This window comes from Pan paniscus, chromosome 5, assembly GCF_029289425.2.
Source record: "Pan paniscus chromosome 5, NHGRI_mPanPan1-v2.0_pri, whole genome shotgun sequence".
In the NCBI taxonomy this organism is placed as follows: Eukaryota; Metazoa; Chordata; class Mammalia; order Primates; family Hominidae; genus Pan; species Pan paniscus.
The window spans coordinates 185,286,788-185,430,966 of NC_073254.2; positions in this window are offsets into that span (position 1 = coordinate 185,286,788).

Below are 144,179 nucleotides of genomic sequence, written 5' to 3' on the forward strand. Positions count from 1 at the left end.
TGTTAACTGCTGTACATGTGGCAAGCCAAGACACTTTAGGAAGGACTGCCCAGGCAGCATGATGAAGCCACATCGACCCTGCCCAATCTGCAATGGGGATCACTGGAGGGTTGACTGTCCTCAGAGACAGACGTCACTAAGTGCAGAGCCAGTGTCCCAAATGGTCCAACAGGACTGATGGGTTCCAGGACTCCTCTCTCTGGCTCTGATGGTTCAGACCACCATTACCATCCAGGATCCCAGAGTGATTCTGGAGGTCAAAGGGAGGAAGGTAGACCTCCTCCTGGATACCAGAGTGGCCATTTCAGTTCTCTCCAAACCAGCCCTCCCCTCCTCCCTTAGCACAATTGTGAGGGGCATCTCAGGAAAGCCTTTAACCTGATATTTTTTCCAACCCCTTAGTTGTAGTTGGGGAGACCTCTTGTTTACTCATGGTTTTAAGTCATGCCTGAAAGCCCAACTCCTCTGCTAAGCGGGGATATTTTAGCTCATGTGGGAACCACCATTCTTACGGCTTCAGGACAGACTCTTTGCCTCCCCCTGGTGGAGACCAATATTAATCCAGATGTTTGGGCAATTCAAGGGAAATTTGGCCAAGCCACAAGCACCATACCAGTCTGGATCGACCTTCTGGATCGACCTTCAGGATCCCACCCCCCTTCCTAACCAGAGATGATATCCCCTAAAACCAGAAACTAGGAAAGAGCTAGAAGCCATCATTGATAACTTGAGGATGCAGGGCCTCCTCAAATCTTGCAACAGTACTTGTAATACCCCAATATTGGTGGTACAGAACCCAATGGGAAATGGAGACTGGCCCAGGACCTCTGCCTCATTAAGGAGGCTGTGGTTTCAATTCATCTGGTGGTTCCCAGTTCTATAACTGCTAACTCAAATATCTGAGGGAACTAAATTGTTCATAGTCGTGGAGCCAAAGGATGCCCTTTTCTGCATACTGCTACACCCCAAATCCCAGTATTTGTTCATATTTAAGAATCTCTCCAACCAGAACACCTGGCTAACCTGGACAGTGTTACCTCAGGAATTCCAAGACAGCACCAAAAAAAAGGCAGAAGTTCTAATGGCCACCTGGCAGGCTTACAAACCCCGGAATCCCCAAGATGCACCTGTTAACTGCTACACATGTGGCAAGAGTTTGGGCAGGAGTTGTCAAAAGATCTCTCTGACTTCCTTTATCCTCATGTTAAAGTCTTACAATATATAGGTGACATTACCCTTTGTGCCCCAACTGAGGAAGTGAGGAAGTCTCTCAGGAGAACAGTAAGGTTCCTCTTAATTTTTTGGCTAACAGAGGATATAAGTTCTCAAAATCTAAGGCTCAGCTCCATCAGATTTCACTGAAGTACCTAGGTCTAGTTTTGTCAGAAGGAACCTTTATTAACTGGGTGAAGAAAGGATTAAGCCCACCTCCTCCTTTCCCCTCCCCAAAACCCCTGGCATTACAGGACTCTGCGGATTATGGATACCTCAGTATGGTGAAATAACTCGTCCCTTATATCACCTAATGAAGGAGAGTCAGGCAGCTAAGACTTACTCCCTAATTCGGGAATCAGAGGCTAAAAGGGCCTTTGACCAATTGAAACAAGACTTGCTTGAGGCACCAGCCCTTAGTCTTCCCACAGGGAAGATGTTCAATCTTTATGTATCAAAATGGAAGGGAATGGCCCTGGGAGTTATAACCCAGACCTGAGGTCCAGCCCAGCAGCCTGTAGGCTACCTAAGCAAGGAGCTTGATTTACTGTCTAAAGTATGGCTGGCCTGCCTCTGGATATTTGCACTGGTAGCTTTGCTGGTGCCAGAGGATACTAAGTTAACCATGAATAACTTAACTGTTTATGCCCCACATAATGTGGCAGGACTGCTGTCTTCTAAGAGGAGTCTCTGGCTAATGGACAGCCACCTCCTTAAATATCAAGTGCTGCTAGTAGAGGGATCTGAAGTCCAGTTAAGAAGCTGTTCCTCCCTAAACCTCCTAGGGAAGAAGCTGGGGATGGGGAGCTTGAACATGAATGCAAATAGAGAATAGTGCAAACTATGCAGCCAGGGAGGACCTCAAAGAAACCACCCAAGAGAAACCAGACTCGATTTTTTAAAATAAATGGTTGTTCTTTTGTAGAACAAGGTATTCATAAAACAGTGTATGTAATAGTCACCCTGAATGACACTACTGACAGTGTGTTCTTCTCTCCTTGGGCACAAGTGCTCAACTAGCTGAGCTAATTGCCCTAATGAAGGTGCTTGAATTAAGCAAAGGAAAAGCAGTTAACATTTATACTGACTCTAAGTATGTTTTCCTAGTCCATCATGCCTATGTCACAATCTGGAAAGAGGGAGCTAATGAGTCTCCCATTAAATACCATCAGGAAATTAACAGACTGTTATCCTTGGTTTTCCTTTCACAGGAAATGGCAGTAATACATTGTAAAGGCTATTAAAAGGAGACAGATGAAATAGCTGAGGGGAATAAGTTGGCAGACCAAGCAGCTAAATCAGCAGCAAAAGGGCCCCAGATTTCCAATCCGCTTGATTGGAAATCCCCCTCTGATCTGGGAGGGCTCCATAAAAGAAATATAACCTCAATATTCTCCTGCAGAAATTAAATGGACCACCTCTTAGGGATATGCCTTTCAGTCCTCAGGATGCCTGCAATCAGAGGATGGCCAACTTAAACTACCAGCCTCCAGCCAATGCTAAGTTCTTCAAGTCCTTCACCAAGCCTTCCACATGCATAAGGACAAAACTATCAATTGGCCCAAAGTTTGTTCTCATTTAAAAATCTGCTAACAATGGTAAACAGGGCATTAATACTTGTGAGACTTGATTTAAAAATAATCTCCTCAATCGATGGTTTCGGTTTATGCCCACCAGAACCCAAAGAATGGTAGGCTACCTGAAGGAAGACTGACAGATGGATTTCACACATATCCCAAAGACAAGGGCCACCCAGTACCTCCTTGAATGGGTAGATACCTTCACTAACTGGGCAGAAGCATTTCCTTGTCAGGCAGGTAAAGTCTCTGAGGTGATAAAAGTTCTAATTAGTGAGATGACCCCTCGCTTATGACTCCCTAAGTACTTCCAGAGTAGTAATGGTCCCTCATTCAAGGTGGCTGTCAACCAGGGGGTCTCAAGGTTACTAGGCATACAATACCATCTTCATTGTGTTTGGAGACCACAATCCTCGGGAAAGGTAGAAAAGAAAAATGATATTATTAAAAGGGATCTCAGAAAACTGTCTCAAGAGACTCATCTCCCCTGGATTACTCTTCTCCCCCATAGCCCTACTATGTGTTAGAAACACCCATTCAAAGCTGGGTTTAAGTGCCTTTGAAATGTATGGACGGCCTTTTCCCACCAATATTTCTTGCTAGACCAAGAAACCTCTGATTTGATTAAACATATAACTTCTTGGCCCATTTCCAATGGGAACTGAAACAACTGTTGGAGGTCCAACACTGTGAACTAGGGTCACCTCCATTTAACTGAGGGGATATAGTACTGGTAAAGCCCCTTCCTTCTTTTTCCTTCTCTAGGTCCAGAGTGGGAGGGACCTTACACTGTACTTTGTTCTGCTCCTTTGCCAGTGAAAGTCACTAAAATAGATTATCAGATTATACCTGAGTACAGGCCTGGGAAGCTGATGGAATTACCTGTTGACCCAGAAGAGCCCCTGAAGCACCACTGTGAGAAAATCAGAGAGCTCAAGCTAAAGATCACAAAAGATAAATGTCAACAATTAACCTTCCATGGATGTCCTCTTTATAGTCTTGCCTATGCTTACTGTTCCTCATTGTAAGGCATCTTTGCCAAGGACCACTTACTCCCAAAGGCCCATGATACTATCTACTCCCTTAAACAGCTATCTCTCTTCTGAAGTTTAACTTCCCTTCCACATATGAAATTTAATATCTTTCATTGAGTGAAACAGCTCTGGCCACAACATTGTTTTCAGAATGGTTAGTCTATTTATTTCCTATTTCTGTTCTCTTTGGCACTAGGTATTTTTCCTTTTATCTCCTCTTTGTATAATACTCATATTTGGTTTATTCATAGTTAACCTCCTTGTAAGATTTGCTTCTTCTCACCTAGAGGCCATCAAACTCCAAATGGTCATGCAAATGGAGCCTCAGATGATGGATTCTTTTTACCAGGGACCCTTAGATAGGTCTCTGAGAGAGACCTGACTGCCATTTTCCCAAACAATGCCTCTGTCAGCATGAAGCAGTGAGAGCAATCACCATTCCTATCCTGACAGCAGTTAGATGTACCTCTTCAGAGGGGGGATCATAGTGATAGGAGACAGACAGATTCCTAGGCATACAGGGATGGTTCCCTGGTGAAACCCAACCTTCCAGCCAAAGATAGTTTAAATCCTGAAAACCGAGCTGCTAGTTCCGGATAGAGTCCATGACTGGAGTGAGAACTTTACTTGTTTGCCCACTCTTTCCCAATTGGTTCTTTCTGAATAATGGTTTTTAACCAACTGAATGTTGCCTTTTCCAAGACTACCAACAGCCTGTACCTCCTCATTCCAAGCCTATAAAAACCCCAAACTCAGCCTTACACATGGCTACCTGCTTTCAGTCCCCTCTCACAGCTGAGAGCTTTCCTTCTTTTACTCAGTAAACTTCTATTTTGCCTTATTTGCTCTCCATTGTCTGCATACCTCATTCCTCTTGGTCACAGGACAAGAACCTGGAACCCACTGAACTGTGGGAATGAGAGAGCTATAACACACCCCCATTTACCGAGCTTCAAGCAGTGGGAATAAAAGAGCTTGAAACACGCTTCCATTCTCCAAACTATGGGAGTGAACAGCATGACACTTCTGGAAGTCCAGACCTCAGGACTTCCCAAGCAAGATCTGTAACAGCCCTTGGGGCTCCACAATTGCTGGCATCTCCACGTTTTGGGGAACCACCATGTTCCATCCATCTACACACTGGTACCCCGTGTGGAAGCTGCTCATGGCACACCCAGCTTAGCCATGGGCTATGCCTGGAGCCATAGTGGGTGTGGCACCCAGGCAAGCATGAGCTGAGTGCAGCCTGCTAGGCTGACCAGGTGGAGCGAGTCCAACAGGCCAAAGTGAGGCCCCAGGCAGAGATCACGGCAGCTGCAGAGATTTCCAGCTGATGAAACAGCACTGAAGAAATCCTGTTTCAATGGCAGGAAAGAGTTAATTAATTAACTCAGTAGATATTGAATAAACATCTCTTTTATCCAGGCAATGCCCTGGGCACTGCACATAAAATAGTAAAAAAGGTGTACATTTTCTCTTAAGGAACTTGTAATGAAGTAAGAAATGCAGACAAGAAAGGAGAAATTGTAACGTGAAATTGTGCTACTCTTGATGAAAAGAGTCAAACTCTGTAAAATATTTGAAGAGATTTATTCTGAGCCAAATATGAGTGACCATGGCCAGCGACACAGCCCTCAGGAGGTCCCGAGAACATGTGCCCAAGGTGGTCGGGCAGAGCTTGCTTTTGTACATCTTAGGGAGACATGAGACTTTAATCAACTAACTTTAAGAAATACATTGAATTGGTCCAGAAAGGTGGGACAATGTGAAATGGGGGGGGGGGGGGGTGGCGGGGGGGTGTTCCAGCTCACAGGTAGATTTAAAATGTTTCTGGTTGACAATTGGTTACGTTTATCTAAAGACCTGGAATCAAAAGAAAGAAATATCTCGGTTCAGATAAGAGGTTGTGAAGACCAAAGTTCTTATTTGCTGAGGAAGACTTCAGGTAGCAGGCCTCAGAGATAATAGGTTGTAAAGTGATTCTAATCAGACTTAAAATCTGTGTTGATGTTAGTACTGGAGATGTATAATGAGGCCTGTCCGACCCCCCTTCCCATCATGGCCTGAACCAGTCTCTCAGGTTAAATTTTAAGTGTCCTGGCTGAGAAAGTCCATTCAGATGGTTGTGTGGGCCTTTGACTTTTTTTTTTTTTTTTTTTTTTTTGAGATGGAGTTTTGCTCTGTCGCCCAGGCTGGAGTGCAGTGGTGCAATCTCAGCTCACTGCAACCTCCGCCTCCCGGGTTCACACGATTCTCCTGCTTCAGCCTCCCAAGTTGCTGGGACCACAGGTGTATGCCACCATGCCTGGCCAATTTTTGTATTTTTTTTTATGGGGTTTCACTATGTTGGCCAGGCTTGTCTCGAACTCCTGACCTCATGATCTGCCCACCTTGACCTCCCAAGGTGCTGGGATTGCAGGTGTGAGCCACTGTGCCTGACCAGGGCCTTAGAATTTTAATTTTGGTTTACATTATCAAAAGTAAAGGCAGGTGCTCTGGAATTAAAAAATTCCAAGTGAGCCTGTTTTGGAGAATCTGGAATAGCTACTGGAGGAAGTGATGTCTCATCTAAGAAAATGGGTAGAACTGAAACAAATTATTTGAGCAGTAAGAGTGTCCCAGGAGGAGACAACGATGCATTGAAGGCCTATATGCAAAAGAGATACAGAGCTGGAATGCACAATGTGTGTGGAAATTTAATAAGTGTTTATAAATTTAAGCAGGGGCTTTGTTTGTTGTTTGTTTGTTTTTGGAGACAGAGTCTCACTCTGTAGCCCAGAGCAGAGTGCAGTGGTGCCATCTCAGCTCACTGCAACCTCTGCCTCCTGGGTCCTCGTTCAAGCAATTCTGCCTTAGCCTTCCGAGTAGCTGGGATTATAGGAACACACCACCATGCCCAGCTAATTTTTGTATTTTCAGTAGAGACGGGGTTTCACCATGTTCACCAGGCTGGTCTTGAACTCCTGACCTCGTGATCCACCCGCCTTGGCCTCCCAAAGTGCTGGGATTACAGTCATGAGCCACAGTGCCTGGCAAGCATGGGCTTTTGACTCTGAGTTTAATTACTTTTTTTATGCAAGGAAACTGCTTTTTAAGGAAGAGAATGACATGACAGAATGGTATAGAAAGGTGACTTTTCAGCATGGATAATAAATTGGGGATGATGAAATCTGAGGCTAGGATTTGAGTTAGAGGCTGTTGCTGCAGGAGGTGAAGTGTGGTCCAGTTTTGAATGTAGTGGGTTAGAAGTATCTGTGGGTCACACAAGTGGGGAAATTCAGTAAATCAGTATCTGCAGAGGTCTGGAAAATCTATCCAACAAGAAAAAGATATATGTGAGAGAAATCAGCTTGGAAACAGTAATTTAGAGTATTGATATAGAAGAAATTAATACATAATGTATAGATAGTAAAAAGAATGAGGCCCAGGACAAAAGCGACAGGTACAGGACAGAAAAAGTGATTGCTATAAAGAAGACTCAGGAAGATGGGCAAGAAAAAACAAGAATAACATACCATGAAATCCAGGCTGGAAAGCATTTCAAGAAGATGAGAGCAGTCATCATTGCCACACTCTGTCTGGGAAGGTAAGAATAAAAATTGACACTTGGATTAAAAGATGAGGAGGTTTGAGAGTTGAAAGGAGATGTGGAAGCCAGAATTTGCTAGAATAACGAGAGAGGAAAGGGTGTTAGAATGCATAAAACACATAAAGACAACCGCATAAAGGACTTGGAATATAAATTGTAAGAAGTAGAGCAGCTAATGATTGAGATACAGAGTTGAGGTTTTTAAGATAATGAAGATATGTTAATGAATGTGAATTGCGTGCTTGTGTTATTCAATCACTGATAAGAGCTATTCAATTTCTAGGGAGAGAATGGAAAACACAGAGAGAGGAGGGGAAAGATCAGGTGAGGGATGTCCCTGGGGGTGGGCGCAAGTGGATATTGGATCCAGAAACAAAGGACGATGAGCTTTAGACAGGAGAGGGGACACCTCTTGTATTGTGACATAGACAAAGGAAGAAAACTGCGGAAGACAGAGGCAGATATTTAAATTGGATAGCATGAAACAGAAGGATTTCTGATATTAATAGGTTGCATTTTCTCTAAGCAGTGTGCAGCAAGTGGAAGAGGACTTTGAGGAAAGTGCAACAGTTTACTAGAAAAAAAATCAAAGCTGCTACAGTCCAATGCCCAGTTGAAAGTGGATATCAGGTGATCTGGGTATCAGATGCAACAAAAACTGCACAGCAAGGGAGCTCAGGCCATTGGAAAAGAATGCTTATAGTGCTGGGCTAAAGTCTAAATAACACTCAAAAGGAAATGAAGACAGGTGGAAGACTGACAAACCTGAAGAAAAAAACAGGGAACAGGGAGCTGGAGATCCTGAAAATCTAGATGAGCAACTTTACTAGGGAAGGTTTTGTGAGGGATCTTAAAATATAAGTGAAAATTGAATGAAAACCACCATCTGGGAAAGTCTGGAAACCCATAAGGTAGAATTTGATTGCATCAGAATTTGACCATACAAGAGATACCAGGCTGGTGGGAAGACTCAGGGGGAAAAGACACTTGTGAGGTTGCCTTCAAGATCTCCAATGACTGATGGGGCTATGGATCCCAGGAAATGATGAGAAGGAAGAATAGAAAGGATATAGTGTGTGCCTTGGCAAAGCCGGGGCTTTTTGTGTGTTTTGGGGAGTAGTTGTCTTTCGCATACTTTTTAAAGGAGTAATAGTCTGTATGTAGCAATCAGGCTGAAGGAAAATGCAGCCTCCCTGGAATTTGACAGAGGTGAATGTGAGGAGCAATGAGTAACTGCCTCTGGGGGAGCCCTCCAGGTGTGGCAGGGTCCCCATGGCACAGCTGAGGCAGGTGTTAAAAGCAGCATTAAGTCAAGGAGTCAAGATATCACATGTTCAGTTTGGTAGTAAGACATGTTTGGGCATAGAGAATTATTTGGAGATGGAGTTGGGCAGTAGGACATAGAAAGAGATGTGAGTAAGCAGAAAGAGGTGCGGGGTGGAACTGTGGGGAATGAGAGGCAGCTGATGTGATTGTGGCTGAGGATATGAGTGTAGGCAAAGTGAGATTACAGCAGTGGCCCCCAAACTTTTTGGCACCAGGGACCGGTTTCATGGAAGACAATTTTTTCACAGACCCGGAGGAAGTTGGGGGAGGATGATTTGGGATGATTCAAGCACATTACATTTACTGTGCACTTTATTTCTATGATTATTACACTGTAATACACAATGAAATAATCCTACAACTCACCATAATGTAGAAACGGTGGGAGTTCTTAGCTTGTTTTCCTGCAACTAGATGGTCCTAGCTGGGGGTGATGGGAGCCAGCGACAGATTATCAGGCATTAGATTCTCATAAGGAGCGTGCAATCTAGATCTCTCCCAAGCACAGTTCACAATAGGATTTGTGCCCCTATGAGAATCTAATGCCACTGCTGATCTGACAGGAAATGGAGTTCAGGCGGTCATGCAAGCGCTAGGGAGCGGGTTGTAAATACAGATAAAGCTTCACTTGCTCACTTGCTGCCCATCTCCTGCTGTGTAGCCCGGTTTTTAACAGGCCACCAATGGGCACCAGTCTGTGGGCAGCAGGGGGGAACCCCTGGATTAGAGGACAGCAGGGTCTTCAATGTGATTCCTAAAGTCTGCAAGTCAATTCGTGAGAGTGAGAGGAGGCACTCAGGACCCCGAGAGAAGTTAGTTAGCCTGGATTGACTGACCTTTCTCAAATTTCCTAGTCCTAGTAAGCAAGCCTGGACTGGAGTGTCATTTTCTGGAGTCCAAGAACTGTGGCCTCCAGTGAAATGGACTATGGCATCTTTTAATGAAGATACATAGGCTGACACTTCTTTTGAATTCTTGCTTCTCAAAATTATTCCCACCTCCCTTCTTCTGAGGGCAGGCTGTTAGTGATACCCATGCCACAAGGCCAACATGAATGAACATATCAACAGAGAGGATGTGAGCCCAGAGTCATGATGAGAAAGCCACGCTGGCCAAATGTGCGATGATCCACTGCAGCACCGTGACAGGTGAAGTGGAACAGGGAAAATGATATCGTTTCTTTTAAGGGGAGTGATCTGTTTCAGTAATTGGATGACAAATTCACCAGATGTAAGAACCAAGGAATAGGAGTGGAGAACTGACTGGAGATGCAGAGCTGAAAAGTGATCACAGTGTCCCATTTTCCACTTGTTCCCATTTTCCAACCCCTGTTCCACCATTGCACTCAGTTGCCCTCTTTTGACCTGTCATTTATCTATTCCCCATTACTGCCTTTTAAAAACAAGCTAGGGCGCAGTGGCTCACGCCTGTAATCCCAGCACTTTGGGAGGCCGAGGCAGGCGAATCCCGAGGTCAAGAGATCGAGACCACCCAGGCCAACAAGGTGAAACTCCATCTCTACTAAAAATACAAAAATTAGCTGGGCATGGTGGCACACACCTGTAGTCCCAGCTATTGGGGAGGCTGAGGCAGGAGAATTGCTTGAATCTGGGAAGCGGAGGTTGCAGTGAGTTGAGATTGCACCACTGCACTCCAGCCTGGTGACAGAGAGAGACTCCGTCTCAAAAGAAAAACAAAAATAAAACAAACAAACAAACAAAAAGCAAACAAAAAAAACCAAGCTATTTTATGTATACATATATATTAATCAAAACCCCACATTGTGCACCAGAAATACATGCAATTTTTGTCAACTATACCTCAAAAAAGTTGGAAAAATTTCAATTAACAAACCAAAACAAGCTATTTTTTTCACAGACTAATAAAATGTTGAAGATATTTCAGATATCATTTAATAGGGCATTACATTTTATACGTGAGAATGCTGACTTCAAGGGTGATTACATGAATGTCACACAGGGAGACATAGCCAAAACCAAAATTCATGTGTGCTAACTCCCAACACAGTACTCCTTTCAAATGCAGTCCAAATATTTTATCAATTTTTAAGTGTTGTAATTTTCCCTGATAATCAAGTCACATGTATCTATTATCTTTTAAAACAAAATTGTTGTCTATTTAATGAATATAAGAGCTGTCAGTTAATTTTTCCAGTCTTTAGTCAGTAACCAAGTCTTGATAGATGATTAGATCATTTTCTACATACAAAGTATTGTGTATATGTGTATATGCATATGTGCATGTGTAAGTTTTGGAGAGAAGAAGGAAATATGCTGGAGAGAAAGAGAAACATAACTTATAAATGCAACATAAAAAGAGGACAAAGTCCCTAACCTCAAGGAACTTAAAATATTTTCAGGGAGATGCAATATGAAATGACAGTACAATTACAAAACAATTTATCAAAATTACATAGAACATATTGAATACATAAGCTTGAAGATGTTGAAAGGTCAAGGAGTGATTCTAAATAACGTTGTTCCAAAAAGCAATATAAAAATCACTGCTGAGAAATCATGCATCGGTCAGTAGCAGCCACAAATAAATTAATCACAGAAAAACTTCAATGAAACTCATTCAATCTAACTTTCTCTGGCATTACGCATCATTCTCGTAGCCTTCGGGTCCAGTTTGAACAGGAGAACAATATAGAGACTGTATTGTTTTCAGAGTCAAATAGTGTCTGTCCTTAAACTTCACGGACTTAATATGATTAATATCATTTGACCCCATTGTTCTTTGTGCTTTGGCTGTTACTTATTCTCCAATAAAGGCTTTGTGTAATATGAGTCTCCTCCATCTAAACTTTTTTTTCTATTTATGTAATTCCTCCTAGATTGTTCTACAGTTTCAGCAATTCTTTTCCAATAAGTTTTCTTTGACTTTTCATTGACTGTGGGCTTTAGGGAGGCATCAAATATTTGCTTCCTATATTTTCGAATCTGCCTTCATCCCTCTTGTTTATCTTCATTATTTCCATTTCCTGCCCACCCCAACCCCGCCCAGCTTCTAATTCTTTCTCAGGCCTCTGCCACAACCCCACTCTGTCAATCTTAAGATTTCTCTTCTGGGCCTGGCACGGTGGCTCACGCCTGCTACCCCAGCACTTTGGGAGGCCAAGGCGGATGGATCACCTGAGGTCAGGAATTCAAGACCACCCTGAACAACATGGTGAAACCCCGCCTCTACTAAAAACACAAAAATTAGCCAGATGTGATGGCAAATGCCTGTATTCCCAGCTACTCGGGAAGCTGAGGCAGGAGAATCATTTCAACCTGGGAGGTGGAGGTTGCACTGAGCCAAGATTGCACCACTGCACTCCAGTTCGTCCTGGACAACAGGGTAAGACTATGTTTCAAAAAAAAACTCTTCTAATCTTATTTTGCCTCTCCCTTTCCCTGTCCCACAGTTAGTCACCTCAATATTTTCCCCAGATTTATTAAGGTATAATTGCCAAATAAAAATCATATAGATCTATGGTATACAATGTAATATTTTGATATATGTATACATTGTAAAGGCTAGACAAAGCCAATTAATATATTCAGTACCTCACATACTTGGTATTGTTTTATGGTGAGAATTGAACATCTATTCTCTAGCAATTTTCAAGGATCCAATAAATTGTTATAAACTATATTATTATTAACTGTAGTCTCCAAGCTGTACAATAGGTCTCCAGAATTTATTCCCCCTGTCAAACAGAAACTTCGTACGCTTTCGCCAATGTCTCCTCATTCTGCCCCACTTTACCCCGGCCCCTGGCAATCACTATTATATTCTCTGCTTCTATGAGTTCAACATTTTTCACTTCCACATATAAGCAAGATCATGCAGTGTTTGTCTTTCTGTGCCTAGCTGACATCGTTAATGTAATGTTCTCCAAGTTCACCTATGTCGTTGCAGATGGAAGAATTTCCTTCATTCTCAAGGCTGAATAGTATTCTGTCATGTATATACCACATTTTCTTCATCAGTTCACCCGTCCATGGATACTTAGGTTGTTTGCATAGCTTCATTATTGTGAATAATGCCACAATGAACATTGGAGTGCAGCTATCTCTTCAACATATTGTTGAGAGGTGGTTTTAATTTGCATTTCCCTGATGATTAATGACACTGCATAACATCCAAAAAAGCCTAGGATACACTCCACTTGTGTATACAATCTGAAAAATGGAAATATATACATTTCTTAACCATGTTGACTAAAGAAGAAATATCTTGTTGAGAGAGAAACATATGCATGTTTAAGCACTTCACTATAAGAGGTTAATTACTCAAATGTTTCTACATTCAAGCCACTGCCCAAATCTACAATCTTAAATCATTATATATGTATACAGTCATCCCTCCGTATCTTTGCTTCTTTCTCCATGGATTCAACCAACTGCAGAATTTACATTCCCACCAACAGTGCATAAGGGTTCCCATTTCTCCATATCCATGATAGCATTTTGTTTTGTTTTGGTTTGGTTTTTTTATAATAGCCATTCTGATGGAGTGAGATGGTATCTTGTGTGGTTTTGGCTTGCATTTCCCTGATGATTAGTCATGTTGAGAATTTTTCTTGGACATTTGTATGTCTTCTTTTGAGAAATATTTGTGCCTTTTGCTCATTCTTTAACCAGGTTATTATTTTTTTGGCTATTGAGTTGTTTGAGTTCCTTGTATATCCTGAATATTAACCCCTCGTCAGATTAATAATTTCTAAATATTCACTTCCATTCTGTAGGTAGTCTCTTTACTCCATTGATAGTTTCCTATGTTTGTTGTGTAGAAGCTTTTTATTTTATGTAATCCCATTTGTCTATTTTTGCTTTGGTTGCCTGTGCTTTTAGTTTTTTTTCCCAAAATGTCCTTGGCCAGACCAATGTCATGAAACATTTACTTTATCTTTTCTAATAGTACTTTCGTAGCTTTGGGTCTTACATTTAAGTCTTCAATCTATTTTCAGTTAATATTTTGTATGTGATGAGAGATAGAAATCTACTTTCATTCTACTGCCTATGGATATCAGCTTTCCCAGCACCATTTTTTGAAGAGAATATTCACTCTCTAATGCATGTTCTTGGTGCCTTTGTTGAAAATCAGTTGCCTGTAAATATGTGGTTTCACTTCCGGGTTCTGTAGTCTGTTCTATTGGTCTATGTGTGCATTTTTATACCAATACAATGCTGTGTTGGCTACTGCAGGCTTGCAATATATTTTAAAGTCAAGTAGTGTAACACTGCCAGCTTTGTTCTTCTTTTGTTTAATATTGCTTTGGATATTTGGTGTCTTTTGCAGTTCTATAGAAATTACATAATTTTTTTCTATTTCTGTGAAGATTGTCATTGGTACTTCAAAAGAGATTGCATTTAATCTGTAGTACAGTCATTTTAACAATACTAATTCTTCCAATCAATGAGAACGGGATGTCTTTCTACTTGTTTGTGTTCTTTCCCATTTTTTTGTTTTATTGGTGTTTTGTAGGTTTTCTCATAGAGGTTTTTTACCTCCTCAGTTACATTTATTTCTAGGGTATTTTTTTGGTAGCTATTGCAAATGGAATTACTTTCTTGACTTTTTTCAGCTAGTTCATTACTATGTTGAATAAGAGTAGTGAAAGTGTAGCTACTGATTGTTGCATGTTGATTTCGTAATGAATTTTTTCCTCAGTTCTTAGTTTTTTGGTGGAGTCTTCAGGCTTTTCTATATATAAGATCAAGTCATTTCCGGAGAAGAGAAATTTTACTTTCTCTTTTCCAATTTAAATGCTTTTTCTTTGTTTCTCTTGCCTGATTGCTCTAGCCTAGACTTCCAGTACTATGTTGAATAAGAGTGGTGAAAGTGGGCACTCCTGTCTTGCTCCAGTTCTTTGATGAAAGGCATTTAGCTATTCTCAATGTAATGCAATATTAGCTGGGGGTTTGTTATCTATGGCTTTCATTGTGTTGAGTTATGTTTCTTCTATACCTAATTTTTTGAGAGTTTTTATCATTAAGCAATGTTGACTTTTATGTATGGTTTTTTTAGTCACTATTTTGTTTAGTTCTGCTATGACTTTATTATTTCTTTTCTTCTACTAATTTTGGATTTAACATGTTCTATGTTTTGCAGTCACTTGAGATGCACTATTAGGTTATTTATTTCTCGTTTTTTGATGCAGGCATTTATTGCTACAAACTTTCCTCTTAGCAGTGCGTTTGCTGTTGTGTTTGGTATGTTGTGTTTCAACTTTCATTTGTTTCAGTAAATGTTTTTTATTTTCTTCTTAATTTCTGTATTGACCCAATGGTCATTGAGGAGCATTTTATTTAACTTCCTTGTATTTATCTATTTTCCAAGTAAAATGGAAAAATACATTTTTACATTGTCTCTTGTTGTTAATTTCTAGTGTTCTTGTTATTCATTTTTAGTGTTATTTGCTTGTGGTCTCAGAAGATATTTGATACGATTTCAATTGTTAAAAGTTTGTTGAGATTTGCTTTGTGACCTAACATATGGTCCTATCCTTAAGAATGTTCCATGTGCCAGTGAAAAGAAAGCATATTCTGCATCTGTGGATAAAATGTTCTGTAACTGTTAGGTCCATTTGGTCTAAAATGCAGTTTGAATTCAATGTATCTTTGTTGATTTTCTGTCTAGAGGGTCTGTCTAAAGCTGACACTGTAGTGTTGAAGTTATCCATTATTATTGTATTGAAGCCTCTCTCTTTTTAGATTGAATATTATTTGCTTTATAAATTTGGTGCTCTAGTGTTGGGTGCATATATATTTAGAGTTGTTACATCTTCCCAAATAGACCCCCTTATCATTCATCACTTCATTGTCTTTATTTATAGTTTTTTACCTGAAGTCTATTTTATCTGATGTAAGTATGGCTAATCCTACTTCTTTGGGTTTCCATGTTCAGGGACTATCTTTTTCCATTCCTTCACTTTTAGCCTTCGGAACTCTGAAAATTTAAATATTTGGTTATTTTATGGTGTTCCACATGTCATGTAGGCTTTGGCCAGCTTTTCTTCTTTTTATCTCTTGTGTATTTGCTCCACCAATGAGTGTTATACTTTTGTGTGTTTTCATGATGGTAGATATCATCCTTTTGTTTCAAGTGTCTTTACAGGCAAAGTCAGTTTCTTATAGGCACCACATAATTTGAGTCTTTTTTTTTTTCAATGCTTTCAGCCCGTCTGCACTTTTTAAGTGAATAATTTAATCCATTTATATTTAAAACCACTATTAATAAGTGAAGACTTATTTTTGTCATTTTGTTAACCATTTTTTGTTATTTTATATATCCTTTGTTCCTTTCCTCCTCTCTTGTTGCTCATTATTGCAGTTTGGTGGTTTTCTGTGGTGGTAACACTAGACTCCATTCTCTTCCTACTTTGTGTATTTGCTCTACCAATGAGCGTTATACTTTTGTGTGTTTTCATGATGGTAGACATCATCCTTTTATTTCCAGATGTAGTTCTCCCTTATGCGTTTCTTGTAGGCCAAGTTAGTGGTGAAAAAATCCCTCCATTTTTGCTTGTCTGGGAAAGATTTTATTTCTTTTGCATTTTTCAAGGATAACTTTACTAGAGATGGTATTCTTGACCAGCAGGGTTTTTTCCGTTTTTTGGTAATCCTTCAGCACTTTGAACATACCATCCAATTCTCTCCTGGCCTGTGATATTTATACTGAGAAATCTGCTGTTATTCTAATAGGGATTCCCTTATAGTTAAATTGATGCTTTTTTCTTGCTGTTTTTGAAATTGTCTCTGAATTTTGACAATTTAACTATAATGGGCCTTGAGAAGACCTTTTATTTTGGTATTGTTGAGTCTATTGGAGGATCTTTGAGCTTCCTGTGCCTAAATGTTTGTATCTCTTGCAAGACTTGGGAAGTTTTCAGCTATTATCTTCTACATAGATTTTCTGTCTGTAGCCATCTATTCTCCTTTTGGAACTCTGAAAATTAAAATATTTGGTTATTTTGTGGTGTTCCACATGTCATGTAGGCTTTGTCCAGTTTTTCTTCTTTTTGTCTTTTGTTTATTTGTTTGTTTGACTGGGTTATTTCAAAGGATCTGCTTTGAAATTCAAAAAATCTTCCCTCTGTTACATAGACTTTCCTCTTCACTGCTCCATTTGAATGTCACTTCCTGGTTCTTATTTTTAAGGAAAATTTGAAGTAAAGTTGCTCAATTATTACATAAATTAAAGAGCTAAAACCATTTAAGAGTGCAGTAAAATAGATACTGCACAAATAAGCATGCTCTTGCAGACACACGCCCCCAATCATGATAAAAGAATCACAAAGTATTATATAATAAGTGGCACATGTATGAATGGAAAGGCCTGGGTTTAGATGAAGAGAGGGTTGTTTGAAAACATAATGAGAGGGAACGCAGGAACAGTGAACTTTGTGCCTCATACCAGAGGCAGCAGCATGGAACCCCTTCACAGGCATCTCTACTTATTTTCTTCTTGGTACTCTCAGAAGTAGGGCTGACCCTTTTCCAGATGTAACATAATCTTTTCTTCCTCCACAGGAAAAAATAAAACAAAACAGCAAAGCTACAACAAATCAAAAAAATCCACTACCAACAACAACAACAAAAACTATACAAAGGTCCTGAGTGACTCTGACTACAGAATAGGTTCTGAGAAATATCTTTATTTTTACTACTCTACAGTTGGCTCAGTTTGACAATTTTTAGTCTTGTCTGCTTTCACACCCTTGGTATTATTCAACCAATATTTAATTTTAAATGAGAATTTGGCTAGGCAGACTATGGTGGGAGCTTACGGTTTCTGACTTCTAGCCCTGTGGCCTCTTTACGGAACTACACTAGTTAGTTAGTTCTGTAACTAACTAGTGTAGTTACAGACATTATCGTTACTAACATTATCGTTAGTAATTTATAATGATAACACTACAGTGGTATAAATTATTTTATAAAATAAAAATGATCATACCATAATATGTTTAATAAATCACTAAAATGTTGACATTTTCTGTTTAAAATTCATGCATTTCAAGATTACTTCTTGTTCAAAATGATACGCATATTTAAAATCTGATTGCCCTACCTAAATATTTAGGGAAGGTATAAATATAAAATAAAAATAATCCCGCCTGGCCACAGTGCCACCAGTTTTAATTGTAAAGGTAGCACTGTTCAACACAAACATGAAAATCTTTGGCTTATTATTCTCACAATGTGCTTGAAAATGATTCACAGAAACACATTGCAAATCTACCTCCATCTTTTCCATACTGTATAGTATTCTTCAATGTGGATTCCCCATGACACAGTTAACCAATGCCGTATTGAGGGGATTTGTTTTCACATTTCTGCTAGAGAAATGCTAGAGTAAGTATCTTTGAACATGCCTCTCTGCATACTTGGAAGCCTAGGAGCAGAATGTACAATTTTTATTGTTCTTTTATTTTTTCCAGGGCTTGATTCATTGTTTGACTGTATAGGCTTAAAGTGTTGGGGAATACACTAACGGTATAGATGAAATTTAAAAGTATACCACATCTGTACCTTTACATTGTGACAAGCACAAAAATTTGATAAAATATTCTTCTATTAGCCCATTTACAAAATAAGTCATTGACATCTCTGACAAATGGATGAAGTTCTAACATTTAAAAATATACAGGCAGAATATAGGAATTTACAGTTGACTAAAAAAGCTTTGTGAGTTGCAAATAAACACATGAAAAAATGCTCAAAACCATGAGTCATTAGAGAAGTGTTAGTTAAAACACAATGAAGAACTAATACAAACTAATACACACCTATTTAAATGGCAAAAAATTGGAAGCAACTACAATGGAAGTTTTAGGTAAAGAGTTTAACAACTGCAACTATTTTATATTGCTGTTGGAAACATAAAATGGCACAAACACCATAAAACACAGTAGAGCAGCTACTTCAAAAGATAAACATTCATATATTCTGTGAGGAAGGCATTGCACTTTTAGATTTGAAGTCAAGAGAAATGAGAGTATACATTCATACAAAAGCCTATAAAATCATGGTCATAGCAGCTTCAATTACAAAAATCAAAAGCCCATATGACAATTAACAAAAATAGATTAACTGTATTCTATAAAATACATTCATTTTATAGAATACTACTCAGCAATAAACTGAATGAACAATTCACACACATTGCAAAAGAGAATCTCAAAATAATTATATTGTATGAAAGAAATCAGACAAGAGTTAAATACATTCAGATTCTAGAGAAGGCAAATAATTCAATAGTAAAAGAAAGTAAAGCAATGGTTTCTTGGGGAAATGGGGCTAGGGAGGATAGAGACAGAGCCATTTTAAAGGTATACAGGGTAACTCTGGAGGTAATGAATATGTTCCTTATTGTGATTGTTGTGACAGTTTCACTTGTATATATATTTCTGATTTTATAAAATGGTATACATCAAAGCTATAGTTTACAATATGTCAGTTGTACTGCAATAAAACATTAAAATAATATATTTCATATGAAAAAAATCTAGATTTTCCATTTATTTTATAAAAGAAAAGAATTTGGTAAACCCATATTCATTCCACCATCTTTGTCCTCAACCTTAGCAGCAGAGACTAGAAAGCAATGAGGGCCATTCCACCTGAGTCATCAGACAAGCTGGAGACTGGAGATGCAGCTAAAGAATTTCCCACATTCTCTGCAGTCCTAAGACCTTTCTCCAGAGTGGATTCTCTGGTGCTGAACAAGTATGGATTTGTGGCCAGAGGCTTGCACATGTTCACTGCACTTGTAATGCCTTTGTACAGTGGGAAAGGCCACCACACACTCAGTGCTCCTGTGTGACTTTCCCCTGTTGTGAGTGACTCAGTGGCGGAGAAAGTCTGAGCTGGCAAGAAAGTCCTCTCCAGCCCCCACATGGAAGAGGATTACTCTGACTTGTGGTCTCTGCAGCTCTTTACAAACAGGGTCCTGCTCTCTTCACTTCCGATGGGCTTCCCTTCCTTCCACTGCACCTGTTGCTGGTTGAAGGTTTGCCTTGAACCAGAGTCCTCTTCCACATGCCATACACACACATGGTTTCTGCATGGCCAGTATTGGTACTACCCCTGCCTTGGTATTTATGGTATCAGAAGCTCATTCTAAAGAAACACTATGTTCACAACATAGTCTTCTAGCCCTCTGTTCCTAGCAAAAAAAACTTCTGTGTAAGTGCCTTTCAGCAGAGCCTTGGCTGCTGGTAACGCATGACAGCTGTGCAATAGGATGAGTCCAGGTTCAGAAAACTCTGATTGCAACAATGCACAGGACCCCTGTGACTTCCACTATGGCTGGAGTCATGTCTACTCTGTCAGTCATACAGGATTCTTCTCTATGCAGTACCTAGAAGATGTATTGGGCAAATGCTTTAGGACAAGTGACTCTCCACCATCCTGCCAGTTACCCAACAGGTAGCCCAGCTGTGTCTTAAGAACAGGACACCCTCGTGAGAACTGCGCACCACAGATATCCAGCCTCACCCCCACCTAACAGTGTCCTCTGGGTCAGGTGAAGCTGTCCTCACTCCTTTTGTATGAAGATGGCAGTCACACTCTAAATGGTCACAGACCTGGCCCTGGGGCAATCGTATGTGTGGAGAAAGCCAGTCAGGAGGCAGCAACCTGGGATTCCTGAGGGCTCAGCCCAATGCTGTCCCAGGCCTAAAAAGGCTTTGAGGCAGGTCCCATTGTAACCACCCAATGGGTTCTTTTTGTTTGCTTCTCAAATAGTGCCAATTTATCAAAAGAAGGGTGATATGGTTTGGTTGTGTCCTCACCCAAATTTCATCTTGAATTGTAGCTCGCACAATTCCCATGTGTCATGGAAGGGACTTGGTGGGAGGTAACTGAACCAGGTGGGCAGGTCTTTCCTGTGCTGTTCTCATGATAGTGAATAAGTCTCACAAGATCTGATGGTTTTAGAAAGGGGAGTTTCCCACACAAGCTCTCTTCTCTTGTTTGCTGCCATGTGAGACGTGCTTTTCACCTTCTGCCATGATTGTGAGGCCTTCCCAGCCACATGGAATGGTGAATCCATTAAACCTCTTTCTTTTGTAAATGGCCCAGTCTGGGGTATGACTTTATCAGCAGTGTGAAAACGGACTAATACAAGGGGAATTGCAATAGAGAAAGAGCTTAATACACATAGAGTTGGCCAAAAGGGAGACTGCCGTTTTATTATTACTCAAATCGGCCTCCCTGAAAATTCAGAGGCTGGGTCTTTTAAAAGATAGTTTGGCAGGCAGCGGGCTAGGAAGTGGGGGATGCTGATTGGTTGGTTTGGGAGGAGATCACAGAGATTCAAAGCTGTCTTCTTGCTCTGAGTCAGTTCCTCGGTGGGCTCCACAAGACTAGATGAGCCAGTTTACCAGTCTGGGTGGTGCCAGCTGATTCATCAGAATGCAGGGTCTGAAAAATCTCAAACACCAATCTTAGGTCTTACAATAGTGATGTTATCCATAGGAACAATCAGGGAGGTTAGGAATCTTAACGGCCTCTGGCTGTGTGACTCCTGAACCATAATTTCTAATCTTGTGGCCAATTTGTTAGTTTTACAAAGGCGGTCTTGTCCCCAGGCAAGGAGGAGGTTTGTTTCAGGGTGGGGCTGTTATCACTGTTGTTTTAAAGCTAAACTATAAACTAAATTCCTCCCAAAGTTAGTTTGACCTACTCTCAGGAATAAACAAGGGCAGCTTGGAGGTTAAAGGCAGGATGGAGTTGGTTATGTCAGACCTCTTTTGCTGTCATAATTTACTCATAATCTTTGCAAAAGCGATTTCACCATTCTCCAGTTGTCCTTCCCTGCTTGGCCATGGAGCTGCATGGTTCCAACAACTACACAGACAGACAACCCCACGCAACAGCTGAAAGCCTGAAAAAACCAAACGCCCTGCAAAAATGGAAAGCCCGTAATGATGTTGCTGGAAGTCCTGCCCCCACCCGTGGAGCCACAGCAAATGCCCTTTTCCTGTAGTATATATAGATTCTTTTAATTTTAAAGACTTTGTGCATTTGTGGCAACTTCATGATTACACATAAGATTTTTCAACTTGAAATAAAAATATAAAGAGAGTTGGATCTCCAAGCTAAAAAGATTTATTTGGGAATAAATGAAGAAATAGGACTGCAGTCTGGTACATATGCACAGACTGGTTTGGTCTGTGGATTGTTCTGAGAACAAAGGAAGTATAGGATTTCACTGGAGAGAGAGGGAGTTACACAAGTTGTTTTGGAAGAAAGCCTATTGCCACTGGCAGCATCTTACAAGAGTTGATTGGCAAGGGTCAAGAGTTGTTAGGTAGGACTTTCAATCTTGGCATTACAAGGCCCTTGTAGTCCTGCACTGGGTTTGTGAGATTATGTGCCGGGCAAATGTTCTTGCATGAGTGGCTAGCTGTCCTTGTGCTGCTAGCTGCCTTTGTGTGACCCAGGTAGTAAGCTGCTGTTTGGAAACATATCTTGAGCTAGCTCCTGTTATCAGGAGAAGTGTGTGTGTGTGTTTGTGTGTGTGTGTGTGTATCTGAGAGAGAGAGAGAGCCCTCTCTTCATGGTCTTCCTCAGCTCCATTTGCCAGAGTTTGACACGAGTGACTGTATTTTGAATCTTACAACTTTCACAGATTACATATATTTTAAGAAAATTCCTACTTAAGCTAGATGAGCTTTCTCTTTCAGAGGTCCTGTGACAATTCATAAATTTAATGTTTGCATTTAAATCTTACTTGCTTATTATGAGCATGGTTTCGAACATAGCCTACATAATATTCTTCATTAATCTTTTACTTACCTGAGATTTTCCAAAGAATTTTAATGTGTTACCTTTTCCATGTCCTTATCCTCTGCAACCTATACCTTACAATTCTTTTTCTTTCTATGGAGGTCTAAAGAAAGGGAAATTATCCAATACATTTATGTGCCTATAATAACATTTTTGTCAAAGGCAGACCACACATATGAGGGTGGTCACATAAGATTGTAATTCCATGTTTTTGCGTATCTTTTCTATGGTTAGATGCACAAATACCATGTGTTACAATTGCCTATAGTAGTCAGTACAGTAGCATGCAGTAAAGGTTTGGAACCTAGGAGCAATAGACTTTTCCATATAGCCAACGTGTGTAGTAGGCTGTACCATCTAGGTTTTCAAAAGTACACTCTGTGATGTTTGCAAAGGACAAAATTGCCTAAAGACACATTTCTTAGAATGCATCCCCATCATTAAATGACCGCCGACTATATAGTATGATTTACCCAAAATGCATCAATAGTTTGAAAAACTAAGGTTTTTTAAAAAAATTATTAAGTTGTTCAAGCTCGACTAATCTCCCCACCAAGAAAAGGGTGTTATATACCTTTCTTTAAGGAGCTGCAGTGGCTTTTGTAAAACAGCACTCCTCACAAAAACAGTTTCATTCCAAAATGGCTAAACCAGTGGTTCTCAACACAATGTACCTTAGGGGGCACTCCCTGCTTCAGCTGCAGTGACTTATTAACTAATGATTCTTCCACACTGAGAAAGGAGGTGAAGAATCAAAATTCCCGGAGGACATATGCAGTTTGAACCCCCACCTGGCTCTGATACAAATTCCCAAGAGATATCCCCATCTCCCTCATCTCTTATCCTTGCCAAAATCAAGTTTGCACATTCATTAGGCAAATACATATTGCTCTCCTAATTTTCCCATACACATATAAAAATGAAGAAGATTCGGCCAGGCGTGGCAGCTCATGCCTGTAATCCCAGCACTTTGAGAGGCCGAGGCTGGCATATCACAAGGTCAAGAGATCGAGACCACCCTGGCCAACGTGGTGAAACCCCATCTCTACTAAAAATACAAAAACTGCCGGCTCGGTGGCTCACGCCTGTAATCCCAGCACTTTGGGAGGCTGAGGCAGGCGGATCACAGGGTCGGTAGTTTGAGACCAGCCTGGCCAATATGGTGAAACCCCATCTCTACTAAAAATACAAAAATTAGCCGGGCATGGCAGTGTGTGCCTGTGGTCCCAGCTGCTAGGGAGGCTGAGGCAGAGGAATCACTTGAACCTGGGAGGTGGAGGTTGCAGTGAGCCGAGACTGCGCCATTGCACTCCAGCCTGGGTGACAGAGCAAGACTCTGTCTCAAAAAAAAAAAAAAATACAAAAATTAGCTGGGCGTGGTGACACATGCCTGTAGTTCCAGCTACTCAGGAGGCTGAGGCAGGAGAATCACTTGAACCCTAGAGGCAGAGGTTGCAGAAGAAGAAGATTCATCTCAGCTCTCCAGTTGCTCAGGTTACCATTGGAGGATGAGAGGTTAAAAACTATATGTTGCCTTAGGCCAGGCACGGTGGCTCACGCCTGTAATCCCAGCACTTTGGGAGGCCAAGGCGGGTGGATCACGAGGTCAACAGTTCAAAACCAGCCTGGCCAAGATGGTGAAACCCCATTTCTACTAAAAATACAAAAATTAGCCTGGTGTGGTGGCAGGTGCCTATAATCCCAGTTACTCTAGAGGCTGAGGCAAGGAATTTCTTGAACCCAGGAGGCAGAGGTAACAGTGAGTGGAGATAGCGCCACTGCACTCCAGCCTGGGCAACAGAGTGAGATTCTGTTTCAAAAAGAAAAAATACGTCTATATGTGTGTGTATATATGTGCATATACACACATATACATATGTGTGTATATGCACATATATACACACACATATATACAATGTGTATATATTCATATATACATATATGCAGATGTGTATATTCATATATACATATATACATATATACATATGTGTATATACATATATACATATATACGTATTGTACATATATACATGTGTATGTGTCCATATATACGTATGTGTATATACGTACATATAGACGTATGTGTATATACATACATATAGATGTATGTGTATATATGTACATATAGATGTATGTGTATATATTCACATATATATTCATATATATATACACATATATACACATGTTGCCCTAGCATGTAATCTGTGTGACCAACAGAAATGTATGAAGTGTGAGCTGAGCACAGATTTGTGGGAGGTAGTAGTAGGTGTCCCTCGGTGCCAGGTATCTGAACAATATTGGTCTATATCAATTTTCCCAGAATGATTATTAAGTAGTTATTAATAATGTCCCTTTCACAAGTGTCCTGATTAGTAAAATTAATTGTATGGTCACCTTATCCATAATAGAGAAGATTCTTACCTTTAATTTCAGACAGATCCTGCTTTCAACCCCTATTATTTTACTCACTCGATACGTAACCTTGAGCCAGCTATTGAACTAGGCCTCCTGTATGGCAGAGGCATCTGACAGCCGTAAGCAAAGCATATCTCAAGAACGACTCCATGGTCTAAGAAGAGTATTGGTTCAAAGTTCTTAGCTAAGGAATCCAGGATTGGCCAACATGGAGCTCCACTCCTTATTTATAAAGAAATAAGAAAATGTGGCACATATACACCGTGGAATACTATGCAGCCATAAAAAATGATGAGTTCATGTCCTTTGTAGGGACATGGATGAAACTGGAAACCATCATTCTCAGTAAACTATCGCAAGAACAAAAAACCAAACATCGCATATTCTCACTCATAGGTGGGAATTGAACAATGAGATCACATGGACACAGGAAGGGGAATATCACACTCTGGGGACTGTGGTGGGGAGGGGGGAGGGGGGAGGGATAGCATTGGGAGATATACCTAATGCTAGATGACGAGTTAGTGGGTGCAGCGCACCAGCATGGCACATGTATACATATGTAACTAACCTGCACAATGTGCACATGTACCCTGAAACTTAAAGTATAATAAAAAAAAAAAAAAGAAATACATCTTGAATTGATTTTTGTATAAGGTGTAAGGAAGGGATCCAGTTTCAGCTTTCTACATATGGCTAGCCAGTTTTCCCAGCACCATTTACTAAATAGGAAATCCTTTCCCCATTGCTTGTTTTTCTCAGGTTTGTCAAAGATCAGATAGTTGTAGATATGTGGCATTATTTCTGAGGGCTCTGTTCTGTTCCATTGATCTATATCTCTGTTTTGGTACCAGTACCATGCTGTTTTGGTTAGTGTAGCCGTCTAGTATAGTTTGAAGTCAGGTAGCATGATGCCTCCAGCTTTGTTCTTTTGGCTTAGGATTGACTTGGCGATGCGGGCTCTTTGTTGGTTCCATATGAACTTTAAAGTAGTTTTTTCCAATTCTGTGAAGAAAATCATTGGTAGCTTGATGGGGATGGCATTGAATCTATAAATTACCTTGGGCAGTATGGCCATTTTCACAATATTGATTCTTCCTACCCATGAGCATGGAATGTTCTTCCATTTGTTTGTATCCTCTTTCATTTCATTGAGCAGTGGTTTGTAATTCTCCTTGAAGAGGTCCTTCACGTCCCTTGTAAGGTGGATTCCTAGGTATTTTATTCTCTTTGAAGCAATTGTGAATGGGAGTTCACTCATGATTTGGCTCTCTGTTTGTCTGTTACTGGTGTATAAGAATGCTTGTGATTTTTGTACATTGATTTTGTATCCTGAGACTTTGCTGAAGTTGCTTATCAGCTTAAGGAGATTTTGGGCTGAGACAATGGGGTTGTCTAGATATACAATCATGTCATCTGCAAACAGGGACAATTTGACTTCCTCTTTTCCTAATTGAATACGCTTTATGTCCTTCTCCTGCCTAAAAGACATAGGCACGGGCAAGGACTTCATGTCTAAAACACCAAAAGCAATGGCAACAAAAGCCAAAATTGACAAATGGGATCTAATTAAACTCAAGAGCTTCTGCACAGCAAAGGAAACTACTATCAGAGTGAACAGGCAACCTACAAAATGGGAGAAAATTTTCGCAACCTACTGATCTGACAAAGGGCTAATATCCAGAATCTACAATGAACTCAAACAAATTTACAAGAAAAAAGCAAACAACCCCATCAAAAAGTGGGCAAAGGACATGAACAGACACTTCTCAAAAGAAGACATTTATGCAGCCAAAAAACACATGAAAAAATGTTCACCATCACTGGCCATCAGAGAAATGCAAATCAAAACCACAATGAGATATCATCTCACACCAGTTAGAATGGCAATCATTAAAAAGTCAGGAAACAACAGGTGCTGGAGAGGATGTGGAGAAATAGGAACACTTTTACACTGTTGGTGGGACTGTAAACTAGTTCAACCATTGTGGAAGTCAGTGTGGCGATTCCTCAGGGATCTAGAAATAGAAATACCATTTGACCCAGCCATCCCATTACTGGGTATATACCCAAAAGACTATAAATCATGCTGCTATAAAGACACATGCACACATATGTTTATTGCGGCACTATTCACAATAGCAAAGACTTGGAACAAACCCAAATGTCCAACAATGATAGACTGGATTAAGAAAATGTGGCACATATACACCGTGGAATACTATGCAGCCATAAAAAATGATGAGTTCATGTCCTTTGTAGGGACATGGATGAAATTGGAAATCATCATTCTCAGTATACTATCGCAAGAACAAAAACCAAACACCACATATTCTCACTCATAGGTGAGAATTGAACAATGAGAACACATGGACATAGGAAGGGGAACATCACACTCTGGGGACTGTTGTGGGGTGGGGGGAGGCGGGAGGGATAGCATTGGGAGATATACCTAATGCTAGATGACGAGTTAGTGGGTGCAGCGCACCAGCATGTTACATGTATACATATGTAACTAACCTGCACATTGTGCATATGTACCCTAAAACTTAAAGTATAATAACAAAAATAAAATATAAATAAATAAATAAAAAGAAATACAAACCCCTGACCCATCCCATGGAACACAGGCCATGCAGGGGATCAAGGCTCTTTGTTTTGGGTTAAATGAAGGTTGCTAGGTGGAGGATGCTATGTGAAAATGTTATATACACTGCATGCTTTAAACCAACAGCAATGGTGTTGTTCCTGTCCAGCCCACCACCGTAGACTGCCCTGTATGGAAGTACCCCCATTAAAACCTATCTCTCATCCACTGGGTGCTCTCTTTGGCCTCTAGGACACAGTGTTATTCCTACTGGAGACAATAGGCAGTCTGGCATGACACCTCCATTTTCTGATCTTAAAATGAAATAACATATGTGCCTCATATGATTGTTACAAATGATCGATGAGATGGTATAAAACTTTTAAGTTTATAATGTGATACCTTCTATATTAATAAGTGGTAGCAGTCTTATGAAAGAACATTATAGATATCCACCGAAGTAACTTTTACACATTTTATGTATTAAAGTTAGTGAATAATAAGATGGGTAGCATAAACACCAAAAATCTAAATCTATTTGCTGCCCTCAAATTTATGTTCGTTTAGAGTTCTTTTATATAAAATCTGGTAGATATTCAAAGCAAGATCTAGGAAAAGTCAAGGCTTCTAAAAATTCAGTACTTCTATGTCTCCAAAATAGTTTTCATGTTATTAGCAGTAACTTATACCATTATAGTAAATTATAATATAAGAGAAAAATAAGGATCTATGTCTTATTTTATTTTTACCTTTACCCTCAATATCACCAGGTATGTTGTAATTACTCACTTAATTTTTAAATAAATTAACTCAGATAATTGAGACCAAAAGATCAAATATGTACGTGAGAAAAACTTTCTAATTACAACACTCATAAGCCTCATCTCAAGTATAAGACATCTTCACATCGCCTCACAGCACTGCCTATCCCAATCTCCTCCCACTCTTACAATCATGGGATTAAGTGTTGCTAGAAAAAATTATTCGTAAAGGCTCAGATTGTTAATTACTATTCATCCAGGTATTGTTAGGGGTTGCATGTGCTATGCTTCCTCAGCACCTTATGAAGCTTTAATACAGCACTTTCACATTGCATTTTAAATGTTCAGGCTTCCTTCTGAGTATCATATTATAAGCTCCTTGAAGAATTGCATTAGGTTTGGTTCATATTTTTATGCCCAGCAAATAGCACATTGTCAGTTCATCATAGGTGTGAAATAAAATACAAATGAATATATGAAAAAGTGTATCGATAATTGCTTAGTGACACTTGAAAGTGTGCTTAAAAATTCAGATCACAAGAAATAGGCCAACATAGTATTCGAAGGGGCTCGATTAAGGATCCCTATTGTGTCCATAAGATTTGTAGCCTCTCAGATGTCAATAGCATGATCTGCCTATTGTAGGTTAAATTTCACGGTAAAATTGTACACAATGGTCTGCTGAGCCCTGTAAAGTTGACTCTAAAATGAACTTTTTGGCTGACTCAACTCTGTTCAGTGGGAGGACTGAGAAGGATCCCCTCTGACGCCAACTGCTTTAGCACTAATTATCAGACATACACCAGATTAAATGCAGAATAGAATGTCCAGGTCAGGCAATCTACTTAAACTTTAATAGAAGTTAATTATTCATTGATCAAACTCATTTATATCTAATTAAAGTTTTCCTGCATTAGAAGGTACAAGCTAGCATGGTCTACGTTCTACTCCTTGGAGGAGAGTACCTGATGCAAAAATAAATGGAAAATGGTGACATTTGTGTGATACAAATACATATTTGACAACTGAATTATCAACTTCAGGCCTAATCCATTTAGGTGACTTTGCTATGTAAATATCGTCTCCAAAATGCTTCCAGAATTTGGTAATTTTTGGAGCCAGAAGAACATAGCCTGTCAAGTAACAAAGCCTGTGTATGCTTAAAAGAAATCTCAGGGTCTGAATTTTATGTAGGTAACTATTTCAGTCTCATGAAGCGTAATTAATTGTGCTCTTTACCATAAATATTTACGACAATAAAAATAAAAAATCTTGAGGCTTAGTATGGAAATGCCATTTTATAATCTATTTTTATGCCATTCTCTCTGAAAGCCCACAAAATGGCAGGATTTTCTATGGAGTGGAAAAGACTGGATGCTTTTTGCTGGAAACAGAACATATGTTTATGCTAAAAAAAGTTTCCTGTGCATTTTACTTTTAACTGTCATCAGTTACAATATGCTGCTTGAAATATGTTGCTTTCTTTTATGGAGTGTTTTCTAATATTGAACATATTTCAAAGTTGTAGATTTTTGCTTTGGGGATATAATTTCTTATCTAAAGGCATATCTTTGAATTTTGTGTTCTTTTATGATAGCAAGATTGACAGTTTTATTTCCTAATACCATGCGTCATCAATTAAAACCACTGTGTAAAAATGTCTATTGCCATAAATAACCCATTATAAATAAATGTCATATGAGTCCTAAGTTTCCAAGGCTAAATGTTAAATCTCTCTTTAAATCCATAAAATGCTTTCCAACTTTGTTATCATTTTTTATTCATCGTGATTACTATCAATCTAAGATTTGAGATGCAGTGTTCATGTTCAGTATACACAAAATGTCCCCACTCCCTGGACCTATAAATACAGTAAGTGGGTGTGCTTTACACGCATGCTTTACTTTTTCTTGGGGAAAACAGAAGATTATTTCTTTAAATCAAATTTTTGGAAGGGATTTAGGCAGAACAGCACCTCCTCATGTTCACACGTTACTGATTTGGGTATTTCATATATTTCATATAGTTTTCTAGAATTAAACTGCACTATAATTGTCTGTTTATGTTTGTCTTCCCACCAAACTGTAAGATGTGTGTTTTACTTTTCTTTGCACCCGGAAACTAACAAAAACTCCTGTGCATAGAAAGCTTTCAATGTTGGTTTGTTGAGTAAGTAAAATAACAAATGAATGGATGGATGGATGGATGGATGAATGAATGGACAGATGGATGGATGGATGGATGGATGGATGGATGGATGGATGGATGGACGGACGGATGGATGGATGGATGGATGGATGAACAGACGAATGGATGGATGGACAGACGGATGGATGGACGGACGGACGGACGGATGGATGGATGGATGGACAGACAGATGGATGGACGGACAGATGGATGGATGGATAGATGAATAAGTGCATGAAGTTTCCACGACATGCCACCTGTTGCCATTTGCATGTTAACTGACAGATATTGGGCCATCCAGCCCTATTCCCTTTTCGAAGATAAGTAATGGCCTCAAATTAACTTTTAAAGGATGTGACTATATGTGCTACTTGAAAACCTTCAAGATATCTTCTGAAATCTTCCTTGAGCAACCCAAAACACTTTCCCTGGAGGAGACAAACGGCCATTGTTGTTTCTCCTAATGAAGTTTTATAATCTTGAAGACAAGTAACTTTCCTGTACATAAGCACAAATTGCAATGCCAGAGAGTCATCAGCATTTTTTCGACGTTGGTATCTAAATACACCAGAACTGGCCAGATAAGGTTAATTACTTGAGGTTAAGAAAATGTCATGTTGGGGTCTTTCAAATGCTTATGAGCCACACAAGAGATATGGTTTCAAATGCACAGGAAAGATGCAGATCAAATCACTTAGCTCTCAGGTAGCCAATCTACTGGTCTGAAATCGCTTCCGCTTATGGATGGAGACTGCACTACCTTAATGCCTTTCCTATACAATTATTTCTTCTTCACTGGACTCCAGACAAAAATAAAAGAGCTTTCAGATTGATACCTATGAGCCACAGTCTGCCTTATTGTATCATTAGCTCATTTTAAAGTTCCTTTTACCAGGGAACACAGACAACACCAACTTAGAATCCAGCCTGAGCTGCCTCCCTGAAGAAGACAAGCAGGAAAGTTGTACAGTGTTTTTCCCCCTTTTGAAAGCTAATCAACCTTATTTTGAAATAGTTTCAGCTTGTCCAATAGGCAGCATTAAAGAAAATATTTCCTTTTAGGGCTTTTTAAAAGACAAAAAGAGTATTAACTTTTAATGATTTGGTAAAGAAAAGGAAAAGGACCTTCTTAACTAGAAAAGGATTAGATATTTAGGCTTTAAGGAAGAAACGCAAGTGCATAATGGCATGAAAGCCCCATCCTATCACGAGAATTGGCAATCAGTGCCCAATTTTGGAAGAAGTAAAGGCACAATAATTGGCAGCCACTGCAGATATTTTTGTTTGCCAGCTAACATCTCATGTATCTTTCGTTAAATGGATTAAAGCCAGCTGCTGTACATCCAAAAACAGAACTTTTTCACACACAGAAGCAGAATGGTAATAGAGATGTTTACTCAGTATAAAAGAGACATGCACCACATTCGTGTTTATCACTAACATTTAGAAAATGTTTTTTATTATTAAGATTAACTGAGATTGACCTGTCAGGAATTTTCCAATCATTAAAGTATGAACACAAATACACTCTAACATGAGGCGCAGTGGGAGGTGTCCACAAAGCCCATCGGATGGTGCCCACTGGCACATGTGGAGGGGTGAGCACTGCTCCCATCAGGCCCTGTGCAGGCGCAGAGGAAGGTCAAGCTGCTGCAGCCACTGACTTTTCACTAAGGATCCTTCTAGACATCCAAGTTGTCCCTAAAAATACCAGCATCTCCACTTTCAAGGGCATGAGGGTTTACATTATATTTTCACTGATTCTTAAAACTTCTGTTGAGGCTGCTTTTTAGATAAGTTCTTTTTCTTTTTAGCTTGTTCCCCAGTTTTAAATAAATGTAGTGTTTGCATTCCCTATGTGTTCTCCACTCCCCCCCAGCATTCCTCCAAGCCCAGAATATCCCCTGTGTGATATTCTTTGCTGGGAAATCCATGGACATCTTTAACATAGTTGTTGAAAAGGAGAATTTCACTGACATTGTAGATGCTATAGGATAAACTGGGCAACATTGCTAAATATTCTGCTGGTATAGGTCAAACAGCCATTTCAACAGCTAGAGATCATCATCCCTGTAAATTATCTGCTCTTCGTCCATTCCAGGTCATCTCATTCCATAAAGCAAAAAAGAAGTGAAACAGATAATAACCCCATTGTGTCTTATGTCTTAAATGTGCTTTTAAAAAAGCAGTACAGTTGGAAGCACGTACTTCATACAGCCTAAAGTGGCCCTCTAATATTATCAAGGAAATCATATCATAGGTTTCACTGTCACCCTTAATTGGACATAATTATACTTTTGCCTTCTGATAAACACCAAGTTTTAAATTATTTTAAATATCTTTTGGAAAACTGTCATAATATGGCAAGGTCACTAGCATGTTATTCTTCCTAATCGCTTATTAGCCTTAACACAGTGAAAGACTCCCTTCTTCTGAACTTTACACGGCAGACCATGCTCAGGTAACTTTCCACTCTCCAGCTCTTTCTCAGTGTTCATTGATGATATGTTCTCTGTTTCACCACGAAACTTTGGCCACACTCAGCCCTCAGACCTCAGTCTTTCTCTTCTCACCCTGTGCTTTCACAACCCAAGCTTCCTCCTCCTTAAACCCGTCCCCTCAATGCCCTCATCGAAGTAGATGAATCCTCCATCCACCCAGGTGCTTGCGTAAGAAACTAGGTAGCCAGCAACAACATTCTCTCTCAGTTCAAGAAACTAATAGATGTTCTCTCAAACCTGTCCAGACTCTGCCAGCTTCTAACTCTGCCAATTAGCCCCATGCACAGTTCTGCCCTACATCCTAATCCTCTCACCTGGATCATGACCATGGTCCCCAAATGACTTTCTGTAGCCGCCCCTGTTCTCCTGAATCTCCTCCCTGGATGCCATCCTCTCACTTGGCTGACTACCTTCCTCAATAGTGTTGTTCACACTAGCATAAAAGTTTCCAGAAACCAGACATTGCATCTTGATTCTACTCATCATGTGTAGCTTGTATGTGTCAGGGGCACCCATCCAACACGTTCTCCAAGTCATCTGCCTATTCAGGTTTCTTTCACTCAGCTAATTGCACCTTTCCTGGCACCCTGGCCACGTGTGTTATTCAGCTCAACTCTTTTGGTACATCCCTTAAAGCAATGTTATTGAATAATAATTGTCAATGATACACCATAATATAAAACAAACATTAAACTAATAGAATGCATTTGAGCCTGAAAACTGCCTACCCCACCAAAATCTCACTATTTTTCATTTCTTTCACCCCACTCATAATGGATGAAAAGGCAGGAGGATTCAGATCACATCTTCCCAATGGTCTTTGCTGCACCTTCTGGTTTCTAGTTCTAAGACTTCGTTTGATTCATTGGATCTTCTTTTTTTCCTTTTTGTTTTTCTTTTGTTGTTGTTGTTGTTTTAATGTAAAAGCATTGTATCATTCTTATTAGCAGGATTTTTTCTCTTTTTCAGGTATAAAAAATAATGATGCATCTTGTAATCTGTGGAGTATTACATAATAATTAAATATCGTAAATGCCCAGGTTTTAAAATTACTATTATCCTACTATTCTAAATACTTTAATGTACTCTCTTTACAACAAGCACATTTTCCCATAAAATACAGTATCATTACTGTATATCAGAAAGTTAAAGATACTTCCATGATGCCATCTAAAACCCAATCACATTCAGATTATTCCAATTGTCCTAAGAATATCTTACGTAGTTTGTTTCTCCTTAACCAGTAGTCAATTAATTTACATGTATTGAATTTGACTATAAATGGTAATATTATTAATACTGTGTACCTGCTACTCACTAGAAAAAATTATTTTAATAAAAAATATTTTATAGGCATTGCTGTCGATTTCATTCTCATCCTATTTTTGTCTTTTGGGCCTCATTTTAAAAACAACTTTATTGAAGCATGTTTTACATATCAGAAAATTCATCTATTTCAAGTAAAAATTCAATGACTTTTAGTAACTTTACCAAGTGGAATTATTTACTTAGGAGGGATCAACACCTGACCTAAAGTGGGATTCAGATTGGTGAGGGGGTTCAGTATGACTGGGCTCTATGCCCCAATACTTGGTATAATATTAAGATTTGGGCTCTAGACAGATAGGTAGAGTTAGAGACATAGAGATGATAGAGATGGAGATAGAGTATTAGTCAGGGTTCTTTAGAAAGGCAGAACTAATAGAATATATATATATGAGTTTATTAAGAAGTATTGACTCACATGATAACAAGGTGAAGTCCCACAATAGGCTGTCCGCAAGCTGAGGAGCAAGGAAGCCAGTCAGAATCGCAAAACCTCAAAAGTAGGGAAGCTGACAGTGCAGACTTCAGACTGTGGCTCAAGGCCTGAGAGCCCCTGGCAAACCACTGGTGTAAGTCCAAGAGTCCAAAAGTTGAAGAACTTGGAGACTGATGTTCGAGGGCAGGAAGCATCCAGTATGGGAGAAAGATGGATGCCAGAAGGCTCAGCAAGTCTAGCCCTTCCATGTTCTTCTGCCTGCTTTTTTTGTTCGTTTGTTTTTTTACGGAGTCTTGCTCTATCATCAAGCTGGAGGGCAGTGGTGCGATCTTGGCTCACTGCAAACTCTGCCTCCCAGGTTCAAGCAATTCTCCTCCCTCAGCCTCCCGAGTAGCTGGGACTCCTGGCGTGCACCACCATGACCAGTTAATTTTTGTATTTTTCATAGAAATGGGGTTTCACCATGTTGGCCATCTTCTGCCTGCTTTTATTCTGCAGCTGATTAGATTGTGCCAACCCAGATTGAGAGTGGGTTTGATTCTCCCAGACCACTGACTCAAATGTTAATCTCCTTTGGCAACACCCTCAAACACACACCCAGAAACAATACTTTGCATCCTTCAATCCAATCAAGTTGATACTCAATATTAACCATAAGAGATAGAGATAGAGAGAGAGAGAGAGAGAAATACAGATGCAGAGAGATAGAGATATAGAAGTACACAGTTCCATCTCTCGTTCTCTTCAGTGCTTGACTCATTTCCTTTGGTTATCTTTATTCTTAGGCAGCCTCTCTGAACATAGTGACAATCTAGTTATCTTATGAACTTACAAAACAAAGAAAAATCCTTAATGGATCAAAAATGCCATTATCAAAGGTCCTGAATTGGCCCAAAGTAAACAAAGTGTCCCTTCCTTAACTCTAATTGTCCAAGGTAGGGACAGGTGCCTATTCCTGGAGCTGGAGCAGAACTGGACCAATCAAAGAACATGGACTGGGATGCAGGAGGTTGGTTCCAAAGGGAAAACAGGAGCTATTACCAGAAAAAGAAAAATTGGATGCTGGACAGGGGAAAATGGTACCCTTCCACTACAATCCTCTGTATCAGAGCAGACAAACATTTTCTGGAAAGGTCCAAGTAGTAAGTATTTTAGGCTTTGCTGACCATGCAGTCTGTGTCATAACTATTCAACTCTGACACTACAGTGCAGGAGGAGCCATAGACACTATGCAAAGGAATGAATATGGCCATGTTCCAAAAATACTTTATTTACAAAAACTTGCAGCAATCCCAGTTTGGCCGACAAGCTGTAGTTTGACAATTCTTGCTCTGTGTCATCAACAGGACTGCTATGATCTGAATATTTGTGTCATCCCAAAATTCATATGTTGAAATCTTAACCCCCAAGGTAATGGTATTAGAAGATGGGGGCTTTGGGATGTAATTGGAGCCCTAATAAAAGAGGTCCAAGGAAGTTCATTTACCCATTCCACTGGGAGGACACAGATAAAAGGCACCATCCGTCCACCAGAAAGTGGGCCCTCATCAAACATCAAATCTGCCAGTCCCTTAATCTAGGAATTCCCAGCCTCTAGACTAAGAAATAAATTCCTGTTGTTTATAAGCTTCCCAGTTTGTGGTATTTTGTTATAGCAGCCCAAAAGGACTAAGACAAGAACCCATATCCAGTGACAAGAGACATGGTTGTAGCTGTCTGCTAGACAATCTGCCATATGCTTTTAAATAGCGTATCTTAGCCATACGGTGTTTTAAAAGCCAACTCAAAGTTCTCCTTCAAATATTATCAAGAAACTGAATTCCCACTAATGACCAGTTACTATGAATATAGTAACAATGATAAATCTCAAATTAAAAGTACTATCAGAAGCTAAAGGGAATTATAAGAATCTTTGTTTTTGTGATGATTTAAACATGACAAAAATTAGATGACATTGAAATAATCTAATATTTCATTGCAAATATTCATACTTTACTACATCTAATTAAATTTCTGACAGTTGTTAAAATTGTCAAGCATCAATATTTCTTTTATCTAGGCAAACCACATTTTTCCTGCCTTACTAAATAAGAAAGCTAATACTTATAGAGACATATGAACAATTTTGTCCCTCACATCTAACATTTAAAATCAAATTTAATAACTCATATCTCTAAGACTTTTATAACAAAATTATAGTAGTAGAGTTGTTAAACTATATAAAACTCTAGAGTTCAAAAGTTGTATAATTATGACAATAAATACAAATTGTTCATGGTCTGTTATTTGTTTTTTATAGCTTGAATACATTGCAAACATGATCTTTCTTTATTACGGTTTTTGTACTGGCACTACTTAATTATATTTTTACTGTATTCATTTTTCATCTCCTCCTATATCTCTAAATTTAACTTTTATTGTATTGGTATCATAATTTACCAAACATGCATAATGAACACCATTCCCATCCACACAGTTTAATTAATTCCCTTCCAACATCTGTGTCATAATTATGTCAGTGTTTCCGATTACTTCTGTTAAATAAAAAACTTTAGACAAATTACATTTAGCAGAGTTTATTTGAGCAAATAACTACTCATAAATTGGGCAGCACCCTAACCAAGCAGAGGTCCAGATAGCTCCATTTAGGATTGTGGGTTGGTCATATTTATAAACGGAAAAGGGAAGTGACATAGGGAAGCAGCTTGATTGGCAATAGCTCCAGCATTTGCCTTATATGGACATGGTCTGATCAGTTGGCAGGCTGTACTTGGCTGAAGCTCAGCTGCTGTGATTAGCTGAAACTCAAATATTTGTTTCAAAAATATACTCTTAAGTTAGCATTTTGTTTACATACTCAGGTTGCAGTTCACTATGTACAGAGGTAGCTTTATGCCAAATTCAATTTAATTTAACACCCCCTGGGTGATATCATTTGGATGTGTGTCCCTACCCAAATTTCATATCAGATTATAATCCTCAATGCTGGAGGTAGGGCCTGGTGGGAGGAGACTCGATCATGGGGGCAGTTTCTAATTGCTTAGCACCATCCCACTAATGCTGTTCTCATTACTGAGTTCTCACAATAGCTGGATGTTTAAAAGTGTGTAGTGCCTCTTCACCCTTCCTCTTGCTCTAGCATAAAGACGCCTGCTCCCACTTTGTCTTCCACCATGAGCAAAACTCCCTGAGGCCTCCCCAGAAGCAGATGGTTCCATGTTTTCTGTACAGCCTGTGGAACCATGTACAGAACCAATTTAACCACTCTTCTTTATAAATTACCCATTTTCAAGTATTGCTTTATAATAGTGTAAGAATAAACTGATACAAAAAATTAGTACTGAGGAGTGGAGCATTCCTAAAAAGATACCTGAAAATGTGGAAGTGATGTTGGAACTGGGTAACAAGCAGAAGTTGGAAGAGTGTGGAGGGCGCAGAAGAAGACAGGAAGATGAGGGAAACTTTGGAACTTCCTAGAGAATTGTTAAATTGTTGTGACCAAAATGCTGTTAGTGACACAGACAATGAAGTTCAGGCTGTTTAGGTATCAGATGGAGATGAGAAACTTATTGGGAACTGGAATAAAGGTAACTTTTGTTGTGGATTATTCAAGAGCCTGGCTGCATCGTTTCCCTCCTTTACAGATCTGTGGAACTTTGAACTTGACAGTGATAATTTAGGGTATCTGGTGGAAGAAATTTCTAAGCAGCAAAGCATTCAAGATGTGACCTGGCTGCTTCTAACTGCCTATGCTCATATGCATAAGCAAATAAATGGCCTGAAACTGGAACTTATATTTAACAAGGAAGCAGAGGGTAAATGTTTGGAAAAGTTGCAGCCCAGCAATGTGGCAGAAAATAAACCTGTTTTCAGGGGAAGAATTCAATCTAGCTGCAGAAATTTGCATAAGTAAAGATGAGCTGAATTTTAGTAGCCAAGAGAATGGAGAGACCTCAAACGCATTTCAGAAATCTTGGTGGCAGCTCTTCCCATCATATTTCCAGATGGCTAGGAGGGAAGAATGGTTTCATGGGCCATCCCCAGGGCTCTACTGACCTGTGCAGCCTTGGGACATTGCTCCTGACATACAGGCTGTTCCAGCTTCAGCCTTGGCTAACTGGAGCCCAGGTACAGCTAGGGCCACTGCTCCAGAGTGTGCAAACCATAAGCCTTGGCAGCTTCTGCATGGTGTTAAGCCTGTAGGTGGATAGAGTGCAAGATGTGAGGCTTGTTAGCCTCTGCCCAGATTTCACAGGATGTATGGAAAAGTCTGGATATTCAGGCTGAAGCCTGCTGCAGGGTCATTGCCCTCATGGAAAACATCTATTAGGGCAGTGTAGGGGTGAAATGTGGGATTGGATTCCCCACAAAGAGTCCCCACTGGGGCACCATCTAGTGGAGCTCTGAAAAGAAGGCCACCATCCTCCAGACTACAGAATGGTAGATCCACTGGCAGCTTGTACCCTGTGCCTGGAAAAGCCATAGGCATTCAATGCCAGCCCAAGAGAACAGCCATGGGGGCTGAACCCTGCAAAGTCACAGGGGTGTGTGAAGCTGCCCAAGGCTTTGGGAGCCCACCCCTTACAACAGCATGCCCTGGATGTGGGACATGAGTCAAAGAAGGTCATTTTGAAGCTTTAAGATTTAATGACTGCCCTGTTGGGTTTAGGACTTGCACATAGCCTGTAGCCCCTTTCTTTTGGCCAATTTCCCCCTTTTGGAATGGGAGTATTTACACAATGCTTATACCCTCATTGTATTTTGGAAGTAACTACCTTGTTTTTTTTATTTTACAGGCTCATAGGCAGAAGGGACTAGCCTTGACTAAGATGAGAGTTTGTACTGTGAACTTTTGAGTTAATAATGGAATGAGTTAAGACTTTGGGGGACAGTTGGGAAAGCATGATTGTATCTTGCAACATGAGAAGAACATGAGATTTTGGAGGGGACAGGGGCAGAATGATATGGTTTGGATCTGTGTCTCCACCCAAATCTCATGTCAAATTGTAATCCCCAGTGTTGGAGATAGGGTCTGGTAGAAGGCAATTGGGTGCTGTTTCTAATGGTTTGGCTATCTCCCTAGTGCTGTTCTTGCTATAGTTCTCACAATATCTGGTTGTTTAAACATGTGTAGCACCTCCCTACTCCTTCCTCTTGCTCTGGCCTTGTGAAGTTCCTGCTCCCACTTTGCCTTCCACCATGAGTAAAACTCTCTGAGGCCTGCAAAGAAGCAGATGTTTCCAGGCTTCTTGTGCAGACTGTGGAATCATGAGCCAATTACATTTCTTTTCTTTATCAATTACCCGGACTTGCATATCTCTTTATAGCAGTGCAAGAATGCACTGAAAAACTGGGACAGAAAATATCCCTCAGAATAAGGGAATTTCTTATTTAGGTGACATTAAAAGACAAAAATGAAAGTGACAATTTTGGTAAAATGTGATCTTGTTTTCATGGAAATAGGGACAAAATAAACACTTTAATTTGCAAACAGAGTAGTGGGTTCTACCAGACAGATAAAGTCTCCAGTGAAGTTAAGTAATCTGGTCCAAATCAAACAGCTTATAGTGGAGTGGGTGTGTTTGTCTCGGACCTCAGGAACTACCCATCCTTTTATACCCTGTGGTCTGATCAACGTGTTAGTTATCAAAGTTGTGGAAAGTTGTTTTTCCTTTGTTTTTATTTTGTAGAACGGTTGTATGCTATAATTAATACCCCAGAGAACATCAACATTGTAGTTATTTGTGTTTTGTGTATTTGGGTAACTTCGTCACCCCTATAAAGTGAACACTCTTGCATGAATTCTTTGCTCCTGTGGAAAGCCTGGTGCAGAGATGTAGAGATGTTGGCAACCAGTTTTTCTTCTGGTCTTTACCCAACAAATAACTGCTCAAGTTGGTAAGCTGTTCTGAAATTCGGTGATGTGGTTAGGCTTTGTTTCCCTACCCAAATCTCATCTTGAATTATAATCCCCATAATCTTCATGTGTCAACGGAGAAACCAGGTGGAGGTAATTGAATCATGGGATCATGGGGGTGGTTCTCATGATAGTGAGTGAGTTCTTACAAGATCTGATGGTTTTATAGGAGCTCTTCCTGCTTCTCTTGGCACTTGTCCTTCCTGCCTCCTTGTGAAGAAGATGCCTTGCTTCCCCTTCGCCATTGGCCATGATTGTAAGTTTCCTGAGGCCTCCAGGGCCATGCTGAAGAGTGAATTAATTAAACTTCTTTCCTTTATAAATTACCCAGTCTCAAGCAGTTCTTTACAGGAGTACAAAAACAGACTAATACACTGTTTCTTTTGTATCCCCTCTGTAGATTACATATGAAAAGTTCTGGATAAATAGTAGTTCATTTTTATTTGAAATTGTACCTTGTATGCAGCAGATAGGACAATGTGAGTAGTGTTATGAGGTACAAAGAAGCATAAGCCACAGTCTTTATAAACAGGAAGACTGCCAATTTAATTGAAGAAATTAGACACATAAACATGATATAAACAATGCTACCAATCATCATAAATTAATGGTACAATACATACCTCTGCACAGAGTTTTCCAAGGTGTGAAACAGAAATCCCTTTTGTGGGTCTACACAATCAAACCTGAACTCAAAAGCAAATCTAAAACTCTGGACATAGTAGATCCCACTTGAGTATTCTAAATGCAGATTAGGATATAAAAGTGCTGAGAAATCCTGTGGTAAATAAATCTAATTCATATAAATCAGCAATTCCCAGTGTATTTGACCACTTACCCCTGTTTTAATGAAGAAAAAACATCATAAAACCCCTAGCTGAGTGTTCTTTAGACCATGTTTGTAAAATGCCACCCCAGAAGCTGCAAGATGAGTGAGGGCCTGATGAATGGGCATGATGTTCCTGGGGAGGCAGAATACAATGGGAGAGGGCGAGAGGTAAGGCAAGAAGCAGTCTTTCCAAGTCTGAGATGACACAGAGACTGTGGGCTCTTAATAGGTGGAGTGACTCCCACACACTCATGTACATCAAAATGGCGTCTTCACCATGGTGGTTCTTCAATGTATGTTTGACGAACTAACTTCACAGAATTACAAAACTGAAATTCCTATTTGGAGGGTAGAGAGTAAACCAAACTGAGTACAGCAGAGAAGCAGAACTAAGGCTGGGAAGGAAAGGGAAGGAAAGATCCCAGAAGAAGAGAAAATCAACACCTAGGGTTGGGCACGGTGGCTCATGCCTGTAATCTCAACACTTTGGGAGGCCGAGGCTAGTGGATCACTTGAGGCCAGGAGTTCAAGACCAGCCTAGCCAACATGGCAAAACCCCATGTCTACTAAAAATACAAAGTAAGCCGGGCATGGGGTGGCGCATGCGTATAATCCCAGCTACTCAGGAGGCTGAGGCAAGAGAATCGCTGGAACCCGGGAGGCAGAGGTTGCAGTGAGCCAAGATCGTGCCACTGCACTCCAGCCTGCATGACAGAAAGAGACTACACCTCAAAAACGAAAAAAAGAAAATCAACACCTAACTGAGAATCATGTGTGGGATCTGTGCTGCAGGTATTTCATACCCTGTCTCATTGAACTCTGACAATTACCTAAGGCAGAGAAGGATTATATTTAGAGAGAAAGACAGAGGTAACAAAGAAAGGGAAGAAATTCTGAACAGCAAAGAAATAGAAATGGCAAAGCAAAAGATGGCCATGGCCGGCCGGGGCTGGAATCACATGCAGGCAAGAGTGCAAATGAAGGAGAGGGGAAGCAACTTCCTCCAGAAACATTATTACAACATCTAAAAACTGATGGATTTTACTTTTCATAGCTCTAACAGACTCCAGATTTCTGAACTATTTTATCTTACTATTTTCTATAACATTAATAAGAATTACACTTTTAGGATAATTACCATGGTTATTCTTTCCTTTTAAAAAAGATGTATTCTACTTCCTATTTTCTGATGTTCTGATACCTTCCCAGGTCTCTATTTTCATACTTTAAAAATAATCTTTAGTAGTTGAATATGTTCCTTAGTTAATTCACCTGCAGCACCACATTTAATGCCATCTGGAACCACTAATTTTATTTTGTTTAAATTATCCAAGTATGCTCTTACCTGAATTTCAACAGCAGGTATTTTCACAAAGTCTTTATTATTTTATAATTTTCCAGAATCGTATTTCTTTCCTTTCCAGCACTTTACAAGGAATAATTAAGGCACTAGAAGAACAGAAGCCCTGTGAAATGTGCTACTTTGAGATTTCTCAATTTTAACAACAAATGTCAGTAAGAAATGGTTGAAACAATAGATTCTCACTTGTTAATTTTCTTCCACATGCTCAATTAAAAGCATCTTCCAAGATTATTTTAAAAGCTTTCATTTTCAAATCAGCAGGATACTGATTTAATCTACTTTGAAAGATATTTAATAAAGCACAGTCATAAACAATTATTTCAATATCTAATGGAGCACAGGTGGGCTTATAAGACTGGAAAGGGAAGCAGTGAGGACTGTATTCATAAAGGAGTGGGTCCTTTCCAGAATGATCTACACTAGAGGATTTAATCCCATGCTCTCAGGTGCTGCCCAGTCCTACTGTATTTGACTCCAGACACCAGGCTCCCATTGGAAGATCAACCTTCACCCAGTCTACACCATCCCTGACTCAGAAAAATTTAAAGAGCTCAAAAATCTAGCACTTAGTGTCTAACAATTTTCACCTCAAAGTCCTCTCCAGTCTTGCAACCCAGTTTACTACCTGGCTTCTGTCTTTCTCCTTATGCCTATGTTTTGTTTAAGTCAGCTTCGCAGTAACACTGGCCTTCTGGGACTAGGATCCCATCTTGCTTTGAACATCTACCAGCCGCCACAGCTTTCCCATCGTCTACCTCGTATCTACCTGCACCTGGACTCTGCCTAAGACTGAGCTCCACTGTTTAAGGATAGACTTTCCCAATGTCTGCTGCTTTTTGATATAAACTTCTACATGCCACTTGGTTTAGAGTCCTCACTATGTCCTTCTGCCTGCAGCTAGGATATCTCCCTACCTCATGTCGTCCACCACACTGGCTTTTTGGCTGAATTTATACTCACCAATTTTCCCATCCTCTGCAGTACATGCACTAAGTGTACATTCACAGTCCCTCCAGATGGCCATGCCAGGGATCAAAGCTCTTTTGGTCCTGATCTCTCACACTTTCGTTTATTTTAGTAACAACCTGCCAGGTTGATATAGTCTGAGCTCTAAAATCATCTATGATATCTAGATTAAAATGCAACTGACAAGGAGCAGCAAATGACCAGAAAGTGTGGTCACCATCATAAAGAATTTAGATTTTTCTCCTGAGAAATCTTCTCTATAAAAATATTGAGCAAAGAAAAAATAGAATCTGATTTTTAAATGATGAAGACCATGCAGGCAGCAACTGGTGAGTAATAGGTGCTCTCTGTCTTCCATGTCTTTCCTCTGCATTTTTGTTTCAATCTCCTCTAGCTTTCTTATCATGAACCACAGTTAAGATATTGTTTACTCAACCTCCTAGCTGTAATGGAAAAGAGAAATAAAATTCAGCCAAACTTGAATACTCTAGGAGGTGAGAAAGAGGTGAGACTAGAGGCAGGGAGGCCAGGAGGATGGCTGGAACCTTGCATTTGGCAACGAATCAATTGATGTACTAACAAAAGCACAAGTAACAAAAGAAAAAATAGATAAATTAGAGTTTATCAAAACTGAAAACTTTTATGCATCAAGGGACATTTTCAAGAAAATAAAAGACAATCTACATAATAGAGGAAAGTATTCACAAATCATTTACCTAATAAGGGTCTAGTATCCAGAATATATAAAGAACTCGTACAACTAAACAATAACAAAGGCACAACCCAATTTAAAATAAACAAAGGACTCATATAAACATTTTTTCAAAGAAAAAGATATAAATGTCCAATGAGCACATAAAAAGATGCTCACTCTCATTAGTAATTAGGGAAATGCAAATCAAAACCACAAAGAGGTACCAGCTCATACCCACTAAGATAGCTATAATAAACAGAATTGATTCTAATTTTAATTTGGAAAACAGAAAATAACAAGTGTTGAGGATGTGGAGAAAATGGAACATTAATATATAACTGCTAGAATGTAAAATGATTCAGCGATGTGGAAAAGTTTGGCAGTTCCTAAAAAGTTAAGCACAGAATTATCATATGGTCCAGCAATTTCACTCTGAGGTAAAGACACCACGCCACCCTCTGCCAAAATTGAAAACAGATACTTAAACAAATACATGTAGGTGCAAATTCATAACAACAGTATTCACAATAGCTAAAAGATGGAAACAGCTCAAATGCCCATCAATAGATGAGTGGATTCACAAACTGTTGCATATAAATAAATTAAAATTGTATTCAAAGTCTAAAATAAATGAGTCCTGATACACGCTACAATGTAGATGAACCTAGAAAATACGATGTTAAGTGAAAGAAGCCAGACAAAAAAGCTCCCATATTGTTTACTTACATAGAAATATCCATAATAGATAAAGCATATCAATAATAGGTAAATCTGCAGAGACAGAATGCAGATCGGTGGTTGCCAAGGCTAGACAAAGGAAGAACAGGGAGTGACTGCTTAATAGGTATGGGGTTTCCTTTTGAGGTGATGAAAATGTTTCTGAACTAGATAAAGGTAATGATTGTGTAACACTGTGACTGTAGTAAATGCCACTGAATTTCTAACTTTAAAAACGTTAAGTTTATGTCCATTTCATTTCAAATAGAAAATAACACAACTTTCCTCATTTCTATTATTGATCTGAGTCTCCATTTCTATTTGGTGATTAAAATATTAGATACCCTCAACAGCCGTTTGTGGTTTAAAGCTCGAAGTCTTGTGATAAATAGTCTTTTCAGGATTTTCAGGTTGATCTTTATTTAAACCATCATTCTTTCAGTGATCCCTCCACTTTTGCCTATTTTAGGGATGGTTCTCACCATATTAATACGGTGTGACTGGGGGGTGCGGGCAGGGTGGCTATGGTTGCTTCTTCCCTGGTTGTCATCTAACATCATTCGTTTTGGAAATTATAAGTAGTCTATCCTCCTTGCTTGGATAATGTGTGCTGATTACCCTGCTGGATGATGATGGGCCATTAACTGGTTCTGAGAGGTCCCAGAAGCACCTCCGTTCTTACACCCAGCTGAATGGCTGCCCACAGCCTTAGCTGGGAGGAGGCCCTCACCTCTAACACTTACAACCCTGGTTGGGCACTCAGAGACATTTGGTTATTGTACATGCTACCCTTGGGCATGCAGGAAAAGTCAGGGCCATGTCTGTGTCCTTCTAGATGCTGGAAACACCAGGGTGTTATCACTCTTGCCCTACCCTCCTGCTTTGGCCAGTGGAGAAACCTTCAGGGCTGCTGCTTTCAATGGTGGATCCGCAGTTATGTTAGTCAGGATTCTCCAGACAGACAGAACATGTGTGTGTGTGTGTGTGTATGTGTAACACAGAGAGAGAGAGACTGATTTTGAGAAATTGGCTCAAAACTGTGGGTGCTGACAAGTTTAAAATCTGTAGAGTAAGCTGGCAAGCTGGAGATTTAGGTAAGAGTGGATTTTACAGTCTTTATTCCAAAGGCTAGAAATTCAGGTAGAATTTCTCTTTGGTAGTCTAGAGGTAGGATCCCTTCTTCTTCGACAAATTTTAGCCTTTGCGTTTAAGGTTTTCAACTAAATAGATGATGCTACTCACATTGTGGAGAAAGATACGGTTTTACTTAAAGTCAAATGATTATAAATGTTCATCATATCTAAAACACACTTTTACAGCAATATTCAGATGGGTGGTAGACCAAATAACTGGGTACCATGTCCCGCCAAATTGAAATATAAAATTAAATATCACAGTCACATACAGCGAACCTGGGTCCTGACCTAAGAGTCTTCCAAGCCAGCTCTGGACAGTCCACCTGTGGGCATTTGTATGAGGGAGAATGCAATTCTGCTTTATTGTGTCCATTATTTTTTCCTGTTACATTTTTTTTTTTTTTGCCTGAATTCTAATGGATGTCTACTCCCTTATCCTTGTTACAGTAATTGGATACAGCATCCTGCCTCTCTTCTCCTGGGAAATCTAAGGGGCTAGAGAAAGAGAAGTGACTCCTAGTTCCCCTTTCATCTCCAAAATGTGTCACGCAAAACTCTTTTCTCTCTCTGACAGCCTGGAGTTCATTGGTATAAGATTTAGCATGTGGCCTGAAAAGCCTCTTCTAGTTCACCAGTTGTCTCCAGTCTTCTTGGTCTGCCATGGGCAGAGTGTGTCATCTGAGCTTCACCGGGATGTGCTGGTTGTGAGGAAGGAAGAGGAAACTGCACGTTTTTGTCTCAGGTGTTCGGGCCAATGCTCTCCAGGCCATCCTGCCGCACTCTGTTCCATGCCAGCCACATTCACAGATGGAGGGACTCAGTAACGTGATTCCAAACTCCTAGAGGAGCAAATTTGTTACCCCATATGGAGTTCTTGCCTGCTCCTGGTCCATATTATTCTCCACAATGTGAGTAGGCATCATCTATTTAGTTGAACCAGGATCAGTTCTTGCCTGCAGCTGAGACAGGAAGGAAGGGGATACATGGCCCCCTCCACAGGGAGATGCAATTTTAGATCCCTAGTGCATGTGCAGACATAAATCGCCTTTCTAAAATGACATACCGGTGTGCATGTGAGGGCACGCGCATGTAAGTTTGCAGGTAACAGGAACTAGACAACTGCTTGACACTTTCTGAAGACCAGAAAATGACTTACTGGGAATTATTGAGAATGAAATTAGAAATGTGAACAGCAGGTTTGTACTCATAAAATAATATGCTATGTAAGGATTTCTTATAACTATTTTTGCTAATCCTTAGTCAATTTTCCAGAATAGAGATGAGGATGATTCTTCCTTCTTTCCTTGCATATTCTCTGTACCCACTCCTCCCTTACCCTGTATGTCTGCTCCTGATATCAGCATTCTGATTACTTGCTCCTCCAAGGTATTAACCTCACTTCATGCACTTGATCAAAGAATAGTCCTGGTAAAAAGTTATTTAACTCAGATGCTGTTGCCTCCCCGCATCGCGTGCTCTGCAAAGTGCTGGCTGCCACTTTACTAGTCAACAGAAATGACTGTGCATGGCTGTAGTTCTTTGCTCTGAGCCAGTATTTTCTGCCAAACTAGCAGCTTTCTCTGCCAGTATCAATCTTCTCTACTTCATAGTGATGGGAGAAGGATATAAAGCTCTTTTTTGTGGGAAGACTTACTGCTACTTGCAGTGGTGATGGAAAAATTGTCCTACTCCCACCCATTGAATATGTTTCATCATCCTTTTAATTTCAAATTGCATATTGAGTAGAGGAGTTTCTGTATCTGTAAAAGTCACATAGTGAGATGTTTAACTCTTCATTTATTAACTTAATAGAGGATCTTATACAGTCTCTATAGTTTGCATGTTTGTTCCACAAACCTCATGTTGAAATTTGATCCCCAATGTTGGAAGTGAGGCCTAATGAGAGTTGTCTAGGTTATGAGGGTGAGTCCCTCATGAGTAGATGAACGCCCTCTCTTTGGGGTGACTGAGTTCTCGCTCTCTTAGTTTCTGAGAGTTGGATGTTGAAAGGAGCCTGCCACCTCTCCCCTGACCTTTGCTGCCTCTCCCTCCATGTGGTCTCTGCACATGCCAGCTCCCCTTCTCCTCCCATCATGAGTGGAAGCTTCCTGAGGCCTCGCCAGAAGCCAAGCAGATGCTGGTGCCATGCTTCCTGTACAGCCTGCAGAACCATGAGCCAAATAACCTTTTTTTTTTTATAATTCACCCAGTCTCAGGTATTTCCTTATAGGAACACAAGTGGACTAAGACAACAGTCTTCCCTAAGCTTCACAGGGATGCAGAGTCAAGGGCTCTCTTTAGTAGCAAGGACCTTATTAAAATAATTTTCCCCTCATTTTAAATTGAGTGTATTATCGATTATATATGATCATTTTCTAATGAATAAATGAGACCAACTATAGCCAGCATCCAAACTCCACCACAGGCCCCTTTAGCAACTGAAGACACCAAGGGCTCTTTGTCTGTCAGTGCCACCTGCGGTGGCCTCATCACTCTTGGTTTCTTGCCAGCATAGCTGCCACATTTTTGCATTAAGTATCAGTCATGGTCCTGGCTGCAGACAGAAGATCCACTCAAATGGGATTACTAAAGTTTGATAAAGGGACCTTTTATAAAACTGTGTGGAAGTTAAAGGAAGCCAGCAAGGGATGGTGAGGCACCCTGTGACTTACAACAGTGGAAGCCTTTGTCACTCCAGACCTGATGGGGGGAAGTGATTATCAGGACCTTGAGAGAGCCTTGTGCCTCTAAGAGACAGCTATGGAGACAGGCTGTGATGCCTTCCATGACCCTGCATGGAGGGGCCAGAGAGGGAAGTGAACACTGGGACCTTGGGCTCCAGTCTCCTCCTGGTGGGTCTCATCAGCCAAGCCCAGAGTGCCTCGCAGGGTGCCATGGATCTGGTCTATGCAGATCGGCCTCCTGAGGCTCAAAGCAGGGCACAGAAGGAGTAGAGAGTGCCTCAGGAGCAGCAAACAGAAATGCTGGGCGCGGATGAGGGATGGCCATTTCAGCCAGGTCTCTGAGTCTTCCTGCCCTGCCCTGCTGTCTGGATGATTCCCAGGCTCATTTATAGCCTCTCATCCATATCATAATGACCATGCTCCATAATGACCAAATCCCTCCTCACAGGAAAAAACTAGTGGGGAGAAAAGATCAAAGCCAACAGGGTCTGCTCATTCTCGTTGCTCCTTTAAAGAGTTGCTAAGGGTGCCTAAAGATCTGAGACTGACTCTTGGTCATGGTTACATACCCAACTGCCAATTCTGGTGTTCAGTGACTATTATACAGTCACCAACTGTTTATTGAGATAATACATGAAAGAATAAATAAAAGTGGTCTTTTCTCCCCAAAGTAGCTTCATCTACAGTAACTATATGTCTTAGAACTTCTATAACATCCTCATTTCAAATATTCTTACCCAGTGTTCCCATATAATTACAGTTATATTTGATAGACCAATTGCCCTGGTTGTCAGCTCTGAATACATAGTCACTGTAGCTATCCAGATTTGGTTTTAGCATGCCAAATATAGGTGCTGAGGGCAGAAATGGCAACTGATAGATTGCAGAGTTCATGTACTGGAGTTATCAATATCCTTGCTCAATGGCACATTGTAATACACCAGCCCTGAAACCAATTTTGTGTGTTTAAATGAAAGTACAAAAATCAATTACTAGAGAAGGATTATTTTTGTATTGCAACCTCTTGCCTTCCAGAGTAATTCAAAAATCATTATAGACCAACATATTCAGAGAAACACACTTTTTTACCTCTTTCCTGACAGATTTTCTCTTACAAAAAAGGGAGAACATGACAACCTGTTTATTGAAAGGTAAGGAATGTCTTTGTTTTACTGTTATTTCTACTTGAATCCACAGTGATTCTCTACTTCAATCATTACAAACTAAGTTGTCAAATATAGTCAGTTTAAAAGATAAGGAGAAACTAGCATCCTCATGCAGACTGTTATAAAACCATTTTTGTTCTATTCGTCACATTAGCATTCTATTGCCCTTTAAATGCCACAAGTTCAAGAGCACAGCTGTATAAATCCTGAAAATATTTCTTCTCATTAAAATAAAACATGAGGATACAATTTCCTAGGACATAGATGACAGAGAAACGGCAAAATAAGAATCAAAACAAGTTGGGTACGATTACACATAAGAGGCTGGGTGATTTTGCAATCAAAGCTTTGTCACTATTCTATCACTAAGCTAATCAGGAAAGGGTTTAATTTGTTTGTTAGCACCTGCTACTTTTCTTTTATCATATAAACCATAATTAGAAAAATGGAATTTATTCACTGAGGTGTGTTGAAATAGAAGTTGTGCCACTTCATTCTAAAGGAAGGATTCATGTCATAATGTATATGCTATTCTTCCTTCAGAAGTGCTTGCTACCTGTGAACAAACTGGATATCATTTCCAAAGCTACATTATCATAGTTACAGAGGAGTGTGCATTTACCAAATCACCACTACCTCAAAACTCACAGTAAGCTAAAGCAATCACAGTAGATTGATCTAAAAATTAGAATAGGAAAAGAGCAAAGAATAAATGAATTCTGATTTTTGTCAATGTCTCATATCCATGTTTTAGACCATGTAACATAAGGGCTAAAATGTAATTTTCACCAATATTCTCAATGATTTATCTCCAAGAACACACAAAAAGAAGATTTCGTTGCCTGTTCACTCTGATGGTAGTTTCTTTTGCTGTGCAGAAGCTCTTTAGTTTAATTAGATCCCATTTGTCAATTTTGGCTTTTGTTGCCATTGCTTTTGGTGTTTTGGACATGAAGTCCTTGCCCACGCCTATGTCCTGAATGGTAATGCCTAGGTTTTCTTCTAGGGTTTTTATGGTTTTAGGTCTAACGTTTAAATCTTTAATCCATCTTGAATTGATTTTTGTATAAGGTGTAAGGAAGGGATCCAGTTTCAGCTTTCTACATATGGCTAGCCAGTTTTCCCAGCACCATTTATTAAATAGGGAATCCTTTCCCCATTGCTTGTTTTTCTCAGGTTTGTCAAAGATCAGATAGTTGTAGGTAAGTGGCGTTATTTCTGAGGGCTCTGTTCTGTTCCATTGATCTATATCTCTGTTTTGGTACCAGTACCATGCTGTTTTGGTTACTGTAGCCTTGTAGTATAGTTTGAAGTCAGGTAGTGTGATGCCTCCAGCTTTGTTCTTTTGGCTTAGGATTGACTTGACGATGCGGGCTCTTTTTTGGTTCCATATGAACTTTAAAGTAGTTTTTTCCAATTCTGTGAAGAAAGTCATTGGTAGCTTGATGGGGATGGCATTGAATCTGTAAATTACCTTGGGCAGTATGGCCATTTTCACGATATTGATTCTTCCTACCCATGAGCATGGAATGTTCTTCCATTTGTTTGTATCCTCTTTTATTTCCTTGAGCAGTGGTTTGTAGTTCTCCTTGAAGAGGTCCTTCACATCCCTTGTAAGTTGGATTCCTAGGTATTTTATTCTCTTTGAAGCAATTGTGAATGGGAGTTCACTCATGATTTGGCTCTCTGTTTGTCTGTTGTTGGAACCTACAACATGGGAGAAAATTTTCGCAACCTACTCATCTGACAAAGGGCTAATATCCAGAATCTACAATGAACTCAAACAAATTTACAAGAAAAAAACAAACAACCCCATCAAAAAGTGGGCGAGGGACATGAACAGACACTTCTCAAAAGAAGACATTTATGCAGCCAAAAAACACATGAAAAAATGCTCATCATCACTGGCCATCAGAGAAATGCAAATCAAAACCACTATGAGATATCATCTCACACCAGTTAGAATGGCAATCATTAAAAAGTCAGGAAACAACAGGTGCTGGAGAGGATGTGGAGAAATAGGAACACTTTTACACTGTTGGTGGGACTGTAAACTAGTTCAACCATTGTGGAAGTCAGTGTGGCAATTCCACAGGGATCTAGAACTAGAAATACCATTTGACCCAGCCATCCCATTACTGGGTATATACCCAAATGACTATAAATCATGCTGCTATAAAGACACATGCACACGTATGTTTATTGCGGCATTATTCACAATAGCAAAGACTTGGAACCAACCCAAATGTCCAACAATGATAGACTGGATTAAGAAAATGTGGCACATATACACCATGGAATACTATGCAGCCATAAAAAATGATGAGTTCATGTCCTTTGTAGGGACATGGATGAAACTGGAAACCATCATTCTCAGTAAACTATCGCAAGAACAAAAAACCAAACACCGCATATTCTCACTCATAGGTGGGAATTGAACAATGAGATCACATGGACACAGGAAGGGGAATATCACACTCTGGGGACTGTGGTGGGGAGGGGGGAGGGGGGAGGGATAGCATTGGGAGATATACCTAATGCTAGATGACGAGTTAGTGGGTGCAGCGCACCAGCATGGCACATGTATACATATGTAACTAACCTGCACAATGTGCACATGTACCCTAAAACTTAAAGTATAATAAAAAAAGAAAAAAAAAAAGAAGATTTCGTGCTTTATCCTACTCTCCTTATCACAAATCTTGGCATTTTCTGCAATTTTAAATTCTTAATTCATCTTTCTTTTTTCATCTATATCCAGGTCCTTTGAACGCGCCTTCCAAAATCCTTCTTTAAACTTTCTTCTTTCATTTCTCCCATTTCTCATGACTGTTCTGGTTTGTTATATATCCAACTTACCTCCAGCCTTCCAGCTCTTTTCCCTGTCTTCTAATCCCTCCCTATTTTTTCTACTGCACTGTGATCAAAATTAGCTCTATGACATGTAAATGCAGGTATGTGTTTCTCTTGATAAATCATACTCCACTTCTCACTGTTGTCTATAACAGTGATTCCCAGTGAGAAAATCTATTATATAATAAATTTAATTATATATTATATATTAATTATATATTATATATTAATAATGTATAATTAATTATATATAATATATAATATATAACATTATATATTAATGTTAAATATTATATTATAAATATAAATATATTAATATTACATAATATATAATAAAATGTATAATTGATATATTAATTATATATCATATGCTATATATTAATAATGTATAATTAATATCTATATTATATATTTAGATATCAGTCTACTGTTTTCTTGTCTGTATGGGTTTGATATTTGATATTAGGGTAATAACTAGCCTTATAGAATGAATTGTGAAGTATTTCCTCTTTTTCTATTTTTTGGGTAGCTTTTGAAAGATATGTATTAAATTTGCTTTAAATGTTTGTGGAATTCACCACTGAAACTATCTAGGGCTGAGTTTTTCCTTGTTGTAAGATTCTTTTTTTTTTTTTTTTTTTTTATCTGAGACAGGGTCTCACTCTCTTGCCCAGGCTGGGCTCAAGCAATCCACCCATCTCAGCCTCCCAAAGTGCTACGATTACAGGTGTGAGCCTCCGTGCTCAGCCTGTTGTGACATTTTTCTTTACCAATTCAATCTCCTTGCTTATTATAGATCTCCTCTCATTATCAATTTCTTTTTGAGTCAGTTTTGGTAGTTTTCATCCTACTGAGAATCAGTTAATTTCATGTAATCTATCTAATTTGTTAGCATACTTTGTTCCTAGTACTACTCCCTTATAATCTTTCTTATTTCTGGAAGGTCAGTAGTGATGTCCCATCATTCATTCCTGATTTTAGTAATTTGAGTATTTTCTCTTACTTTCTACACCAGCCTAGCTAAATGTCATTAATCTTGTTGGAGAAAAAAATAGTTAAAATGAAAAATAACGTATTTATGTAGTCTTCTGTATTTACCTGCCTTTTTGTTTTTGTTTTTTTTTTTTCTTTTGAGACGGAGTCTCGCTCCGTCGCCCAGGCTGGAGTGCAGTGGCGCCATCTCCATTCACTGCAAGCTCCGCCTCCCGGTTACCTAAGTATTTACCTTTATTGGTGTAGTGCTCTTTGTTTATGTGGATTTGAATTACTGTTTTGTATCCTTTAATTTCAGCCTGCAAGACTCCCTGCAGAATTTCTTGTAGAGCAGGTTTGCTAGTGACAAATTTTCTCTGTTTTTATTTTTCTGGGTATTACTTAATTTCTTCTTGTTTTTTCAAAACAGTTTTGCTGAATCTAGAATTTTTAGTGGACTGTCTTTTTCTTTTTGCACTTTGACTATGTAAACCCACTGCCTTATGCCTTCCAGGGTTTCTAGTCATTTTTCTCTTGATACTTCCAAGGGTTTTCTTTTTTTTCTTTGTCTTTGACTGTTGACAGTTTGGCTATGATATGTCAAAGTCTGGATCTCTGAGTTTATTTCACTGAGAGTTTATTGTACTTGATTTGTTCTACTTAGAATTTGAGTGTGTAGGTTAATATTCTTCAACAAATTTGAGAATTTTTTAGATGTTGTTTTTATTAAGTACTCTTTCGGACTCTTTATCTTCCTCATATTACTAGAATTCCTATTATGCATACGCTGATATACTTGGTGGTGTCCCACAAGGCTCTGAAGCTCTGTTTATCTTTCTTCACTCTTTTTTCTTTACATTCCTCAGACTGTGTAATCTCTATTGACAGATCTTTGAGTTCACCAGTTTTCTTCTGCTAGTTCAAATCTGTTGCTCAGCCCATCTAGTGTTGTTTTCATTTCAGTTATTTACTTTTCCTCTCCAAAATTTCTATTTGGTTCTTTTTCGTATGTGTAATTTCCATCTCTTTATCACTATTTTCCACTTGGTGAGACGTTATTATCACACTTTCTTTAATTCTTTACATATTCTTTATCTACTAATCTGAGACCCCTTAAGGACATTTTTCTGTTGACTGCTTTTTTACTGCTAATGTGGCAAAATTTTGTTTCTTCTCATATCTCAAACTTTTTTGTTGGAACCTGGACATTTTAGTTAATATATTGTGACAATACTGGTATTAGATTCCTTCACACATATGCACACACCTAAGATCTGTTTCCATTGCTGGTTTTATTTTTCTTGCTGCAGCTTGCTTGTTAGCTACTTTCCTATACTAAGTCTGTAGGTTCTATATATTGAAATATGCGGCAGTTGAATTCTCTGCTTACCCTTTTCAAAAAATATACTTGTTCTTATTTTTAACACTAGCTTCCTAGGAATCACACCTGGATCACTATAATTTAGTGGGCAACCAATGATGGTTGGAAGACTTCCTTTTGTGTTGCCTGTATGTCTTCTACCCTTTGCCAGTGGATGTGTATGGGAAGGCATGCCTGCAAACTTCAGGCAGTTTGCAAGACAGCCTTAGCTTTTACATCCTGCCAAGCATAACCTCAGTCAGCCAGAGGTGAATGACTGGGACCTGCTCCTTTCCAGTGTCTTTCCTGGTAATGCCCCAACTCATGCTCACACATCCCTGCCCATGCCTGCAGCCTTTTAAGTCACAGAGAATATTTCAGAGTGTTTCACGGTTCCTTGTTAATGTCTAGGTTTCCTTTAAAAAGCCCTCCCAGGGGCTTCTTTGCCTTCACTGAAATCACAGGCTTACACAACTGAGATATTGCCAGCAGTTTGCTATTATTTTGGTGGTGACCAATAAGATTAAACATTTAGACAAAATTAGAAAATGTCTAAAAAAGCAAAACTTTTCAGGACATATTCAAATAAAAATAGAAAACCTGAATAGCACTATTAAAATTAAAGTAAGTAAACACACAATTAAAACTTTCTCAAAACAAAAACTCTGGTTCCAGAGAGCATTGCCAATGAATTCTTCAAATTTTTAAGGAAGAAATAAGGACAATCTCATACAAAGTCTTCTGAAGAACAGTAAAAAAATCTGAATCTTGACAACAAAACCTAAGAACATTACAAGAAAGGAAACTAAGATCAATATCACTCATGAATATAGATGCAAAATTCTAAACAACATATTAGCAAATTGAATCAAGCAGAAAATAAAAAGAGTAATACATCGAGATATATCGAAATGATTCTAAAAGCAAGGTCATTTTAATATTGAGAATCAATGTAATTCATCAAATCAATAAAATAGGTAGGGGGATTTATAAAATTAAATCAATACACTCAGAAAACATTTTTATAATATACCTATGATAAAAATCTTTCAGCAAACTAGCAATAGAAAGTGAAAAATTAATCTGATAAAGCGTCTAAAAATACGTCAGCAAAACACATTCAATAGCAAAATGTTGAGAGGTTTCCCTCTGATGTGGAATATGTTAAAGGTTACCTACCAACAAAATTACATACAAATCTTAGACAATGGAGTAATGGAAGGAACAGAAATGAAATTATATGAATAAAAATATCTTTTACATTGAGTTTTTTAAATTTGACTATGATGTATCTAGATCTACATCTCTTTGATTTTGTTCTATTAGAGTTTATTCATAGAGATTGAATCTGTAGAATTCAAATTAAACTTGTGGAAGTAAATCTAAAATTATTTACAAGAAGTATAACTATGTATTGGAAAATTCAAAAGAACCTATGAATAATGTATTAGAATTAATAAGTATGTTTAGTAAGGAACCTATCTAGGAACTTTGCTACAAATATAAAAATATAAAAGTAAAAATGCCAAATTTAAAAACATTTTTCATACCAGCAACAAACAATAACAAAATGTGAAAAGGTACCTATTCCCTTTTACTTTCTTTTCCTTCCTAGACAATTCAGTACTAAAGCTGTCATGTATGGCAGAGCAACATTGCTGCCTGCTTGGGGAAGGGGTGGCTTGGTGCGGAATCTGGGAACCAGAGCAGCAGGAGGAAGAAAGAGACCCATAGGAAGCATCCACCATGTGGCCTCAGGCCTCTGCAGAGGAGGAGGCCTGGTGGGCGGCTCAGAGTACAAACAAGGTGCAGAGGGTGTCCAAGCATTGTAGTGACATAAAGTGGGACATCAGAGCCCAGGTGTAGTAAACAGGTTAAGCAGAGAAACCAGGCAGACAGATAGGCTGGCCCATGGGACCCGAACCTGCAGGGACCCTAAATAGGATGACGAAGGCACCTATGCAAAGGGTAAAGGGTGCTGGGCAGAATAGGATATTAGTTACAGCTGGGGATGGACCAAATAAGTAAATCAATTCAAAAGAACGGCAGCGGGTTTTGTAATGTCGCAAAATGAATGAACAAATATGGAAAAAGAGAAGAAAGCTAAAATAACACTGTAATGTTGGATCAGAATTAGAAATGTCAGTGCATACTAACATATTTCAATCTATAAAGATAGAGATGTGCGCACACACATATATACATACATGCATAAATAAACTTCTACATATTCCCTAACTTTGTCCATTGCAGGCCTAGGAGTGGCCATATTCCCAGTGGTGCACAGATCTTACATTATCAATGTACATTTTAATACTATTAATATACATTTTAATACTATTATCCTACAAAAAAGAATGATGGATCCTTGGATAAAGGGCTGATTCTTAGGTCGGTGCAGGAGAAGTAAAAAATGTCCCATGAATATCTTGTTATGTACTCTTGAAAGCAAAAAGGCTCTCAAACAATGAATATATCGAAAGAACCATTTTGAAGGTATACCTGTTGGCCAAATTGAGGACAATTTGAGCATCAAAATAAATTAAATAAGTAAATGGAATTCTAATCCACTAGGTAAAAGAGAAAACTATGAATCTTCAATGATGTGCATCTCTAAATACATACAGACAAGATATTTACCTCATTTGAAAATACCTCCCCATAGAAAACACTCATTAATTACTAAGGGAAAAAAGAATAACTTCACAGTGGATAAGCCTGGCAGACACCACATTCATCAAGTAATCAAGGCAGTAATCATTAGTAATAGAACAAATCAAAATTGCAAGCCTCCTGATAGAATACAAAAGAACAACAGAGCATCACTACAGTTTTATTTCTGATGAAATACGAATCCTGAATCCATTTCTGAAGAAATATCAGACAAATCCCAATGAGGAACATTCTACAAAAACACTGGGCCATGATCCACAAAAGTGCCAAGTTAATGAAAGTCAATAACTAAGGATCTCTTTCTGACAAGTGAATGCGACATGTAAATCTCAGCTCGATTACTTTGCTGTAGGATGTTATTGGGAGAACTAGACACATAAATAGGATCTGAGGACTAAATATTATTACTATGCCAATGTTAGTTTTCTGATTTTGATAGCTGTAGGAGATTTTGTGTTTATGTAGGAGAACATCATTGTTCACAGGAAATGAACACTGAACTATTTAGGGGTAATGGGACATCAGGTAAGCAAACTACTTTCATAAGATTCTGAGAATAAAATCTTTCTTTCGAACTTTTCTATAACTTTATTATTGATTCAAATGTTTTAAAAAATGAACAAAATACCAAAATAGCATTTTTAAATAATGTGTATTTCTATTAAAAATGGGCAAGACACCGTCATGTTAATCACATGTCAATTTTCTATACAGAAAAATATATAACATCAATAAAATAAATGGAAATGGAAATATATGCAATGATGTTAGTTCTTTCCCATATTGTTAGGTAGATAACATGAAGCCCTAATAGAGTTTCCAGAAAATTAATATTTTGGTGGAAATTCACAAGTTGTTTCCAGAATGTATATAAATGAAAATGGCCAACATTAAGATAAGCTACTGGGTTTTGAGAAGTTTACAAAGTCATAGTAACTAAGAGAACACGTTATTGATACAAGGATAGATAGAAATAGAACAGAACAGGGTAAGAGGCCAGAAATAGAGCCTCTTATAAGCGGACACTTTTATTACAACAAAGTTTGTACCACAGAGCAGTAGAGAAGGAGCAGTGTTTTCAAAAAATTATGCCTGGTCAACTGGATATCCACTTGGGGAAAAGCAAAATGACTCCTGGCTCACCACCAAGCAATCTGTACCTTGTGCATTGCCAATCTAAATGTGAGAGGAAAACCCTTCTTAAAGAGCCCCTTGAGCAGTGTTGCCTGATAGAACTTGTGTGGTGATGGAAATGCTTCACATCTGCACCCTCCACGATGGTAGCCACAGCCATATATTGGTTTTGAGCATGTGAAATATGGCTAGTGTAACTCAACCACTGAATTTTTACTTTGTTTTTATTTTACCTCATTTATGTTTAAATATCCACATGTGGCTAGTGGCTGCTATATTAAACAGTACAGTTCTAGATAATAATGGAAGAGAATATCTTTATGTCCTTGGGGTAGGCAGATATTTCTTGATAGAACACAAAAGCGTTTTCCATAAAGGAAAAAACTGGCAAATAAGAACTTCTTCTCATTAGAAGACATCATCAAGAAACTGAACGTAAACCAACATGTAGGAGTTATTGCAACACACAGAGCTAACAAGTTCTCAGTCCTGAATCAATCCCATAATCATTAGAAACTTACTAAAGAAAATGAGTGTGGAATTAATGGACAAATGGCTTGAACAAGCACTTCACAAAAAGGATAGCCAATGAAGTAGTGCTTTATATCGGTGTCATCAGGGCACTTCTAATTGAAACCACCATTAAATATCACTACACACCCACCAGAAAGGCTAAAATTTGTAAGACTCACAGGACATGTGGCAGGGTTGTGGAGTGACAGTCGCACTCCAGTGGTGGTAAATCGGAACCCACTTTATAAAACAGGTATTATCCACTAAAATTAAATGTATGCAAGCCTTATGAACAGCAATTCCACTCTAATGGATATGTCCAATGTAAACGCATGCACATGTGTGCCAAGAGTCTTCAGCAAGATGTGTAGAATGTTCCTCAACTTGGGTTTAGCTGATATTTTCTCATGATAAAAAAAATTCATGGTATGTGGTAATAAACTGTGAAATACAATGAGTATTACAAAGTAATGAAAAAAAAATCACTGCATACAAAAACCTGAATAAAACCTGCAAACATAATATTCAGTGACAGAACAGGATACAAAGGATACATTCAAATGGTTCCTTTGGTGTCATCTTCAAAACAGGTGGTACCTGCCCATCATAGTCAAGAAGGGTAGGCTGTAACTATGAGAGGACCGGAAGGGGCCTCCAAGGTGAGCAGAGTGTGCAGTTTCAGGCCCGGGTAGTGGATACCTGGGTTTCCTCTCATGTGATCATTCATTCGGATGCATGCTTAGGATTGCTTACTGCCTTTTGGTTGGTTACAGGGCAATACAAATTGTAACATCATTACTGTAAATTCCTAATCATATATTTATAACATTTACATGCTGTGTGATTTCTTCCCATAAGCCAGCTATCCTAAGCCTAGTTTTATGACATTGCTACTCCTGCCAGTTTTTTCAAGAGCATGGTTGAATGTTTCCATGATCCTCAAAATTAAATTTATTCTTTTGAAATAAAAAAATAAACTTGGTATTATGATTTCAGTGACACTGAGAATATTACAACATTCCATAATAATTCATTCTTTTATTTTTTTTCCACAGAGAATTTGACTCTGCATCCCCTAAAATAGTGGTAGGCACTGCTTTAAAAGAATGAAATGGCTTATTCTGTCAAATGGTGATCGAACCCATTTTAACTTTGCAGGATGAATTTTATGGTGCTGACAACTTTTATAAATGATTTCTGGGCTAAAATATTGAATTAGTATTATTATCCTTCAGTGCGTCATTAGAAGTTTAACGAATGTTTTTAACACAGATAACAATGGACACTGTTATCCTGGTAGACATATAAAAGAAACCATTATCTCACCACTTTAATGTCCTTCTTTGCTTTAGTTCTCTTAAAATCCTTCCAAAAGAAAAATGTGTCTACCTCTCTTCATTCTTCATGCCTCTCCGGGGCTCGCATTAGTTGCTAATTGCAGTTTCCTGTTTTATCTCTTTTGGTCCACAGGGAACACAGACCTTTTTGTGACTTCTTCTCTGTATTACCAGCCATAACTTGTTATTTATTTTCAACATGTATAATGTGCCACCACTGCCAAGGGAAAATTTCTCTTAGATGAAAAAATTTCCATAAAAATGGATGTTTGCATTTTAATTGTAGGTGATATGGCTACTCTTATTCTTATCTATGCCAGAGCTAAAAAATAAAAACAACAAAATAAAAATGCGATAGGAAAAGGCTAAACCATAAGCTCATACACACTCTCTCCTGGTGTAAGCTGCAATAACTGACCGTAGCATGAGACGTTAGCAGTGAGTTAGATCAAAATGATATTTTTTCTAACATTAATAGCTCAGAGTAGCCCTCATATAAAATCCAAAGACTTGAGTGTTTTTTGAATTATGATTTCTCTGGAAAACTTTGCCTTAAATTTCATTTGTGGCATTTTGAAATATATTCCAATGAAACCTGGAAAGAATTGTATTTTCCACACACTTTCGCACCTTCCTAGTCTTTCTCATTCCCTCTTGCTATACAACCTCCCTCTTGCTTACAAAATGGACTCTTTTTTTTACAAATTAGGTATTTCTGGTCTATCAGAACAACAGATTTTAAAAAATGAAAAGATATTTCCACTAAACAGCCCACTGCTGATACAGTATAGAGAGTTTTGTCATACTTCAGAAACCTCACAAAAGAATTACCTGTTTCTCTTATAGAAACTAATTGCGTCATTTTGGTAGAGTTTCAACTTCCTGGAATAGCAAGAAAACCAACAAATCACTCCTTGGCAGAATTGTTCCTACATTGTGCCATCTGATACAATCCATTAATGCCATTGGAGAGCTGTCACAACCAGCACTTATGATGTGCGTGTTTGTGTGTGTTTTCTTTATATTTTAGAGGAAAATAAGAAAAGGAATTTCTCCTCTTCTAATTAGTAAAAAATAAACAATATTTTCTTTGAATATTCTTCAAACTTTTTTCCATCATTGGAACTAAAGAAGTAGGAAAAAATGTGTATTTCTTGTAGTTTTTTTTTTTTTTTTTTTTTTGAGACGGAGTCTCTCTCTGTCGCCCAGGCTGGAGTGCAGTGCAGTGGCACGATCTCAGCTCACTGCAGGCTCCGCCTCAAGGGTTCAAGCCATTCTCCTGCCTCAGCCTCCTGAGTAGCTGGGACTACAGGCACCCGTTGCCACACTCGGCTATTTTTTTTTTTTTTTTTTTTTTTTGTATTTTTAGTAGAAACGGGGTTTCACCGTGTTAGCCAGGATGGTCTCAATCTCCTGACCTCGTGATCCACCCGCCTCGGCCTCCCAAAGTGCTGGGATTACAGGTGTGAGCCACCGCGCCTGGTCTTCTTGTAGCATTTTTTAATGGAGACACTGGAATCATTGTGATTTCTATGGTGCACTAAGCTGAAGCTGTTAACGCACCACTCTAAACAGAAACTTTATATTTTTGCTTTTTTTCTTCTGCCATGTCTTCACCTCTCTGAATTTTCATACTTGGTAAAGTTGAAGAAGAAAAAGGAAAAGTAATTGCACCTCGAAGTTTACCTCTTTGCTGAATTTCTTTAGTTATTATTTCAGCTATTTGTGCTTTGAAAGAGTTTTCCTCCCACATGAAATGACTTTTCCATCTGCCTGAACTTCTGGAGATAAAAAGTGAAAAAAGTGCCACAGATTTCATATCAGAACTGTAGTGTGGGGCCTGTGAGGCTCACGTGTGTAGGAAATAATGAGGCTTCTTTTGTTTTGTTTTTGTTTTTGTTGCTGCTGCTTTCGCACAGTTGAATCCAAGTAGAAAATAGAGATAAAAAAGGAAATGCAAGTCAAAGGTAATTGGGGGTTCACTTTGTGTCATGAGATATTTGTTAGCCCTTTTCCAAAGCTGATGTAATTGTTAGGTTTTTACCTGTCTGTTTAGTAAAAAGACACAAAAATAGTTGAAATAACAATAAGTTAACATCGATTTAAAATCCGGGTCCTTCAGTTGGAAATTCAGAAAGATTCCCTAGGACTCCTTATTTATTAAAGATTTTTAAAATTTAAAAGTCTAGCCATTAATCTTTCTGAACATGACACTTTTCAGCCATGCCAGATTTTTCAGGCTGCCACTAAAGAAATCAAACAAGGGTCAGAACACAGTAAACACAGAAACTGTGAAAAGAAGAAAACCTATGCATCGCAATAGAGAATATCCAAAAGCTACAGCACCTGTTTTCCAGCTGGGACTTAGTTTTGCAATCCGAATTTTATCAACAAGCCCAGCCATATCCAGGCTGCCAACAGAGATCTTCTGAAAGCAGAAAGAAACCAAAGTCTGCATGGGAATAATCTCAAGCTCTAAAATGAAATCTTAAACTCTATCAAGACATTTTAGCCTCTGAGTTTGTTTTTTTATTTTGTGTTTGAGAAACAAGACCATGCATTTCTCCTTACAGATGAAATTAGGCATGGCTGACCTCAGTGGGTAGCAACTGTGCCCTTATCAAAAAAACTACATGTGCCAGGCACTAGCAGGCAAGAGGCTGCTCACTGTCATCTGGTAGATGATGGGATGGAAAGAACACGTCTGATTTGAAAGCCAGGCCGATATGCCAGTGCCTCAGCAATTATCATGCCCATCTGCTCCTTAGCTTCCAAGCTTCTGTGCCTACACCTATGCTGAGAGAGAGAGAGAGAGAGAGACAAAGACAGAGAGAGAGACAGAGAGAGAGAGAGACCCTTCAGGCATCTCACTGGCATTTAGCATACAGGAAATTTAAAGCTTTGGATATACCTTATATGAAATCAACTGGGGAAGGCCCTTTTAAAAAGCATGACTCCTTAATAGATAATTAACTTAATGCATATATTTCATTGTCCCTGAGCACTTCATATACTGGTGATCTCAGCTCTGTGAAATATACTTATTTGGCATATTCAGAAGAAATTTCAATAATTACTCAGCTATCTTTTTTCCTATGCTTATCAAATTGCACATGATAGCTATTATCTGAACCTATTCTAGCTCATGACTATGTGTATAGATATGATACAGAAAATTCACCAGCCAAAATTATTCAGGAAAACATCCTTGGGAAATTACCCAAGTTTATTCAATAGAAACTAATAATACATTCAAACAGTTTTTGAAATGCATAATATTTATAAAGAACTAAATATGTATATATTACATATATGAGTCAGTCATTCTAATCAGTAGCTAATTCACATATGTATTGAGCATTTATTTTGTGCAAGACCCTGTGAAAAATATACTAGACATAAAATATAAGTAAAACTTGCTTCCTGCCTTCAAGGAACTCACATTTTAGCAGGAAAGATAAAGAAAATGCATTAACAACCCTAAAGCATGATAGAATATAGTAAGATCAAGGAGTATGATGAGCGTATGGTGAATTATAAGTGGAAAACCTATTCTGAATCACGCTTTAGGTTGGCACTCCAAAGGCTATGGTCAGGCATGTTATAGGGTCCAATGATGCAAAAAGAAAGGAAACCTAAGAATTTATCACTGCTACTCAAAAGGAATTTCCCAGTAGGATAGATGAATGGAGATTGTACTTAGCTAGTAATAGAAACCCTTACTATCCTTCCTTTAAAATGCAAAGAATAGGTTCATTTCATGTAACAAGTTGAATATATTTCTAATTTCTTAATTATGTTTAATTAACATTTTTATGGCCATTTGAACAAAACTAGAGAAAGTGGTAAAATGAACCTATATCCCAATTTTTTAAATGTCTAAGACTTTTACCTCAATTCTTTCAATACACTGTCTACTGTGGTTTTGGAAAGGGAGCAAATCCAGACTATTTTAAAGCAAATTCAGACAACATGTTATTTTAACTGTTTGAAATGTGTGATGGCATTGGGTTGTTTTTCCTGTTGACTTTCCCACTGTTATGAACTGAACTGTGTACCCACAAAATTATATATGCATGCCCTAACCCCCAGTACCTTAGAATGTGACTGCATTTGGAGATAAGGCTCGAGTGGGTAATTAAGTTTAAATAGACAGATGATAAGGATGGCGGCTTAAACTAACATGAGTGATGTCGTTATAAGAAAATGGAGATACTCCAGGGATGCCCAGATAAAAGGCCATGTAAGGACACACAGAGAAGGTGGCCACCTGCAATCCCAGGAGAGTAATCTCAGGAGAAACCAAGCCTGCTGGCATCTTGATCTTGATCTTGGACTTCCAGCTTCCAGAATGTAAGACAATAAATGTCTGTGTTTTAAAGTTATCCATCCTGTGGTATTTTGTTATGGCAGCCCTGGCACATGAATATCCCTACATTCTGGATATGACATGTTTCTCTGTGCCCTGTATTTTCTGCTAACTGATTGTGGAAGATGCTGAAGTGACCTCCAAGTGCAGTGATCACCCCGGCTGCCATGAGTAATGGTTGACAAAGGCTCGTGGTTGTCCCCTTTTCTGGAGAACCACCCAGAACCTGTAGAAGAACCCACTTCACACCTGTTGCCCTAAAGCCAATGACTGCCTGACTTGGGGGCATAAAACACTGGCCCATTTGACCCATGGGTGGAGTGAAGGCAAGTCTCTAGTGTGATCCAATCCCCAGAGCACCGTGTGTCCAGCCAAGGTGCAGCTGTGGTTGAGAGTGGCTTACTCAGCTCTTGCCCCTGCCCTGTCTTGCTTCACAACCTCAACTTTTTCCTGAAGAGCAGCCTCTCAATAAGGCACATGCACTATGTACTTTATTAGGAACTGCACTCAAATGCAGCTGGTGACAGTGGAAGTCCTAAGACAAAACTCCCAGGCTGCAATTTTAGACTCAGATCCTGGACAGACCTGGAAATAAGGAAGTGTCTGTGCCTGGCAGTAGCTGGAGCATGGACAGCACCTAGCAAGCACCCCTGTAATTGTTCAGGTTTCACCTGTTATCATCTGGAGGCCGATCCACACAGAAGGTGTTTACCAGGAACTATTCACACACCTGCTCTTGGAGTTTCTCTTGTCTTAAAAAAATATATGGGGAAATGAAATTATGAGGAGTGAGGGTTTGAGTGGATATTGCTAAGAGCTGTGGATTACTTAAAAAGAGTAAGCCACAGGGTCAGAATATTAATTACAATTTACAGCATAATGTGTAGGTCAGTAAATTTCCTTGATAGTATTTAAATAGATGATCACTCCTGCAGCCAGAGGCAAACAGAGATAAAAACCAAGCAGAGAACCTAATTTTAACAATGGAAAAACTCCAAGGGAGGCTACACTAGTGGTCTTTGATGGCTTCTGTGCTTTCTGGCACAAAAAAGTTTCCAAAGCTTATACTGCCCATAGACCTAGAATCAGCCATTGCTCTAAGGAGCCCTCATCTCTTTCAGTGGAAAATGGTATTTCACATCTTCAATCTGGATTTAAGGCTACTCTGAATTTGGATGGGAGTGTAAGTCCAATAGTCAGACAAAATTAGTTATTTTTTAAAAAAAGTATTGCTTGTTAATGCAGAAGGGGAAGCAAACACATCCTTTTTCACATGGTAGCAGCAAGGAGAAGTGCCAAGCAAAAGGGGGAAAAGCCCCCTATAAAAACATCAGATCTCATGAGAACTCACTCACTATCATGAGAACAGCATGAGGGTAATGGCCACCATGATTAAATTACCTCCCACCGGGTCCTTCCCACAACACGTGGGGATTATGGCAACTACAATTCAAGATAAGATTTGGATGGTGACACAGCCAAACCGTATCATTCCACCCTGGGCCCCTCCCAAATCTCATGCCCTCACATTTTAAAACACAATCATGCCTTCAACAGTCCCCCAAAGTCTTAGCTCATTCCAGCATTAACCCAAAAGTCCAACAGCAAAGTGTCATCTGAGACAAGGCAACCCCTTCCGCCTATAAGTCTGTAAAATCAAAAGCAAGTTCATTAGTTCCTAGATACAATGTGGATACAGGCATTGGGTAAATATACCTGTTCCAAATGGGAGAAATTGGCCAAAACACAGGTGCTATAGGCCCCATACAAGTTCAAAATCCAATAGGGCAGTCATTAAACCTTAAAGTTCCAAAATGATCTCATTTGACTCCACGTCTCATATCCAGGGCATGATGATGGAAGAGGGGGCTCCCATGATCTTGGGCAACTCTGCCCCTGTGGCTTTGCAGGGTACAGCCTCCTTCCCGGCTGCTTTCATGGGCTGGCATTGTGTGTCTGTGGCTTTTCCAGATGCACAGTGCAAGCTGTCAGTGGATCTATTGTTCTGTGGTTTGGAGGATGATGGCCCTCTTTTCACAGCTCCACTAGGCAGTGCCCCAGTGGGGACCCTGTGTCGGCTCTGACCCCACATTTCCCTTCCACGTTACTCTAGCAGAAGTTCTCCATGAGGGCTCTGCCCCTGCAGCAAACTTCTGCCTGGACATTCAGGCATTTCCATACATCTTCTGAAATCTAGAGGGAGGTTCCTAAAACCTCAATTCTTGACTTCTGTGCACCCACAGACTCAACACCACATGCAAGCTGCCAAGGCTTGGGGCTCACATCATCTGAAGCAATGGTTGGAACTGTACATTGGCCACTTTTAGCCACAGCAAGAGGTGAAGCAGCTTGGACAGAGGCCATCATGCCCTAAGGCTGCATAGAGCAGGGGGGCCCTGGACCCAGCGCATTGAATCATTTTTCCCTCCTAGGCCTCCAGGCCTGTGATTGGAGGGGCTGCCATGAAGCTCTCTGACATGCCCTGGAGACATTTTCCCCATTGTTTTGGTGATTAACACTCTGCTCCTTGTTTCTTATGCAAATTTCTGCAGCAGGCTTGAATTTCTCCCCAGAAAAAGGGTTATTCTTTTTTATCATATTTTCAGGCTGCAAATTTCCTGAACTTTTATTATCTGCATCCTCTTGAATGCTTTGTCACTTAGAAATTTCTCCTGTGAGATACCCTAAATAATCTCTCTTGAGTTCAATGTTCCACAGATATCTAGGGCAGAGGCAAAATGCCACCAGTCTCTTTGCATAGCAAGAGTGACCTGTACTCCAGTTCCAAAGTTCCTCATCTCAGGACCATCTGGGACCATCTCAGTCTGGACTTCGTTGTCCATATCACTATCAGCATTTTGGTCAAAGCCATTCAAGGAAGTTGAAGTTCCAGACTTTCCCACGTTTTCCAAATGTGTAATTCCAAATTTTCCCACATTTTCCTATCTTTTTCTGAGCCCTCTGAACTGTTCCAACTTCTGCTTATTACTCAGTTCCAAGGTCATTTCCATATTTTTGTGTATCTTTACAGCAGCACTCCACTCTTTGCTGTACCAATTTACTGTACTAGTCCATTCTCATGTTGCTATGAAGAGATACCAGAGACTGGGTAATTTATAAAGAAAAGAGATTTAATTGACTCACAGTTCCACAGAGCTGGGGAGGCCTCAGGAAACTTACAATCATGGCAGAAGGAGAAGCAAACACATCATTTTTCACATGGCAGCAGGAAGGAGAAATGTTGAGCAAAAGGGGGAAAAGCCCCTTATAAAACCATCAGATCTCATAAGAACTCACTCACTATCATGAGAACAGCATGGAGTTAATCACCTGCATGATTCAATTACCACCCACCAGGTTCCTCCCACTGTACGTGGGCATTCTGGGAACCACAATTCAAGATGAGATTCGGGTGGATACACAGCCAAACCATATCAGTATTAAAGTAGCATCATTGGGGTAATACTCAAGGATCGTTGTCTCATGCCAAAGAAATCAGGGACACAGACACACAAGGAGTGAGGTTAGGAACAGAGGTTTAATAGTCATAAGAAAGAGAAAAGCTCTCTCCTACAGAGAGGGGTCCTGAGTGAGTTTTCCGGTCCATGGCAAATGCAAGGGGTTTTATAGATGAGCTTGAGGAGGCAGTGTCTGATTTACATAGGGTATGAAAGATTGGTCAGTCCAGGTGTGCCATTTGCATAAGGTGTGAAAAACTGGCCACCCACACCCTAATCTTTTATTATGCAGACTGGTTCTTTACCTGGCCAGTGCCATGTTACCTGTTCCTTTACTGTGCACATGGTGACAAAGAAAAGGGAAGGTGGAGACTCCATGTTGAACACACCTGGCCCTCATGTAGCCCTTTTCTATTGGCACAGCTACCAGCATTCACCCTTGCAAGCTTCCAGCTTTCTTATCTATGTTTGCAGCGTGATTTTTCAGGCTGCTCTTGTTAAAAAAGAAATAATTGAGAGGCTGCTTTTTGCTAAAAGGGAAATTCTGCCAAGGACTCTTTTACCCTCACTATCTGCCTAAATATTTTTTCTATTTCCTGTATCAGTATCATATCAAATGACTTCCAATACCTACATAAACTTAAAAGCATAAATTGGAAAACCCAGAAATGTGTCCCTTATAAATCTTTCATCAAATATTTAAAACTGTATGTATCCATGGCAAATCAATTTCAAGAATTAAATAACGAAAGGTGCAAGAGATGCAATGATATAAACCAAAGTAACAAGATGGAAAACATAGGCATTCTATTTACAGTTGATATGTGATAAAATATTGTCCTTAATCAAATTCTTTGTTGACCATGTACTACTTCTAGTATTTTCTTTACAATTTGTACAAAAATATTCATAGTGTTCAATGTATAAAGGACCACCTCACAGTGAAAGAGAAGGAAATATAAATTATAAAACTCAGTGTTGAAAGAAAACTTAGAAATGAACTACCATGACTGTGTGGTCCATGGTCCTAATTACACATGGGGCTTACTACAGAGGTTACAGGGAGGTCACAATATTATCCCCTACACCCAACTTTGCACTAGAACAACTTAAAATCACAATGCATGAGAAAAAATATGTGTATTTTAAAAACATGACAGAACATAAAATATGAAAGCATATGAAATTAGTTCTGGTAAAATGCAAATCACTATTCCATTGGCTCTGCAAAGGTATAAAATTTATAAATATTATTATTAAGATAGAAAATATCCATAAAGAAAAATTAAAGGTGTAAACCTGTGGATGAATGCCCCACTATCACAGCGGATGTGCCCCCAGTGCCAACTCCTTGTAACTCCACTGGCAAAACCACATTATTTATCAAAATGCCGAAGAGTTTGTCTCCCAACGGTCACCTATCCTTCGCTTCAATATTTGTTGAACCCTTTATTTGTTGGGTACAACTAATTCTTTCTTCTAATGGTCTTTCTCAACATAGCCCTACCCAAACCTCCTCATTCCCCACCCCATCTCTCTACCGCCAGCTTAGCACTGTGGACGTAACCATCTGCCATTTCAAGATATAGACTTATTTTTCTTAACAAACTTTATTTTTGATCACATGTTTAACGTTTATTCACAGTTCAATTTATTCCTTTTTGTGAAAAAAATACATAATTTGTCAAATTAAGTTGTATTAAGTTATTTCTTAGTTACAGCTCTACTTAGCACTTTTAGTCTTCATCTTTCTTTTAACTATAAGTAACTCACAACTCTCAATGTGTTTATGGCCAGAAGTCAAGATACTTTTTAGATTTCTTAACTAAAGCTAGAAGACTGACAATGAAGTTCAATCCTGGATCAATGTCCAGCAACATCATATAACAGGAGGAAAAGCTTGGGACACTGACTCCAGCTAAAGTTTAAAAGACAAAAACCAAGACTTTAATATCCTAAAATTAAAGTAATGACACTCAATTGAAGGACACAACTTAGTAGACATGGGTGGGTTGACTATGTGTGTGTGTACATGTGTGTATGCATGTGTGTATATGTACTTATGAGACAAAAGTACTCAAAATGTACAAAAATATCTATGTACACAACTGGATTTCTGTTGTAGATAATGATCAAATATTGATGTAGGAAAGAGCTATTAATAAATTATTGATTTAGATGAGTAAGTTTATTGTATGTGGGTTTATTTCAAGGTGAATTTTCTTAGGATTTAATTTCCTAATGAGAGGCGTAAGACATTCAAGCAATAGTTGGATTTCACACTTTTTAAGAAATCCAATGTGTATAAAATGCATATATAATAAATTATACCTACTAACAGATGCTAATGAGAGAAACCAACACAACACCTGTTGTGTAAACAAACAATTTGCATTAGGAAATGAACTTCAGTGAAACATCTGTACTGGGTGGGTGATTGAGCAAAGGAACAGAAAAATTCACATCATTTTATTGCTCCTGGTTTCATCACTCTATTCTGAATTCCTGATGCTTTTTCTAGCTTAAGCTTATTCATCAAAGATTTGATAAGGTCCTACTATATGCTTTACTGTATTAAGTGCTTTGAGGAAAATCCATATGAAAATTAGGTCCCTTCCCTCAAGAAGACTTTTACAAATTGCAATAATGCAAGGCAAATGCAATATGTGATACAGTGGAAGTACGTACAAAATACTAAGAATATAAATGCAGAGAGAGTGATATCAAAGGCATTCTATGAAGCTTAATATAGGCAGATTCACTGTGATAGGGGGATTAAGGAGGGTTTCCAGAAAGATTTTACATGGAGTGAGTTCTTCAAGCTCAGACAGGATTGGAGGAAAGGACACTGCAGATAAAAAGGCAGAAAGAGCAAAATTATAGATCATGTTTAGGGAATGAAAAATGTTGCAGTATTACAGGCTTTTTTATGTTTATCTGTACCCTATATTTTTTTGTCACAAAATATTTCGCTTTCTGAATGTGTTTAGAAACTAGGGACTGTGAATTAAGGTTTTAATAAGGAATGAAACAGCAGAGGCCAGACTGTGAAAGACGGCAAAGGAAATCCGGGTAAGATAATTTATTTTATCATGTAATAAGATAATATCAAAGTTCTTAGAACAGAGAGTAATTAGATCAAGCCTGCTTGGAGGCAGGGAGAAGAGAAGGGAGTATTGCAAGCAGCTTAGACACCATCTCTGAGGTACAGCATTGCTGTCACACAGTGAGCACATAACCACATGCCAGGACTGTGCCATGGACCGCCCCTTAAATCCCCTCAACAGCCATGTGTCAGCAGGACTATAAGCATTAGCCTGCCTTTCAGATGGAACTGAAGCACTAAGAGGATACTGAGGGGTAGAGAGAACAAGTTATCTGTTGGTCTAACATGATGAGCATATGTAGCTCATGCCTTCAAAACCTGTGCTGCTTCCAAGGGGAGATAAGTGATTATGAGCATCAAGGTCTACTCAAATATTGGACCTTATGATCTTGAGTTCCTCTAAATTGCCTCTCACCATATTTCCATTAGCCACTTCACCAACCTCCAGTCCATCCTCATTATAACAAAAATTACCTCAGTCTCTCAGTGCTGGGTTGTTCTCCCCAGCAAACTTCCAGTGGAGGCACTGCTCATCATGCCATTGTTTGGTTCACAGATCCTTACTGCCTTGATCTTTTTCCCATGCCAACCCATCAAATCCATTCCCTTCAGCCTCTCTGAACATGAGCCCGCCACTCTACGTAAAGGGCTATGAAAATCTTCAATGTCCTGCAGACATCACTCAATCAACTGTTATTTCCTCAGTAGTAACTGAATGCTCAAAACTGTGCTAAAATAGAAAAAAGAAAAATAAAACCTAAGAGGCCAGGCGTGGTGGCTCACACCTGTAATCCTAACACTTTGGGAGGCCAAGGCAGGCAGATCACTTGAGGTCGGGAGTTCGAGACCAGCCTGACCAACATGGAGAAACCTGGTCTCTACTAAAAAGACAAAACTAGCCAGGCTTGGTGGTGCATGTCTGTAATCCCAGCTACTCAGGAGACTGAGGCAGGAAAATCTCTTGAACCTGGGAGGTGGAGGTTGCGGTGAGCCGAGATTGCACTCCAGGGCAACAAGAGTGAAACTCCGTCTCAAAAAACAAACAGACAAACAAACAAACAAACAAACAACCCTAAGGAACAGATGTTGCCTTTTGAACAGTTTTATTCCATTCATTAGAAAGATAGCTATATGTATTAGTCTGTTCTTGCACTGCTATAAAGACATACCTGTGACTGGGCAATTTACAATGATAAGAGATTTAATTGACTCACCGTACTGCAGGCTGTACAGGACGCATGGCTGGGGAGTCCTGAGGAAACTTTTAATTATGGCAGAAAAGAAAGAGGAAGCAGGCACATCTTCACATAGCTGGTTGAGGAGGAAGAGAGGGAGGGAAGAGGTGCCACACACTTTTAAACAACCAGATCTTGTGATAACACAATCACTAGCAGAAGAACAGCACCAAAAACGAAATCTGCCCCGATGATCCAATCACTTCCCACTAGGCTCTACGTTCAACATTGGGGATTACAATCTGACACGAGATTTAGGTGGGGACACAGACCCAAACTATATCACTATGTTTGTAAGATGAGCACAAGAAGGAAGACAAATATGTCTCTGTGTGTGTCTTCATTCCTGTGTGAGTTTTAACTACCAAGCCTGTTCTCAAAGCCCTCTTCATTCATAAATGTCTGAACATTAACAGGATGGATATAGTGGGCAAATGAATATTTTGAATTCCTAAATAAAAGATTGTCGATAGATGAAGTCAACTCCAGAAAGTAGATTCTACCTAGCCCTAAGACCAATATGGCTAGGTGCTATGAAATGTTAGAGTGAGGATGGAAGATATAGATGTGAATTGTTTAAGATGGAACATATGGAATAATCTAATGGTTACAGACATCAAGAGAGGCGCTTCCTAAGTGTTTTCTGGAAACAAAGAAAACTTTAGGAGTTCTCTGAAGTATATGTTCTTTGCAAAAAATATTTGTAATGCCTTGCCTGTTTTAAGCGAATTAATGGTAGCCTAATATTTCACCTCTCCCAAAAGAGTTAACTTTTTTTCTAAGAGAAACAATGAGATTAACAATGTGAAGATGTGACGACTGGGTTCAGTGGCTCATGCCTGTAATCCCAACACTTTGGGAGGCCAAGGCAGACAGATCCCTGGAGCCCAGGAGTTGGAAACCAGTCTGGGCAACATGGTGAAATCCCATCTCTACTAAAAATACAAAAAGTTAGCCTGGCATGGTGGCACATGCCTGTAGACCCAGCTACTCTGGAGTGTGAGGTGGGAGAATCACCGGAGCCTAGGAAGTCGAGACTGCAGTGAGCCATAATCTCACCGTTATACTCCAGCCTGAGCAACAGGAGTGAGACCCTGCCTCAAAAAAAAAGTTTAAAAGTCTGTCTTATATTTCTGAGTGTTTACGTGGATTTAAACTTGCTTAATCATTTCAAGCCCCACTTCAAAGAGCAGATACTAGAGCTCTTCAGATTCACAGGCCTATTTCACCTCTTATATGTGGAAGCACTGAAGAAGGTCTCACACAACAATCACTCAGTAGGGAAGTAGAGGTCACAAAACTAAGGACAATCTAAAGACTGGCTTGTTGTTTAATAAGAAACACTAAAAGAATGTAGTATTGATATGAAAAACAATTCTCTCCTAATATTGGCTTTATCACTAAGCATCTCTAATATTTTCAGTACACATTTTCATATGGACTTTTTATAGCCTTTATATTTTTAGAACAGTTTTGGTTTCACAACAAAATTGAAAGTATAAAATTATCCTATGTACCCCCAAATGGACTTCTAAAAAGCCTAAATAAATAATTTTTCAGTGTAGAATTTTCATAATTGAGTTAAACGGAAGGTATATCCCAGTCATTATTCTTAGTTGCACACAACATAATCCAGTCCATATGCTTTTAACAGAAATGTTTTAAAGATATGAAAGTGGGCATAGAGGTTAACATAAAATAGAGAGTTCAGAATAGAGTCAAGAAATAAACTCAGACATGTATAAAAATTTTGCCAAGATAAACGAATGTGTAAAAGAAAGCCTTTTCAACAAATGCTGCTGAAACATCTGGAGACATGTAAAAAGAGAGAGAGGAGGAGGAGGAAGAGGAGGAGGAGAAGGAGGGGGAGGGAGAGGAGGAGGAGAAGGAGGATGAAGGGAGGAAGGGAAGAAAGAAGGAAGAGAAGAAAGGAAATCTCAACTTTTGCCTTACTTTGTAATCTAAAGTTAAAATGTATCATAGAACTAAATGTCAGACCTAAATCTACAACATTTTTAGAAAAAAAGATAAAAATAATTTATGATCATGAGCTAAGAATAAATTTCTAAGACAATAAGCAAAAAGCACAACACAGATGGTTGAAGATTTGCTTTCCACAAATTTAAATATTTTGCTCTTTGACAATCATTTAAAAATGAAAAAGACAATCTGCATACAGAAGCAAATACTTTACAGAGATAAATATTTAAATATAAATATTATTTCCAATAAATATCTTGTATCCAAAATATAGTATATAGAGAACTCTTACAAACTCAATGATAGAAGACAAACAACCAAACTGAAAAAAATGGACAAAAGATGAAGACCTTTTTTCAAAGAAAATATACCAGTGCCTAATAAGCACAAGCGGCTCCACACCAGTAGTTATTAGGTAAATGCAAACTACAATTGCAGTGATACACCACTACATCTGCACTACGATGGCTGAAAATAAAAAGAGTGCCTGTGTTATATGTTGGCAAAGATATGCAGCAACTAGAACTCTCATACATTGCTCGTGGTTATACTAAACAGTACAACCACAACCATTTTGGAAAAGAGTTTGACATTTTCCTGTAGTGCTAAGCATTCATTTACTATACTTTAAACTTATTTTTACACGAAGGCTATTCATAGCCACAAAAAATTAAATGACCCAAAAGTCCATCAACAGGCAAAGGGACAAACAAAATGTGATAAAACCATACAGTGGAATATTATTCAACAATAAAAAATAAAAACCTACTAAATAGAAAGCAACATGGAAAAAATTCAAAAACATTACAATGAGATACCACCAGACAAAATAGAAAGTCGTAGTGACAGAAAAGATATCAGTAGTTGCCAGGAGTGAGGGACCCTGGCAACTACTGATATCTTTTCTGTAACTGAAAGGCACAGAAGGGAACGTTCAGATTGGTGAAAATGTTCTATATCATGATTATAGTGGTAGTTATATGATCATGAATATCTACAAAAACTCACTGAATTGTAACTAAAAATTTCTGAATCTTTTTATATTCAGAAATTCTGTAACTTCTGTAACTTACACCTCACTAAAGCTTAATTTACAAAAACAAAATACAAACAAACACACACACACAAAGCCAAATCCATGATTTGAAAGAAATTTACCCATTTTTCCTGAAGATCTTCACTTGAAGCACAAAAAGAAGTATGCATTCAAACATAAATTAAATAATGTTTTTCAGCATGTAAGGAATAATTATGATTTAATCTATAGTCTGAGTGTATCTAGAATTTCATTGTCCAGTATAGCAGCCACCAGTACCTTGGGGTCTACTTAAATCTAAATTAATTAACAATAAAAAGAAGTCAAAGGTCCTCAGTCATGCCCTGCACATGTCAAGAATTCAATGGCCACTGCAGAAAGGTCTAATTGGATGGCACGAATCTAAAATGCCTCTCAAGGAAAGCACATTTTTTTCCAGATCCAAATGGAAAAAGAGGTTAATTCTCCATTTTTTCCAGGCCTATACCAAATGTAATAGAAGCGGAAGTATGTAGAACTAGCATATGTCTAGGCTAGGGGGTGGGAACTAAAATCTCTCCACATTTCATATCTTTAGAGAGAGAGAAGTGATTGCTTCAGAGGTTTCTGGTTAGAACACAGGCAGGTAGTCATGGAAAGTAACCAATTCTGCCATGCAGTCTGACTAGAGCCCTGAGATGAAGGTCTGTGGAGTTGTGAGCAGAGTGAATATGCAGGGAGACGTGAAGGCAGAAGGAAGGGCAGGTTTGGCTGGATGCTTGCAATCTCCTCAAGCATCAGGATTCATTGTCTTAGTAGAATTTCTCCATAGGCAAAAGGTCGATTCCTTCCCGTTTATCTCTCTTTCTTTTTAAACTATGTGCCTAAGAACTATGACATGCTCCTACCAGAGAAATGTGTGTTTACTGATTCTCAATTCAATGAGTTCATGGATAGGAATGCTAATTATATGAAAATAACATATCTCATATGGACTGTCCTTGGATTAAACATAAAAGCAGGCGCCAGTTCGTAATAATCCTTCCCTTTGGGACTTCTGATAGTTTCTACTATGTATTTCTGAAGTAAACTTTATGTGCAGTGATGATTTGAATGTTAATGTCTTGCCCTTTTATAGAATCTGTTTTCTAAATTTCTCATGATGTAAAGACTGAATATTCACATATTTTTCATTTCCGAATGTTGGAGCTTTTTCTAAAAATTGTTCAATAGTTATAATGCAGTTTTCTGCTTTAAAGAGACATATAAGATTATTATTGTGGAGAAATTCTGTGAAACAATGGTATGTTATTGGGAAATTTTTAAATTAAATATTTTATTCATTTTACTTCCCATGCGTTCAAATTTCAAGTGGCGCTTCTTATAAGTCCTCCCATCATTTATGAGATGAAGCTGCCGCTGGGAAGGCTGACATTTCTCAAGGGTTATTTATCAAGCCGTTGGGTGTGTTTTCCATTTTTATTGCTGGTCATGCTCTAATGCCTCTGTAGAAGAGATAGCAAAATTGAAATTGGATGCGTCCTATCTCTCCAGCCAGCTGAGAGCTGGCAACCCGGAAAAAAATTGTAGTATGTAGCTCTCCCTCTTTTAAAGCAAAGACCAGAAGTATCTTAACTCCTGGGAAAAGATAGACTCCACCGCCTATTTGCAAATGATAGCAGGTCCAAACTTCTTAACATACCATTGAAGGACCTCGGATATCTGACTTCTACATAACTTTCTCAGCTCAACTCCCACTGTGTCACCAGCATTTCCTCAACATCCCCTTTTGTGTCCTATTTACTCTGCCTCTGAGTTGCTCCTCATACTCTACTCTCAACGATTTCCACCTCCACTTCTGCTCTGCCCATGGAATTTTTTCAGGATTAATCTTCAATAGTCTTATCTCTAATGAGTCTACTTAATAAATTAGCAGAAATTGTCATAAAGGAATCATTTGCTAGTGAACATATATTCGGTCATATATAATAGAGAATATCAGTTAATGCCCCCGAAAGATGATTTACTAAGCAAATGTCCTGTTCCATACACTTGCTTTCAGTCACAAGTAACAACAGCAACAATAAAATAATCAAACATTGATTTTAAAAATAAAAGATTTATTTATCTCCCACAAATAGGAATACTCAGTGCAGGCTGATACAGTGGTTCAGCAATATAAAGGGTTTGGGCTCCTTTTATCTTCCTGCTCTGATATTTTACTGTGGGACTGTGGTTCCTTTGGCAACAAAGTTCTAGTCCACCTCCACACATCCTTCTTATTCCAGGTAAGAAAAACGGGGAAAGGGAGGCAACATTCAGAATGGTGGAATAAGAACCACTGAAAATATGCTTCTTCATGAAAGCAATGAGAACACCAGCAAAAATGGCAAATCAACGTTTTAAGAACTCAGCAACATTAACACAATCTAGATGGGGAGGAGAAATCTGATTTCCTGAGTTGCCACATTGTATTATTTAAAATTTCCATTTTTGACGAAAACAAATACAAAACATGCAAAGAAATAGTACATTATGACACATGTACAGGAAAAGCTAGTAAGTCGAAACTATCCCTGAGGAAGACCAAAGTTCAGCCTTACTAAAAAAGAACATTAAATCATCTGTTTCAAATATGTTCAAAATCTAAAAGCAACCATGTCTAAAAAACTAAAGTAAAATATAAGAGCACTGTTTCACTAAATAGAAATTATCTTTTAAGATAGGAAGTAGAAAAATGTACCAAATAGAAATTCTAGAGTTATGTACAATAACTTAACTGAGATGTTTAGAGGCTCAACATTAGATTTGAGGTGGCAGAAGAAAAATCAGGGAACTTTAAGGTAAGTCCATCAATATTGTCCAGGCTTAGGTACAAAACTAAGAAAGAATGGGAAAAAATGAACAGAACTCAGAAATATCTGTGGGACACCATTAAATGTATCAAATGCACTTAATGGTAGTACTAGGAAAATAGGCAAGAAAAAAAGGGACAGACAGAATATTTAAAGAAATAATGTCCAAAAAAGTAACAAATTTGGTTAAAAAATAATCTGAACATCTGAACTTGGAGTTCAATAAACTCCAAGTGGAAAATATTCAGAGATCTTGACAAATACACATCATAATCAACCTGTCAAAGACAAAGAGAGAAACTTAAAGCAGCAAGAAAGAAGCAAATTGCCATGTACAAGATCGCCTCAAAAATATTAACAGCTGATATCTCATGGAGATCAGAAGATAATGGAATAACACACGCAAAGTGCTGAAAGAAAAAGAATGTGAACCAAGAATTCCTAATTCAGCAAAACTATTTTTCAGAATGAAGACGAAATTAATACATTTCCAGATAAAACTGAGTTTGTTGCTAGCATGCATCTTTTAAGGAAATATTGAAGGGAATTCTTTAGTGTGAAATGAAAATACACCTAGACAGTAACTTAAATCCATATAAATATATATGGTAAAGGCAACTATGTAGGTAAATATAAAAGACAGCATAAACAGACTTTTTGCTTATAACTATTTTATCCTCTTATCTAATTCAAAAGACAACTGCACAAAATAATAATAAAATTATGTTGATTAGTTTGTACCATATAACATTAAAATTGGTATTACAACAATATTACAGCAGAGAGTAAAATCCATAGGAGCAAAATTTTTGCATACTACCAAATTTAAATTGATATTAATAAAAACTAAAGTCTTATAAATTAAGATGTTAATTGTAACTCCCAGGGGAACCTATAGGAATTAATTCAAGAAATATATAACAGCAACAGGGGAATTAAACTGATACACTATAGAATAGTTAACTAACACCAAAAAAGACATTAATGGAGAAACAGAAAAACACAAAAGATATAAACTATACAGAAAACAAATAGTAATTACAATAATTGATTTTACATTACATTAGTAATTATATTAAAAGTTATTGGATTAAATACTTCATTTCTAGGACAGAGATTGGTAGAATGGATTAAAAGAAGATGATCCAACAACATGTCAAGAGGAGCACTTTAGATTTAAAGACGCAAGTAGGTTAGAAGTAAATGTATGGAAAAGTATATACCATGTATAGGGTAATGAAAGAGAGCTGGAGTGGCCAAATGAATATCTGAAAAAATATACTTTATTAACCTTTTTCACTAGAGGAAGAAAGGAAATTATATAATAACAAGATTAATCCATCAGAGAGAAATAACAATTATAAACATATTTGTACCTGAGAACAGAGTCCCAAAATACATGAGGCAAAAACTAACAGAATTGAAGGGTGCAATAGACAATTCAGAGATAATAGTTGAAGACTTCTATCCCACTTTTAATAATAGCTAGAAAAACTAGGCAGAAGATCAACAAACTAGAAAAAAGAAATTTTTTTTCAGTAGTTTTTACTGGAGATATTTGGTATAAACATAATTAAAATGATAGTCTTGTTGTATTCCCAGGTTATACATGGAAAAGAAATAAATTACAACTTGCAAACAAATGACATCAATAAGTAGTTTATATTCACTAATTATAAAATATGAGATGGTATAAGTCATTCAAAATGAGCTCTGTAGAAAAAGTCATTAAATTATTTTATAAGTGGATGTTTTGTTGCTTTTCACAATTTTGTTTGAAGAGGAGTTCAAATTAAATTAACAAGTATCAAAAGAGAAAAATAGCTATCATATTACATGAACATGTAATTGAGAAACAGATGTTGCTTCCATGTATGGAAAGAATATGACTTGAAAAAGGGATTCTTATGACCAAAGAGCAACTAGGGATGTAAACAATGAGGAAAACCAAGCTTGGCTTCACCTGCAAAAACTATTGGAAAACATGCAGCTCAACTGGATTCCAATGTAAAACCAAGGAAAGGAAGACTTGCAAATCTGTTAAACAATGAATATTCTGTTCTTAAAGTCATAGTTTCAATACATTTTGGTGTGATTCCAAGATTGTTTTTTAATCCTAGGAATAGCAACTTCATGGTATGTTTTTGAGTTATTGCATATCTAAAAATGTCTTTAATGTTTTTCTGCATGAGAAGACAACTTCTCTGAGCATATAGCTTTTGAATAACAGCCATTTACCACACATGCACAAAAATGTTGACTATATCTTGATTGTCTTCTGAAACTAGGTGCAGAGGAAACGATGGAGCCAACTTAAATTTTCCTACCTGTGAATGTAAAATAGTCAGTCTTCTTTAACACCTACAGAATCTTTCTAAATTCTTTTAACTAAAAAGAAAAATACCATAGTGGGAAAGGCTGCGTGTATGTGTTGGGCGGTGGGAATATAAAAATTCTCTGTACTTTCTGCCCAACTTTCCTATGAACCTAATACTACTTTAATAAGTAAAGTCCATTTAAAAAGAAAGAAGAAACTAGGGGTGATGGCTCATGTCTGTAATCACAGCACTTTGGGAGGCTGAGATGGGAAGACTGCTTGACCCCAGGAGTTTGCAACCAGCCTGGGCAACACAGTGAGACTCCGTATCTACAAAATATAAAAAGGAAATTAGCTGGGCATTTTGACACAAGCTTACAGTCCCAACTACTTCAGAGGCTGAGGTGGGAGGATCACTTAAGCCCGGGAAGTTGAGGCTGCGGTGAGCCATGATTGTGCCACTGCACTCCAGCCTGGGTGACAGAGGAAGACCCTGTCTCAAAAAAAAAAAAAGAATGAAGAAAAAATATCTGCATGGATTTGAGAGTGAATCTTTCCCCACTTTTAATCCGAAAATCCAGTTATCATTTGGAGCTCTTTCACATTGCCTTAATTGTACTCTTAAATTTTTAAAATTTCACTGCAACTCTTTAATTTATGCATCTCTGTATTACCCTACTGAGATTTCCAGCTTCTCTCTTCTCTTCTTATGCATTACCACCCTGGTTTCTTAGACTTCATTTTATCCTACAGCCTATGGGGGAGGTTAAGCATTTTTCCACATTTTCTTCCTATTTATAGAATACAACAGTTGCAAAGTTTGTTAGATTTCCTCTGTGACTCAAGGTGTTATTCACTTGCTGTGATGACTAATGTTATGTGTCAGCTTGATTGGGAGACAGTATGTCCAGATATCTGGTTAAACATTACTTCTGGGTGTGTCTGTGAGATGTTTCCAGAAGAATTTGAGTTGGTGGACTGAATAAAGCAGATGGCCCTTCCCAATGTTTTTGGGCATCATCCAATCCATTGGGGGCCTGAATAGAAGAAAAAGGCAGACGAAGGAGAATGGATTTGTCCTCCCTCTGCCTGCCTGCTTGAGCCAGGATACCAATCCTTTCCTGCCCTCAGTACTCCTGGTTCTCAGGCCTTCTGACCCAGACTGCAATCTACACCATTGACTCTCCAGCTGTCAGGCCTTCAAATTGCATAGCTGGCCTTTGTGGGTCTCCAGCTTGCACACAGCATATTGTGGGACTTCTCAGTCACTCTACATTACCGCATGAGCCAATATCCTATAATAAATGTCTTGATTAGATAAATAGATAGCTAGATAGATAGCCTATTGGCTCTGTTTCTCTGGAAAGCTCTGGTTAATACACTTGCCCTTTTTGTATTTCATAGAAGGTGTTTGTTCGCTTGTTGTTAGAAAAAAAAAAAAAAAAAAGCAAGCTCTAACCAGAATCATTGTTTCCCAGCAGTCAATATATGTGGATTCCTTCTGAAGCATGCCACAATCCCTTTGGTGTAATCAAAATTCCTCCTTAGATACTCAGGTTGATGTGCATAATTTTATCCTATTTCCTAGTGTTTATAGACATTCATATATTTCGGCTTTGTTGGGCTATGGCTGGATTTCTTAATAGTTTCAACCAACAAAGCACAAGACCAACCTCAGATTCCAGTATGCACTGCTATAAGGGTTCCTCCTGATTTCCCCATTCTTTGCAGTCCTTTGCCTGTGAAGTCAACGTTCTTCCCTCCACCCCACCTGCTTTATGCCTTGTTGTTGTCCACAAAAATGATTTTTCAAAGCAGATGATAGAGGTAAAAACACAGTAAGGAAGAGGAAAAGGCACTTTAATTGTAACAATAATCAGCAGGTGAAAATAATAGAAATGATCCCCTAGTCTTGGTGCTATTGATCTAGCTTCTCTAAGACTGATGGTATATAGTGGACAAAGGCCAAGTAACAACAATTTGTGGAACAAACACAAATGGCTGATAGTAATATGTGGGAAATTCAATCTTGGTAGTAACCAGAGAAATGCACCTTAAAACAAGGGTACATTATATTTGTCTCTGATCTTAGCAAATATTTTAAAGTGAAAATAGTGATTGTGTGAATGCACATTGTTAGTGAGAGTGCAAATCAGTGAAGGGTTTTTAAAATTCTTACATCCTCTGAATCAGTAATTCTACTTCCAGGAATCTATTGTAAAGAAAGTATAATAATAAAATGTGATTCACAACATTACTTATAAAAAAAACCAAGACACCAATAACAGGAAAATGGTTAAAATGAAATTTGGTGCCGTTCCTTTAGGTAATTTAAAAAAAAATCTTTAATATTTAAGAATGTTTGTTATATCACGTTAATCCAAAAAAAGATTCATAACTCTGTTATATACTCCATATCATGCATAGGAATATCCAATTTTGTTCTACACATATATTTTATGTAGGCAAATTTTTCACCATATAAACATGTTTAGATATGCATCTTTGTATAGACAAATTATTAGAAATATAGAATATTAATAACTGTTTTTGTTATAATTTATAAACTTTTTTTACTTTTTTCTATTTCTGATGGACTATGCTATGACATTTTTGTTTCTTTTAAATTTGGAATAGAAACGAGTAACATTGTAAAAATATATTTATTACTTTTAGAAAAATAATGGATTAACATGTTGATACAAAATTGGTTGGTTTTCTTTTTTTGCTTGCTTCCAATTGTTACTGGAACCTCAAAACATTACTGAGTCCGTAGCACAGAATGAGACATAACCATGCTAACATAATGATAGAAAAAGAGGTAAAACAATTGATTAACTCCACTGGTGAATCATGCTTAGAAGCTGCTCAAAGGAAACTGTACTCTGTGTGATATGAATAAACTCAGAAGACATTCTGGAACCATTTATAGTAGTGAAAGAAATACTTTATCAAGTGGTCTCCAATGTATGGACTAGAAATGATTAATGATTCCCAACATTTACTAAGGTAAAAATGTCACAGATAAATAGACGGATGGATGGATAGATAGGTAGATAGATATAGATAGATAGATTAGATAGATAGATAGATAATAGATATATAAAGCAGTTAAACTACAGACAGAACAAAAAAAATTCAAGGTGAACATTTTATTTAGTTATTTGATTTGTTGACTTATCCCTATTATTCTGTCTCTTCTACAAAGAGAACCAGGAATCACAATTTCTGAAAATTCACTCTCTGCTCGTCACCTATGGGCACGCATTTTCAAAAGGTGTTCTAAAAAATGAATACCTTATTGATTACTAGAAATTCAGCCTCAAACCTCTATAATCCCTGCCAATGTGGTAATGTGGGTCAGACCAAGAAATCTTGATTTTCCCCTAGCTTAAAGCTCAGACAAAAAGAGATTAGGTGGCTTATTTCTTTCTTACTGTCTCCTGGATCCACTGGGTTGATACTGCTTGGCTTTGTAACTCAGGGTTAGTGAAAAGAGGGATGGGAGATGTATTTTCTCGCTGGTTAAAGGAAATCCTGGCCCACATTTCATCAGCAACCCCATGGAAATAGAATACAATAAAATACGAAGTTCTAAATAATAAAGAAATTTAACAGGGACATGGAAAATATGTATTCTAATCACTGGTATTTTCCAACTCAAAGCACCACTTACTGATAGTAGGACCAGGTGTTTTCCAGATTCCTTGACCTGACTCTTCTTACCAGTGAAGAATGGGCGACTCATAACTCCCATTAGAGGTTAATGTTCTAGTTACAATCACCGACTACTTGGAGTCTTTCTTTTAAAATGAGTAAAACAGCTATGATTGTGTATTTTGTTATGTTCAAGGTATTACACTTATTGACTTACATTGTTATTTCAATTAATCCTATCAAAGCCTCGACACACCAAGTGCTATGAGTTCTCACCCCCTCATGTAAGATGAGGGGACTGAGATTCCAACAGGGCCTCACAGCTGGAAGATACAGAGCTGGAATTCTCATCCAAATTTGTCTAAGCACAGAGCTTTGATTCTTCACACCTCTGCAACACTGCCTGGTGAACTCATTGATTTAACTAAATCATATTGTTTTAAAATCAGTGTAGACATCATTGTAGTGTGCTATGCTTTACTTCATTCCAGGTTTTTAGTATGAATTTTAAGATCAAAGATGCTCTAGGTATCTGTAATTAGATGTTATCTGCTCATGAATCTACTGTATAAACCCAGCATTTAAACCCAATCCCTCTCTAAAGTACACACGTACCCACATGTAAGTAATGTCTGTGGTATACTTCTTTGAGATTTGGAGGCAGGAGTGTGTGTACAGCATTAAAAAACAAAAGCTGACCCTCTGTCCTTGAAACCATCCCTTCTCTTTTGACTGAATTCTGCTGGTTCACATCCCACTCTGGTAGCTTCTTTTCCATCTTATCTTCTCCTAATTATGGCAATTATTCCCTAAATGATGGTATTTCTCAAGATTCAATATCTGTATCTGAGACTGCTAGCTGACCATCAACCCTGTTTTCTCATATTTTAGGACACAGTCAGGCAACTTTTCCCAACTTCATGTCCAACCAGTGGAGATGACTCATCTCTTCCAGGTCAGACACATAAACATGTTCTATGCATGATCCCCCATGCTCTTTACAGAGGTGTGGGCAAGCACAGTGACTCAGAGTGAATTTGAAAGTGGTAATGATTTGGCAGCCTGGCACGGGCCCCTGGATAAAATGCAAGACACAGAACTCCCTGCTTCTGCCCCCTCTGAATTGGACCCTATAAGGGAAATAGCTGTGCTTTAGTCAGGAGTAGGCTGAGGCAGCCTTCCTGCACAGCATGACTCAGCGGGTTTGGAGCACAGGGGCACAATCCCACACATTATGCAACCATGCCATGTGAGGCGCATTAGGTGATCACCCACGTGAGCTCGTGCTTGGCTTGGAGCCACTGTTGTCTGTAAAAGGTATCATTACCCTGCTAACACCGTACATACGGCTCACTCATACCCAGAGAGAGTAAAGTCATGTCAAAACTGTCTATGATTCCTCGAGTGTTTTTCTAGGTACCCGCCACTCTCCCTCAGGCCTCCGTTAAAACCTGACAGACCCATAAGATTTGGTTAAATGAGCAAGAAAGAAGTCACCTCTTTCTGAAACTAATGAAAATTGGGCATTTGTTGTTTTACAATCACTAGCCCATATTAGCCAATATAGAAATTAGTATCTTGAAGTGGGTACTGCCCTGATGAAACTCTCAAATACGTGGCATTGTTTTAGCAGGCAGGAAGTAGGTGGCAAGGAAAACTGATTCAGGCTGGAAAACTGGAAAGCCTGGTTATTCTATGGCAAAATACTTGGAGAACTGTCTTCCACATTAATGTGGTAGGCAGATCACCTTCCAGCCAAGCCTGTAGCATTGGGGCATCAGGTGGAAAGAGTTAGAGCTTTGCTGTGTTTGGTGACTTTAGGCTGCCATTAGCTTGGTATGAAATAAGCTTAGACAAAATGTAATGGTTTGGAAACAGAAATCAAAGTAAATATAGAACATCTGAAAATAAGAGACTTTTGGGGTTAGAAAAGGCAAGTGCTTCTGGCTCCAAACAGAAGGAAATAAAACCGATGAGAGCTTTGAGCAACAAAGGCTTACCAGACTTCTCAGTTGAACACAATGACTTGGACCTGCATTAAATACCAAGCCCCATTGCCAAATCTGTTATTTAAGATAGCTTTAAAATAGCCACCAGTAAATTGAGAGAAAGAAGCATGTTAGGAGCAAGCAAACATAAAAGGCATGTGCAGGAATGAGCTTGGGCATGGCTCTTCCCCCATGGAACTGACTGGAGTAGAAATCAATAGGTCAGAAGCCCATCTGTTTCTGAGCAAAGGGTATTGCCCAAGAAAACATGAGCCTGGTCTATAAAAGCCCTACAACTGTGAGGTGAGCCTTGAAACAACCTTCAGGAGCTAACATTTACCAAGCAGGAAGCAGGCAGCGAGTGATTTAACTACAAGGAGAGCCCAATCCCCACAGCTGACTTCAGTGTAGCCATGGAAAAGGAAAAGAAAATAAAACCTCTCAAATGCACATCTATTTGATACTCATATAAAACAAATTATCCCCCAAACATAGCAACTTTAAAAACATTTATTACCTCACACAATTTCTGTGGGTTAAGAATCAAGGAGCAATTTAGCCAGGGGATTCTGACTCAGGATCCCCCAGGAGGTTGCAGTCTTGTTGTTGGCTGTGGCTGCAGTCAGCTAAGGGCTTGACTGGTGCTCCAAGATCAGCTTCCAAAGTGGCTCAGTCTCAGACCCAGCAGGTTAGTGCAGGTGGTTGGCAGAGGCATCGGTTTCTCACCAAGTGCACCTCTCCACTGGGCTGCTCATGCACCCCCATGACACAGCAGCCATTCTCCTCTACAGAGGGTGATCCAGGAGGGGTCAGGGTGGAAGTCACATGCTGTCGTTCCACAATATGCTACTGTTTGCCCAGGCCAGCCCTGCCCCATGTGAGAGAGGACTACACAAAAGACTTGCATTAGGGCTGCTGAAACAGAAGACCACAGGGTGGGTGGCTTAAAACCACATTCTATCACAGCTCTGGAGGCAGGAAGTCCAAAACCGAGTGTCACAGGGCTGGTCCATTCTGGGGGCTCTGCGGGACAACCTCTTCCATGCTTCTCTCCTAGTATGTGTGGTTGCCAGCATTGCTGGGCCACCCTTGACCTCCCATCTCTGCCTCTGTCTTCACATGGCCTGCTCCTCTCTGTCTCTGTCTGTCTCCAGATCTCCCTCTATTTGTAGAAAACCAGTCAGTGAATTTACAGACCACGAAACCCAGTAGTACCTTATCTTAACTTGACTACATCTGCAAAAACCCACTTTCCAAATAAAGTCACTGAGGTTCCAGGTGGACATGAATTTTGGAGGGACACTATTCAACCCCACACAGACCAGAACGCCAGTAGCTGCCTGTCATTTGGGGCCATCGCGGAGGCTCAGGACAACAGCTGTGACCTTTGGGCTTCTACTGTTGCTGCTGTCATTGTGGCTGTTAAGCTGTTGTCCTACCTACACTATGCATTCCCTCCTCCTTTCACCCCACAATTCCCCTTTGGCCATTCAGCCTATTCCTGTGGTTCCAACTTGTGCTACTGAGCTGATGAAATAACAAACAAACTGTCATTTTGAACGGCCTTCTGAGTTCCAAAACCACATTTTGATCGTCCTGATTAAAACTGTGATGCAAAATTTCCAAACCCTAGAGACATTTTCTAAACAGAATTTACCATCTAATCCCTACAGACACATAACAAGCTACACCCACTCAGATACATCATGAACGCCTCTCCCAACCCCCACGCCATCAATTATGAAATCCTTTTCTTTGCGCCACTCCTATCTCATTGCTGTCACTGCCCACATTCAAAACCAGAACCGGAGGCCCCTCCTTCAGCATCTGCCTGTTCCAAGCCTGTGCTACGGACAGTCCCCACCCCTGGGAGTGTTTGCACAGATATCGAGCAAAGCACAGTGCTTCTTTATTAGAAAATACTCAGTAGTTTCCTATTTCAGACTTTTTGTACTGGTTTGTGAAAGCCCCACAATCTGATGAAGCTGTTTTTCCTAACGTGATCAGTCCATTGCCTTTTTTTACTCAATGTGTTTCTTCTGCATGGATTGTCCTTCTTAATTCCTGCATCTTTAAAAATACCCCTCCAGTTCCATTTTCTTCAAGAAGTATTCCAGGTCTCCACAGATAAAACTGGTCTCTCTCTTCCTTCACTCTCAGTACTAGATCCTGCCTTACTTATTGTATATCTACATCAGAATGAAATTCTTAACACAGGTACCTGGATCCCTGATAATCTGTTGAGATTCTAGAGAAAAAGGAAAGATCCTTGGTCATCTTGTTGACTCTAGGGCCTGACAGAGGAGACCCTGCACATTGTAAGAGTTTGATAAGTACTTCTTGAATATATGTAGAATAAATTACTATTGAGCTATTTTATATTCTACAATGATATGAATTAAAAAACAAATATTCAATTAGATGCACTTTTGACTATGAAAATGCAGTTAATGTGTTATTTCCTATCCTTTTCATTTTAAGGGTTGTGAATGATCACCTCCTCAGTTTACAATGTCAACAGTCAACTCAACGGTGAGACAGAGAGAAAACAGCTTACTGTCCTATAATCAGAGGAAGATATTGATTCTAAATTTTCACAAAAACCAATGCTGTTTCTCAAAAGAAACTAAAATCTATTAAACAGGGGTTTGATCTGATTTGATCTGGTTACTTTTCTTCTAAAAATAATCATTGGTAGAAGATGTTTGGGGGATTACAGAAAGGAATGTGTTTCACTGGGTCTCTCTCAGGTTTCCCTTTGGCAAGTGGACCCACATCTCACAGAGTAAGATGTATTCTTTCCTTCATCCAAGGAGAACGTCTTGGACCACACAACCTGAATGTATATCAGACACTGGCCCAGAGCAGAGACAGAGATGTTTTATTCATTTTCCCTGTTACATTTTTGCAGGAAAAAAATATATTTTTTCACCAGAGCCAGAAGCCACAGGACTGGACTTGAACTATGAATTAGGGAAGTTCATATGTGCAATTTACTTAACTGCCTGTGCTCTGCAACATTATATTCACAACTTTGCAGTTCCCGAAGCTATAAGAAATTTATCAACTCGTTAACTCACTGTCTTTTTGCAGGCCAGAGTTCATAAAGTAGAAACTCACTCTAAGGAACAATGGAGAAGAAAATCTTCAAGAATTTGCAGTATTTTCTACAGAAAACGAGGGTCCATGGGGACCACTGATGCTGCCACAGGTAAGCTTGTGGTCACTTACTCACACGTGATGTGTGGCCCTGGCCTGTGAGGTCACCTGAGCCACAATAGTCCTGGCAAAGTGGTTAACAGGATGTGGCTGGCAAGGTGGCTGTGGCCTCCCCTGGTGCCTGACGCCCCCATCTGGGGCATCTGGGACCCTCACACTCGGCACCTGGCCCTCCCCTGACTCCCACCCAGGCTTGTCTCTCCAGGCTGCCACACACTGGGAGCTTTAGTCTCTCTACAATAGGAGGCTCCCTAAGGGCAGGACGTCTGACCCTTTCTTCACTGGCACCCCGGCCCTGGAAGAGGCTGGAATCACTGCATAGACCCATGCACCCTCGATGAATCGCGCATCTGGAGCCCTCAGCTCAGCTAGGAGTGAGATAGAATCGAGGAGCAGAGCTGCCCTGTGGCCTTGGCCAGAGGTGCCAGGAGCTCAGGTGGAGGGGGGCTACCAGGCAGGATGCCCTGGCCACTGGCCTCCAGTGCCCTGGGGTGGGGTTGCTGCAGGGTGGCATAGTTGCAGCTCCCCCTGCCACACTCTGAGAGCTTCCCTGCTACTGGTAGACTTTGCAGTCAGTGGAAGCCTTCAAGGAAAATATAAGAAGTCCTTTAACTCTGTGCTTTTCTAAAATACACGGTCTCAAAGATCTTATTCTGTATGAAAACAATGTAGACATTCTTTGCGGCAGGACAGCTAATTGTTATCAATGACAAGTCCAAAAGATTTACCATGAATGAAGGAAATGCACTGGCATTTCTGCTAAGGTGTGGTATTTCCTCTCTTATACCCGCATGCTGGTGGTTGTTTGTACAGGGAGCAGGGAGTGAGCACCTGTTAAAGAAAACGCTATCTCCCTGCCCCAAACATGTTGACAGAGGGCTAGCCTGCTCTGGGAGATTTTCTTTCTTCCTCTTAAAAAACGATATGAAGAATATTTTTCTTCTTAAAAAATGCACAGAGAACAGTATTGCAAATAAAGAAAATACACCACATAGAGTGGTACTGGAGAGCTCAAAAGTCATGAAATGATACTTAGTAAATACACTTAGCAACATTAAATCAGCATTAGAGTAACTACTACAGTAAAATAAAAATATACCTAACAGAAAAGAATGGACCACCCTGCTAAGCCCATGAGGCACAAGCCCACGTGCAGATGAACACTGCAAGATGTTCTACATGCTGGCCTTTAATGCTTAGAGTTAAAACATGATGGGCACCTGGAGGCCACAGGTCTTAAGAAAGTCAATGAATTTCTCAGTACTTTCAGGAAATATGTATTAAAGATCCCCCAAGAGAAATTCGTATGTGCTGTAAGCCCCGCAATAAATGTACTTAGCACATGTGGAAATCAAGGCCATTCTGAAGAACTCTGTGACTTCTCGTTTGTAGAAACACTGGGTGTAAATCAACGGTGCAGTAGATTTTCAGGGGAAACACAAGACCATAAGTCCCTTGAGGGTAAACCCACTGGACATCCCTAGCAATCTCCATCCCCAAGATAACCACTGGCTTATTTCCTTGCTTTTTTATTGAGTTGATAAAGAAATTTGACGCTCATTTGGAAATCTGAAATCTAAGCTACTGGGTTATGAATTAAGTAGATGATTTTCTAAAATATCTTCTTTATATTCTATGTAAATAAATAGTAATGAGTAAATAAATACAGTTTAACGTCTCAGCCAATGGAACAATGTCTGCTACAGCCAGGCCCAGCTTCACGGAATAGAACTAGGAACAAACAAATGGCCTCTGAGATTTTCAGTATGTTTGCTGATGAGAGATGTATAATTCTATAAACCAGGGCTGGTTCGAGGTTTTGTTTTGTTTTGTTTCACCTCCTTCTCCTCTCCCTCCTTCTCTTCCGCCTCCATATTTCCCTTCATCTCCCAGCTCCCCTCCGTTTTCAAGCCCCCTCCTAATGGAGAAGATGAGGAGGGTGAGTCCAGGCATCCAGGTTCTAACTGTGAGAGCAGGGCTGGGGTCTGCAATGATGAATGGTGGGTGCCAAGGTGGCTGAGAATTCCCCTTTACTGAGACCACCATGTGCCAGGCACTGGGCTGGGGTGTCCCACGCCTCATTTACCATATACAAACAGGAAGCTGAGAACCTAAGTAACACAGATTACTTTAAGGTAACCTAAAGTCACAGCTAATCCTAATCCTAGGTCTTTCCTTCTGTATTCAGAGCCTGAGCACAGCTTTGATTCCTGTCTCCTGCTTCCTAGCTGTGTGCCCTGGGGATGTATACTCAACCACTGTGTGCTTCCTTGGGGATGATAGTGATAGCTACCTCAAGATGATTGTGAGGACTAAATGAGGCAATCCATGCAATAGGCAGTGTATCTATCCATTTCTTCTAGTAGTCTCTTAAAATCTCTCCTATGAAAGTAGCTTTGTAAATGATTTTTATAATCCACCCTTCTTTTCCTGTTGCTTTAAATATTTTGAGGCCATGGTGTTACATAAATAAGGGACATGATATTAATATCTTCTTGATTGCTTTATCCCTAAGAAATGTCCTTCCTTATCCTTCTTAATGCTTTTCACCATAACTTTTTTTTCATATAGCTAATTGAGCTTTCTTTAAGATAACTTCTTTGTGGTTTATCCTTTTGCCCTCACTATATTTTCTATCTTCTGTCTTTGTGTTTTAGGTAAATACTCTTGTAAACAACATACAGTCAGACTTTTAAAATGCAATCTGAAAATATTTGCCTTTTAATAGATGAATTTTATAGATCATTTAATTAGTTTAAATTATTAAATCTATTCCTAAGTATGTTATCTCTTTTGTTACTGTTATAAATAAGGTATTCTGTTCCATTATATTCTAACTGGTTATTTTTTCTGCATATGAAAGCTATTGATTTTTGTGTGTAAAGTTTATATCCTATTAACCCTGATTAATGATTTTATTGTTTGAGTTAGTTTTATTATTGCTTCTCTAGGGATTTTTAAATATGCTATTATTTCACCTATTAATCATGGTTTTACTTCTTATTCTTTTCTTCTGATTGTTCTCTTTTGCTCAATTTCATTGGTTTCCCATAACATGATTAATAGTAATAAAGAGTGCAGTCATCCTTGCCTTGTTCCTGGTCATGACAGGAATGCCTCTAGTCTCTCCATTAAGAGTGTGGCTTTAAAAATAAGATATTTGTATGTTATGATATTAAGGAAATATTCATCCATAGCATTCTTTGAAAGTTTTAAATAGAATGTGTGTTGAATTTTGGCAAAGTATTTTTAAACACATTTGGAGATCATCACATGATCTTTCTTTTTAGACCCATTAATATGGGACATTATATTAATAGATTCTCTAATGTTACATTAGACTTACATAAATGCTATAAATTCCATTTAGTCGTGATGTAATTTTTGGTTAATGTGGTTCTCCAACTTGTGTACTAAATTATTATAATTAAGATTTTTGTATCAAAATTCATAAGCAACATTGATGTATATTTTCCTTTTCTTGTATTAATTGGTGTCAAAGTTAATCTTGACTTGTAAAATGAATGTAGAAGTTTGTACTCATTTTCTATGCTCTGAAATGACTTTTTTTTAACTTTGGAATTATCTGTTCTTTTCATATTTTGGTAGAATTCCTCTGTGATAGCATCTGTGCCTGATTCATTAGTGTAAGATAATGCCTTGACAAATTTTTTCTTCTTCTATGGGAATTAATGTAAGTTTTTTATTTATTGAGATCAATTTTGACAAATTTTACTCTTCTAAAAATTACTTGCATACAGGTATAACAATGTCCTATATTCTTTTAAATTCTCTCTGTATCTATAGATATTTTGTATATTTATGTTTCATCTCATTTTTCTTCATGAACTTGGCCATAGATTTTTTTGTATCTTCAAAGAACCAAAATTTTGAACTATTTGTTGAATCTAATATTTTCCTGTTCTATACCTCACTATTTTTGTCCTTTACCTTTATTATTTTCTTATTGTGTTTTCATCATGTTTACTTTGTTGTTCTTTGAATAACTTCTTAAGTTGGAAATTTAACTCATTTATTTTCACTCTTTTGTTTTCACTGACAGAGAGCCATTTAAGGCTATGAATTTTCCTCTAGTCACTGCTTTGAATCTATCCCATTGATTCTCATATGGATTATTATTATTATTTTCCAGAAATTCTGAAATTTCAAGTTATATTTCCCCTCTCTTCAAGAGTTGTTTAATAAAAGGTCTTAAATTTCCTTTGAAATAATTTTGGAAGTTTTGTTTTAATAATCCCTTTTAAAATTGTGTGGTTTTGTATGTGTTTTTATCAAAGAGTTTTGTTTGTAATATATTTACTATATAGAATTGACCAGTGCTCTCTTGGTGATGAAATATATAGTCAACATATATTTTTTGTGAATTGTCTCTGTGCAATTGTGTGAAAAGTATATTTCCTATTTTAAGGGTCTAGTATGATATGACAGATATAAAGATACATATAAAGATATATATACGCACATATCTACCTTACTCTAGAGGTTATTTTATATTCTTTATATTCATATTTATATGTGTACTTGACCCATCTTTTACCAAGAGCAGTATGTTAAAGTTTTCTATTATTAGTGTGTCTATATCTATTTATCCTTGCACCTATGTTTTCTGTTTTATGTGGTTAGTTGCTATTTGATGCATAGTCATAACTGTTAAAGCCTCGCTGTGAGTTTCAGCATTAAAAATTCTTCGTTTTTGCTGTTTTTGCTCAAATTCTATTGTGTCTAAAATCAGAATTGTAACACCAATTTTCTCATTGTTTCCATTTGCCTAGTATATACTTTGCTCATCCCCTTATCTTTAGTCTTTTTTAAATCAGTATGTCTTAGGTCTGTTTTTGTTTCCATTATGGCTTTGGGTTTACTTTATTTGCCACTGTGAAAATTATTTTCATTTAATATATGAGTTAACCCTATTCACCTTTTTTGATATTAGTCTCAAAACTGTCATATAATTTTGTGATAATAACTGGTTTCATTATGTCATATTTACTGTTTCTTTTTTTATATGATGACACATTGTAATTATTTTAAAAATTCTTTAGGTATTTTTGGAAAGCTTATACTTTTGTTCTAGTTGTTAATGTATATTTACACCTTTTGTGATACCAGAGTTCTCTATTTTATTCTTGCTTAACCATCCACTACCTTGTCTGTGAATTTAAATAATATCCTTCGATTTACATCCATTTTCTATGTATTGATTAATGATCTCATTGTACTTCCCTTTTTGTCTCTTCCTTTACTTGCCATTGTTTGTTTATGTCTTCTTTGTCTGAATGCATACATTCTTATTTTAATGTAGCACAACAATTAAAAGAATCAAGTTATTACCATCAGTTCTATACTACAGATTCCCCAGTTATCTCTCCCTCAGTTGGGCAATGCACATCTTCTGGCAGCTGTCTGAGGAGGGCCCTGAGGCACTGAGTTCCCTGTGCTCTTGGGCACATTTAGTGTTGTTCTTGTAAAGCCTTGATACTTGGGAAACAGCTTGGTTTTAAGCATGCATAATTCATTTAACCATATAAGTCATTTGTTACATTTTTCTGAAGGTTCCAATGAATACTTTTATTAGACTATGTTTCAAAATTAGTAATTTCCATTCAGTCTTCCCAGAAAAACAATATCCTCTTTCAATTTATCAGTTGAAGTGTTTTTATTTTTTCTAGAAAATTTACTTGGATTACTACTTTAAATATTGGTAGTTTTTCTTTATTTTGTGCTGCTTCTTCAAGGGCTCCATTTATATCTATTTTGGACCATTTTTTCCTGTCTTCTGTTTCAACCAGTTTCCCTCTGACCAACTTTACTTTTGTTTATTTTAATCTTCTTCATTGTTATGTTTTTCCACAATGTTCTTCATTAAATTTTCATTTTAATTATTTACTCTAAGGCCCCTAATAATTTTTCTCTTCACTTTGGATATTGTTTTCATCTTTTGCTTCCATATTTTTCTTGATTTCTATTAACTTTGGTAAATATATATATTTATATATGTTACATATATGCATGTGTGTATGTACATTATATATATGAAAATTATATATATTCAAATTATATATACATATATACATACAGATTTTATATATGTATTCAGAGTTTTAATATATATTCAGACAATGTCTATTCAGGGTATATTTGTATACATTTAGCTTACATACATATAATTACATTTGGAGTGTTTAGTCTGTTAGTTTTCTTCTGTTTCATATTGCTTTTGGAGGTGAAAGAATTTTCATCAGCGGAAATGTTATAATTTGCCTTTTTTCAGAGAATCTTTATATGAAGTCGCTTTGATTTTTTCCCACTCATAGGCATTTGTGAACAGGATTCCTAGTTCAAAAACCTCTTCTCCATCAGTTTAGTAAACCACAGTTTATTTAATGGTGATGCTGGTATTGGTAAAAGGGGAGAGGTTGGTGTGTTGTGTCTGAAAATTAGGCACTTCTTCCTATACCTTCTTTCTCTGCCTGACACATCTCTGACAGGTACCACTCCTTGTCAATATGAATCTTTCCAAGAAGCAGTGTTTCCTGGAAGCTACAAAATCCAGTGCTGCTCACTTTTAAATTGCCACCCTGTGGCCACTCACAGCCCAATATTTAGCAGATTAGACTCAGTGTTGGAGTTTTCTTAGAGTGATTGCTCTACACTTCATTTTAGCTTCTTACTCTTCTCTTCTATTTTTCCTGGAATCTCTGAAGACTCACCTATCCTGTTCTCCAAAGCTAATGGCTTGCAATGGTGATGGACGCTCCTTTGGAATTTGGTATTTACTTCTTTGCCTTTAGGTAATTGAAATGTTTTGTATTCTCTACCCTGAGCAATGAGGATGGTGGGGACATGTGGGACTTAGACTCTTTTGTGATGGTGATATAGTTTCCTGGGAAGATTTTTGACAAGATTCCAGTGCAGTTCATTGCCATTATCTGCTGAAAACAATCCACTCATCTACTCCACCACCTTACAACATTTACCTCTGAAGAGTAGACATTCCCATTGCCATTCCTTTGTAGACAGTCTGCCTTTTCTCTTTGGTAGCTGCAGTTTTTTGATAATGTGCCTATGAGTCAATTTGTTTTTATTTGTCATGAATGAGACTTTCTGTGCTTTTTCAAAGTGAAGATACATGTCTTTTTTCCAAAAAATCATAGAAAAATATTAGTCATCATATTTTTAAATATTACTTCTTCTGCATTACTTCATTATCTCTTTCTGTACCTTATTTGATACATGTTGGAACTTCAATTTCAATCCCAAATGTCCTTTTTTTCTTGCTAGTAACAAAATTTCAATTTCTTTTTTTTACACTTGGGACCATGGCCATGCCAGTAATGCAGAACCATGGAAAACCATTACATTTCTGTCAGCAGTTACACTAATTTATTATGAGGAATTCATAATAGAGGAAGATTAAAGGGTCACTTATTTCCAAAATTATCATTTTATATAAGATAATTTCAAGTGTTAGTGGCAGATACTGCATTAGCATTTCTTCACATCATACTGAACATTACCTTCTATAGCAATCCATACAACAACGTGGAAAAACATCAATTAATGCTGTTCATAATCGAGATGACAATATCATGCAAAGTCAGAGATTTAGGGAAATCATTTTGGGTTGGAGACAGCAGATCTTATATTTTCTCCTTACACTGCCATTTCCTATTTATACAGTCTTAACAAATTCAATTAATTCTTTTCTTTGGTTTCTCTAATTCCTAAGTGGGGACAATTATTTCAATAGAATGAATATTATAAGTGTCTGACACAGTGCCTGAAACAAAATATTTTTGAATTTGAAGTACTGCCTCTGAAAAAATTAAATAATTGTCCTGTGTGATTATTTTATTATCTTTAATTCATCAAACTTTTAAAATCCCTACACTGTAGTGATGACACTAGGATATGCAAACATTGGCAATGTTAGAACTCTGGGAATTTTAGCACCATTGACTGCAACACAGAATGAGGAAAATGAAACAAAGTTAGTGGCAGGAAAAAAAAAAAAAGCAGTGACAAGCCCAGGTTTCCTGAGTTCCTTCCTTGGCATTCTTTCCATTACCCTACACTGCCCCAACCATGCTGGCTGTGATGGTTAATACTGAGTGTCAACTTGATTGGATTGAAGGATGCAAAATATTGATCCTAGGTGTGTCTGTTGAGGGTGTTGCCAAAGCAGGTTAACATTTGAGTCAGTGGGCTGGGAAAGGCCCACCTATCCTTAATCTGGGTGGGCACCATCTAATCAGCTGCCAGCATGGCAAGAATATAAAGCAGGCAGAAAAACGTGAAGAGACTAGACAGGCTTAACCTCCCAGCTTAAATCTTTCTCCCATGCTGAATGATTCCTGCCCTCGAACATCAGACTTCAACTTCTTCAGCTTTGGGATTTGGACTGGCTTCCCTGCTCCTCAGCTTGCAGATGGCCTATTGTAAGACCTTACAATCGTGTGAGTTAATACTCCTTAATAAACTCTCATATATATATATATATATATATATATATATATGACAGTTTGTATATATTATATATATATATATATATATGTATCCCCTATTAGTTCTGTCCCTCTAGAGAACCCTGACTGATACAGATTTTGGTACCAGGAGTGGTTCTAGAGGAACAGAATATTAAGGATGGAGTTCTTTCATTGTTTTTTGGGTTTCTGGATTTGGCCGCTTAATATGATTAGACCCAAAAATGCTAAGGACTCTACTTCTAATAGTATGGAGAACACTGATAGTCCTTGGCGTGAATTGTTTATAGTTATGCAAAATGAATGCATTTGACACTCCTGACTCAGTGCTTATGAGAAGCAAGGAGTTTAGTGACGCTGTACATAATACCTTTGACTGTATGTGGAGAACCAGGGAACATAATGAAGCTGGTTGGTTGCTCTTAAGTTCACTGGACAATGTGATGAAAGAAAATGATGAACCCAGGGATTCTAACTCTCGGCTTCAGGAACCGATACTGAGCTTCAAATCTGCTAAGATTGCCCTGAGTGAGTCTTATTTCCTGTAGAGGAAGAGCTGAAATTGTGGAAAAAGAGACACAAGCTCTTATCATGCAAGTGGGTGACCTGCAATGAAAGGTGCATGCACAGCCTCGCCAGATGTCTGCTGTTAAAATGAGGGCATTGATTGGAAAAGAATGGGACCCTGCAACTTGGAATGGGGACATGTGGAAGGATCATGATGAAGCTGGGGACGCTGAGTTTGTGAACTCTGATGAATCTTTTTTGCCAGAAGGAACAGCTTCCCCATCCCCAGTAGTGGCAACATCCCCTCTCCGACCCATGCTGCCATCAGCCTTTCCACCTTTGTCTGGGAAGATAAACCCTGCACTGCCTGAGGCAACAGTGATGTCCTTCCCTGAGACAGTTGCCAGGCAAAATAATGTTGATTCTCCTGAGGAGCCACCCCCAACACCCCTGTTTGCTTCTAGACCTAACACTAGACTAAAGTCCTGGCAGGCACCTAGATGTGAGGTTAAGAGTGTGACCCATGAAAAGGTGCACTACACTTGAAAAGAACTGCTTGAGTTCTGTAATTTATATAAACAGAAATCTGTAATTTATCTAAACAGCATGGGAATGGATATTAAGGGTGTGGGATAATGGTGGAAGGAACATAGAGTTGGATCAGGCTGAATTTATTGATTTGGGCCCACTAAGTAGGGACTCTGCATTTAATGTTGTAGCTTGGAGAGTTTAAAAAAGCTCTAAGAGTTTATTTGCTTGGTTAGCTGAAATAAAATGGCCCACCATGAGCAGATAGAAATGTCTGATCTCCCTTGGTTTAATGTAGAGGAAGGTATCCAAAGGTTAGGGAGATTGAGATGGTGGAGTGGATTAGTCACTTTAGACCTACTCATCCCAGCTGGGAGGGTCCAGAAGATATACGCTCGACCAGTGCCTTGCAAAATAGATCTGTGAAGACAGCACCTGCATCTTTGAAGAGCCCTGTAATTGCTTTTCTCTGTATGTCAGATTTAACAGTGAGAACCGCAGTCACTCAACTACAAAATTTAAATACAATGGAAATATTGGATCCCTAGGTGGCAGGGAGTAAATGGCAGCACTCAACTGTCAAAGGTAAGGTGGGCATAGCTACCGTAATGGACAGCAGAGGCAAATCAGCAATCAGAATAGTCTGACTCATGTAGAGCTGTGACACTGGCTAATTAATGATGGTGTTCCTAGAAGTGAAATTGATAGGAAGCCTACTGTATTCCTATATTAATTGATATAATCAGAAAACTTCCAGGTTGAATGAACAAAAGACTAATTTGAATTACAAAAACAGAGAATCATGGCCCCTCAATCAGTTTCCTGACTTGAGACAGTTTATAGACCCAGAACCCCTTGAATGAAAGGGAGGCTGGATCTCCTTGAGGAAGAACCCACTACACTACTGACATTTTATGCTGTTAATCTTTCTCCCGTCCTTCCCCAAGGAGACCTCCGGTCTTTTGCTAGGTTAACCGTGCACTGGGGAAAGGGAAATGATTAGACACTTTGGGGACAACTAGACAGTAGCTCTGAGCTGACACTGATTCCTAAGGACCCAAAACGTCATTGTGGTCCTCCAGTTAAAGTAGGGACTTATGGAAGTCAGGTAATTAATGGAGTTTTAGCTCAGATCCTACTTACAGTAGGTCCATGGGTCTCCAGACTCATCCTGTGGTCATTTCCCCAGTGCCAGAATGCATAAATAGCATAGACATACTTAGCAGCTCGTAGAAACCCCACACCATCCCAGAATAGGTACTCACCTTAAAAACCTAGTGTTTCAGGCCGGGCGCGGTGGTTCACGCCTGTAATCCCAGCACTCTGGAAGGCCAAGATGGGTGGATCACTTGAGGTCAGGAGTTTGAGACCAGTCTGGCCAACATGGTGAAACCCTGTCTCTACTAAAAATACAAAAATTACCTGGGCATGGTGGTGCATGCCTGTAATCCCAGCTACTGAGGAGGCTGATGCAGGAGAATCACTTGAACTCAGGAGGTGGGGGTTGCAGTGAGCCAAGATCCCACCACTGCACTCCAGCCTGAGCAACAGAGTGAGACTCTGTCTCAAAAAAAAAAAAAAAAAAACAAACAAAAAAAAAAAAAACACAACACAAAAACCTAGTGTTTCAAAGTGGTTTTCTATGTGTTATATTTTAAATATCAAATGGGTTTAATTCTTCTGTTATCTTGATTTGCTTTGTGAAATTCATGTAGGAAACATATATAAATGCTTAGTTGGTCCCCACATAAATATATGCCACATTAGGAAGTATTCATCCTCATTAGCAAGAGCTGCCTGTATAAATTCAACAAAAAGGGAAAGCCAGCAGATCTCCATGACATTTAAGATGGAATAGATTTCTTTTTTATTTTATTGTATCAAACTCACTGTTGCTGTCAATATCCTACTTTACTTTGAAACAGCAGCATTATTTTGAAAATAGCACACATTCTGCTTGAGTCTTCAAGCTAGAATGTGGTGGAGCCAAGGACATGAAATGAGAACAGCTCTGTTCTTGTTTGCCAGAACATTTACAATTTTTACTATTATTCCTTTTCCTGGTTTAGAATCTCTTGTGCAGTTCTCCTCTCATTCCAAAACGGATACTTCACAAATAGAAAATTAATGGGCAATAGATAAGAACCTGGTAATTTTGTGACTGTTAGGTGTAATATTAGAAGCCTGTAATTTAAAGCAATCACTGACTAAGCTTTCTAATTCATAAAGGACAGGAAAAGAAAAGAGTGCATTTGTACTGATGAAATCTTTTTTAGTCCTCATTTGCTGTTATCGATAGACGACAGATTTCTGTTGCAAATATATGTCTTAACTATTAAAATATGCATGCATATTTAGTTAAGAATTAGTCATTAGTATAAAACTAGGACACATAGACAGCAAAATGCTACAATATTGTAATGTAATTATAATATTGTAAGCAAAGTTGCATGGAATGTTAGATTTTTCTGATCAGGAATGGTCCCAAAAAGCTGTTTGGTTTGACCTTCATATGCACTATAGCTAATTCACTTTGTAGCAGGATCTTGTCTCTGACTTCTGCTATAAAATGTTTCTCTTATTCTCAATTCTGGAGGATGAAGGGCATTTAACAAAAGCTCTGGGGAAGCGATTTAAACTAATCCTGTCTTCCACAAGCCAGGCCAGCTGACTATAGCACAGAATGCCAATATACTAGTTTATAATGGTAATAAAACAGACAATTTTTAAATGACCAGCATACCTATGCTTTATCTCTAAGGAAACCTATGACTCTGAAACAGACAAGAGACAGAATTGAGCATATTACTCAATACACACAAATGATAATTAACAAATATTGTGTTTTTGAAGATAATAAATAAACATAAGTGTATATTTTTAAAGGGCATTTTTAACATGCTCATAAAAACACTGCCATATAAAAAGAGAAACTGTAAGATATATTGGTGTTAAAGTTCATGATTGGACACTGAAATGTCAACAGCAGACTGTTGTAAAAAAAAAGCTTCATTGAAAAGAAAATATCTGAAAATCAAATAAAAAGAAGTTTATTAGTAAATTGTATGGAATCCCAGTAAAGATTAACCTAAAGCAAAAACAAAAAAAAAAAATACAGTATTTTTCTCTTTATTTTTCCTATTTTTCCAACATCTCTGCCACCAAAACCGTGTAGGACATTGTATTTTGAAAAATTCGACACAGAACTACAACAATATGTTTTCCTTAAATTTGAGTATTCTTGGTATCTTACTGACATATTACCATCAGAAAAGTCCGTGAGCAACCAAGAAGTTGAATCAAAAGTCATTTATATAATTAAATAGAAAATATTACTCTGGAAAAACCACAAATGCCTAGAACATACGGAAATACAATTTATTGAATAATATATCTTTGCCTCACTGATTTGAAGCACCATTTGAATATACATTTCACTCTCTTATATGTCTAAATCTTCATGAATCCGTGGCGTTTTGCGTATGTATCTTCCTAGTGCATCTCCTGAACTGTGTAGGAACAGGGAATCTTACGGCTGCACTGGGGCAGCCTTATGAGTACTCCTGGGGCTGTCTAGATATCTGGTCCTGACCCTTCGCCAAAACGAGGATGAGATGGGAGGGCTAATGAGTTACAATGTGCTGTTCAAAGTCTGAAATTTTCTTGGAGATGTGCACTGTTGGTTTGTTTACCTCGTTTAGGAATAAATTGATAGGTGATTTTCACCTACTTTAATTGGTCACACATTCTAGCATTAGCTGCATGTCCAGCAGGATACAAAAGATGCCTCAGGATTCTTCTGCCTGAACTCCCTGGTGTCTACTTCTAGACTATAGAGATTGCATTGGGTTCTATTTCTCAGTTGTTTGTGAAGCAAATCCTGTGAAAGTGAGAAAGGATGGGGGCTTGGGTGGCAGCTGCACCTGAACAAGTGTGAACCACTTTATGATTGTGATTACCTGTACTTCCTCCTGTTTGTTGCATTCTTTATCATTATGTATGTGAGTGCTCCCTCTGGAGTTTGTGAGTCCTTTCAATTATCCTACCCTGAGTACCCCATGCAATGTTTTATAAGGCTGTGTCCCCATTATTAATTTACAACAAACAGCTTTCTTCTCATGCATTTCCACCTTATGTACTTCAGAAACAGACTGGTCGAATTCTGAAAGGAAAAGCATTAAGGCTTTGGTTGGAATTTTGCTAAATATATAGATAAAATTATTGAGTCAGAATCAACAACTTTACATTTCTCCCCTCCTGGCATGCCTTTCAGTTCTAAGGAGAATGAGCACATACACTAGCATAAACGAGAAAAGCAATGCAACAGGGCATGCATGCAAGTAAGAATATGGAGAGGGAAATGCCGGCAGTTACAAAGACTGGAAATTTTCAGAAGAAATTGAAATCCTAAATAGACCAATAATGATTTTCAAAGTTGAATCAGTAACTTAAAAACCTACCAACAAAGAAAGACCTGGACCAGAAAGACTCATGGCCAAATTATCCCAGACATACAAAGAGCTGTTACCAATCCTACTGAAAGTATTACAAAAAATCAAGGAGGAGAGACTCTTTCCTAACTCATTTTATGAGGCCAGCCTCATTCTGTTACCAAAACCTGGCAGAAGCACGATGAAAAAAGAAAACTTCAGGCCAATATCCCTGATGAACACAGATGTAAAAATCCTCAACAAAATACTAGCAGACTAAACCCAGCAGCACATCAAAAAGCTAATCCACCATGATCAAGTAGGCTTTATTCCCTGGATGCAAGGCTGGTTCAACATATGAAAACCAGTAAATGTGATTCATCACACAAACAGAACTAAAACCAAAAACCACACGATCATCTCAATAGATGGAGAAAAGGTTTTCAATAAAATTCCACATCTCTTCATGTTAAAAACCCTCAACAAACTAGGCACTGAAAGAACATACCTCAAAATAATAAGAGTCATCGAAAACAAACCCACAGACAATATCATACTGAATGGGCAAAAGCTGGAAGCATTCACCTTGAGAACAGGAAAAAGACAAGGATACCCTCTCTTACCACTCCCAGGGAACATAGTACTGAAAGTCCTAACCAGAGCAATCAGGCAAGAGAAAGAAATAAAAGGCACCCAAATAGGAAGAGATGAAGTCAAACCATCTCTCTTCACAGGTAATAAGATTCTGTATGTAGAAAACCCCTGAGTCTCTGTCCAAAAGCTCCTGGGACTAATAAACAACTTCAGTAAATTTTCAGGATACAAAATCAATGTAAATAAATAGTAGCATTTCTGTACACCAATAACATCCAAGCTGAGAACCAAATCAAGAACGCAATCCAATTCACAATAACCAGAAGAAGAATAAAATACCTAAAAATACAGCCAACCAGAAAGGTAACTAAAAAAAGTCTCTACAATAAGAATTATAAAACACTGTTGAAAGAAATCAGAGACAACAAAAACAAATGGAAAAGCATTCCATACTCATGGATAGGAAGAATCAATATTGTAAAAATGGCTGTACTGCCCAAAGCACTTTGCAGATTCAATGCTATTGCTATCAAACTACCAATGTCATTTTTCACAGAACTAGAAACAACTATTCTAAAAGTGATATGGAACCAAAAAAGAGCCTGAATAGCTAAAGCACTCCTAAGCAAAGAGAACAAAGCCAGAGGCACCACACTACCCGATTTCCAACTATACTACATGGCTACAGTAACTAAAACAGCATGAGACTGGTACAAAAACAAACAGGTAGACCAATGTAACACATTCGAGAAACCAAAGAGAAAGCCATACACCTACAACCAGCTGATATTCAACAAGGTGGACAAAACAAGCAATGGGAAAATGACTCCCTATTCAATAAATGGTGCTGGGAGAACTGGCTAGCCATATGCAGAAGATGGAAACTGGACCCCTTCCTTTCACCATATACAAAATTCAACTCAAGATGGATTAAAGACTTAAATGTAAAACCTAATACTATTAAAAACCTGGAAGAAAATCTAGGAAATACCATTCTAGACATAAAATCATAGGCAATGATTTTATGACGAAGTCCCCAAAAGCAATTGCAACAAAAACAAAAATTTACAAGTGAGACCTAATTAAACTACAGAGCTTCTGCACAACAGAAGAAACTATCAACAAAGTAAACAGACAACCTACAGAATAGGATTAAATGTTCACAAACTATACATCCAACAAATGAATCTGTAAGGAACTTAAATCAACAAACAAAAAATAAACAATCCCATTTTAAAAAGTGGTCAAAGAACATAAATAGACCTCTCGAAAGAAGGCATATATGCAGCCAATAAGCATATGAAAAACTGCCCAACATCACTAATCACTAGAGAAATGCAAATCAAAACCACAATGAAGCACTATCTTACACCAGTCAGAATGGCTATTATTAAAAAGTCAAAAATAACAGATATTAGTCAGCAAGGTTGCAGAGAAAAGGGAACACTAATACACTGCTGGTGGGAGTGTAAATTAGTTCAGCCACTGTGGAAAATAGTTTTGAGATTTCTCAAAGAACTTAAAACAGAACTGTCATTCAACCCAGTAACCCCATTACTGGGTATATACCCAAAGGAATATAAATTGTTCTACCATAAAGACACATGCACTTGTATGTTCACTGAAACAGTATTCACACTAGCAAAGATATGGAATCAACCAAGATGCCCAACAACAGTGGACCGGATAAAGAGAATGTGGTATATATGTACTATGGAATACTATACAGCCATAAAAAAGAATGAAATTATGTCCTTTGCAGCAACATGGATGCAGCTGGAGACCATTATCCTAAGCAAATTAAAGCAGGAATGGAAAACCAAATACCACATGTTCTCACTTATAAGTGAGAGCTAAACTTTGAGAACAAATGGATGCTAGGAAAGGAATGACACACACCGGGGCCTACTTGAGGGTAGGGGGCGGTGGGACAGGGGCAAAAAAACTACCTATCAGGTACTATGCTCACTACCCAGGTGATAAAATCATTTATACACCAAACCCCAGTAACAGACAATCTACCCATGTGACAAATCTGCACAAGTATCCCCCTGAAACTAAAATAAAAGTTGGAGAAAAAAAAAGAGATAGGTGGTTTTAAGGAGGCTGCTAGATTATTTTAAAAGCTAACATTTATTAAATGCTTACTACATGCCTGGAACTGTTCTAACACTGCAGGCATTACTTGTTTAAACCTTACAACAATATATGGGGTATGAATAGATGATAGATAGATAGATACATAGATAGATAGATAGATAGATAGATAGATAGATAGACAGACAGACAGATTGATACTTAGTTTTAGACAAGAAAACTGATGTCTGAGAAGGTAAGTAACTTGCTCATGGTCTGTGAGGAAAAGTAGGATTTAGACTCAGATAATGTATCCCTGGAGCTGGAGTTCTTAGCCATTAATCTAGACTTCCAAGCAAATTAGCTAATAGTAGCCTGGGACATGCAAAGTTAGCATGAAGTAATTAACAACAGAGACCCCGCATCTGTTGCACCCCCACTTGCTTGTGCTGTTCATGGGAGGAGCAAGATTTCTAGATGAAATGACTTAATTGTTCAACAGGCAGTAGATGGTGATTCAAAGCAAAGACAAGTTTTAAGTCAACGTTCCCAATCAGGACATAATCCTACATAACACATTCTGCTGAGTCCCTTGTGGCAGAGAATACAGAGAGTAAATCAGCGCCATTCAGGGGACTCAGCACTGAGAGTGGACCTGAAGCCCCCCTGTCAAGGAGAGATGCTTTAGGGTGACTGCTGTGTACCCAGCCCTTTCAGCACATATTAGTGTATTAGTCTGTTCTCACACCACTATAAAGAACTTCCCTGAGACTGGGTAATTTATAAAGGAAAGAAGTTTAATTGACTCATAGTTCTGCATGGCTGGGGAAGCTTCAGGAAACTTACAACCGTGGCAGAAAAGCAGGCACCCTCTTCCCAAGGCAGCAGGAGAGAGAGAAGAGAAAGCCAAGGGGGAATCATCATGGATCATGGATTGGATTGAATCATGGGTGTGGTTTCCCCCATGCTGTCCTCATGATAGTGAGTGAGTGTTCATGAGATCTGGTGGTCCCTTATAGAACCATCACCTCGGCCGGGTGCAGTGGCTCACGGCTGTAATCCCGGGACTTTGGGAGGCTGAGGTAGGCGGATCAGGAGGTCAGGCGATCGAGACCATCCTGGCTAACACGGTGAAACCCCGTCTCTACTAAAAACACAAAAAAATTAGCCGGGTGTAGTGGCGGGTGCCTGTAGTCCCAGCTACTCGGGAGGCTGAGGCAGGAGAATGGCATGAACCTGGGAGGTGGAGCTTGCAGTGAGCCGAGATTGCACCACTGCACTCCAGCCTGGGCAACAGAGCAAGACTCCATCTCAAAAAAAAAAAAAAAAGAGCCATCACCTCCCTCCCTCCCTCAACACATGGGGATTACAGGTCCCTCCATCCACATGTGGGGATTGCAATTTGAGATGAGATTTGGGTGGGGACACAGCCAAACCATATCAATTAGAATACAAACACCTTGACAGAAAACAGCTACTAAAACGGCATATCTAAGGGATTTTGAATATGCACCTATGCAAAGGCTAGAGATGTTCTCCAAGTCGATAAGGGCCCTGAAACTTCAGTGTATTGAGCATGTGTGGGGTGGCAGAGGGAAAGATCAGGGGAACATGAAAGAGACTGAACTGGACAAGAAGCAATGATTTTCCTGCATCAGTCAGGCAGAAACTGAGGAAAAGCAACAACTCATGCATTATTATTAGGAGCAGGTGCACCCAAGCATATCTAACATCTGTAAAGAGACATCTCTGTCATTCTTAATCCAGAAAACAGATTGTATCATGTTCAATAAGTGCTTTCTTTTCTTCAGGGGAAATCAGGCCTCCTCACATTTTTTAAAATGGTCTGGACTGGGTAGACTCTGCCTGTATAATTACAGTCAAAAGGTCAAAATTGTAGTGTCTCTTGTGGATAAGTCCAAGTTTTTTATAGACAGTTGCTCTATTCAGGCTACATTGAATATCCCCAGCCAAAACCTTTACTATTTAAAGATTTAAACAAGCACCAGCCACAGGCAAAGGTAAGCTGCTTTGTGACTCAGCAAACTGGTCCAAGTGTTCTCATCTCTGCTTCTGGAATCCAGATTTCTCGGGTTTAGAAAAGTCCTAATTAGCTGAACTTAATAACGTTTACACAAATCTCCACTGCTGTGTAAGCCTCTTACAGCCTGAGGACAGAACATAATCTTACATAATCACTAATCTTATCCTACAATGGGCCTCCATCTCATTAGATGCAATTGCCCTGTGTTGGTGGCCTGGCAGAAGGCAGGTGCTTGCTCTGTGTGAAGATTCCAGCCAGAGCCTGAATTATGTGAGCTGCTGGAAAGATGCTTTGGGAGAACAGCATAACCACTCCCATAATTCTCTCCCAGACTCAGTCACATAGGCCAGGATTATTTACTGAGGAGTAAGATTTGGACCCATTTTCCCCTTGACTTACTTGTAAATACTCTGGGTGTCTTCAGAGATTCTTTCTGTCTACACCTTCCTGGACACCTCCACTTGCTGTGATCCACCACCTGTGTCATCAGGATTCAGTGGCTTTGATGCCATATGGGGAGCTTGGGCCAAGGCATGACTAGGATTCTGGTCTCCTGCACTGAATGTGTACAGGTGTTCCAGTCCAAGCCTCCAGCTTAGAGGAACATATCCACTGTTTACCAAGCCCCAGCACTTCCCATTCTGTAGACTATAAGGGCCATAGACAAAGAGACACAAGTTTACACAAGTATTTTCCATCATTATGAATATCATAAGGTGTTTTTGGCATTCACTTTATTCCAAAAGAGAATCTCATTAGAACATTCCTTACTTTAATGAGGTCAAAAAGGAAAGCAGAATGGGCCTTATTTTTCACATAAATTTATACATCAAATAGTCAGAGGACTAGAAAGAGCCTCAACTCTACTCAGTCCCCTTGCAGGCTTGGGAGCTCCAAGGCGGGCCCAATGACCCCACCCACCATCACTGCACTGTGGCCGAAGTCATGGTGAGTCACTTCTGAAATTAGGTTATAGAAGACATTGTGATTCCATCTTCTCTCTTTCTGTCTCTCTCTTTCACACAGACACACACATGCATGCACACACACACACACACACCTTTCCTCAGATCACTCATTCTAGGGGGAAGCCAGATGCCAGGTGATAAGCAGCCCCAGCCCCATGGAGAGGCCCACATGGTAAGCAACTGTGGCTCCTGCCAATAGCCCCGGGATCTTCCAGCCCCCTCAGGTCTTCAGGTGACTGAAGTCTCAGCCAACAGCTTGCCTGCTCACGAGAAACTGAGCCAGAAGCACCCAGCTATACCCAGAACCCCACCCTCACAAAACGTGACAGATAATTCATGGGCATTGTCTTCAGCTGCTAGGTTTTAGAGCAATGAGGTACCAACAGACACCTCGTACACCAAGCTTATGGGGAGTATAAGCAAGCCATCATCACACTCCATGTCACGCAGCATTTGCCCAATTAACTTTGCCACTTTGATCTCCTTCACTCATTGTTCCCTGCCCAAATCCAAGAGTTCTGGAGGCCAAAGCATTAAGAAATATTAACGGTTGGTATTCTCCAGACACCTAAGATTACCTGGCAAAATGTATTGAATTGCCATATTAAATTCTTCTTTCTAATTTATATGTTTCTATAAATAGGATACCTCGCTTTTCAAAACAACCCAGCATTTGAACAGGTTTTAGTTAAGCACACCAGAACAGAACCAAAAAGACTGAAATTCTGCCACCTAAATATAATTCCAGAAACAGTAATTCCTAGATTGATGATGATATGGAACTAGACTTAAGACTTAAGGAGAACTACTAGACTTTATTTTAGCTTATTCCTCTTGTGTAGAAAATACTAGTTAAGAGCCTTCCCCCAGAGGGTTGCATCTCACTCAAGTGATTAGTTAAGCTTATTCCTACTTTTGATATTCTTTGCTATGAAAACTCAACTGATAAGCCAAGATCTGAGAATTGGGGATAAACTAAAACCAGCATTAAGTCTTCAGTCAAGAGCTAACTCTCCTTCTCCATCTTAAGAATATAAAACAAAATAAAATCTAGCCAAAATGCTTAAAATTAACGCTGTGCCATAAGAAATGGCAGTGTTGGCCTGCCACAACTAGAATGGCCTCAGTGTGGCCATGTGGGGCCGCGTCTCCCAGCCAGGGTCTGTGTGCCTGCTTCTCTTTCATTGCTGCTCCTAGATAATGCCATGTGAGTGTCCTAATTATAAAATCTATGTAGGTCAGCACGCATTAAAACCCTTGTCTTTCTGGCTGGCCAGCATGTTCATTCTGTCACAAAAAAGAGATCAGACTAATTTGACAAGTCTTATTTTTCACAGAACTATAACATTTGTGGAGGCTTTTAAACTCAATACTGATGTTTACAGACACAAAATTTTACCAATTTTTAACATTATAAATATATAAAATCTAAGATAGCAAAAGGTGGGGCAGAGATGGTACTTTTATGGAATGAATATAATGACCACATGATTTTTAAGAATTTTTCATTTTTATGCCTGGACTAGAAACAAAATTTATTTTATATACAGATGATAGAGTTTTCTCCTCAAAGTGTGATGGGCTATATTAGAACCACCAGCATCATATCCTTCTAAAGAGAAAAAAAAATAACAGCAAGAACATGTTTGTCTAGGCCCCTCTGTTTTCTATGGTAACTAACAATTTCATCTTCAGAAAGTGCCTATAATTTGTAGGGTCTGTATTATTTCAGAACCTCAGCACATGCTAACTACAACTGGCCCTTGAACAATGTGGAGCTAGGGATGCCAACCTCCCACATGCCGTCAAAAATTCACATATAAGTTTTGATTCCCCCAAAGTTAACTATTAATAGCCTGCAGTTGACTGGAAGCCTTGCCTTTAATATAAACAACAAATTAATGCATATTTTATATGTTACGTGTATTTTATACTATATTCTTACCATAAAGTAAGCTAGAGTAAAGAACAGGTTTCAAAAGTCATAAGGAAGAGAAAAGTGTTTGCGATTCATGAAGTGAAGGTGTATCATCATAAAGGTCTTTATCCCCATCATCCTCAGGTTAAGTAGGCTGAAGAGGAGGAGTTGGTCTTGCTGTGTCAGGAGTGGCAGGGGCAGAAGACACACTGAACGTAAGTGCGCCCGTGCAATTCAAACCTCTGTTGTTCAAGTGTCGACTGTATTTTAAAGCTACTAAAATAACCTTGTGAGATGCTGGCTCTGTGGCTGCTGTGCTGTTTGCTACACAAAGCAATCTCAGTCTGTACCTCACACAGTTGTTCTATTCTGATGTTCCTTATTTGAAATTGGATGATCTCAGTATCCTTTCAGAAATGCAACCATTGAATGAACTGTGGACTACTTCATGTCTTAGGACTCTCCTTGTCTTTGAGTCCCTGTGGCTTCGCATGAACCAAATTTTGCCAAGCTCATGCCTCCAATCTCTGCTTCATTTCAGAAATTCACTGAGTCAGTGGCATGATTATCAGCTTTGGTGAGCTGGTGGGGAAATGAAGATGGTAATGCATGTAATGTATGAATTAGGAAACCATCAGATATTAGATACTTTGGACATGATAGCTAAGAAATGAAAAAATAATACCTTCACAGAGAAAGTTGGAAATGGACAGGAAAAATCATACACAGTAGGTCCTCAAATAATGGTATTTCTTCAACATCCTTTTGTTATAACATTGATGATAAAGGAAATTGATTCTTGGCTGGGGCCTCTGTATGGAGTGAACACATTCTCCCCAGGTCTGCATGGGATTTCCTCCAGGTACTCTGGTTTCCTCCACATCCCAAAGGTGTGCCCATGAGATGAATTCGCAAGTCTACATGGTCCCTGTCGGGGTGGGGGAGGGTGTATGTGGGTGGCCCTATGCTGCTGAGATAAGTTCTGGCCACCTATGACCCTGAATTGGAATAAGCAGGCTGAAAAATGAATGGATGAATGAAGTGAAACTATTGTCAATGAAAATTCATATAAAGTATATGATAATCATACAAATGCATGGTAATAAATGATCACATGGTGATCCTGACATGTTTGTGATTGTTAGCTTTTGAACTGTGTGGTGGTCGGTGCTTCTTATGAATTTTGATTTACAAACATTTATTCTTTGATTTAACCCACGACCACTATGACTGCTGTTACTCACTGCTTCACAGAAAATGAGGTAAATGTGTATCTTGCTTATTTTTATTAATTTTTCTTAAATGTACGCATAGGTTACAGGTATGTTAATGTCTAATATTAGAAGAGTTTGGGGTTTTACTTAGAAGTTTGGTGAAGTTTTGTACCCAGAAATATGCTGTAAAAACTTAATTCTTGTTGGTAAAAATTAGCCTATGATAAATTGGTTTTTTCTACGTGGTTTTGCTTAAAGTTGCAGTTCCAAGAACCTATTGACAGCATTAAACGAGGACTTAGTGTATGTACTTACTGTTTTCCCAGTGTAAATGATACTGGACTTTTGGACCTGCTATCAACTACCTTTGTTTTCTTAGAAAACTCACTTCGCATCACCGAAAACCATCTTCCTCATTTTTGCAGTGCTGTCAGTCAATTTGCTCTCAAAAATGTGTAATGGTTTCTACGGACAGGTCTGAGAGCTGACAAATGATGGATAATCTATCTCTGGTCTTTTTATGGAAGAAAAGCAGCAGTGAATCCACTTTTCTCCCACTTTTTAGTGCTCTCTACTTCATGCCCTGCCATTTCCATAAAGATCTACCTTACTGGCCCAGAACTAAGCTCGGCCCACCATGACATTATTAATATTAAAACAGACTCTCTTCCAATCAGCACAGCACATTGACAAAGCATTTGTGGGGCTGCTCCACGGCATTGCATCAAAAATCCTATCTATGCAAATTTATAAACCGCAGATTGACAAGACACTTTGTCTAACAGGTTCCTTATTTGTGTCCAGGAGCAGTCAGCTGAAAAGGTGCATTGTGAAAGCTCCATTGAGACGCCTCAGGCTCCTCAAAGTGGGCAGCTTTTTTTTTTTTTATGGAGCACCGCACACAGATGAGTAATGACCGATCTGAAGTGAACCAACTGAGGTCATGTTCGCCGCAACCTGGGTCTGTCAACCAGCGGCTAAAACCATGGGTTGCATGTCGCTCCTAGCACCAAGCAAATTGGATGGGCCTATTGTCTGTGTGTGATCTGGAGTCCTCAAATGAAGGGTGACGATGAGAACATGACGCCATGCTCTGCGGTGTCCAATCTCTACAGGTGCACCATCACCACGCAATTCAATAAAGTCTTTTGCATAAAAAGATACATACGAAGATGATGTTGGGAATGTTGTGGTTGGTGACATACAAAGATGAAACAGGCCGGGCACAGTGGCTCATGCCTGTAATCCCAGCACTTTGGGAGGCCGAGGCGGGTAGATCACCTGAGTTCAGGAGTTTGAGACCAGCCTGGCCAACAGGCAATATCCCATCTCTACTAAAAATACAAAAATTAGTTGGGCATGGTGGCGCATGCCAGTAGTCCCAGCTACTTGGAAGGCTGAGGCAGAAGATTCTGCCTTGAACCTAGGAGGCGGAGGTTGCAGTGAGCCGAGATTGCATCACTGAATTCCAGCCTGAGTGACACAGCATGACTCTATCTCAAAAAAAAAAAAAAAAAAAAAAAGGATGAAATACAAACTATCATCTGTCAGTTGGAAAGTTCAGAGAATTATGGGTTCTTAAGTGGAAAACACCTCGCTTCATGAATCTGCATAAAATCCAGATTCAAAGGTTGCTCATCAGACAACTGGGCCAGAATCTTTAGGGCACGGCACAGGACAAGCTCCCTGGTTAGATGTTAATCTGAGGGTCTGGGAAACAGTCTTAGAAAAGAGGAAAGGTGAGTTCCCGAGATGTTTTCCACCCAATAATCATTAATCAAGCAGCAGAAGTAAAGCCACAATGAAGGTCTCCTGATCTCAAACAAGTGGCTCTTGTTACTATTTTCTAGCAAACAGTGAACTGAAAGCCATGTGGGCCAACCACTCTCTCCTAGATATTCTAAAACGCATTCCAAGACCTCAAAAATCCAGCAAAATACCAGGTACCAATATCAACTTTTTCCACCATAGAATTACTCATAAAGAATTGTCATAAAAAGACATAAGCTTCTATTGATTATTTTTTAAAATAAACAACTTGGTGGAAACTATTGCACTTCTAGGCTTCCCCGTAAGTAGACATCTATTCCCAATGCAAGCTCTGAGCCAACTGAGAAATAAACAAAGAAGCAAATAGGTAGAAATCCAACATACCATATTTTAACTGATAAAATAATATTAAAGACTCTTCAGGCCATAGGATTACTAAGTTTAATTCACAGAATCAAGAGATGAACCCAACCAGCCATAGACAATAATGACCTGGAAGCCTTTCCCATTATTTTTTGTTGCAATGGGGGTTCCTATATAAGGGCTAGCAACTTAGAGGAGCAAAGGAAAGAGTGTGTCCAGCAAGCTGCCCACTCGCAAGGAGGAAACTGTGCCTTCCTTGACAAATTCTGCCTTCCACCAAATTGCAAGGCAACTAAAGGCATGGGGACACCAGGAGTGTTTCTGTGAAAAAGCGTCCTCCACATGGAGGGAAACTTCAGAAGTGGAAGATAAATATTCCTTGTAACAAAACTCAGTTACTATCCCAAAAATATTGTTGAGAACTTTGTTCATTGTATTACATAGAATATAATTCTTTATGAAAATATCTGGAGTAAATTCTTACCTGATATTAGCCCCAGATCAGTTTCAATTATAAATAATATGAACATATATATTGAAAAAAGAGGGAGAGAGAGAATTTGTCATATGAGCTGCCAGAATGTCTTAAAACTCACTCATAAAATGTATTCAGGCCTTAATAAATACACTTTTTGGCCGGGTGTGGTGGCTCACGTCTGTAATCCCAACACTTTGGGAAGCCAAGGCGGGCAGATCATGAGGTCAGGAGATCAAGACCCTCCTGGCCAACATGGTGAAACTCGGTCTCTACTAAAAATACAAAAATTAGCTGAGTGTGGTGGTGCACACCTGTAGTCCCAGCTACTCGGCAGGCTGAGGCAGAATTGCTTGAACCTGGGAGGCAGAGGTTGCAGTGAGCCAAGATCGTGCCACTGCACTCCAGCCTGGCGACAGAGCAAGACTCTGTCTTAAAAAAGAAAAATAAATAAATACCTACATATGTACAGTTTTCCATTTTTTTCTTGTCTGCAATTTGTTCCCATCTTCCTCCTCTTGCCATTTCTTTCTCCTCCTGTTCTTCTTCATCGTTGTCCTCATCAAATCACTTAATATTCTCAAAAATTATCTACCCTTGACAGCTACTTGAAATGTTTTTAGTGACGAGGTGAAATACAAAATAAATAAATACCGAATTAACCTTCTAAAGCATCTCTACCGTGACCAATAATCCAGCGAAGAGCATTTTCTAAGTGCTCAGGCACACAACGAAAGCGTTTCATCTTAAGAGCTCTAATTTTCATTCAAAATCAAAGCAAACACGGAACCTTTCCTTCTGTAGTGAAATCATCATTGCACAAGGTAAACACTCTCCGCTCTTCACGTCCAAGATGTATGAGTCTGACATATCTTTCCCCAGCTCAGAGGTCTTTTGTGATGCCAGATGCCGATAAGGAACTTGTGCCTGGTGTTCACACGCAGCACAACACAACACGCCCTCTGCTGAACTGGCTGCTTCCACCTTAATCTCTTCCCACAAAATTCCCTTTTTAGTGATCGTGAAATACACCTGCCATGCACCCTGGAGAGAAACTTCGGTCATTGTCCCAGAATTTTCATGATTCCCCACCCCTGAATGCCGTAAATAAGCATAAGTAAACAGCTGTGTCAACACAACCTAGGTAAGTTTTCAAAAATAAAAATGACAAGCTCTCCTCCTCTGTGTTTTAAATAAGACTCTCCTAAGATGAGTACAGCAGAGAGCATTTCTTAATGGCCTCCTGAAGTTTTGATGCAATTGGTCTAGGACCATGTCTGGGAACCACTGCTATAGGCATCTGGCTTGTCATTTTTAATTAAAAAATTAATACAAGCCCCTGAGTATTTTTCATGTACATAATCATATTACCTGCAAATAAAGGGCTGCTTTCATTTCTTCAAAATCTATATGGTTGTATTTCTTTTTCCTGCCTTATTGAGTTTAGCAGTATCTCAAGAAAGACAGTCTAAAAAAATGAAATATGCTTCTGTATTTTACCAATAAATAGGAAATTTCAGTTTGAAAAAAATGGCAATTACAATAAATCTCAAGATATGAAATACTTAGGGATAAATTTATGAAAATTTATTTAGGATCTATACACTAAAAACTATGTAACACTGATAAGAGTAATTAAAGAACTAAGTCAAAAAGAAATATTCCATATTAATGGGTTGGAAGCCTCAACATTATTAAGTGGACAGTTCTCCCAAAGTTGATATATGAATTCAATATAACCAAAATAAAAATCTCAGCAGATAGCTGCATATAAACGGACAAGCTGCTTCTAAAATTTGCCAAAATACAAGGGACCTCCAATAGCCAAAGCAATTTTGTAAAATAACAAAGGTGGAGTACTCACACAAACTGATTTCAAGACTTACATAAAGCTAGAGTAATCAAGAAAGTGTGGTATTAACATAAAGATAGATCAATGGAATGGAATACAGTGTAGACAACAGATAGTCAACAAAGTTGCCATGGCTATTCCATGGAAAAGTACAGTCTCTTCAACAAATGGTGCTAGAATGATTGTACATCCATAGACCAAACAAAAATTAAACACCTTAAAAAAAACCTCAATCCTTTCCTCTCACTATCACATGATTAATTCAAAACAGTGATCAATCCAATTGTAAAATGGAACTATAAAAAATCTGAAGAAAAACATTAGATTAGGCTCAGATTTCTTAGAAAACACAAAAAAGCATAAATGAAAAAAGAAAGAAAATGGATAACTGAAAAAGTTTGCTCTTCAAAAGACACTCTTAAGAAAATAAAAGACAAGCACAAATGGGAAGATAATATTTTCAAAACCTGTATCTAGTAAAGGACTTATATCCAAAATATTTTTAAAGTGTTACAAAAATTCCATAATAAGAAAAATAAAAATCCCAATATGAAATAAGCTAAAGATCTGAACAGACATTTCACTAAATAAGAGATAAATGAAGATGGCAAATAAGCACGTGAAAAGATGCTCAACATCATTAGCCATTAGTTAAATCGAATTTTGACTCAAGATTGCTATAGCTATTCAGGGTCTTTAGTGGCTTCATATAAATATTAGGATTTTTTTTCCAATTTCTTTTTTTAAATTATTATGCTTTAAGTTCTGGAAAATACATGTGCAGAATGTGCAGGTTTGTTACGCAGGTATACACATGCCATGGTGGTTTGCTGCACCCATCAACCCATCACCTATATTAGGTATTTCTCCTAATGCTATCCCTCCCCTAACCCCCCACCCCCTGACAGGCCCCAGTGTGCAATGTTCCCCTCCCTGTGTCCATTTGTTCTCATTGTTCAACTCCCTCTTATGAGTGAGAACATGTGGTGTTTTGTTTTCTGTTCCTGTTTTAGTTTACTGAGAATGATGGTTTCCAGCTTCATCCATATCCCTGCAAAGGATATGAACCCATCCTTTTTTATGGCTGCATTGTATTCCATGGTGTATATGTGCCACATTTTCTTTATGCAGTCTATAATTGATGGGTATATTTGGGTTGGTTCCAAGTCTTTGCTATTGTGAAAAGTCCTGCAATAAATTTATTTCCAATTTCTGTAAAAAATGTCATTAGTATTTTTATGAATGTTGCATTGAATCTATAAATCTCTTTAAGTAATATGAACATTTAAAAAATATTAATTTTTCTAATGAACACAGGATATGTTTCCAATCATTTGTGTCTTCTTCTATTCCTTTCATCAGTGTTTTATAGTTTATAGTGTACAAATCTTTCAACTCGTTGCTTACATTTATTCTTAAGTATTTTATATTATTTTTCGGATGCTATTGTAAATGGGATAGTATTCTTGATTTCTTTTTGGATAGTCCGTTATCAGTGTACAGAAATGCTACTGAATTTGTAGGTTGATTTTACATTCTACAACTTTGCTTATTAGTTATTAATAATTTACTTATTAGTTATAACAGTTCTTGGTGGAATTTTTCAGGTTTTCTATACTTATGTATACTTATGTTGTCTGCAAATATAGAAAATCTATCACTTTCCAATGTGGATGATTTTATTTCTTTTTCTTGCCTAATTGCTCTAGCTATGGCTTCCAGCACTATGTTGAATAGAAGTGGAGAGAGTAAACATCCTCATCTTATTCCTGATCTTAGAGGAAAAGCTTTCTGCTTTTCACTATTGAGTATGATGTGGACCTGTAATATATGGCTTTTATTGTGTGAGGCACATGTCTTCTATACCTAATTTCCTGACTGTTATCATGAAAGGATGTTGAGTTTATCAGTAACTTTTAAGCCAACCCATTAAAATAAGGAAAGAATAGACTTTTAACAAATGGTTCTAAGACAACTGAATATCCTTGTGCAAAAGAATGAAGTTGGACCCCTTACTTTCATCATACACATAAGGAGTAAATTTGTATGACCTTGATTTAAGCAAAGCCTTCATGTATATGACACAAGCAACAAAACACTATAGATGGACTTCATCAAAATTAAAAACTTTTGTTCATCAAATAATACCATCAAAAAGGGGAAAAGATAACTCAGAGAATGGGAGAAAATGTTTGCAAACCATATATGTGATAAGGAATGTGTATATAAAACATATAAAGAACTCTTACAACTCGATAATAAAAAGACAAACAGCCCAATTAAAAATAGGCAAGGGATCTGAATAGACATTTCTTTAAAAATACATACACAATACATACATGGTCAATAAGCACATAAAAAGATGCTGAATATCATTGGTCCCTAGGGAAGTGCAAATCAAAACCATAATGAGACACTACTTCACACCCACTAGGATGGACAAAATAAAAAAATACAGAAATAACAAGTGCCGATGAGGATGTTCAACCCATACCCATTATTTGTGGGATTGTAAAATGGTGCAGCGACTTACCAAAACAGTTTGGCAGTTCCTAAAAATGTTAAACATAGGCTAACCATTGAATCCAACTGTCTCAGTCTGGTTTGTGCAGCTACAGCAAATTATCTGAGGCTGGGCAATTAATAATGAGGAGAAATGTATTTGCTTACAGTTCTAGAAGCTAGAAATTTCAATATCAAGGTACCAGCTCTGGTAAAGGCCTTGTTGGCTACATACATCATTGCATGCTGGAAGACAAGAAGGCAAGAAAGGGCAAAAAATCAAAGTCACAGCCCCAAGCTCTTTTCGTAACCCTCATTAATCCATTAATGAGGGCTGAGCTCTCAAGACCCAAATACTTCCCCTTTGACCCCACTTCCCAACGCTGTTGCATGGGGTACTAAATTTCCAACATGTGCTTTTTGGGGGACATATTTAAATCACAGTACCAACTATTCCACCCCCAAATATATACCCAAAAGAAATAAACATATGTCTACACAGAAAAGTGTACATAAATGTTCATAGCAGTATTCATTATAATATCCAAAAAATGGAAATAATTCTAAGTGGTAACATGTATGCAATGGAATATAATTTGGCAATAAAAGGCATGAAGCACTGATACATGCTACAACCTGGATGGACCCTGAACACATTATGCTAACTGAAAGAAGCCCGTCACAAAAGACCACATACCAGATGATTCCATTTATGTGAAATATAAAGAGTAGGTAGATCCACAGAGAGGGAAAAGGTGTACCAAAGGCTAGGGGGGTGGTTTATGGGAGTTGCTGCTAATGAGCATAGGGTTTGGGTGGGGGCAATGAAAATGCTCTAAAATTAGATTGTAGCGATAGTTGCATAACTCATGAGTACACTAAAATGTTTTATTGTACACTTTAAATGAGTGACTTGCATGGTATATGGATTATATCTCACTATAACTATAGAAAAAGTTGTATGTGGTGCTTATTTTTATACTTTCCAAAATTTAGATTATGAAAAATAAAAGTAAAAGGGGCTGTCTACTCTCCTACCACCCTCATGCTATATGCTGTTCTGATTGTTCCTCCAGAGAGAATGAGAGACAGAAACAGAGACAGAGAAATGGATAGACAGAGGTGTAGGCACATAATTCGATGTAGATATTTACATGCAGATATAGAAATAAAATGTAAAGAATTTTGCTCATTCTCTACTATCCACTGCTGTCCAGATTTTGCCCTTTGTTCCTCATAATCTAGGTATGAGCTCCCCCTTCTCATGCAGACCCCAGCACACCTGCTGACTCCCCGATAAAAATGCAAATGTGAAAAGCCCTGGCCAAAAAGAAAACAAACATTACACAAATTTAATGAAAAGGGGGGCAATGTTAACAACATAGAGGAGGCAATGTAAAGAAATAAAAAAGCCTTAGACATTTCTCTTGATCTAAAATCTCTCTGTGCCCAACTATCACAAAAGGAATAGGGAAGATTTGAGAAAAACAGACAAAAATGAGAAGGGGATTTTATTTATTATCATTCCTCTGTGGAGCACCCCCAGTTATGACCCCATTTTTAGATTTTCCCTTGAAAATTTAGTTTATTATCCATTTATTTTGAAATGCAGCCTCCCTCTTCCTTTGAAAACCAGATGATGGGAGACACCTGAAGATGTCCTTGTTCTTATTCATATTTATATCCACATTGCCCAAATATACGGGGCCCCAAAGTATCAAATGGTTGCTGAATGAATGTGTGAATGAATAAATGAATGTGTGGAAAGACTGTGTAATCTTAAAATGGTCAAAATAAAATAACCACTTGTCCATTTTCATGCTGCTGATAAAGACATATCCAAGACTGGGCAATTTACAAAAGAAAGAGGTTTATTGGTCTTATAGTTCCATATGGCTGGGCAGGCCTCACAACCATGGAGGAAGGTGAAAGGCACATTTCACATGGTGGCAGGCAGACAAGAGAAGAGAGCTTGCGCAGGGAAACTCCTGTTTTTATATAACCATCAGATCTCATGAGACGTATTCACTATCATGAGAACAGCCCGGGAAAGACATGCTCCAATGATTCCATTACCTCCCATTGGATCCCTCCCACAACACGTGGGAATTCAAGATGAGATTTGGGTGGGGACACAGCCAAACCATATCATCACTCTAGAGTGGAGAGTAAAACAATGACAGATTTTATATTGTTATTTCTACTAGTTTGACATGAGCTGGATAAAAAATATTTTCATAAGTAATGAACATTCATTGATTATCTCTTGAAAGTAGGAATCTATCATCCATTTTCTTTATATCCTCAGTATCTGATACAGTGTCTGGCCTATAGGAGGTACATAACAATTGTTTTTCAACTGAAGTACTACTTAATCATTACCTCAGTATCCCACGAAACTCACAAAAACATTAAAGTCCAGATGGTCAGATGACCTCTGCTTGTAGAGGAAGATCCACATATTGTTAATGAAATACCCTGTGATAAAATATGAATTTTTCCTTATTAATTAAGTAGATGATCTCAGGTCAAAAACAGAGTGGGTACTTATTATTTCTGTCCTATAACAAGCTTTATTTTTATTGTTTAAAGTATCATGTCAATAGGTGGTGATGATCTAGCTGGAAATAAGACAAACATTAAAAATTATTTTGGAAAAGAAGACAATTTACAGATTCTAAAAACTGAATACTTTTACATAGTGTTTTTAGTGTTTATATATAGTGTTTATGAGCATATATCTAGACAGTAAAAAAATGTAGCATAAGAGAGACAAACACTTTTTAGTTTAACCCAATCTCCTCTAAATACATTATTTGTTTTTTATTTTTTATTTTTTACAATATCACATATAATTTCCATTCCATATAATTCTTTTTAAAAAATATTATATAGTACTTTCTTTATTATGATATGTATTTTTTATTTTATTATTATTATACTTTATGTTGTCTTTATCCAGGGTTGTCCTCAGTAAAAACTGAGAAATAGGAAGACTGTACTTGAATAGAGGGAGCTGGGGTTTCCTGCTCCCTTCTTATGGTAACCTGCACTGGAACAGTCACTCACTAAGCCTGTCCTCTTCAAGTCTGGCCTCCTTCCATAAGCATGAAATCTTGTGAACCTCATCCTTCTTTTCATTGCTTACTCATCCTCTGTCTCACCCTTTGGGGACCTTCTAGGATTGCTTTGCTTTCCAAAATGATGACTAGCTTCTGCTTTGTGTTCAGATATCGTTTGAGAATAATGGCTCATATGTTATAATATGTTAATACATTATATAATATGGCATTACATTAAATAGCCGCAATGCTTGCAATCACAGCCACAGTGCAGCCTCCTGCTATCATAAATCACATTTATTCAGCTTCTTTTGGAGCTGGTCCAGTGGCAAGAGGAAAAAAATCTAGGAATAGAAAAAGGTGGCGAAAAACACTCTTAAAACAATTGTCTGATACATGCTTCTTCAAACATTGTTTGACCCATGCAATGGCCAAATTCTTTTCTAAGATTCTGCATTTGCTTCATATTGGTGGTGGCTATAAGAAACTTTTTAATATGTGTCTCAAACGGTAGATAAAAAGAAATTGAGTCAGAATTATTATCTGCAATAAAAGCAGCTCATGGTGAGGAGGGCTCTGTAGCTGGTGAATATCGCAGCTGCCTGAGTAAGCACATAGGATAGCAAATTCTTTTAGAGACCTCCTAAAATGCTGTTACATCACGTGGTGCATTTGTTCTTGTGACCAGGTCAGTTTTCAGTTCAAGTAATTATATTTTGTGGACCTAATATTCCTGATGCCATTCCAGTTTTAGAATGTACTGTTGGCTTCTTCACCTTCAGGAAAACTCCTAGCAGACAGCTGTGCTGTACTGTTGACACCACAGGCTGATCTTAACTGCAGCACTCAGACAATGAGCAGTTCATCAAGACACAGGGACTGCTTTCCTTTGCAAGTCATATACATAGGAAATATGAATAATTGCCACCAGAAGAATTTGCTTCCGTCTTATTTCTAAAGCAAGGCATTTTCTGTGTTTTTGCTGTTTGTATACATTTGCTGTTTACTATATTAAAGTAGTTTATACTGTAGCATGGGGGGAAAATTAATTGATAGAGATTTCAGCTTGGTTTTTGACCATCCAAAAATCTTAACTCAGACAGACATTTCATTTTTCTAAACTGGACATTCTGCAGAGATAAATGAAGACAGATGGCATCACCTCGAAGCTGGTTATCCTGATGAAAGATCTCAGGGAGTCGCAGCTGTAAGCAACTGTGACCCTTTGACTTCTTACATGTAGACAGGTTTGGAGAGAGAAGGGAGGCAGCATGTTCGCCCAGCTGCGGCTCTGATATGAATGCTGACAGCGTTGCTGGGATTATTTTTTGTTTAAACTCTGCATCCCATTAGTTCTGATATGAAAAGCTGATCTTGTGACTGTAATGTATGCACGTTTCTGCCGCCAGGAAAAAGCACAGTCTGATTGAGCAAGGTAGAATCCAACACCATTCAGCCCAAATAACCTAAAACCCCAACCCTGATTGTGTCATGTCATATATTTTAAGAACCCAGTCCAGGCTGTTACATCAAGTAATATCGAATCAACAGACAGTTAAAATAATGGCAATGGGGCTATCTGAAAAAATAAAAGCCATTTGGCCCCTGTAACTGTCAGGCTATTAATGTAGAAAATGAATGTCTGGGGTTGTTTTCCTGACACTGGAGAAACATTCCAATGGGCAATGATAAATTGGAAGGTGAGGGGAAAATCTCTTATCTCTACATAGACTAAAAAGCAGTTGACAACTGTTCCTACATTCTCTGTGTGCAGTCAGATAAAGAGTGCACGATTGGTTTCCCCTGGAATCTTACACTGAGTGTTTTTGCCTCATTCTGAGTGAATATTTGCTCAGAGAGCCAAAATACCACAGATAAACACATGGAAATATATTTGTGTAAAATATGGGGAGTCGACAAGAGTGAGGTCCTTTAGAAGGATTTAGGGAGGGGACTGGGAAAAACAGGGAGCACATTTTGTGGATGTTCTCATGAATTATTTTTAATGGCCCAGACTGGGAACACTTTTGAATATATTAGGATGGGCATTAAGTAGAACAGTCAATTTCTTTCAATACTGATGCAGTTTATCCATCACCAGGTAGATGAGATTTCAACGTGAAATGAATCATGAAAGTTAAAGTAAGTAACATATGGGATGTTAAAATTAATTATCATTCTACTCATTAGAGTGCATATAATGAACAAAACAGTCATTAAAATTATTTATCAAATCGAATACAGAAAATAAAATGCACATTTACTGGGTGATAATATTTTCATCAATGTTATCAATCAAAATATGTGTCCTCTCTTTTGCCTAGAAAAGAGTAAAAATAACATAAATAGTATAAGCCTCTGTTTCATCTATTAAATAAGAGTAATAATATTGTAGATCACTGTCATGAAAATTAGACTAATTGGATTTATTCCAGGCATTTGTTTGGTGCCCTGCTATGAGTGTTCCTTGTCTTGTGCCCTCCAGCAGACAGCATGGTCCTTCCCACATCCTGAGAGCCTCCTGGTTCCTGCCATGGCTCCCTGGCTAACCCTGACATGTGCAGGCGACTCTCTTACCCTCTCCTAACACGAGTTTGCTCAGTGATCAGATCTAAGCTGCCTTTTAAGAAACTGTGATATTAAACATGTTAATCTGGTCTTCCAAGTCAGAATTTCTAATGAGGACAATGGGTTCCAAGCACTCCTCCTATGTTCTAAAGAGAAACACAAGCCACAGCAAACAGGGCAGGGACGAGATGAAAAATCTCGAGCTCTTCTCATCCCATGTTCAGGAGACTGATCAAGAAGGGAAGAAAAACACTGATGGTGAAGATTTTCATGGAGAGCGTTCTTAAGAGTACAGCATGTCCTCTGCCCCCACCCAGGCTCAGGTTGCATTCCTCCTAATCCAAACCAGGTGAAGGAGAGCATGGCCTTCATCCCATAAAATTTAAAAGACACATAGACTGAGTATCTGACCCTAATGAGAAAATATCTAAAAGCAACAGGTGGATGGAGCTGTCTGTGATGAACTGTGAGAAAAGATGAATACCTTGACAGTGGCTGGCCAAGTGCCCCACATGGGCCAGTGTGGTCGCCATGGACAGTAGCCCATAAACTGTCTGCCATAAAGAGGCCATTTCAAACCACAGCCTTCCAGGGAGAGGTGATATCCACAGAAAGGGTCCATGTGAAGTGCACCTCAAGATGCAGACGGCGAGAGGAGCTGTCACCTTGAGAAGCAGCAAGGGGATGAGCTGTCTTGAAAGGACCACAAGTACACCCTGCAAGTACTAAACACCAGAGCATCAATACCAGATTGCAAGGGCACCAGTCAACCAAGACCTTGACATTCTCAGAACTCTTCTCCTCTCCCAATTCATAGCAAAAAGATAAAAGCAAACCATAGGTTCTTCCTCACTATAGGCTTCTGGGCCTGAGTCAGGCCAGAAGATACACTGTATAATAGTCCACTTAAGTATTTTTAAACGGCAACTGTTGACTGGCTAACACTCCTGTGAGTCAGCAATTTGGGCAGGTGCAGATGGGCTGCTCTTCTGGTCCTCTCTAGGCTCACTCGTGTACTAGTGCTCAGCTGCTGGGTCGGCTGGAGGCTTCTGGATCTTGCATGGTCTTGGCTGTGGTAGCTCCTCTCTCCTCCACACAGTCTCTCATCCTCCAGTGGGTAGCATTATGAGGGTTGGATAGTAACCCCGAAGTGCTGGCAGAAGCACACTTGGCCTCTTGCTTCCTGGACTCAGAACTGAAACAACATCACCCCTGCTGCATTCCTTGAGTGAGAGTTAGTCACAGGGTCAAGCCTGATCCATGGGGTAGACAAACAGACGTCATCTCTTCATCTCTTCATGGGAGGAGCTTCGAGATCACATTGCAGAGCCATGAATCCAGAACAGGCAATATTTGGGGCCCCTCCTGACATCAGTACCATGGTTGCTGACGCATGGTGAACACTGTGAGAGAGACGAGCAAGGGCCTGACCATTTAGGGGTATGGGCCTGGGAAGGAGATGGAGTCTTTTTTCTAAGTGCAGTGGAAGCCACTGTACGTTAGTGTGATTTACAGTTTTGAAATATTACTTAGCGATGCTACATGGGGAGTAGGTTGCAAAAGGGCCAGAGCAGAAGCATAATGATAAGTTGAAAGCAATTGCACTGATACAGGCAATGTTTATTTGACGGCGTCTTGGATGAGCAGCCACAGAGCTGGAGAAAATTCAATTAAAGGAAATATTTTATAAGTAGAGCAGGAAATACTTTATAAAGAGACTCATAGGACTGGATGATGTATTCACTGTAGGAGGCTCTGGAAAGAGAGGAATCCAGGAGGATACCTAGAGCTTTATGTGCTGGGTAAGTTGTGGTACAATTCACTAAGAAGTGGGAAAGCAGGAAAGGAGCTGTGGGTTTAGTAAAGCAAATCGATCTCTCTTTTGTACATATTAAGTTCCTGATGTCTCTTATTCAAATAGCAATGCCAAGTAAGCAATTAAACTTATGTGTCTAGAGGTCATCAGAGTGTTTAGAACTAGAGTCATCAGCGTACTCATATTTTAAAACACGAAAACGTATTTGCTGACCCATGGAGAGAATGCAGATAGAGAATGAGGTCCAGACCAAACCTTATAAAAACCAAATATTCAGAGGTTATCTGGAAGACAAGCCAGCACACGGGACCGAGGCGGACCCAGTGAACTCATCAGGCAGTCACAAATGAGAGGAAACCTTGGCACCACTGACACACTGAGCAAGAGAGCACTATTTTTGTGAGGACTCCCTGGCCTCTACACACCAGATGCAGGAGTACTCCCTTCACCATGAGGGACAAAAAAAAAATATGTCTTTAGACATGGCCAAGGCACCCCTGGAGGGCAAAATTATAACCACTGCCCTAGATGAAAGAAGTTGCCAACTGCATCAGACACGACTGAACAATCAACTGTGCAGTGATAAGAGGAGTGACCACAGGCTCTGGCCATATGGCCATCGTGTCCCCACAGAAGCTGTTTCAGTGTCACACTGAGAAAGGCAACTGGATCAGATTGGGTTGCAGAGTCAGTAAGAGGTGAAGAACTGAAGATAAAAACATAAGCAGTTCTTTAGAAATGACTTGCTGTGACAGAGAACAATTAGAGCTTTAGCTGGAAGGGCACTTGAGGTAAGGAAAGGGGCTTTTCAAGGGAGATGTTAGAACATGTTTGCATCTGATAGGAATAATTCTGCAGAGAGGAATAATTAGTAGTTCAGGAGATTGTGAGTGGAATACAGAGTGCAAAGGTCCTGACCCTGGAGAGGCTCCTAACACAGGTAAAAGGGGAGGAACAGAGGCTGCAGGAGCTGCAGGCACTGCTGTGGCTCTGGTTGTGGCAAGATGACGGGGTCCCAGCAGACCACTGCTCACAGGGGACTTGTCTTTAAGAGGGGCCAGATTCACTCTGAGAGGCTGAGTCTGCAATTCAAGGCTTTCTTCTAATTCTCCCCTTCTCCAGCTATATCTGCAGCAGTGCAGCACGAACGGTATCTGTCCAAATGCACAAGTCATTTCTTTAACTAAGCTCTACGGTAGCTTTGAACAGCTTTATTCAGAAACTTTCTGGGCTATTTTCCTCATGTTTGCAGTTCCCCGCTTTACCTGCTGCCACGCCTTTCCCCTTTACAGGCATCCCTTCCTTAATCCACGATCAAGCTGGTACCACCAGCCCACCTGAGTATTTCTCTTTTTTTCCTTCTAGTGAACACTATTGACTGAAAGCTGACCGGGTTAGTATAATCCCCCATTTTACCCATACATTTCTTCATGCAATAGCAAACTTAAAATTTAAATAGATTAGAGAAAATGAAATAGTAGGGATATTGTATTTGCCAGGGCTCTCCAGGGAAATAGAGCCCCTAGGATATCTGGAAAGAGGGTTATTGTAAGGAATTGGCTCCACACTAAGGGAGGCTGACAAGTCCCTCTATCTGCAGTTGGCAAGCTGGGGACCCAGGGCTCTCACTTCAGCTACAGCCTGAAGGCAGGAAGGGCCAATGTCCCAGCTCAAGGCAGGCAGGAGAAAGAATTCCCTGTTTCTCACGGGAGGTGAGCTTTTTGAATCCATTCAGGCCTTTGATGAATGAGGCCCACTACCACTGGGAAGGGCCATCTGCTTCACTCAGCCCATGGATTCAAATGTTCAACTCATCCGAAAGCCCCTTGACAGACCTACCCAGAATAATACCTGACCCAATGTCAAGGCACCCTATGGCTCAGTCAAGTTGACATAAATTAACTATGACAGGTGTTATGGGAGAAAAGGAGCAAACTGGAAGGCAAACAAGCCCAGGAGTTGTCTTTCCTAGAGAGATGCCCCCCAATTCAGTCACTGGTACCACCTGCTCAGAGCTTCACCTTTGCAATGGACCAATTGTTTACAGCTGCCTCAAATTCCTATGTTGAAATTCTAACCCCCAAGTTTGATGATATAGGAGGTGAGGCCTTTGGGTGGTGATTAGGTCATGAATGGAATTAGTGTCCTCGGAGACCCCATAGAGCTTCCTCGCTCCTTTCCACCATGTGAGGACACAGCCAAAAGTGGGACACCTATGAACCAGGAAGTGAGTTTGGCCAAAGTCCAAATCTACCAGCACCCTGATCTTGGACTTCCCAGGCTCCAGATAAATATCTGATGTTTACAGCCACCCAGTCTGTGGTGTTCCGTTACAGCAGTCCAGCTAGACCAAGACCCTGTGCAGGTCCAAGGCAGGATCATGTCAGGACAAAGATCCCGCTCAGGGCCCGTCCAGCCTCCATTCCTGACTTACTGTTCCATCCAAAATATCGCAGTGACTGCCTGTCAATATATTATTATAATCTTATGAGCCTCTTCACCTGCCTATAATATAAGACTTATTTCACAGAAACTAACGCTTCTACTCATGTAATGTATCAGGCAATAGCTATGACATGGACAATATCCCAAAGCAACAGGCATCTGGAAATATACCATCCAGAGTAAGTCAGAGAGGGCCATGGGTCACCCTTTAGGGTCTATTCCACCTCCGTGTTTCAAGTTTCATGTGGTTATGATGTGAACATGTGTATGCGTGGCCATGGTCCTTAGCTCTGGGGTTAACCAGACCTCTTTTCTACCCACCTGTTCTGAACCATGGTCTTGTTCCCACCATGCTCATGAGAGTCCTTGTCTCACGACACTCTGGTTCCACTGATAAAACACAGACTCAGTTTGTTTAACGATCCATTTGGAAATAGTCCTTCAAGTGATTAATGACAGCCGACAATAAGCATAAGTCAAATTAAATGTCCCTTCAGGTCATAAAAATGAGGTTGAGAGTCACACATATTCCTCCTCCACACCCAAGTCCACTGGGACCTACAACCACCAGGTCAATTTTACCAGTGTTCCCATCAGGGAAGGGAACCCTGAAAACCAGTAGTATATGTGACATGTTATTCATGCCACTGAAGATGGCTTTGCCACCTAAGCCACACTTTGTGCACTTTTTTTTGATCCACTCATAGTGTCATATTATGTATTCGGGTCATAGACATTTTCCTCTGTGAGAAACAAGCTGGTCTATGTTAGATGAAAACCAACAATCATGACAGTGTTACATTAGCCCATGTTCTATCCCAAAGTAGTTGACGCCCTGAAAAGGGAAAATGAGGAAAAGAGAATAGGTCCACATGCACATTTCAATGAGTCGTTCATTGCAAGTCCCCAGTCACCCTTCACTCCTCTCTCTCATTCCCACATCCAAACCATCCTTCCCTACTTTTTATGTATTTTTTCATAGCGATCGTTGTCTTTTAACATACTATAATCTAGGCCAGGTGCGGTGGCTCATGCCTGTAATCCCAGTACTTTGGGAGGCCAAGGCGGGCGGATCATGAGGTCGGGAGATCAAGACCATCCTGGCTAACATGGTGAAACCCTGTCTCTACTAAAAAGACAAAAAATTAGCCAGGCATGGTGGCATGCACCTGTAGTCCCAGCTACTCAGGAGGCTGAGGCAGGAGAATGGTGTGAACCCGGGAGGCAGAGGTTGCAGTGAGCCAAGATGGTGCCACTGCACTCCAGCCTGGGTGACAGACTGAGACTCCATCTCAAAAAAAAAAAACAAACTATAATTAAATATATTATGTTTTCATCCCTTTGTGTCTTTAAGCCACTACCACCTCTATTAGCATACAAATTCCTGGAGGGCAGCATTGTCTCTCTATTCTCTTAGCTGACGAATCTCCCATGACAAGTTCTGTGCCAGGAACACAATTATTTCTCCATAAAGTGTTGATCAAATGAATGGACTGGATTTTTCTCAATAGGTAAACGTTTTTGGGGGAGAACAAAGTAACAGACCAATTCATTCAGTCTCTCTTCTCTTAGAGAGAAGCGAGAAGGCCAAGGAATTTCTTCTCTTACACTCTTGTTTGCCTTGTCCCTTCTCCTAACTTCTACCTTAACATTTGCTTCCAACTCTAGTTTGATTGGCTTTAGCCCAGCTGTCTCCTGAGGATCTATTTGCTACTGGTTTATATTGGATGCAATTAAGTTGCCTTTTAAAAATTATGGTTTCTGACCTTATACCCAATTTCTAACTCATCCAAAATGTCTGTTTTATGTTACATTTTAATCCTCAATTCTCAGTACAGGCCTTTCATACCTTGTTCAAGTACAACTTGAGACTTCATTCAACTTCACACAGCCCCGTGAGCACTTGAGTGGTAACCAGGGGTTTCTGCCATTCATCCTAGTTGAATCACAGCTAAGTCACAAAGCCATTTGGACTCATTGCAAAACTTTTTTCTCTAACACTGAGTGGCACTGAACTGATTATGAGCATGTACTCACCCTGACCACATCATTACATGATTGCAACATCCTGAACAAACTCATTCTGCAGCACCATTGCCACATCCACAGAAGTAAGCATTGCAGCCCTGTGTGTAGACCATACTGCACTGTGATGTCCTGAGCCCGCACTCAAGAACCTCTTCTGATTCAAACCTGGAAACACGCTGCTTCCCTACCTGACTGCCCGTCACTGATTTTCTTGGGTAAGTAGCTTTCAACTGCACTTGTGAGATAGAAAGAAACTAGAGATGATTTCTCCTCTGAAGATGGAACCCTCGGGATTGCTGACACCTCATTCTTACACACCATGTCAGCCCATATTTCCCACCCCTGCAAAGGACATTGCATATCATCTGCTATGTTAAAGTATCCCCTTTTTCTATCACAGTACAAAGAAATCTCAAAGAAAAAATATATATAGATTAGGAAAGTCACAGGTACTCATCTCATGCAACTTATTTCATCTGGATGGAAGTGAACTCTTTCAGAGTCTTCCTTTTCAAATCTATCAGTCTACCATCACAGTGCCAAAGAGCTCTAGGAAATTAAAAAGATATTAAATGTGGCTTTTGTCCTTAAGGCTCATACCCAGCTAAGAGAATAAAGCATATTTTCATAAAAAGTTACCTTCTCATAAATAATACAAGCTAATATACCATGACTCAGAGAAAAGAGAAGATGACCTTTGTCTAAAGTGACCAGGACAAGGACAAAGAGAATAGATGAGAGGGGGTCTGTGCCCTAAAAATCAGCTCAAATTGAACTGATAGAATGGAGGAGAGTGAGCATTCAGAGAACAACTGCAGAGTTAGGTAGCAGGGATCAGTGGGCATTTGACACACAGCATATGGCTGCTTGAGGTCAGAGGTTCATCAGTTCATTCATTAATTAACCTATTAGTTCAATAAATGTACTGAATGTGTTTAATACAATAGATAACATGTTAATTGGGTACAAGAAACACAACTGTGAACCAAAACGAGGTAATTACTGCCCTCATGGAGCTGACACTATTTTAGAGGAAGAGACAGAAGCCAGACCACTTTGCTAATTAATAAATTATATCTTGTGTTAAGTAAGTGCTGGAAAGGAATGAAGCATGTTCTATAAAATTGGAGGGTGGCGGATGGGGGGACACTCCAAGAGGAGAGCTGGGAACAGCACACTGGGAAAGGGAACAGCAAATGTGAAGTCTCTGGGGAGCAAAGAACTCTCTGCATCTGGATAATCACAGTAGACTGGTGTGGCTTGCACCGAGGAGATTTTGTTTTCTTTCTTTCTCTCCATTTCTCCGTTTCTCCCTTTCTCTCTTTCGTTTCTCTTGCTCTGTCACCCAGGCTGGAATCAGTGACACAATCATGGCTTGTTGCAGCCTGACCTCCTGGGCTCAAGTGAGCCTTCTGCCTCAGCCTCCTGAGTAACTGGGACTACAGCATGCACATGTTGCCCAGGCTGGTCTCATACTGCTGGACTCAAAGGATCTTCCCTCCTTGGCCTCCCAAAATACTGGGATTACAGGGGTGATCCAGGACACCCAATACCCTAGAGGAGGATTTGAGAAGCACAGAGTCCAGGGCAGCACCAGGCACAGCCCTGCCCCCTGCCGGAACGGGACTCACACGTGTTTTTATCCTAAGAGTAGTTAGAACACTTTGGACTATTGTAAGTCAGAAAGTGACATAATAAATGCATATTTTAAAGAGATCATTCATGTTGATAAGTGAGGAATAGAATGGAGCGGCACAAATGGAAGTCAAGAAACCAGTGATGTGACTAGTGCCAAAATTTGGAGGACAGATGTGGACTTTTTGAGGTGGTTTCCAGAAAAAAGGCCATCATTTTGATGTTAGAAGTAATTCTTGACAACATTTCAGCATAAGACAAACCCTTTTATTTTCTCAAGTGATACATCTGACTGTATCTGTAGACACAGAGAAAGATCAAGTGGTGAGGGAAAATTTTCAGGTAAAAGAGAGACAACAGGAAAAACTAAGAGAGTAAGATCTTAAAGAAGACAGAGATGCCAGCTGGAAGGGTCAGCCTTTGAAAGAGGATGCTTCCTGCTTTGAGAGGCTGGGAAAGGAAGACAGATATCGTCTGGCCAAGGAAAGAACATGTGAGTTTGTGGTATACTCAGGAACAAAGTTTCATGACTTTCGTGCTGCAGGACCTCTATCCATTTTTTACCTGGCATCGCTGGCCTGTGACAAGGGGGAGGCACCTGTGTTGTCAGAATATGCTAAAGGTCAACAGGCCAAGTCCATCCATAATTTGCAGAGGGTAATAGAATCAGATGCGGAGGATTGAAACGAGAAAGACTGTTAAGGAATAGTGATGAAATCACTTTCTGGAATCACAGAGGACAGCCAAGAGCTTGAGGACCTCTCTTCTCCATGTGTCTAAAAATGTGAATAGGAGACACCCTGTAGGAAGGAGTCTCCAAAGCGGGATAGCAGCATGGCCTGGCCAGGTTCGGATTGCAAGAGGAGCCAGGGCTACAAAGGGTAGACCTGAGATGCAAACAGAGCAGCTAACTCAAGGCCAGACTCTTTCCACAAGGAGACGGCGGGAAGAGTTCATGCCTTGGGCAGTCTTTGTAGTCAGCGGGCATAAGTGAATTCGGGGACTTGCAAATGGTGTTAGTTTCAGAGCTTATATGAGTAAAAGGAGAATTTAGCTACCAAAATTTATGAAATGGACCAATCCTAAATTTCTTTGAAAAATCACCGTAATTGCCTCCATAAGCTCTGACCAAGGTCACAGTTGGGTCACTCTGGCAAGATAGAAAATAAGACAAAGCAACTAGGGGTTCCCAGAACCATGCTCCCAGCGCAAGCTCTGTCTTCACCCACACTCAGGTTCTTCTGAGTTCTCTCTCACCTCAGTTCTCTAAGCCCTCTTCCCTTACATTTCTATCCCCAACTTTACTATTCCCTAAGAAACGAGAGCTGGTGCACCCCTCTGGAGAGAAGCCAGATCCCAAAGCCCTCCCTGCTAGATGGCTGCAGTAGAAAAACAGCACAACTATGACTCCATTACATTTCGTTGACCTGAAAACACAGTGATCTGGGGGAGAAGGACTTTTACTGAGGCCTTAGCTGATCGGCACTCTCAGTAAGGGGGAAATAAATGGGTTCCATTAAGATTTTGGGGCCAAAACAAAAGCTTGCTGGGATAGTTTGGGCTTGACATTAAGGAAATCTCAGCTTAGAGGCACAATGCAGCAAGTGGAAGGTCTCCTCACATCCTCCCGGCGAGGGATTTCAGGGTCAGAGTCCCATTTCAGCCTAGTGTACGCTTTGTTTAAATCTTTTGCAGTCTCTTTTGAGCTTAGTCATTCTTATAATATTGCTATTTTTTCTTCATTCAATCTAAAATTATGGCTCCTCTGAAATGTTACAAGAAAGCTCCAAATCAGAATGCTACACAGGCAGTGTGGTGGTTTTGGCGGTATGTGGCTCTATTAAGTAGAGTTAATTTAGTACTGGATAAAGGAAAAGACTAAATTAGAATCGTGGTTGGCAGAAATAGTCTCCCATCTGGCAGTGTAATTACATACTACCTTGACCTGAACAGTCCTTGCTGTTCCAAGTACCAAGATTCCTTTGGAGAGGGGAAGAAAGAAAAATAGATCACAGTTTCGAAAGTATATTATTTAGAATACATTCTATATCTTTTTGAGAAATAAGCTGCATACCTCTTTTTCTAATATGGTCCTCTCTTTTATAATTAAATGAAATTTCCAGTCACTTAATGAATGTGACCACTTTATGGCCGGGATAAACAGATGAGATCTGTGTGCTCATTTTCACCCATGACATCAGACACTATTTCAACTAGGACACTGATTCATACCCTCTTTGGCGTCCTCGTTCCTGAGGGTTTTTTTTCTTTTTTAAAGGGTCAGTCTTAGTTGCTGCTGACATGCGGCATTTTCAAAGACTCAAAGTGGTCTTTATTACAACCCTTGACTTCACCTTCTATGCCAACAGGAAATTTTATACAGCTGTAACCTCCTCATTAGAACAGTGCCAGGAAGTGGTTCTGGCGTGGTTTGATGTTGCCACCTACTGGCAAAATCAGTCCTGTTCGCCTTCTTGCTTTATTTATTTATTTGTTTATTTCTGTTCTAACACTCAGCATTTCCTCTAAATCCATAAAGATTTAGATTTTCTCTATCTACTTTAAAACTACAACAAGCTGGACCTATAATCCAAAAACATCACCATTTGAATCTCTGCAAACCAAAATCTTGCCACTTCAGGGTGAAATCATCAAGGCCAGGCGCGAACCTCATTTTTACTGTCAAATGCAGGATTGTCACATCAATTTGCAGTGCTCCCAGGCCCTGCCCCACATATCCCCCGAACCAGCTTGACAGCCAGGGCCTCCCCTCTTTCATCTCAGTCTCCAGACTATCCCAGCCATAACCAGACCCCGAACGAAGCCTTGTCATTCACCTCAAAGGGCTACTCGCTCACAGGCAACCAAATCAATGGATTGCTTTTAAAAAGAAAATGACACTGATCGTCACTTAATATAACAAGTGCCTTATGTATATCTCATTGGAACTGCAAGCTCAAATTAGGCTGTCAGAATTTCACTCTTCTCAGTGCCTGTGTGTCAAGTGACGCAATTAGCTCTGGAGAATGAATAAAGAGGCTTGTCAGCGCGCTCGGAGCCTCTCTTCTCGGTCCTGTCCCTTCACACGGTGCCTGACTTAATTCAAGTTCTTTTCATGCTTGAAGGTGTGTGTGGTGTGTGTGTGTGTTACTGTGTTACCCTTCAAACTTCAAAATGATCACACCACCGGGAAGAGTCGGGGTAAAATTGGTGTATTTCTCATAAGGACCCAGATGCTTTTTTTTCCACTTCCCTTCTGCAAATGAGAATTTATCAAAGGCTGAGTCTTAGTCCTTTGTGAGTAAAACAAAGAATGCTGAAAAACAGATGTCAAATTCATGTTGAAACGGGAAGGGTCAAAGCTTCAGTAATAGTGACCCAGCACGACTAAACACCTACCCAACCTGATGGCTTCAGGATGACCGAGAGCAAGCTCTTCTCAGACGGCAGCAAAGCAGACACATGTCTGTATTTGATGCTGAATGAGAATGAGGGTCCCCTTGGCGCCATGTCCTGCCTTCGACAGAAGTGAGTGTGACATCTGATGCTTTAGAGAACAGTTAGACACACACTAGTCCCCACTGAGCGCCTGAAACAGACCTAACCCAATGGAGATGGGGTATGTTTTGGAAAAAACAAAGTACATCCACGCCTGCCATGAAAATTGGGATTGTTTCTGATTCTAATCCCAAGGACTGCTAGCAAAACTCTTCCAGCATTAGAGAAACGTGCACCACAGACAGGGCAGCAGACACAGGGCACAGGAAAGGGGCCCACTGTTTCCCAGCCAGGGGCTGCAGCTGGGGCAGGGAGCTTTGGGTTGAGACTCAGATTCTGACCTCCCCACCCCAGTACATCCTTCCTTGTGAGTCTAGGGCACCAGAGAGGCCCTCAAACCAGCCCAGCCTGCACCTGCTCAGAGGGGCCACCATGGAGAAGCCTTGGGTGGGGACTGATGGTAGAGGCAAAGAAATCTTATATTCTGAATAAAGAATTTGAATTAAAACTCAGCAAGAATAACTTAATCTGATTGTTTATTTTTTAGTTTGTAACATAAACGTTGACTAAATTTGTCCATTTCACCCAGATTTCTGGAAGCCAGCACTGTGGAAGGAGCACCTGTGGGCTTCGATTGCTCCCTGGATCTGCCTCCCATGGACCTGCCCAGCCGCAGGGGTCACAGACTCCCCTCGCCACCATTTCACCCTGACCCTACAGGCAGCCACAGAAAGGCACCCAGGCAGGCTTCTCAGGGTTGGCGTGGGCATTTGCAGGGAGAGCAAGGCAGCAGGTGATTCAAAGCCACAGGGACACACAGCCCTGCAGGCAGTGCCAGCCACAAGAGGGATGGAGGAGTGGCCAGGGACAGAGAGATGCCACCCACAGGCCTGTCCCAGGGCTCCTCAGAGAACACTCAGACTCCCCAGTGGGCAGTCTCAATGGGTGGTCCACGAGTGGTGGGTGTACTGCAGTGAACCGGCCCCCAGTGGGACACCTTCCTGCCTCTGCTTCCCTCCTGGCCAGGACAGAGTGTGATGCCAACACTCTTTAGTCACTATTGCCCCATTCAGGTAGCAGATGCTTCCTAATGGGCTCATGGGGCTGTGGCCCAGTGGGACCAAAATCTAAGCCACGTATTTAGCTCCAGAGAGAAACACCGCCAGCATCCCTCTGCTCAGTCTACCCTCTGCGGTCATCACTAGGCCCCAGTGTGGCAGAGAAAGGACTTCACCCCACATGGCCAGCCTTGCTTAAATGCCTTGAGAAAATAAACCCTGAAATTAGTTGCGCATATTGGCTTTTTTTTTTTTTTTTTTTTTTTTTTCAGAACCATGAGAGTCTCAGGTACAAACAGAAAGGAGCAAAGATTTCAGAATTCCTGACTTGGTTCTGGGAACAATGTAATCCATGCAGTTATCCAGGACACAAGGGCCACTGGCTATGAGCAGCCTGTGCTCAGGGAAACCAAGCAAGATAAACTCAGTGCACAGACACGGAGCAGGCCATGCATAAGACAGAACAGACCACGGGTCTCACCCTATGAAACCAAGGCACTCTAGGATGATAAAATGGGGCATTACCCCATAGAATCTCTAAGTCATTATTTTCCATTTGGGGGTAGGTAGCCAATATTCTCTAGTATATTTCCGTTTTTACTCTTTTTATTTTTTATTTGTACCTTTTAACAGCTTTGTTGAGGTATATTTAACATACAGAATACTGCATCTTTTTAAAGTGTACACTTTGATAATTTTGACAAGTTTTTATACTGCCATGTACAAGGTTTCCTCCTGCCTCTTTGATATTCTTCCTTCCCGTCCCTTCCACTTCATCCCATCCCAAGCCAAGTGCAAATCTGCTTTCAATCATTACAGAGAAGTTTGCACTTTCTAGAATTTGATATCAATGAAAGCAAGCAGTATATATACCTTTTTTGTTCAGCTTCTTTCACTCTGCGTAGTTAAGATTAATCCATTCTGTGGCATGCATCACTAGTTTATTCCTTTTTATTGCTGTGTAGTATTCCATTACGTGGATATATCACGTTTTGTTTATCTACTCATGTATTAATGGATCTTTGGCTTATTTTCCCAGTTTGGGATGACTGCAAATAAAGCTGCCGTGGCCATTTGTGTGTAATCTTTGTATGGATGTGTGCCTCTGGTTCTCTTGAGTAAATACCTAGGAATAGAGTTTCTGGCTCATATGGAAAGTATATGTTAAAGTTTTTGAGGAACTGCCAAACTCTTTACCAAAGTGACTGTGCCATTTTACAGTAACACCAGCAGGATGTGTGCGTTCAGGTCTCCACAGCCTGATCAAGGTTGGCACAGCCATTCCTTTTCATGTTACACTTTCTAATAGTGTGTTTTACTGTGGTTTTAATCTGTATTTTCCCAAAGTCTAGCAGTGTTGAACATCTTTTCATGTGTTTATTTGCCACAGTTTCATTGATTTTTCTCAGTGATCAATGTCATAATCACACATAAGTAACACTTCTAGTTTTGCTATCACAGTTTGTCATTTATTTGCATATTCATCTGATACAGTTTGGCTGTGTTCCCACCCAAATCTCATCTTGAATTCTCACGTGTTGTGGGAGGGACCCGGTGAGAGGTAACTGAATCATGGGGGACAGGTCTTTTCTGTGCTGTTCTCACAATAGTGAATAAATCTCATGAGATCTGATAGTTTTAAAAAGAGGAGTTTCCCCGCACAAGTTCTCTTTCTCTTTGCCTACTGCCATCCATGTAAAATGTGACTTGCTCCTGCTTGCCTTCTGCCATGATTGTGAGGCCTCCCCAGCCATGTGGAACTCTAAGTCCATTAAACCCTTTCCCCTGTATAAATTACCTGGTCTCAGGTATATCTGTCAGCAGTGTGAAAATGGACTAATACAGTAAATTTGTACCAGTAGAGTGGGGCACTGCTAAAAACATACCCCAAAATGTGGAAGTGACTTTGGAACTGTGTAACAGACAGAGGTGGGAACAGTTTGGAGAGCTTAGAAGACAGAAAAATGTGGAAAAGTTTGGAACAGCCTAGAGACTTGTTGAATGGCTCTGACAAAATGCTGATAATGATTTGGACAATGAAATCCAAGCTGAGGTGGTCTCAGATGGAAATGAGTAACTTTTTGGGAACTGGAGCTAAGTTGACTCTTATTATATTTTAGCAAAGAGACTGGTGGCCTTTTACCCCTGGCCTAGGGATTTGTGAAACTTTGTACTTGAGAGAGATGATTTAGGGTATCTGGCAGAAGAAATTTCTAAGCAGCAAAGAATTCAAGAGGTGACTTGGGTGCTGTTAAAGGCATTCAGTTTTATAAGGGAAGCAGAACATAAAAGTTTGGAAAATGTGCAGCCTGACAATGTGATAGAAAAAAAAATCCCATTTTCTAAGAAGAAATTTAAGCCAGCTGAAGAAATTTGCATAAATAACAAGGAGCTGAATTTTAATCCCCAAGACAATGGAGAAAATGTCTCCAGGGCATGTTACAGCAGCTCTTTCCATCACAGGCCCAGAGGCCTAGGAGGAAACAATGGTTTCATGGGCTGGGCACAGGGTCCCTCTCCTGTGTGCAGTCTAGCGACTTGGTACCCTGCATTCCAGCCCCCTCAGCCATGGCTAAAAGAGGCCAAGGTACAGCTCAGACTTTTGCTTCAGAGGTGGAAGCCCCAAGCCTTGGCAGCTTCCATGTGGTGTTGAGCCAGCGGGTGCACAGAAGTCAAGAATTGAGGTTTGGGAACTTCCACCTAGATTTCACAGGATCTATGGAATGCCTGGATGCCCAGGCAGAAGTTTGCTGAAGGGGTGGGGTGCTCATGGAGAACCTCTATTAGGGCAGTGCAGAAGGGAAATGTGGGATTGGAGTCCCCACACAGTGCCCCTACTGGGGCACTGCCTAGTAGAGCTGTGAAAAGAGGGCCACCATCTACCAGACCCCAGAATGGTAGATCCACTGACAGCTTGCACTGTGCATCTGGAAAAGCTGCAGACAATGCCAGCCCATGAAAGCAGCCAGGAGAGGAGCTGTACCCTGCAAAGTCACAGGGTGGAGCTTCCCCAAACCACGGGAAACCACCTCTTGCATCAGTGTGACCCAGATGTGAGACAAGGAGTCAAAGGAGATCATTTTGGAGCTTTAAGATTTGAGTGCACCACTGGATTTCAGACTTGCATGGGGCCTGTAACCTCTTTGTTTTGGCCAATTTCTCCCATTTGGAATGGCTGTATTTACCCAATATCTGTGCCCCCATTGTATCTAGGAAGTAACTAACTTGCTTTCGATTTCACAGGTTTATAGGCAGAAGGGACTTGCCTTGTCTCAGATGAGACTTTGGATTGTGGATTTGTGTGTTAATGCTGAAATGAGTTAAGACTTTGGGGGACTGTTGGGAAGGAATGATTGGTTTTGAAATGTGAGGACATGAGATTTGGGAGGGGCAAAGGGAGGAATGATATGGTTTGGCTGTGTCCCCACCCAAATCTCATCTTGAATTCTCATGTGTTGTGTGAGGGACCCGGTGAGAGATAATTAAATCATGGGGACAAGTCTTTCCTGTGCTGTTTTCATAATAGTGTATAAGTCTCACGAGATCTGATGATTATATAAGGGGGAGTTTCCCTGCTCAATTTATCTTCTCTTGTCTGCTGCCATATGAGATGTGCCTTTCACCTTCCGTCATGATTGTGAGGTCTCCCCAGCCACGTGGAACTGGCTCAGATGGAAATGAGTAACTTTTTGGGAACTGGAGCTAAGTTGACTCTTGTTATGTTTTAGCAAAGAGACTGGTGGCATTTTGCCCCTGGCCTAGGGATTTGTGAAACTTTGAACTTGAGAGAGATGATTTAGGGTATCTGGGGAACTCCCCAGCCACGTAAGTCCAATAATCCTCTTTCTTTTGTATATTGCCCAGTCTTGGGTATGTCTTTATCAGCAGTATGGAAATGGACCAATACATGCCCAAAGTATGATTTTCTCCCAATCTCAATTATTTATGCATGGAACACATGGCAAATTATTAATAATAAATCAATTGTAAGACAACCCTTCTGGGTAAAAATTAACCAAAACAAATTTTTAGAGTTCTATATCCAAATCCATTTGAGAGAAAAACTTTCCACACGTCAATTAATTTGTCAGCAAAAAAGAAGTGCTTTCATTTGAGAAATCTATTTTTTATAAAAGTCAGTTTAATTTGATAACACTTACTTTAAAATTATTTGGTAGAAAAGTTGAGCAACTTCTATACTGCACCTTACTTTAAAACTTACTTTCATAAATATAATCTCAAAGTTGTTAAAAAGTGTTTAATATAAATTTTATTTATTTTTATTTTATTTTAGATTCAGGGGGTACATGTGCAGGTTTGTTACATGGATGTATTGTATAGTAGTGAGGTTTGGTCTTCAAGGGAACCCATCATCCAAATAGTGACCATTGTATCCAATAGATAATATTTCAATCCTCACTTCCCCCCAACTTTTTCCCCTTTTGGAGTCTCCACTGTCTGTGATCTCTTCTGTATGTCTATGTGTACCCATTGTTTAGTTAACACTTATGAGAATGTGTGGTATTTGGTTTTCTGTTTCTGAGTTATTTCACTTAAGATAATGGCCTCTAGCTCCATCCATGCTGCACAAAGGACATGATTTTATATTTTTATGGATAAATAGTATTCAATGGTGTACATATACCATATTTTCTTTATGGACACTTATGTTGATTCCATTGATGGAACTATTGATGGACACTTATGTTGAGTTCATGACTTTCCTATTGTGAATAGTGCTGCAGTTAGCATACAACTGCAGGTGTCTTTGATATAACAATTTTTTTCCTTTGGGTAGATACCCAGTAGTGGAATTGGTGGATCAAATGGTGGTTCTATTTTTAGTTCTTTGAGAAATCTCCATACTGTTTTCCATATTGTTTTTCAATCCATAAGAGATGTACTAATTTACATTCTCATCAACAGTGTGTAAACATTCCTTTTTCTACACATGCTCACCAGCATCTGTTATTTTTTGACTTTTTAATAATAGCCATTCTAACTTTGGTAAGATGGCATCTTACTGTGGTTTTAATTTGCATTTCCCTGATGATTAGCAATGTTAAGTATTTTTTCATATGTTTGTTGGCCACTTGTATATCTTCTTTTGAGAAATTTCTGTTTGTGTTCTTTATCCACTCTTTAACAGGGTTACTTATTTTTTTTCTTATTAATTCAAGTTCCTTATGGATTCTGGATATTAGTCCTTTGTGGAATACATAGTTTGCAAATATTTTTCTCCCATTCTGTAGGCTGTCTGTTTACTCTGTGGATTGTTTCTTGTGCTGTGCAGAAGCTCTTTAATTTAATGAAGTGCCGTTCATCTATTTTTGTTTTGTTGAATTTGCTTTTGAGGTCTTAGTCATAATTATTTGTCTAGGTTGATGTCCAGAAGAGGTTTTCCTAACTTTTATTCTAAGATTTTTATAGCTTCAGGTCTACATTTAAGTCTTTAATCCATTTTGATTTAATTTTTGTATATAGTGAGAGACAGAGGTCCAGTTTTATTCTTGTGTTAGCCAGTTATCCCAGTACCATTTATTGACTAGGGAGTTTTTTCCACATTGCTTATTTTTGCTGACTTTGTCAAAGATCAGTTGGTTGTAGGTATGTTGCTTTATTTCTGGGTTCTCTGTTCTGTTTCATTGATCTATGAGTCCATTTTTGTACCAGTACCATTCTCTTTTGATTACTGTAGCCTTGTAGTATACTTTGAAGCCAAGTAATGTGATGCCTTTAGCTTTGTTCTTTTTGATTATGATTGCTTTGGCTATTCGGGCTCTTTTTTGGTTCCATATTAATTTTCCAATTGTTTTTTCTAATTCTGTGAAAAATTACATTGGTAATCTAATAGGAATTGCATTGAATCTGTAGATTGTTTAGGGCAGTATGGTCATTTTAACAACATTAATTCTTGCAATCCATGAGCATGGGATGTTTTTCCATTTGTTTGTGTCATCTTTGATTTTTTTTTAGATCAGTGTTTTGTAGTTCTCCTTGGTTAAATGCATTCCTAGATATTTGTGTACGTGTGTGGCTATCATAAAGGGAT